The following is a 144,179-nucleotide window of genomic DNA, read 5'->3' as shown; positions in this document are numbered from 1 at the left end:
GGGGAGGAGGGGTGGGGTAATGGTTCAGGCTGGTGGTGGTGTTGTAATGGTGTGGGGGAGGAGGGGTGGGGTAATGGTTCAGGCTGGTGGTGGTGGTGTAATGGTGTGGGGGAGGAGGGGGGTAATGGTTCAGGCTGGTGGTGGTGTTGTAATGGTGTGGGGGAGGAGGGGGGGTAATGGTTCAGGCTGGTGGTGTAATGGTGTGGGGGAGGGGGGGTAATGGTTCAGGTTGGTGGTGGTGTAATGGTGTGGGGGAGGGGGGGTAATGGTTCAGGTTGGTGGTGGTGGTGGTGTAATGGTGTGGGGGAGGAGGGGGGGGGGGTAATGGTTCAGGCTGGTGGTGGTGGTGTAATGGTGTGGAGGAGGGGGGGGGGTAATGGTTCAGGCTGGTGGTGGTGGTATAATGGTGTGGGGGAGGAGGGGGGAGGTAATGGTTCAGGCTGGTGGTGGTGGTGTAATGGTGTGGAGGAGGGGGGGGGGTAATGGTTCAGGCTGGTGGTGGGGGTGTAATGGTGTGGGGGAGGGGGGGGTGTAATGGTTCAGGCTGGTGGTGGTGGTGTAATGGTGTGGAGGAGGGGGGGGTAATGGTTCAGGTTGGTGGTGTAATGGTGTGGGGGAGGAGGGGGGTAATGGTTCAGGTTGGTGGTGTAATGGTGTGGGGGAGGAGGGGGGAGGTAATGGTTCAGGTTGGTGGTGGTGGTGTAATGGTGTGGGGGAGGAGGGGGGGGTAATGGTTCAGGTTGGTGGTGTAATGGTGTGGGGGAGGAGGGGGGAGGTAATGGTTCAGGCTGGTGGTGGTGGTGTAATGGTGTGGGGGAGGAGGGGGGGGTAATGGTTCAGGTTGGTGGTGTAATGGTGTGGGGGAGGAGGGGGGAGGTAATGGTTCAGGTTGGTGGTGGTGGTGTAATGTTGTGGGGGAGGGGGGGTAATGGTTCAGGCTGGTGGTGGTGTAATGGTGTGGGGGAGGGGGGGGGGGGTAATGGTTCAGGTTGGTGGTGGTGGTGTAATGGTGTGAGGGGAGGGGGGGGGTAATGGTTCAGGCTGGTGGTGTAATGGTGTGGGGGAGGAGGGGGGGTAATGGTTCAGGCTGGTGGTGGTGGTGTAATGGTGTGGGGGAGGGGGGGGGTAACGGTTCACGCTGGTGGTGGTGGTGTAATGGTGTGGGGGAGGAGGGGGGGTAATGGTTCAGGCTGGTGGTGGTGGTGTAATGGTGTGGGGGAGGGGGGAGGGGGGGGGGTAATGGTTCAGGCTGGTGGTGTAATGGTGTGGGGGAGGAGGGGGGGGGTAATGGTTCAGGCTGGTGGTGTAATGGTGTGGGGGAGGGGCTGGGGTAATGGTTCAGGCTGGTGGTGTAATGGTGTGGGGGAGGAGGAGGGGTAATGGTTCAGGCTGGTGGTGGTGGTGTAATGGTGTGGGGGAAGGGGGGGTAATGGTTCAGGCTGGTGGTGGTGGTGTAATGGTGTGGGGGAGGAGGGGGGGGGGGGGTAATGGTTCAGGCTGGTGGTGTAATGGTGTGGGGGAGGAGGGGGGGTAATGGTTCAGGCTGGTGGTGGTGGTGTAATGGTGTGGGGGAGGGGGGGTAATGGTTCAGGCTGGTGGTGGTGGTGTAATGGTGTGGGGGAGGGGGGGTAATGGTTCAGGCTGGTGGTGGTGGTGTAATGGTGTGGGGGAGGGGGGGTAATGGTTCAGGCTGGTGGTGGTGTTGTAATGGTGTGGGGGAGGAGGGGGGGGGGTAATGGTTCAGGTTGGTGGTGGTGGTGTAATGGTGTGGGGGAGGGGGGGGTAATGGTTCAGGCTGGTGGTGGTGGTGTAATGGTGTGGGGGAGGGGGGGTAATGGTTCAGGCTGGTGGTGGTGGTGTAATGGTGTGGGGGAGGGGGGGGGGGTAATGGTTCAGGCTGGTGGTGTAATGGTGTGGGGGAGGAGGGGGGGTAATGGTTCAGGCTGGTGGTGGTGGTGTAATGGTGTGGGGGAGGAGGGGGGGTAATGGTTCAGGCTGGTGGTGGTGGTGTAATGGTGTGGGGGAGGGGGGGTAATGGTTCAGGCTGGTGGTGGTGGTGTAATGGTGTGGGGGAGGGGGGGTAATGGTTCAGGCTGGTGGTGGTGGTGTAATGGTGTGGGGGAGGAGGGGGGGGGTAATGGTTCTGGTGTTGTGTCCGGATCCAGGATTCTTCCAGTTGACAGCTTTGGTTACTGAGCGCCAACTCCTAATTTCGAAGGGCTGCTCAGAGACAGTAGTGGACGCTCTCTTGCTGAGTAGAAAGTCGGTTACAAGAAAGATTTATACAAAAGTTTGGAAAAGATTTTGTACCTGGCGTAGGCAATAAGAATTTGCCTCCACCTCTATTCCCAGGATCCTAGAGTTCTTACAGGATGGAGTAGATAAGGGTGTGGCAACTAACAATTATTATACCTAATGGTTATACCTCACCATATCCATATTAATTATACCTCACCATATCCATATTAATTATACCTCACCATATCCATATTAATTATACCTCACCATATCCATAGCGATTATACCTCACCATATCCATATTAACCACTTCAATACCGGGCACTTTCACCCCCCTCCTGCCCAGGCCAATTTTCCCCTTTTAGCACTGTTGCATTTTGAATGACAATTGCGCGGTCATGCAACACTGTACCTACACCAAATTGATGTAATTTTCCCCCCACAAATAGAGCTTTCTTTTGGTGGTATTCGATCACCTCTGGGTTTTTTCCTTTTTGCTAAACAAATAAAAAAAGACCGAAAAGTTTGAAAAAAAAAAAAAGTTTTTTTGTTTATGTTATACAATTTTGTAAATAAATAAGTTTTTTCCTGCACTGATGAGACTGCACTGATGAGCACTGATGAGGAGGCACTGATGAGGAGGCACTGATGGGGTGGCACTGATAGGTGGCACTGATAGGCGGCACTGATAGGTGGCACTGATAGGCGGCACTGATAGGCACTGATATGTGGCACTGATAGGTAGCACTGATATGCAGTATTGGTGGGCACTGATAGGTGGCACTGCTGGGCACTGATAGGCGGCATTGATGGGCACTGATAGGTGGCACTGATGGGCACTGATAGGTGGCACTGATGGGCACTAATGGGCACTGGTGGGCACTGATAGGCGGCACTGATCGGCACTGATGGGCACTAATGGGCACTGATAGGCGGCACTGGTGGGCAATAATGGGCACTGGTGGGCGACACTGATAGATGGCAATGATGGGCACTGGTGGGCAGCACTGATAGGGAGGGAACTGGCGGGCAGCACTGATGGGGAGGGCAATGGGGGGATCCCTGAGCCCTGATTGCCATCCCTGGTGGCCATAGTGGGCATCCCTGGGGTCATAGGTGGGCATCCCTGGGGTTATGGGTGGGCATCCCTGGTGGATCTAGTGGCATCCCCCCCCCCAGGGTCTGCACTGGTAATCAACGATCTGATTACCAGTGCCGACCCCCCCCCCCCCCTGTCAGGGGAGCCGCCGATCGGTGCTCCTTTACTCGTGCCTGTCAGGAACGAACTAAGGAAAGCCGATCAACGGCTCTTCCTATTTACTATGTGACCAGCCATGATTGGACACGGCTGGTCACATGGTAAAGAGCCTACGTCAGAGGCTCTTTACTGAGATCGGAGATGCAGGGAGTCAGACTGACACCTCGCATCACCGATCGCCACTCTGCGCGCCCCCGGGGGGCGCGCAGAGATGTATTATCCTGCCGCCATCATATGACGTCCGGTCAGGATAACACAACCACATTCCCGCCGTCAATTTTCTATAGGGCGGGCGGGATGTGGTTAATTATACCTTGTAACGTAAATGTCAGATTTAGGGTAGCTTTGCATTAGGGAAATATGAAGTGATCTGTAGAAATAGTGAATTGTAGATGTAGTGTCATTTTGGACTATTAAGAAATAGTATTTATTATCAGTCATACACACGTGTCCTTTTATTAGCATTTGAAAGGATACAGCTGGTCTCTGGGACAGAGTTGACACCTGGGTGCCAATTAAAGTCCCCCATGCAATTGAACAAAAATTGTCACCTTCCCCGAAGCTTCAAAAGAAGACTGCTAGTCATTTTGGCTGCGGAAATCCGCAGGGGATCAGTGAGAGGCTCCTAACAGTCTGCCAGCATGGAGTGATATCATCCAATCAAAGGAATGTATTTTATCTCTCATAAAAGCTAAAATATTAGTGGCAGAGAGATGAAAATAATTCCTTCTTATGATTCACGTGTTGGGCTACAAGTACATGTAAATCTGTGTCTGTGGCATGTGTGGGGTCCTGGAGAATGGCACAAAACCGTTTTATGGCGCCCGATTGCAGCAGGCAGGTAGTGTTTGGTACTGTCATGATCAGACCGATGCGCTGGTGTCAGAACTCCTATCCCTGACCCAGCGGTCAGCGCCGTTCTGGGCCAATTCATGAAACATCGTGGGGTTGATTGGTCAAGGGCTAAAGTCCAGCCCACATTCATAATCCAATAAATTGGGAAACCGGAGATTTGTTCTTGGTTCTTCCATGAAGCCAGTTCTGAACTGGGAAGTTCCCACACGATTTCCGGTATGCTTCTACCAAGGATAAGCTTCGGTAAAGTTTATTTCCGTTTTTATTCCTTTTTATTTTCATAGCAAATTGCCAATTATGTGTCTTTTTATCTTTTTTGTATTTTTTTGTAACTGCTTTTGCCTTGTATATATTTTTATGCACTGCCCACTTTCAGGATATTAAATTATAAAATGAATACGCGACTTCTGTGTACTAAGCTAGGACTCATATCTCTAGAGAGATTGTTGCATTTTAGTGCCTAATTGCTTGGTCTACGCTACATGCCAATCTGAATGCAATTGCACTGTGTGTTGGCAGATTGCATGCAGATTGTACACCAGACGGAGATCTGTGTGTGTGTGTGTGTGGTGTCCCAGCAGACCAGTCTGCGGACAAACTGTTGGGTGATGGCAGGCTATTGTTTGTGGTGTGTGGGTGTGGGGACAGTGGGAAGAGTGATTAACACAGGGGTTCTGGCTTGTAGGATAGCTGGAGGAATCCTAGTTGTGTGTGATAATTGCTAGACTGCTCCCCAACCCTTAGAGTGCACCAGATTGTATGTAAGATTTGTATCTGCCTGTGTGTGGTCAGCCAGCTGGATTGGAGTGGAGTCTCCTTCTAGTGGTCAATCTTATTACTTAGTAGGAATTTTCCCTTATTCCCGTATAAATCCCAGTCACGAAACCACATCTCGGTTAGCTAGTCGCCGTGGGCGTGGTCAAATCGTGACATACCTCATCATATCCATATCGATTATACCTCATCATATCCATATCGATTATACCTCATCATATCCATATCGATTATACCTCACCATATCCATATCAATTATACCTCACCATATCCATATCAATTATACCTCACCATATCCATATCCATTATACCTCACCATATCCATATCCATTATACCTCACCATATCCATATCGATTATACCTCACCATATCCATATCAATTATACCTCACCATATCCATATCCATTATACCTCACCATATCCATATCCATTATACCTCACCATATCCATATCCATTATACCTCACCATATCCATATCCATTATACCTCACCATATCCATATCCTATCTCAACCTCTTGTCCAACCCCCAACTATACAGATGTTTGAAACTCTTTAACTTCAAGGAACAGATCTCATTCCTTCTGTAATAAGGATAATAATGTAAAAACGATGAATGTTATATTGCAGAATATTACACTTCATTACAATCACAAATAAAGGACGAAACAAAGTCGTCACATTCACCGGAAATTCGCTATTGTCTCATCTCGTGCGCTTACATTTACTAGTCATGATATGCTGAACTCTCCTCTACTGCGGGACACGGAGGAATCCACACTTATTTCAGGTATCATTGGAACATTTACCACAGACAAAACAACATGCATTCCACAAATTCATCGTCTTCATACAAATAACTTTCTCATCATTAGCCAGCTAAGAGCGAAAACAACATGAAGAGCTCAACGTTTAGATGAACACACATATCCTATGTTACAGCACTAATCTCTGTCTAAATTTCACTCCGCTTTCCACCTGTTGCAGCCTTCTACTCATATTTTCTAAACCTCAAAAAAGCTAAATGTTCTAAAGGAATGGGACGGTTGTATGTTGGAGGGTTTTATGTTGGGAGGGTTGTGTGTTGGGAGGGTTGTATGTTGGGAGGGTTCTATGTTGGGAGGGCTGTGTGTTGGGAAGGTTGTATGTTTGAAAAGTTGCGTGTTGGGAGGGGTTGTATGTTGGGAGGGTTGTGTGTTGGGAGGGTTGTATGTTGCAAGGGTTGTGTGTTGGGAGGGCTGTGTGTTGGGAAGGTTGTATGTTGGAAAGGTTGTGTGTTGGGAGGGTTTTATGTTTGAGGGTTGTATGCTGGGAGGATTGGATGTTGGGACAGTTGTATGTTGGGAGGGTTGTGTGTTGGAGGGTTGTATGTTGGAAGGGTTGAATGTTGGGACAGTTGTGTGTTGGGAGGGTTGTGTGTTGGGCGGGTTGTATGTTGGGAGGGTTGTGTGTTGGGAGGATTTTATGTTGGGACAGTGGTGTGTTGGGAGGGTTGTATGTTGGGACAGTTGTGTGTTGGGAGGGTTGTATGTTAGGAGGGTTGTGTGTTGGGAGGGTTTTATGTTTGAGGGTTGTGTTTTGGGAGGGTTGTATGTTGATGGGTTGTATGTTGGGAAGGTTGTGTATTGGGAGGGTTGTGTATTGGGAGGGTTGTGTGTTGGGAGGGTTGTGTGTTGGGAGGGTTGTGTGTTGGGAGGGCTGTGTGTTGGGAAGGTTGTATGTTGGAAAGGTTGTGTGTTTGGAGGGTTGTGTGTTGGGAGGGTTGTGTGTTGGGAGGGTTGTGTGTTGGGAGGGTTGTATGTTGGAAGGGTTGTATGTTGGAAGGGTTGTATGTTGGGAGGGTTGTGTGTTGGGAGGGTTGTGTGTTGGGAGGATTGTATGTTGGGAGGGTTGTATGTTGAAGGGTTGTATGTTGGAGGGTTGTGTGTTGGAGGGTTGTGTGTTGGGAGGGTTGTATGTTGGGACAGTTGTGTGTTGGGAGGGTTGAATGTTGGGACAGTTGTGTGTTGGGAGGGTTGTATGTTGGGACAGTTGTGTGTTGGGAGGGTTGTATGCTGGGAGGATTGTATGTTGGGAGGGTTGTGTGTTGGGAGGGTTTTATGTTTGAGGGTTTGTGTTTTGGGAGGGTTGTTTGTTTGGAGGGTTGTGTGTTGGGAGGGTTGTATGTTGCGACAGTTGTATGTTGGGAGGGTTGTGTGTTGGAGGGTTGTATGTTGGGAAGGTTGTATGTTTAGAGGGTTGGATGTTGGAAGGGTTGTATGTTGGGAAAGTTGGAAGGGTTGGATGTTGGGAAGGTTGTATGTTGGGAGGGTTGGATGTTGGAAGGGTTGTATGTTGGGAAGGTTGGATGTTGGAAGGGTTGCATATTGGGACGGTTGTATGTTGGGAGGGTTGTATGTTGGGAGGGTTGTGTGTGGGAGGGTTGTGTGTTGGAGGGTTGTATGTTGGGAAGGTTGTATGTTGGGAGGGTTGGATGTTGGAAGGGTTGTATGTTGGGAAGGTTGTATGTTGGAAGGGTTGCATGTTGGGACGGTTGCATGTTGGGACGGTTGCATGTTGGGACGGTTGTATGTTGGGAGGGTTGTATGTTGGGAGGGTTGTATGTTGGGACTGTTTGAATGTTGGGAGGGTTGTATGTTGGGAGGGTTGTGTGTTGGAGGGTTGTATGTTGGGAAGGTTGTATGTTGGGAGGGTTGTATGTTGGGAGGGTTGTATGTTGGGAGGGTTGGATGCTGGAAGGGTTGTATATTGGGACAGTTGTGTGTTGGGAGGGTTGTGTGTTAGGAGGGTTGTATGTTGGGAGGGTTTTATGTTTGAGGGTTGTATGCTGGGAGGATTGGATGTTGGGACAGTTGTATGTTGGGAGGGTTGTGTGTTGGAGGGTTGTATGTTGGGAAGGTTGGATGTTGGAAGGGTTGTATGTTGGGACAGTTGTGTGTTGGGAGGGTTGTGTGTTGGGCGGGTTGTATGTTGGGAGGGTTGTGTGTTGGGAGGATTTTATGTTGGGACAGTTGTGTATTGGGAGGGTTGTATGTTGGGACAGTTGTGTGTTGGGAGGGTTGTATGTTGGGAGGGTTGTGTGTTGGGAGGGTTGTATGTTGGTGGGTTGTGTTTTGGGAGGGTTGTTTGTTGGGAGGGTTGTATGTTGGTGGGTTGTATGTTGGGAAGGTTGTGTGTTGGGAGGGTTGTATGTTGGGAGGGTTGTACGTTGGGACAGTTGTGTGTTGGGAGGGTTGTATGTTGGGACAGTTGTGTGTTAGGGTTGTATGTTGGGACAGTTGTGTGTTGGGATGGTTGTGTTTTGGGAGGGTTGTATGTTGGGAGGGTTTTATGTTTGAGGGTTGTGTTTTGGAAGGGTTGTTTGTTTGGGGGGTTGTGTGTTGGAGGGTTGTATGTTGGGAAGGTTGTGTGTTGGGAGGGTTGTATGTTGCGACAGTTGTATATTGGGAGGGTTGTATGTTGGGAAGGTTGTATGTTGGGAAGGTTGTATGTTGGGAGGGTTGGATGTTGGAAGGGTTGTCTGTTGGAAAGGTTGGATGTTGGGAAGGTTGTATATTGGGAGGGTTGTATGTTGGAAGGGTTGTATGTTGGGAAGGTTGGATATTGGAAGGGTTGCGTGTTGGGACGGTTGTATGTTGGGACGGTTGTATGTTCGGAGGGTTGTATGTTGGGAGGGTTGTGTGATGGAGGGTTGTATGTTGGGAAGGTTGTATGTTCGGAGGGTTGGATGTTGGAAGGGTTGTATGTTGGGAAGGTTGTATGTTGGAAGGGTTGTATGTTGGAAAGGTTGTATGTTGGGAGGGTTGGATGTTGGAAGGGTTTTATGTTGGGATGGTTGGATGTTGGAAGGGTTGCATGTTGGGACGGTTGTATGTTGGGAGGGTTGTATGTTGGGACAGTTGTATGTTGGGAGGGTTGTATGTTGAGAGGGTTGTATGTTGGGAGGGTTGTGTGTTGGAGGGTTGTATGTTGGGAAGGTTGTATGTTGGGAGGGTTGTATGTTGGGAGGGTTGTATGTTGGGAGGGTTGGATGTTGGAAGGGTTGTATATTGGGACAGTTGTGTGTTGGGAGGGTTGTGTGTTAGGAGGGTTGTATGTTGGGAGGATTTTATGTTTGAGGGTTGTATGCTGGGAGGATTGGATGTTGGGAGGGTTGTGTGTTGGAGGGTTGTGTGTTGGAGGGTTTTGTGTTGGAGGGTTGTATGTGGGAGGGTTGTGTGTTGGAGGGTTGTATGTTGGGAAGGTTGTATGTTGGGAGGGTTGTATGTTGGAAGGGTTGTATGTTGGGACAGTTGTGTGTTGGGAGGGTTGTATGTTGGGACAGTTGTGTGTTAGGAGGGTTGTGTGTTGGGAGGGTTGTATGTTGGGAAGGTTGTGTGTTGGGAGGGTTGTATGTTGGGACAGTTGTATGTTGGGAGGGTTGTGTGTTGGAGGGTTGTATGTTGGGAAGGTTGTTTGTTGGGAGGGTTGTATGTTGGGAGGGTTGGATGTTGGAAGGGTTGTATGTTGGGAAGGTTGGATGTTGGAAGGGTTGTATGTTGGGAGGGTTGTATGTTGGGACAGTTGTATGTTGGGAGGGTTGTATGTTGGGACAGTTGTATGTTGAGAGGGTTGTATGTTGAGAGGGTTGTATGTTGAGAGGGTTGTATGTTGTAAGGGTTGTGTGTTGGAGGGTTGTATGTTGGGAAGGTTGTATGTTGGGAGGGTTGGATGTTGGGAGGGTTGAATGTTGGAAGGGTTGTATATTGGGACAGTTGTGTGTTGGGAGGGTTGTGTGTTAGGAGGGTTGTATGTTGGGAGGGTTTTATGTTGAGGGTTGTATGCTGGGAGGATTGGATGTTGGGAAGGTTGTATGTTGGGAGGGTTGTGTGTTGGAGGGTTGTATGTTGGGAAGGTTGTATGTTGGGAGGGTTGGATGTTGGAAGGGTTGTATGTTGGGACAGTTGTGTGTTGGGAGGGTTGTGTGTTGGAATGGTTGTGTGTTAGGAGGGTTGTATGTTGGGAGGGTATTATGTTTGAGGGTTGTGTTTTGGGAGGGTTGTATGTTGGGAGGGTTGTGTGTTGGAGGGTTGTATGTTGGGAGTGTTGTGTGTTGGAGGGTTATATGTTGGGAAGGTTGTAGGTTGGAAGGGTTGTATGTTGGGAGGGTTGTTGGGAGGGTTGTATGTTGGGACAGTTGTGTGTTGGGAGGGTTGTATGCTGGGAGGATTGTATGTTGGGAGGGTTGTGTGTTGGAAGGTTGTGTGTTAGGAGGGTTGTATGTTAGGAAGGTTGTATGTTGGGACAGTTGTGTGCTGGAAGGGTTGTATGTTGGGAGAGTTGTGTGTTGGAGGGTTGTGTGTTAGGAGGGTTGTGTGTTGGGAGGGTATTATGTTTGAGGGTTGTGTTTTGGGAGGGTTGCATGTTGGGAGGGTTGTATGTTGGGAGGGTTGTGTGTTGGAGGGTTGTATGTTGGGAAGGTTGTATGTTGGGAAGGTTGTATGTTGGGAGGGTTGGATGTTGGGAGGGTTGGATGTTGGGAGGGTTGGATGTTGGGAGGGTTGGATGTTGGGAGGGTTGGATGTTGGAAGGGTTGGATGTTGGAAGGGTTGTATATTGGGACAGTTGTGTGTTGGGAGGGTTTATGTTTGAGGGTTGTATGCTGGGAGGATTGGATGTTGGGAAATGTGTATGTTGGGAGGGTTGTATGGGAGGGTTGTGTGTTGGAGGGTTGTATGTTGGGAAGGTTGTATGTTGGGAGGGTTGGATGTTGGAAGGGTTGCATGTTTGGACAGTTGTGTGTTTTGAGGGTTGTGTGTTGGAATGGTTGTGTGTTAGGAGGGTTGTATGTTGGGAGGGTATTATGTTTGAGGGTTGTGTTTTGGGAGGGTTGTGTGTTGGAGGGTTGTATGTTGGGAGGGTGTGTGTTGGAGGGTTGTATGCTGGGAAGGTTGTAGGTTGGAAGGGTTGTATGTTGGGACAGTTGTGTGTTGGGAGGGTTGTATGCTGGGAGGATTGTATGTTGGGAGGGTTGTGTGTTAGGAGGGTTGCGTGTTAGAAGGGTTATATGTTAGGAAGGTTGTATGTTGGGACAGTTGTGTGTTGGAAGGGTTGTATGTTGGGAGAGTTGTGTGTTAGGAGGGTTGTGTGTTAGGAGGGTTGTGTGTTGGGAGGGTATTATGTTTGAGGGTTGTGTTTTGGGAGGGTTGCATGTTGGGAGGGTTGTACTGTATGTTGGGAGGGTTGTGTGTTGGAGGGTTGTATGTTGGGAGGGTTGTGTGTTGGAGGGTTTTATGTTGGGAAGGTTGTAGGTTGGAAGGATTGTATGTTTGGAGGGTTGTATATTGGAGGGTTGTGTGTTGGAGGGTTGAATGTTGGAGGGCTGTATGCTGGGAGGATTGTATGTTGGGAGGATTGTATGTTGGGAGGGTATTATGTTTGAGGGTTGTGTTTTGGGAGGGTTGTATGTTGAGAGGGTTGTATGTGGGAGGGTTGTATGTTGGGAGGGTTGTATGTTGGGAGGGTTGTGTGTTGGGAGGGTTGTGTGTTGGAGGGTTGTATGTTGAGAAGGTTGTAGGTTGGAAGGGTTGTATGTTGGGAGGGTTGTATGTTTGGACAGTTGTGTGTTTGGAGGGTTGTATGTTGGGAGGGTTGTGTGTTAGGAGGGTTGTGTGTTAGGAGGGTTGTGTGTTAGGAGGGTTGTATGTTAGGAGGGTTGTATGTTGGGACAGTTGTGTGTTAAAAGTTTTGTATGTTGGGAGAGTTGTGTGTTGGGAGGGTTGTATGCTCAGAGGATTGTATGTTGGGAGGGTTGTGTGTTGGGACAGTTGTATGTTGGGAAGGTTGTATGTTGGGAGGGTTGTGTGTTGGAGGGTTGTGTGTTAGGAGGGTTGTATGTTATGAAGGTTGTATGGGGCGGAGACGAGGGGGTCTTGTGGAGCTCCTCAGGGGTGGAGCCATTGGTGTTTCAGCCAGGAAGCTCCAGGGTATGTCAGAGCTCCCTTACTTTGCCCCCCTTGCTCTGTCTTTATTTATCTTTCATTTTCTGCTGTATTTCTCCTATCTAAGCACCACACTGACTTCATTAAGAAAAGAATAAAGACGGATTTATTGCCCAGCGGGAGGCACAATAATGGGGTCTCCGGGTGGTTTTTGGACAACACTGAAAGGCAGAAAGAAAAGACAATGAATTTGAATCAGGAAATAATTGATACATCATTAAATTTATTTTTTAACTGCTTGCTGACCGTAAACCATAGATATACGGCAGCAAGGCAGTTCTCCTGTGCTAGGATAGGGGGCGCCGGCCGTGCTGTGATTAAACGCAGCAGATGTTGATCAGCAGGAACCAGCGAATGGATTACCACCGGCACCCGCCGATCATCCGGAATTTACACAGGACAGAGCCCTGCCGATGTAAACGATGCAGAGCTCCATCCTTTCAGCGGGGATGGATTTTCTTTCCCCGCAAAGCAAGGGATAAAATCCATTACCTGCCTTAGTGAAAGCAGTACACATAAACACTGGCTAGGCACACAGTTAACCCTTTGATCGTCCATGATGTTTAACCCCTTCCCAGCCAGTGCCATTAGTACAGTGACAGCATATTTTTAGCACTGGTCACTGTTTTAGTGTCACTGGTTCCCACAAAGTGTCAAAAGTGTCACTTAGTGTCAGATTTTCCGCGACAATGTCGCAGTCCCGCTATAAGTTGCTGATCGCCGCCATTTCTAGTAAAAAAAAATTATAAATAAATAAAATTTCCAGTAAATATCGCCTAGCTTGCGATAACTTTTGGGCAAACCAATCAATATACACTTATCAAGATTTATTTTTTTTTTTTACCAAAAATACAGTATCTCACAAAAGTAAGTACACCCCTCACATCTTTTCATGTGACAACACTGAAGAAATGAGACTTTGCTACAATGTAAAGTAGTGAGTGTACAGCTTGTATAACAGTGTAAATTTACTGTCCCCTCAAAATAACTCAACACACAGCCATTAATGTCTAAACCGCTGCCAACAAAAGTCAGTACACCCCTAAGTGACAATGTCCAAATTAGGCCCAATTAGCCATTTTCCCTCCCCGGTGTCATGTGACTCGTTAGTGTTACAAGGTCTCAGGTGTGAATGGGGAGCAGGTGTGTTACATTTGGTGTTATTGCTCTCTCTCTCTCATATTTACAAAAATCTGAGGGGTGTACTTACTTCTGTAAGATACAGTATGTAGCAGAATCGATGAAGAAACTAGATTTTTTACAATATTTTATTGGATGTTTAATAGCAGAAAGTAAAAAAATATATATATTTTTTTTCAAAATTGTCGGGTTTTTTTTTTTTTGTTTATAGCGCAAAAAGCAAACTTCTCAAAGATGATCAAATACCTCCAAAAGAAAGCTCTGTTTGTGGGGGAAGGAATTACCTCCATTTTATTTGGGTACAGCGTCGCACAACCGTGCAATGGTCAGTCAAATTATTGTAGTGCCGTATCACAAAAAATATCCTCGCCTTCCGTGGGGCAAGTGGGTAAAACAAGTACCTCGATATGACCCGGTATCAGCCTCTCGGAGTCCCTGTACAGCAGGGCTGCAGTGTGACAGGGAGAAACAGCTAAAGCACTAATAAGTTTAAGAAGCATGCTGATAGGAGGAGAGAGCAGAGTGACAGCCCGTTAATGTGCTGTTTCTACTTTCACAGTCTGCGGGGGGGGGCGCTGGGCTCAGAAGAAGTGTGTTTGCATGATGGTGGCCATCAGGCTAAGGACATCTAGTGGCAGAAACCAGTACTGCTGGGAAAATCTCCAGGCTGAAGGTGAATATTGAAGCAAATGCTGTTATTTTATTTGATCTTTACATAGGCCGTTCATATTTATCTTGTTGCGTTTGAACTTTTTGTTATTTGTGGTCTGGAATGTTGTCCGGCAGCTTCTCTTTGTGGAGTTGGGAAATTCCCGCTAACCTGTGCACATGTTGTCACGCTGGATGTGGTTGGGTGAAATTCTCCTTGTTATAAAAATAGAAATCGCAGGTGAAAAGTGAGAATGTGTCAGCTGGTGATGGCAGTGCGGTCAGACCGGATTCCTCTCACTGCAACAATGGAGGAAATTTCATAAGCTGAGGTTTGACCTGCTTATATGTTCTTATATGTTGTCATCCCAGGATTCCCCCCTCCCTTTAAACCTTTCCATCTCATTACATAACTTATGTATCATCACTGCGACTCTGTGCTTCTCTATGCAATGCAGGCAGATCATGGGCTGGTGGGAGGGGCCTGTACATAGCTTCCTGAACACATCACATCCCCCGGCTTCAGTACTCCTCGCAGGAGGTCTTAGTCCTCCAACAATCAGTGGGAGGACTTATGCAAATATCAAAATATCCTCCAGCTAGGAAAATAGGCGGGGCTCTGTCTGACTGGCTGAAGAAGGAGGCGGGGCTCTGTCTGACTGGCTGAAGAAGGAGGCGGGGCTCTGTCTGACTGGCTGCAGAAGGAGGCGGGGCTCTGTCTGACTGGCTGCAGAAGGAGGCGGGGCTCTGTCTGACTGGCTGCAGAAGGAGGCGGGGCTCTGTCTGACTGGCTGCAGAAGGAGGCGGGGCTCTGTCTGACTGGCTACAGAAGGAGGCGGGGCTCTGTCTGACTGGCTGCAGAAGGAGGCGGGGCTCTGTTTGACTGGCTGCAGAAGGAGGCGGGGCTCTGTCTGACTGGCTGCAGAAGGAGGCGGGGCTCTGTCTGACTGGCTGCAGAAGGAGGCGGGGCTCTGTCTGACTGGCTGAAGAAGGAGGCGGGGCTCTGTCTGACTGGCTTCAGAAGGAGGCGGGGCTCTGTCTGACTGGCTGCAGAAGGAGGCGGGGCTCTGTCTGACTGGCTGCAGAAGGAGGCGGGGCTCTGTCTGACTGGCTGCAGAAGGAGGCGGGGCTCTGTCTGACTGGCTGCAGAAGGAGGCGGGGCTCTGTCTGACTGGCTGCAGAAGGAGGCGGGGCTCTGTCTGACTGGCTTCAGAAGGAGGCGGGGCTCTGTCTGACTGGCTTCAGAAGGAGGCGGGGCTCTGTCTGACTGGCTGCAGAAGGAGGTGGGGCTCTGTCTGACTGGCTACAGAAGGAGGCGGGGCTCTGTCTGACTGGCTGCAGAAGGAGGCGGGGCTCTGTTTGACTGGCTGCAGAAGGAGGCGGGGCTCTGTCTGACTGGCTGCAGAAGGAGGCGGGGCTCTGTCTGACTGGCTGCAGAAGGAGGCGGGGCTCTGTCTGACTGGCTGCAGAAGGAGGCGGGCTCTGTCTGACTGGCTGCAGAAGGAGGCGGGGCTCTGTCTGACTGGCTGCAGAAGGAGGCGGGGCTCTGTCTGACTGGCTGCAGAAGGAGGCAGGGCTCTGTCTGACTGGCTGCAGAAGGAGGCGGGGTTCTGTCTGACTGGCTTCAGAAGGAGGCGGGGCTCTGTTTGACTGGCTGCAGAAGGAGGCGGGACTCTGTTTCAGTCCAGGAGAGGAGCCGCTACACCTGTGCAAGCCTGAAGGGGGGGACAACACGTCACATGTAACCACTTCTGGACCGGAAGATTTACCCCCCTTAATGACCATGCCCTATTTTGCGATTCGGTGCTGCGTTACTTTAACGGACAATTGCGCGGTCGTGCGATGCTGTACCTAAATAAAATTGACGTCCTTTTATTCCCCACAAACAGAGCTTTCTTTTGGTGGTGTTTGATCACCTGTGCGATTTTTAATTTTTGCGCTATAAACAAAAAAAGAGCGACAATTCTAAAAGAAAAAATATATATTTTCACATTCTGCTATATAACATTCCCAATAAAAAAATTAAAAAATCAAATTTTTCATCAATTCGTTTTCTGCTACATATTTTTTGTAAAAGAAATCCCAATAAGCTTATTTTGATTGGTTTGCGCAAAAGTTATCACATCTACAAACTAGGGGAAAGATTTATATATTTATTTGGGTTTTTTATTACTAGTAATGGCGGTGATCTGTGATTTTTTGCGGGACTGCGACATTGCGGCGGACAGATCGGACCCCTCACTGACATTTTTGACACTTTTGGGGGGACCAGTGACATCACTACAGTAATCAGAGCTAAAAATATGCACTGTCACTGTACTAATGACACTGGCAGGGAAGGGGTTAACATCAGGGGCGATCAAAGGTTAAATGGGTCCCTAGGGGGTGCTTTCTAACTGTGTGGGGGATGGGCTTGTGGAATCAACACGGAGACCTGTGATCCTAAATAGGAGGAGCTCTGTGTTGATTGATAAGAGAACAATGGTCTGCTGTGTTTACAACAGCAGACCGCTGTTCTCTCTTCACGAGGGAGTGATCGCGGGCGCCGGCCCCATGCTACAGGTTCCCTGCTGACGAGTTGGGAGCGCGCCGCCAGTGGCGCATACGCGACCACAAGATCGCTCCCACAAACTGCCGTACAGGTACGGCGATTCATGGGAACCTGCCGCCATATAACTGTGGTTGCTGGTTGGCAAGTGGTTAGCCGCTTCCGGACCGCCCACCGCCGATTTACTGCGGCAGGACGGCCCACCTGCGCGAAACGACGTAGGTAATAATAGGATGGGACTCACATAGTAAGCACAACTCACAGCTTGTGCAAACTGATAAAACAAACACATAGAGCCTCTGGTGGGGCCGGCCTGACGTGTCGCTGCTCGCCAAACGTCTCCGCCCCCTAAACGCGTTGCGTCATACGCTCCTGCGTCACGACTTCCTCAGTAGAGCTCCCTATGTGTTTGTTTTATCAGTTTGCACAAGCTGTGAGTTGAGCTTACTATGTGAGTCCCATCCTATTATTCATATATATATTAAAGGTGTTGTATTCAGAGAGCATTGGATCTCCTGCTTTATTCCTTTTTCATGCTGATCGCTATTGGCTGAGATCACATATGGATCCATCAAGAAGTATTTAACCCCTTAAGGAGTATTGCCCTTTGGATTGCATACCAGTGCCAAGGCTGAGATTATATGTGGATATCCCTCCTCCGAGTCTTACATCTCAGATATGCCCCTAAGGAGTGCTGCCCTTTGGATTGCATACTGCTTATACTGAACCAGTGCCAAGGTGAGAGGCTATCCATAAGTGCTGGTGGTGGTTACATGGGCACGGAGTGTGCAAGCATCTTACAAGCACCATATATTGCTGTCTTTGCACATTTGGATCACTTTAATGGATTTTTTTGCTTCCTTGTCCCATGCATTTCACCTGTGATGCACTTTATATATCTCACTTGCACTAAGTTTTATATATGTATTATTTATAGATTTAATGATTAATATTTTGTCCGTGGTTTATTAATACTGCTGACACTGCATTTATATCTTTATTGTGGGCACCTTAATAGCACGTCACTTTTATTTTCTAGCAACCTTTTCTAGCACGTTTTAGCACTGTACCCCCATTGTTTGCGTTTCAGAGAATTTGGCAGTACATCCAACCGGCCTCACAACCGCAGACAACGTGTAACCACACCAGCCCGGGACCTCCACATCCAGCATCTTCACCTCCAAGATGATCTGAGACCAGCCCGGGACCTCCATATCCAGCATCTTCACCTCCAAGATGGTCTGAGACCAGCCCGGGACCTCCACATCCAGCATCTTCACCTCCAAGATGGTCTGAGACCAGCCTAGGACCTCCACATCCAGCATCTTCACCTCCAAGATGGTCTGAGACCAGCCCAGGACCTCCACATCCAGTATCTTCACCTCCAAGATGGTCTGAGACCAGCCCAGGATCTCCACATCCAGCATCTTCACCTCCAAGATGGTCTGAGACCAGCTCAGAACCTCCACATCCAGCATCTTCACCTCCAAGATGGTCTGAGACCAGCCCGGGACCTCCACATCCAGCATCTTCACCTCCAAGATGGTCTGAGACCAGCCTAGGACCTCCACATCCAGCATCTTCACCTCCAAGATGGTCTGAGACCAGCCCAGGACCTTCACATCCAGCATCTTCACCTCCAAGATGGTCTGAGACCAGCTCAGAACCTCCACATCCAGCATCTTCACCTCCAAGATGGTCTGAGACCAGCCCAGGACCTTCACATCCAGCATCTTCACCTCCAAGATGGTCTGAGACCAGCTCAGAACCTCCACATCCAGCATCTTCACCTCCAAGATGGTCTGAGACCAGCCCAGGATCTCGACATCCAGTATCTTCACCTCCAAGATGGTCTGAGACCAGCTCAGAACCTCCACATCCAGCATCTTCACCTCCAAGATGGTCTGAGACCAGCCCAGGATCTCCACATCCAGTATCTTCACCTCCAAGATGGTCTAAGACCAGCTCAGAACCTCCACATCCAGTATCTTCACCTCCAAGATGGTCTGAGACCAGCCCAGGACCTCCACATCCAGCATCTTCACCTCCAAGATGGTCTAAAACCAGCTCAGAACCTCCACATCCAGTATCTTCACCTCCAAGATGGTCTGAGACCAGCCCGGGACCTCCACATCCAGCATCTTCACCTCCAAGATGGTCTGAGACCAGCCCAGGATCTCCACATCCAGCATCTTCACATCCAAGATGGTCTGAGACCAGCCCAGGACCTCCACATCCAGCATCTTCACCTCCAAGATGGTCTGAGACCAGCCCAGGACCTCCACATCCAGCATCTTCACCTCCAAGATGGTCTGAGACCAGCCCGGGACCTCCACATCCAGCATCTTCACCTCCAAGATGGTCTGAGACCAGCCCAGGATCTCCACATCCAGCATCTTCACATCCAAGATGGTCTGAGACCAGCCCAGGACCTCCACATCCAGCATCTTCACCTCCAAGATGGTCTGAGACCAGCCCAGGACCTCCACATCCAGCATCTTCACCTCCAAGATGGTCTGAGACCAGCCCGGGACCTCCACATCCAGCATCTTCACCTCCAAGATGGTCTGAGACCAGCCCGGGACCTCCACATCCAGCATCTTCACCTCCAAGATGGTCTGAGACCAGCCCAGGACCTCCACATCCAGCATCTTCATCTCCAAGATGGTCTGAGACCAGCCCAGGACCTCCACATCCAGCATCTTCACCTCCAAGGTGGTCTGAGACCTGCCCAGGACCTCCACATCCAGCATCTTCACCTCCAAGATGGTCTGAGACCGGCCCAGGACCTCCACATCCAGCATCTTCACCTCCAAGATGGTCTGAGACCAGCCCAGGACCTCCACATCCAGTATCTTCACCTCCAAGATGGTCTGAGACCAGCCCAGGACCTCCACATCCAGTATCTTCACCTCCAAGATCATCTGAGACCAGCCCAGGACCTCCACATCCAGTATCTTCACCTCCAAGATGGTCTGAGACCAGCCCAGGATCTCCACATCCAGCATCTTCACCTCCAAGATGGTCTGAGACCAGCCCAGGACCTCCACATCCAATATCTTCACCTCCAAGATGGTCTGAGACCAGCCCAGGACCTCCACATCCAGCATCTTCACCTCCAAGATGGTCTGAGACCAGCCCAGGATCTCCACATCCATCATCTTCACCTCCAAGATGGTCTGAGACCAGCCCAGGAACTCCACATCCAGCATCTTCACCTCCAAGATGGTCTGAGACCAGCCCAGGACCTCCACATCCAATATCTTCACCTCCAAGATGGTCTGAGACCAGCCCAGGAACTCCACATCCAGTATCTTCACCTCCAAGATGGTCTGAGACCAGCCCAGAACCTCCACATCCAGCATCTTCACCTCCAAGATGGTCTGAGACCAGCCCAGGACCTTCACATCCAGCATCTTCACCTCCAAGATGGTCTGAGACCAGCCCAGCACCTCCACATCCATCATCTTCACCTCCAAGATGGTCTGAGACCAGCCCAGGATCTCCACATCCAGCATCTTCACCTCCAAGATCATCTGAGACCAGCCCAGGACCTTCACATCCAGTATCTTCACCTCCAAGATGGTCTGAGACCGGCCACCCAGACAGCTGCTGCAACAATAGGTTTCCATAACCAAAGAATTTCTGCACAAACTGTCAGAAACCCTCTCAGGGAAGCTCATCTGCATGCTCCTCGTCCTCATTGGGGTCTCCACCTGACTGCAGTTCCTCATCGTAACCGACTTGAGTGGGCAAATGCTCACATTGGATGGCGTCTGGCACTTGTTCTCTTGACAGATGAATCCCAGTTTTCACTGTACAGGGCAGATGGCAGACAGCGTGTATGGCATCATGTGGGTGAGCAGTTTGCTGATGTCTACATTGTGGATGGAGTGGCCCATGGTGGCATTGGGGTTATGGTATGGGCAGGCGTACGTTGTGGATGGAGTGGCCCATGGTGATGGCGGGGTTATGGTATGGGCAGGCATACGTTGTGGATGGAGTGGCCCATGGTGGTGGTGGGGTTATGGTATGGGCAGGCATACATTGTGGATGGAGTGGCCCATGGTGATGGCGGGGTTATGGTATGGGCAGGCATACGTTGTGGATGGAGTGGCTCATGGTGGTGGTGGGGTTATGGTATGGGCAGGCGTACATTGTGGATGGAGTGGCCCATGGTGGCGGTGGGGTTATGGTATGGGCAGACTACGTTGTGGATGGAGTGGCCCATGGTGGCGGTGGGGTTATGGTATGGGCAGGTGTACGTTGTGGATAGAGTGGCCCATGGTGGCGGTGGGGTTATGGTATGAGCAGACGTACGTTAAGGATGGAGTAGCCCATGGTGGCGGTGGGGTTATGGTATGGACATGCGTACGTTGTGGATGGAGTGGTCCATGGTGGTGGTGGGGTTATGGTATGGGCAGGCGTACGTTGTGGATGGAGTGGCCCATGGTGGCGGTGGGGTTATGGTATGGGCAGGCGTATGTTGTGGATGGAGTGGCCCATGGTGGCGGTGCGGTTATGGTATGGGCAGGCGTACGTTGTGGATGGAGTGGCCCATGGTGGCGGTGGGGTTATGGTATGTGCAGGCATACGTTGTGGATGGAGTGGCCCATGGTGGCGGTGGGGTTATAGTATGGGCAGGCGTATGTTGTGGATGGAGTGGCCCATGGTGGTGGTAGGGTTATGGTATGGACATGCGTACGTTGTGGATGGAGTGGTCCATGGTGGTGGTGGGGTTATGGTATGGGCAGGCATATGTTGTGGATGGAGTGGCCCATGGTGGCGGTGGGGTTATGGTATGGGCAGGTGTACGTTGTGGATGGAGTGGCCCATGGTGGCGGTGGGGTTATGGTATGGGCAGGTGTACGTTGTGGATGGAGTGGCCCATGGTGGCGGTGGGGTTATGGTATGGGTAGGCGTACGTTGTGGATGGAGTGGCCCATGGTGGTGGTGGGGTTATGGTATGGGTAGGCGTACGTTGTGGATGGAGTGGCCCATGGTGGCGGTGGGGTTATGGTATGGGCAGGCGTATGTTGTGGATGGAGTGGCCCATGGTGGTGGTGGGGTTATGGTATGGGCAGGCGTATGTTATGGACAATGAACACAGGTGCATTTTATTGATGGCATTTTGAATGCACAGAGATACCGCGACGGGATCCTGAGTCCTGAGGCCCATTGTTGTGCCATTCATCCACGACCATCACCTCATGTTGCAGCATTATATTGCGCGGCCCCATAGTGCAAGGATCTGTACACAATTCCTGGAAGCTGAAAACATCCCAGTTCTTGCATGGCCGACATACTCACCGGACATGTCACCCATTGAGCATGTTTGGGATGCTCTGGATCTGCGTATACGACAGGTCCTGCCAATATCCAGCAACTTCGCACAGCCATTGAAGAGGAGTGGACCAACATTCCACAGGAACCAATCACCAACCTGATCAACTCTATGCGAAGGAGATGCGTTGCACTGTGTGAGGCAAATGGTGGTCACACCAGATACTAACTGGTTTTTGGACCCCCCGGACCCCCCAATACAGTAAAGCTGCACATTTTAGAGTGGCATTTTATTGTGGCCAGCCTAAGGCACACCTGTGCAATAATCATGCTGTCTAATCAGCATCTTGATATGCCACACCTGTGAGGTGGATGGATTATCTCGGCAAAGGAGAAGTGATCACTAACACAGATTTACACAGATTTGTGAACAATATTTGAGAGAAATAGAACAGAAATAGAGGGGAAATCTTCCAATGGGGACACCTGGGCAACTAAGAGGGGATTTCCCACAGTCTGGACAGGAAGTGAATCCTCTCTGAGAGAACACAGAAACAATAAAAGGATTCTGACTTAAAGTAGAAGTATCTCCATGACTTATACATTTGTATTGAAACCCCTTTAGGGGACAAAGTTCATGTATGGCTTGCTCCCGGTCATATCCATGCTCTGGTTGGAAAATATAAAAGCTTATTTATTTTGTTTGTGATGGCTGCAGCTCCACCCCAGGCTGAAGCCCAATTTATTGTTCTTTAGAGGATGTACAACCACTCCCCCCTCCCTCAGATTCTCACTTTATGTACATTCCATTGGATGAACACAAAGTGGATCTCTGTCCATGCACAGCCTAGCCAGGGTTTAATAATCCTTTACCATTGTGAGTGCGGGAAATGTTTACTACCAGCCACAGTTAGATCACACAGCCCGCGCCAGCACTGACTGATTCTTTACTATTGTGTGCGGGAAATGTTTACTACCAGCTACAGATAGATCACACAGCCCCGGCAGCACTGACTGAGTCTTTACTATTGTCAAGGAAGAATTCTTGAGAAGACCTGGCAAACATGCCAATATCCAATATGGCCGCACTAATTCGCACATGCAAATTAGCGAACGGCACGCAATGGTGAATCGTTGTTCGCAATGGCGCATCGTCGCATGCAAAGCACACTAATTGCCAGCGTCCACTGGCCTAGATAAAGACAGCAGCTCCTCTCACAAATTGCTGGGTTATCGTCAGCCTTGTATCCTGTGTTCTTGTGCCTTCTGCTTCTGGTTAATTACATGTTACCAACCCAGTTTACCCCTGACCTGCTCTGGCTTCTCTTGGCTCTGAACCCGGCTTGCTCCACGGACCTGCTTCTGTCTTGTTCCTGAATAACTTCTTGTGTTTGACCCCGGCTTGATCCTGACCACGCTTCTGCCTCTGCTCCTGACTGACGTCCTGTGTTTGACCCCTGGACTGGCTTCTGACCTTGCTTCCTGCTTTACCCATCTGTTAAGATCTGCACCTCCAGATAATCACCTGCTGTGACTACTTCTCTGCTCTTGGGTGTTCTCACATCTGGAACCATCAGGCATCTTCACCTTCAGGCAGCCCGTGCATCTTTGGGCATAGAAGCCTCTGTCACCACCTTCAGGGGTACTCTGCACTCAGCCACTAGGGAAGCCCTCTCGTCACTTCAGCCTCCAGTCAGGTACATGACAGTATGATCCAGCCATAATGTCTGAGGCTGAAAGAGGTGCTTCTCCATTATAGACTCTGTGCCAGCACTTTTCTGCCCTTACCCAAGCAGTTAAGAACTTACAAGAAGAGTACTTTGAGTTGGAAGGTCGCCTACAGAACCTTGCTGTGTCATCTGCACATGTTGACCAGAACCCGCCTGCTGCATCCTCTGCTTCTGCTGCTTCTGCTCAGGAACATTATGTCTCTGATCCCACCGTGATGGTGCCACCTCCAGAGCTCAGAGTACCAGTTCCCGAACGCTTCTCGGGGAACTGACAAAAGTTCAGGGCATTCCAGAACACCTGTCTTCAATATTTTACACTCCAGCCAAGGACTTTTTCACCGGAAACCATGAATGTGTGATTTATTATCTCACTACTCTCAGATGAACCCCACTCTTGGGCCCACCAGCTGCTGGAGCAGAAGAATCCTGTGCTCAACTCTGTTTCCACATTTCTTGATGCCATGGCACAACTCTATGGCGACCCTCAACGCATGGCAACTGCAGACTGCCCTTCATACCTTTCAACAAGGGTGACGCCCAGTGGAGGATTATACAGTAGAATTCCGTAAATGGTCCGCAGATATGGGATCGAATGAGGCCGCCCTCACATACCAGTATTGGCTCAGTCTGTCTGTCTGAAGCCCTTAAGGAGGAATTGACCCTAGTTAAGACTACTGCTACCCTTGAAGACCTCATCAAACTGGCCATTTAGCTTGACTGCCGCCTGCGGGATAGCTGGTCAGAAAAGACTAATACCAACACACCCTCTTGAATGCTGCCCAGAATTTCATCCTCACCTTCACCTATGCCTGCTCCCTCACCGGCTCCCTCTACTGACGGAGAACCAATGCAGATTGGACTAGTACGTTCTGCCTTGACCCGGGAAAGAAAGGATGTGGCGGGGACAGGCTGACCTCTGCCTCTACTGCGGAGGTACTGGACACTTCCTTCGCAATTGCCCTGTGAGACCCGGCAAGTTCCACCCTCCATGCCCTGTCTATTTCCAAGTCTCCGGATCGTCTCCAGCTCATGTTGTTTTACCCATCTAATTACAGGTAGCGGAAGAAGAGATCAAGCTCCAAGCAATCGTTGACTCTGGGGCAAGCAGTTGCTTCCTGGACATCACCTTGGCCAGAAAGTTGGAAATTTCGCTTAAAAACAAGAAACAGAGACTTGAAGGCCATCTGGCTGATGGGACCATTCCCAGATCAGGACGTGTGACACAAGATACTATCCCTTTCCTAACCCTGACAAACTCTGGCCACCAAGAATTCCTTTGTTTTGACATACTAGAATGTTCTCCTATGTTTCCTATCATTCCTGGAATTCCATGGCTTTGAGCGCATAACCCTCAGATCGATTGGCCCTTGGGAAAGATCTCCTTTTCATCTAAAAACTGTTTGCAGCACTGTTTTGCCTCAGAATCCAACAACTCTTCAGGTTGTTTGATAGTCCAGCCTGTAACCAGTACCAGCCAAGTAGTGCCCCCAGGCTATCATGAGTACTTTGATGTATTCGACAAGACGAAGGCTGATGCCTTACCACCTCATTGGCTATAGGACTGCCCTTTCGAATTACTTCCAGGTGCTGAAATCCCCTTCAGGCAGATTTTTCCATTATCCGAAATTGAACTTGAAACCTTACGACTATAATTAAAGTCTTGAGAAAGGATTCATTCGTCCATCTTCTTCTCCTGCTGGTGCTGGTATTTTCTTTGTCAAAAAAAAGACCCATTCACTTAGACCTTGTGAAGATTATCGCGAACTCAACAAGATCACGATCAAGAATCGCTACCCGCTCCCTCTCATTCCTGAACTTTTCCAAAGATTTTGATCTGCCCGAGTCTTTACAAAACTTGATCTACGAGGCGCCTACAACCTAATTCACATCCGTGAGGGAGACGAATGGAAAACAGCATTTTGGACCCGCTCCGGGCACTTTGAATAGTTTGTCATTCCATTCGGGTTATGCAACGCCCCGGCCACTTTTCAACATTTTGTGAACATTTTTCGAGAGTTTTTGGATCACTTTGTGATAGAATACCTAGATGATATGCTTATCTTTTCTGCATTCACTATATCCGATCCCCCCCAGGAATCTGCATTCACTATATCCGATCCCCCCAGGACTCTTCATTCACTATATCTGATCTCCCCAGGACTCTGCATTCACTATATTAGATCTCCCCAGGACTCTGCATTCACTATATCTGATCCCCCCAGGACTCTGCATTCACTATATCTGATCCCCCCAGGACTCTGCATTCACTATATCTGATCTCCCCAGGACTCTGCATTCACTATATCTGATCTCCCCAGGACTCTGCATTCACTATATCTGATCTCCCCAGGACTCTGCATTCACTATATCTCATCCCCCCAGGACTCTGCATTCACTATATCTGATCTCCCCAGGACTCGGGATTCACTATATCTGATCTCCCCAGGACTCTGCATTCACTATATCTGATCTCCCCAGGACTCTGCATTCACTATATCTGATCTCCCCAGGACTCTGCATTCACTATATCTGATCTCCCCAGGACTCTGCATTCACTATATCTGATCTCCCCAGGACTCTGCATTCACTATATCTCATCCCCCCAGGACTCTGCATTCACTATATCTGATCTCCCCAGGACTCGGGATTCACTATATCTGATCCCCCCAGGACTCTGCATTCATTATATCCAATCTCCCCAGGACCCTGCATTCACTATATCTGATCTCCCCAGGACTCTGCAGTCACTATATCTGATCTCCCCAGGACCCTGCATTCACTATATCTGATCTCCCCAGGACTCTGCAGTCACTATATCTGATCTCCCCAGGACTCTGCATTCACTATATCTGATCCCCCCAGGACTCTGCATTCACTATATCTGATCTCCCCAGGACTCGGGATTCACTATATCTGATCTCCCCAGGACTCTGCATTCACTATATCTGATCTCCCCAGGGCTCTGCATTCACTATATCAGATCTCCCCAGGACTCTGCATTCACTATATCTCATCCCCCCCAGGACTCTGCATTCATTATATATGATCTCCCCATGACTCTGCATTCACTATATCTGATCCCCCCAGGACTCTGCATTCACTATATCTGATCTCCCCAGGACTCTGCATTCACTATATCTGATCTCCCCAGGACTCTGCATTCACTATATCTGGTCTCCCCAGGACTCTGCATTCACTATACCTGATCTCCCCAGGACTCTGCATTCACTATATCCGATCTCCCCAGGACTCTGCATTCACTATATCTGATCTCCCCAGGACTCTGCAGTCACTATATCTGATCTCCTCATGACTCTGCATTCACTATATCTGATCTCCCCAGGACTCTGCATTCACTATATCTGATCTCCCCAGGACTCTGCATTCACTATATCTGATCTCCCCAGGACTCTGCAGTCACTATATCTGATCCTCCCAGGACTCTGCATTCACTATATCTGATCTCCCCAGGACTCTGCATTCACTATGTCTGATCCCCCCAGGACTCTGCATTCACTATATCTGATCTCCCCAGTACTCTGCATTCACAATATCTGAGGGGAGTTGAGGGTAGCTGAGGGTGGCTGAGGGTGGTTGAGGGTGGCTGAGGGGGGTTGAGGGTGCCTGAGAGGGGTTGAGTGTGGCTAAAGGGGGGGGGGGGGTTGAAGGTGGCTGAAGGGGTTGAGGATAGTTGAGGGTGTCTGAGAGGGGTTGAGGGTGGCTGAGGGGGGTTGAGGATGGCTGAGGGGGATTGAGGGTGGGTGAGGGGGGTTTAGGGGTGTTGAGGATGGCTGAGGGAGATTGAGGGTGGGTGAGGGGAGTTGAGGGTGGCTGAGGAGGGCTGTGGAGGGCTGAGGGTGGTTGAGGGTGCCTGAGGAGGGTTGACAGTGCCTGGGGGGGGGGGGGCAGTTGTAATTTCACCCTCTTATAAAGCCTTGGCAGTAAGTAATGTGTGGATAGTGTTGATGGAATTGGATACATTTGTAAGATTTTGAATTCTTCGTAATATATTTGTACAGATCGATACATCCCGATTGGCCGGATTCTTGGATCGGATCGGATCGCTCTCTGCAGACAGATGTGGATGTAGAAGTGACAAGTCAGCGATTCTCCTGTCAATGACTGACTGTTCCTTATCTCTCCCCAGCACACCGGAGTCATTGTGACCTGGAAGAAAGAGTTAACGTGTCACTGAATGTCACACGGACTCCAGCGCGCCCTGGCACGGGGCGGAGGAGCGTCTTCTCAGGTAAATGAGAGGAGAGGAGGGAGGGGAATGATAATTACCACCTGCACTGTGTAAACTATTACAGCCGCTCAACCAATCACAGGGCACTGCCAGCAACATGGAGAGCCAACACTGCATCTCTCCTGGGTCACTTTGTCAACGGGTCTGGAAGGCACTGGTCCCCCCCACCCCACCCCCCCCCCTCATCCATAGAGAGCCATGACCCAGTCCTTGCTCTGGCCATGCCTGGCTGTGCTGCTCCTCCTGTGCCCGTCTGTGCTGGGGACCCCATTCCAGAGGGTGCTGAACCTGCTCGCTCCTGGAGACGCTTCTCTCAATCTCACCTCTGTGACGGCTCTTATAAAGCGGCTGGAGGACCGTGTGCAGTGCGGAAATGTGTCGTGTGAAAAGGTGAGCGACGGGGATCTGCAGAAGAACCGAGTGCAAAAAGAGAAAATACCTGAGAGAAAGGCAGAGCAAAGTGCAGGAGGAGAGCCATAAAATGAATCATAATTCCCTCAATCCCAGATAAGAGCAAAGAAATGTTATCATAGGGCCAGGGGTCCAGAATTATTATAGGGTGAGGGGTCTGGGATAGGATTATTCTAGGGTGAGGGGTCTGTATTAGAATTATCATAGGGTGAGGGGTCTGTATTAGAATTATCATAGGGTGAGGGGTCTGTATTAGAATTATTATAGGGTGAGGGGTCTGGGATAGAATTATTATAGGGTGAGGGGTCTGGGATAGAATTATTATAGGGTGAGGGGTCTGTATTAGAATTATTATAGGGTGAGGGGTCTGTATTAGAATTATTATAGGGTGAGGGGTTTGGGATAGAATTATTATAGGGTGAGGGGTCTGTATTAGAATTATTATAGGGTGAGGGGTCTGTATTAGAATTATTATAGGGTGAGGGGTCTGTGTTAGAATTATTATAGGGTGAGGGGTCTGTATTAGAATTATTATAGGGTGAGGGGTCTGTATTAGAATTAAATATAGGGTGAGGGGTCTGGTATAGAATTATTATAGGGTGTGGGGTCTGGGATAGAATTATTATAGGGTGAGGGGTCTGTATTAGAATTATTATAGGGTGAGGGGTCCGGGATAGAATTATTGTAGGGCAAGGGGTCTGTATTAGAATTATTATAGGGTGAGGGGTCTGGGATAGAATTATTATAGGGCGAGGGGTCCGGGATAGAATTATTATAGGGTGAGAGGTCTGTATTAGAATTATTATAAGGTGAGGGGTCTGGGATAGAATTATTATAGGGCGAGGGGTCTGGGATAGAATTATTATAGGGCGAGGGGTCCGGGATAGAATTATTATAGGGCAAGGGGTCTGTATTAGAATTATTATAGGGCGAGGGGTCTGTATTAGAATTATTATAGGGTGAGGGGTCCGGGATAGAATTATTATAGGGTGAGGGGTCTGTATTAGAATTATTATAGGGTGAGGGGTCTGGGATAGAATTATTATAGGGTGAGGGGTCTGGGATAGAATTATTATAGGGTGAGGGGTCTGGTATAGGGATATTATAGGGTGAGAGGTCTGGGATAGAATTATTATAGGGTGAGGGGTTTGGGATAGGATTATTATGGGGTGAGGGGTCTGTATTAGAATTATTATAGGGTGAGGGGTCTGTATTAGAATTATTATAGGGTGAGGGGTCTGTATTAGAATTATTATAGGGTGAGGGGTCTGGGATAGAATTATTATAGGGTGAGGGGTCTGTATTAGAATTATTATAGGGTGAGGGGTCTGTATTAGAATTAAATATAGGGTGAGGGGTCTGGTATAGAATTATTATAGGGTGTGGGGTCTGGGATAGAATTATTATAGGGTGAGGGGTCTGTATTAGAATTATTATAGGGTGATGGGTCTGTATTAGAATTTTTATAGGGTGAGGGGTCTATATTAGAGATATTATAGGATGAGGGGTCTGTATTAAAATTGTTATAGGGTGAGGGGTATGTATTAGAATTATTATAGGGTGAGGGGTCTGTATTAGAATTATTATAGGGTGAGGGGTCTGGGATAGAATTATTATAGGGCGAGGGGTCCGGGATAGAATTATTATAGGGTGAGAGGTCTGTATTAGAATTATTATAAGGTGAGGGGTCTGGGATAGAATTATTATGGGCAAGGGGTCTGTATTAGAATTATTATAGGGCGAGGGGTCTGTATTAGAATTATTATAGGGTGAGGGGTCTGTATTAGAATTATTATAGGGTGAGGGGTCTGGGATTTAATTAATATAGGGTGAGGGGTCTGGGATAGAATTATTATAGGGTGAGGGGTCTGGGATAGAATTATTATAGGGTGAGGGGTCTGGGATAGAATTATTATAGGGTGAGGGGTCTGTATTAGAATTATTATAGGGTGAGGGGTCTGGTATAGGGATATTATAGGGTGAGAGGTCTGGGATAGAATTATTATAGGGTGAGGGGTTTGGGATAGGATTATTATGGGGTGAGGGGTCTGTATTAGAATTATTATAGGGTGAGGAGTCTGTATTAGAATTATTATAGGGTGAGGGGTCTGTATTAAAATTGTTATAGGGTGAGGGGTCTTGGATAGAATTATTAAAGGGTGAGGGGTCTGTATTAGAATTATTATAGGGTGAGGGGTCCGGAATAGAATTATTATAGGGCGAGGGGTCTAGGATAGGATTATTATAGGGTGAGAGGTCTGGGATAGGGAAATTATAGGGTGAGGGGTCTGGGATAGAATTATTATCGGGTGAGGGGTCTGGGATAGAATTATTATGGGGTGAGGGGTCTGGTATAGGGATATTATAGGGTGAGGGGTCTGGAATAGGATTATTATAGGGTGAGGGGTCTTGGATAGGATTATTATACAGTGAGGGATCTGGGATAGAATTATTATAGGGTAAGGGGTCTGGTATAGGGATATTATAGGGTGAGGGGTCTGGTATATGGATTTTATAGGCTGAGGGGTGTGGTATAGCGATATTATAGGGTGAGGGGTCTGGGATAGGAATATTATAGGGTGAGGGGTCTGGTATAGGAGTATTAAAGGGTGAGGGATCTGGGATAGAATTATTATAGGGTGAGGGGTCTGGGATAGAATTATTATAGGGTGAGGGGTCTGGGATAGGATTATTATAGGGTGAGGGATCTGGGATAGGATTATTATGGGGTGAGGGGTCTGGTATAGGGATATTATAGGGTGAGGGGTCTGGTATAGGATTATTATGGGGTGAGGGGTCTGGAATAGGATTATTACGGGGTGAGGGGTCTGGGATAGGATTATTATGGGGTGAGGGGTCTGGGATAGGATTATTATAGGGCGAGGGGTCCGGGATAGAATTATTATAGGGCAAGGGGTCTGTATTAGAATTATTATAGGGCGAGGGGTCTGGGATAGAATTATTATATGGTGAGGGTCTGTATTAGAATTACTATAGGGTGAGGGGTCTGTATTAGAATTATTATAGGGTGAGGGGTCTAGGATAGAATTATTATAGGGTGAGGGGTCTGGGATAGAATTATTATAGGGTGAGGGGTCTGGGATAGAATTATTATAGGGTGAGGGGTCTGGGATAGAATTATTATAGGGTGAGGGGTCTGGGATAGAATTGTTATAGGGTGAGGGGTCTGGGATAGAATTGATATAGGATGAGGGGTATGGGTGAGGATTATTACAGGGTGAGGGGTCTGGGATATGAATCTTAAAGGGTGAGGGGTCTGGGATAGGATTATTATAGGGTGACGGGTCTGGGATATGAATATTATAGGGTGAGGGATCTGGTATAGGGATATTATAGGGTGAGGGATCTGGTATAGGGATATTATAGGGTGAGGGGTCTGGTATAGGGATATTATAGGGTGAGGGATCTGGTATAGGGATATTATAGGGTGAGGGGTCTGGTATAGGGATATTATAGGGTGAGGGGTCTCATATAGGGATATTATAGGGTGATGGGTCTGGAATAGAATTGTTATAGGGTGAGGATTATTATAGGGTGAGGGGTCTTGCATAGAATTATTATAGGGGGAGGGTTCTGGGATATAAATCTTATAGGGTGAGAGGTCTGGGATAGGGATATTATAGGGTGAGGGATCTGGGATAGGATTATTATAGGGTGAGGGGTCTGGTATAGCGATATTATGGGGTGAGGGGTCTGGGATAGGATTTTTATAGGGTGAGGGGTCTGGGATAGGATTATTATGGGTTGAGGGGTCTTGGATAGGATTTTTATAGGGTGAGGGGTCTGGGATAGGATTATTATGGGGTGAGGGGTCTGGGATAGGATTATTATGGGGTGAGGGGTCTGGTATAGGGATATTATAGGGTGAGGGGTCTGGTATAGGATTATTATGGGGTGAAGGGTCTGGTATAGGATTATTATGGGTTGAGGGGTCTGGTATAGGGATATTATAGGGGTAGGGGTCTGGTATAGGATTATTATGGGGTGAGAATCATTATCAGTTGGAAAGTTCTCTCATTTCACATTGATTAGATGTTGTTTGTTATTCTCGCTTTCTGATTTCTTTCTTTATAATTGAATGTAATGTTCTTCCTCTTGTGATTGTTGTCTCGGGAATTAGTCGTGATTTCACAATGCCCGCTATGATTCAGGGAATTACGGGTGTTGTGTACATTGGGAATATGTAAATCTTTAGGTGCGGTAAATCCGCAGACACAGCGATGACCTCTGATATTTATAGAATATTTGGAATCTTGTGGCTGCCATATGAGGAGGAATCTCCTGCTGCTGGTTGTGGCCCCTGGCTTTGGCCCCGCTCATCATGTCCCAATAATTGGTGAATCTCCTGCTGCTGGTTGTGGCCCCTGGCTTTGGCCCTGGTCATCATGTCCCAATAATTGGTGAATCTCCTGCTGCTGGTTGTGGCCCCTGGCTTTGGCCCCGCTCATCATGTCCCAATAATTTGTAAATCTCCTGCTGCTGGTTGTGGCCCCTGACTTTGGCCCCGCTCATTATGTCCCAATAATTGGTGAATCTCCTGCTGCTGGTTGTGGCCCCTGGCTTTGGCCCCGCTCATCATGTCCCAATAATTTGTAAATCTCCTGCTGCTGGTTGTGGCCCCTGACTTTGGCCCCGCTCATCATGTCCCAATAATTGGTGAATCTCCTGCTGCTGGTTGTGGCCCCTGGCTTTGGCCCCGCTCATCATATCCCAATAATTGGTGAATCTCCTGCTGCTGGTTGTGGCCCCTGGCTTTGGCCCTGCTCATTATGTCCCAATAATTGGTTCGGTGTGATGGTCTTCTTACAGATCAGATCCAAGTGTCCAATAATAGGACAATATAGAGAATAATATTCAGTTTATGGTGGTTCAGCCACCTCCTCTGCAGGATAGTCATGGATTATGGGTAGAAGTATGGGCTTGCCCGGCACTGCCGATGACGAGGATAAAGCCGTCTCTCTGTTATGTTTCCATTACGTCAGTTATGTACGGTCTGCGGTTGTGTGAGATATTGTCTGATTGCCTGTGAATGTGAGGACCCCATAATTATCACAATTACAGCACTTACAAAATTACAAATATGTGACCGATGGTATAATTCTCCCAGTTACTACCCGTCAGCTCTACTTCCATCCTATCATACAACCCCACACAGGTCACCACCACCACCAAGGTCCTTCCTCCTCCCTGGGGTCTGTTTAGGTCATTTCACCTTTATTAACGAATGACTTACAGTCTTCACCTTCCTATGAATTCCACTCCACAGCTTCTGACAATGGCTCCACCATTATACAGCAACAAGCAATATCCACGGGAGGAAGGTCTGGGATAGGAGAGTGTCAGCCATGCCTTATTCATAGAACCCCCCCCCCTCCCCCCGTCCTCTACCTGCAATTCCCCCCAATTACGGTCAAGATATAACCATGATGACATTTGATGATAATTCTGATAATAGGCATCATTCATATATCCTAAACTGGTTGTTGACATTATTAGAATTATTGATGATAATTATGATGGGCGTCATCTGTAACTTTTCCGGCATTGTACAAAATGGCAGCGAAACTATCACGCACAGATATGCCACGTGACACATCTTACCTGCTCAGGTGGTGAGATCTAGAATTCAAGGTTTAAGAGTCGTCTGCCATGGTCAGGTGTTGGGATCCAGAATTTAGAGTTTGGGGATAATCTCTCCTGGTCTGGTTTTGGGATCCAGGGTATGGGGTTTGGGTTTTGGGGATGCTGACGAAACCATCCAGCACCCAGTTAGAGTGCTTCAGTCATTATATAGCTTCCTCCAGTCTAGACATAGGAACCAGATATTATAGTGGACCATGCAAGACGAGCCGGCAATAGCTTGTATGAGAACTGGAACTGTTTCTTGAAAACTCACACAGAATCAGGTGACAGCAGGTACAGCAGGTCAGGTGACTCTGGGGAGTATATAATGGCTCTAATAGGGTATACAGTGACTTGGGGGTATATGGTGACTCTGTGGAGTATACAATGATTCTAATAAGGTATACAGTGACTGGGGGGTATATGGTGACTCTGGGGGGTATACAGTGACTCTGGGGGGTAGATGTTGACTCTGGGGCATATAAAATTACTCTAATAGGGTATACAATGACTCTGGGGGTAATATGGTGACTCCGGGGCCGTATACAATGACTCTAATAGGGTATACAATGACTCTGGGGGTAATATGGTGACTCCGGGGCCGTATACAATGACTCTAATAGGGTATACAATGACTCTGGGGGTAATATGGTGACTCTGGGGCGTATACAATGACTCTAATAGGGTATACAGTGACTCTGGGGGGTATATGGTGACTCTGGGGGAGTATATGGTGACATTAATAGGGTATATAGTGACTCTGGGGGGTATACAGTGGGCATCAAAAGTTTGGGCACCCCAGGTAAAAATTTGTATTAATGTGCATAAAGAAGCCAAGGAAATATAGAAAAATCTCCAAAAGGCATCAAATTACAGATTAGACATTCTTATAATATGTCAACAAAAGTTAGATTTTATTTTCATCATTTACACTTTCAAAATAACAGAAAACAAAAAAATGGCGTCTGCAAAAGTTTGGGCACCCTGCAGAGTTAATATCTTGTACTGCCCCCTTTGGCAAGTATCACAGCTTGTAAACGCTTTTTGTAGCCAGCCAAGAGTCTTTCAATTCCTGTTTGAGGTATCTTTGCCCATTCTTCCTTACAAAAGTCTTCCAGTTCTTTGAGATTTCTGGGCTGTCTGTCACGCACTGCTCTTTTAAGGTCTATCCATAGATTTTCAATTATGTTGAGGTCAGGAGATTGTGAAGGCCATGGCAAAACCTTCAGTTTACGCCTCTTGATATAATCCCCCGTGGATTTCGAGGTGTGTTTAGGATCATTATCCATTCGTAGAAGCCATCCTCTTTTTAACTTCAGATTTTTCACAGATGGCATCAAGTTACCATCCAAAATTTGCTGAAATTTTATTGAATCCATTTTTCCTTCTACTCGAGAGATGTTCCCTGTGCCACTGGCTGCAATACAACCCCAAAGCATGATTGATCCACCCCCATGCTTCACAGTTGGACAGAGGTTCTTTTCATTAAATTCTGTGCCCCTTCTTCTCCAAACGTACCTTTGCTCATTCCGGCCAAAAAGTTAAATTTTAACCTCATCGGTCCACAGGCTTGTCTATATGTTCATTTGCAAAGTTCAAACGCTGATTTTTGTGGTGAGGACATAGAAGAGGTTTTCTTCTGATGACTCTTCCATGAAGACCATATTTGTACAAGTATCTCTTTATAGTGGAATAGTGTACCACAACTCCAGTGTCTGCCAGATCTTTCTGGAGGGATCGTAAAGTCAAATGTGGGTTTTGAATTGTTTTTCTCACAATCCTGCGAGCTATTCTGTCTGATATTTTTCTTGGTCTTCCAGATCTTGCTTTAACTTCCACTGTTCCTGATGACTGCCATTTCTTAATTACATTACGAACAGAGGATATTAACATCTGAAAACGCTTTGCTATCTTCTTATAGCCTTCTCCAGCTTTGTGAGCGTCAACTATTTTCAGTTTCAGTTTTCTAGACAACTGCTTAGAAGATCCCATGGTGCTGATTGTTGGGGCAAGGTCAGATGAGTCTGGGCATTTAAAACCTTTGAGATTGACATCACCTGGTCTTCCCAGACGATGATTGAGAACAATCCATGACACTGGCAAGTCTCAGCCTTGCAAAGGGGGCAGTGAATGCTATAAATTCTGCAGGGTGCCCAAACTTTTGCAGACACCATTTTTTTGTTTTCTGTAATTTTGAAAGTGTCAATGATGGAAATAAAATCTAACTTTTGTTGACATATTATAAGAATGTCTAATCTGTAATTTGATTCCTTTTGGAGATTTTTCCATCTTTCCTTGGCTTCTTTATGCACATTAATACAAAGTTTTACCTGGGGTGCACAAACTTTCGATCCCCACTGTATGGTGACTATGGGGAGTATACAATGACTCTAATAGGGTATGCAGTGACTCTGGGGGGTATATGGTGACTCTGTTGAGTATACAGTGACTTTAATGGGGTATAAAGTAACTCTGGGGGTATATGGAGACTCTGGGAGAGTATACAATGACTCTAATAGGGTATACAGTGACTCTGGGGGTATATTGTGACTGTGGGGAGTGTACAATGAATCTAATAGGGTATACAGTGACTATGGGGGTATATGGTGACTCTGGGGGATGGTGACTCTAATAGGGTATACCGTGACTCTGGGGGGTATACAATGACTCTCATAGGGTGTACAGTGACTCTGGGGGGGGGGGGGTATATGGTGACTCTGGGGAGTATGGATGAACTCTCGGGGTATACAGTGACTCTGGGGGGTATATGGTGACTCTAGGAGGTATATGGTGACTCTGGGGGTATATGGTGACTCTGGGGGGTATATGGTGACTCTGGGGGGGGGGTATATGGTGATTCTGTGGGGTATATGGTGTCTCTGGGGGGTATACAGTGACTCTGGGGGTATATGGGGACTCTAGGGGAGTATATGGTGACTCTGGGGGTATATGGTGACCCTGGGGCAGTATATGGTGACTCTGGGGGAGTATATGGTGACTCTGGGGGGTATATGGTGACTCTGGGGAGTATATGGTGACTCTGGGGGGTATATGGTGACTCTGGGGGAGTATATGGTGACTGGCGGGTATATGGTGACTCTAGGGGGAGTATATGGTGACTCTGGGGAGTATATGGTGACTCTGGGGGGCAGTATATGGTGACCCTGGGGCAGTATATGGTGACTCTGGGGGATATATGGTGACTCTGGGGAGTATATGGTGACTCGGGGGGGGGGGGTATATGGTGACTCTGGGGAGTATATGGTGGCTCTGGGGGAGTATATGGTGACTCTGGGGGAGTATATGGTGACTCTGGGGGGTATAGGGTGACTCTGGGGGAGTATATGGTGACTCTGGGGAGTATATAATGACTCTGTGGAGTATATGGTGACTCTGGGGGGTATATGGTGACTCTGGGGGAGTATATGGTGACTCTGGGGGGAATATGGTGACTCTGGGGGGTATATGGTGACTCTGGGGGGTATATGGTGACTCTGGGGGAGTATATGGTGACTCTGGGGGGTATATGGTGACTCTGGGGGAGTATATGATGACTCTGGGGGGAGTTTATGGTGACTCTGGGGAGTATATGGTGACTCTGGGGGGTATATGGTGACTCTGGGGGGTATATGGTGACTCTGGGGAGTATATGGTGACTCTGGGGGGTATATGGTGACTCTGAGGGAGTATATGGTGACTCTGGGGGAGTATATGGTGACTCTGGGGAGTATATGGTGACTCTGGGGGGTATATGGTGACTCTGGAGGAGTATATGGTGACTCTAGGGGGTATATGGTGACTCTGGGGGGTATATGGTGACTCTGGAGGAGTATATGGTGACTCTGGGGGAGTAGGAGTATATGGTGACTCTGGGGGGTATATGGTGACTCTGGGGGAGTATATGGTTACTCCGGGGAGTATATGGTGATTCTGTGGGGTATATGGTGACTCTGGGGGGTATATGGTGACTCTGGGGGAGTATATGGTGTCCCTTGTGGGGGGGGGGGTATATTGGGACTCTGGGGAGTATATGGTGACTCTGGGGGAGTATATGGTGACTCTGGGGAGTATATGGTGACTCTGGGGGAGTATATGGTAACTCTGGGGGGTATATGGTGACTCTGGAGGAGTATATGGTAACTCTGGGGGGTATATGGTGACTGGGGGGTATATGGTGACTCTGGGGGAGTATATGGTGACTCTGGGGAGTATATGGTGACTCTGGGGGAGTATATGGTGACTCTGGGGAATATATGGTGACTCTGGGGGAGTATATGGTGACTCTGGGGGAGTATATGGTGATTGTGGGGGAGTATATGGTGACTCTGGGGAGTATATGGTGACTCTGGGGGGTATATGGTGACTCTGGGGAGTATATGGTGACTCTGGGGGAGTATATGGTGACTCTGGGGAGTATATGGTGACTCTGGGGGAGTATATGGTGACTGGGGGGGTATATGGTGACTCTGGGGAGTATATGGTGACTCTGGGGGAGTATATGGTGATTGTGGGGGAGTATATGGTGACTCTGGGGGGTATATGGTGACTGGGGGGTATATGGTGACTCTGGGGGAGTATATGGTGACTCTGGGGAGTATATGGTGACTCTGGGGAGTATATGGTGACTGGGGGGTATATGGTGACTCTGGGGAGTATATGGTGACTCTGGGGGAGTATATGGTGACTCTGGGGGTATATGGTGACTCTGGGGGAGTATATGGTGATTGTGGGGGAGTATATGGGGACTCTGGGGGGTATATGGTGACTCTGGGGAGTATATGATGACTCTGGGGGAGTATATGGTGACTCTGGGGAGTATATGGTGACTGGGGGGTATATGGTGACTCTGGAGGAGTATATGGTGACTCTGGGGGTATATGGTGACTCTGGGGAGTATATGGTGACTCTGGGGAGTATATGGTGACTCTGGGGGAGTATATGGTGACTCTGGGGAGTATATGGTGACTCTGGGGGGTATATGGTGACTCTGGGGAGTATATGGTGACTTTGGGGAGTATATGGTGACTCTGGGGAGTGTATGGTGACTCTGGGGAGTATATGGTGACTCTGGGGGAGTATATGGTGACTCTGGGGAGTGTATGGTGACTCTGGGGAGTATATGGTGACTCTGGGGAGTGTATGGTGACTCTGGGGGAGTATATGGTGACTCTGGGGAGTGTATGGTGACTCTGGGGAGTATATGGTGACTCTGGGGAGTGTATGGTGACTCTGGGGGAGTATATGGTGACTCTGGGGAGTATATGGTGACTCTGGGGAGTATATGGTGATTGTGGGGGAGTATATGGGGACTCTGGGGAGTATATGGTGACTCTGGGGAGTGTATGGTGACTCTGGGGAGTATATGGTGACTCTGGGGAGTATATGGTGACTCTGGGGAGTATATGGTGACTCTGGGGGGTATATGGTGACTCTGGGGGTATATGGTGACTCTGGGGAGTGTATGGTGACTCTGGGGAGTGTATGGTGACTCTGGGGAGTATATGGTGACTCTGGGGTGTATATGGTGACTCTGGGGAGTGTATGGTGACTCTGGGGGAGTATATGGTGACTCTGGGGGAGTATATGGTGACTCTGGGGAGTGTATGGTGACTCTGGGGAGTATATGGTGACTCTGGGGAGTGTATGGTGACTCTGGGGGAGTATATGGTGACTCTGGGGAGTGTATGGTGACTCTGGGGAGTGTATGGTGACTCTGGGGGAGTGTATGGTGACTCTGGGGGAGTATATGGTGACTCTGGGGAGTATATGGTGACTCTGGGGAGTATATGGTGATTGTGGGGGAGTATATGGGGACTCTGGGGAGTATATGGTGACTCTGGGGAGTATATGGTGACTCTGGGGGAGTATATGGTGACTCTGGGGGTATATGGTGATTGTGGGGAGTATATGGTGACTCTGGGGAGTATATGGTGACTCTGGGGAGTATATAGTGACTCTGGGGAGTGTATGGTGACTCTGGGGAGTATATGGTGACTCTGGGGTGTATATGGTGACTCTGGGGAGTGTATGGTGACTCTGGGGGAGTATATGGTGACTCTGGGGAGTATATGGTGACTCTGGGGAGTATATGGTGACTCTGGGGAGTGTATGGTGACTCTGGGGGAGTATATGGTGACTCTGGGGAGTATATGGTGACTCTGGGGAGTATATGGTGACTCTGGGGAGTGTATGGTGACTCTGGGGAGTATATGGTGACTCTGGGGAGTGTATGGTGACTCTGGGGGTATATGGTGACTGGGGGGTATATGGTGACTCTGGAGGAGTGTATGGTGACTCTGGGGAGTATATGGTGACTTTGGGGAGTATATGGTGACTCTGGGGGAGTATATGGTGACTCTGGGGGTATATGGTGACTCTGGGGAGTGTATGGTGACTCTGGGGGAGTATATGGTGACTCTGGGGAGTATATGGTGACTCTGGGGAGTATATGGTGACTCTGGGGGAGTATATGGTGACTCTGGGGAGTATATGGTGACTCTGGGGGTATATGGTGACTGGGGGGTATATGGTGACTCTGGAGGAGTATATGGGGACTCTGGGGAGTATATGGTGACTCTGGGGAGTGTATGGTGACTCTGGGGGTATATGGTGACTGGGGGGTATATGGTGACTCTGGGGAGTATATGGTGACTCTGGGGAGTATATGGTGACTGGGGGGTATATGGTGACTCTGGAGGAGTATATGGTGACTCTGGGGAGTATATGGTGACTCTGGGGAGTATATGGTGACTCTGGGGGAGTATATGGTGACTCTGGGGGAGTATATGGTGACTCTGGGGAGTATATGGTGACTCTGGGGAGTATATGGTGACTCTGGGGAGTATATGGTGACTCTGGGGGAGTATATGGTGACTCTGGGGAGTATATGGTGACTCTGGGGGAGTATATGGTGACTCTGGGGGAGTATATGGTGACTCTGGGGAGTATATGGTGACTCTGGGGGAGTATATGGTGACTCTGGGGGAGTATATGGTGACTCTGGGGAGTATATGGTGACTCTGGGGAGTATATGGTGACTCTGGGGAGTATATGGTGACTCTGGGGGAGTATATGGTGACTCTGGGGGAGTATATGGTGACTCTGGGGAGTATATGGTGACTCTGGGGGAGTATATGGTGACTCTGGGGGAGTATATGGTGACTCTGGGGGAGTATATGGTGACTCTGGGGAGTATATGGTGACTCTGGGGAGTATATGGTGACTCAGTGGTGTCACTGTGGTGTGGGAAGGGTGGAAATCTTTTCTAGAAATACAATGTAAGAATAGGACGATACTGAGTGACTGGATGGGTGAGAATGAAATCGCAGAGCTGGGAGTACGGAGATTCTATATCTGTAATGCTGTAGCCCAGTTATAACTAGTCTGACTACGCCTTATATATATTATAATGTTCCCATACAGGCTCTATAAAACCTCTAAATATAGAACAAGTAATGAGTAACTCACACACAGATAAAAAGAATGAAAAGTAACATTTACAGGTGATGATGGGTTACAGGAATAGCGGTCCCACCTTGTTTTAGTCCAATCCTCCAAGGGTGGTGGCCATTTCACATTGCCAGCAGTTGGGTTTGATGGCCAGTATGATGGTCAGTGTTATGGCCAGTATGATGGTCAGTATGATGGTCAGTATGATGGTCAGTATGATGGTCAGTGTGATGGTCAGTATGATGGTCAGTATGATGGCCAGTATGGTGGTCAGTATGATGGCCAGTATGGTGGTCAGTATGATGGTCAGTATGATGGTCAGTATGATGGTCAGTGTGATGGCCAGTATGGTGGTCAGTATGATGGCCAGTATGGTGGTCAGTATGATGGCCAGTATGGTGGTCAGTATGATGGTCAGTATGATGGTCAGTGTGATGGTCAGTATGATGGCCAGTATGGTGGTCAGTATGATGGCCAGTATGGTGGTCAGTATGATGGTCAGTATGATGGTCAGTATGATGGTCAGTATGATGGTCAGTATGATGATCAGTATGATGGTTAGTATAATGGTCAGTGTGATGGCCAGTGTGATGGCCAGTATGGTGGTCAGTATGATGGCCAGTATGGTGGTCAGTATGATGGCCAGTATGATGGTCAGTATGATGATCAGTATGATGGTCAGTGTGATGGTCAGTATGATGATCAGTATGATGGTCAGTATGATGGTCAGTATGATGATCAGTATGATGGTCAGTATGATGGTCAGTGTGATGGCCAGTGTGATGGTCAGTATGATGGTCAGTATGATGGTCAGTGAGATGGCCAGTATGATGGTCAGTGTGATGGCCAGTATGATGGTCAGTATGATGGTCAGTATGATGGTCAGTATGATGGTCAGTGTGATGGCCAGTATGATGGTCAGTGTGATGGTCAGTGTGATGGCCAGTATGATGATCAGTGTGATGGCCAGTATGATGATCAGTGTGATGGCCAGTATGATGATCAGTGTGATGGCCAGTGTGATGGCCAGTATGATGGTCAGTATGATGGTCAGTGTGATGGCCAGTATGATGGTCAGTATGATGGTCAGTGTGATGGCCAGTATGATGGTCAGTGTGATGGTCAGTGTGATGGCCAGTATGATGATCAGTGTGATGGCCAGTATGATGATCAGTGTGATGGCCAGTGTGATGGCCAGTATGATGGTCAGTGTGATGATCAGTGTGATGGTCAGTGTGATAGTCAGTATGATGATCAGTGTGATTGCCAGTATGATGGGCAAGTATGACGGGCTAGTATGATGGGCAAGTATGATAGGCAAGTATGATGGGCAAGTATGATGGGCAAGTATGATGGGCTAGTATGATGGGCAAGTATGATGGGCTAGTATGATGGGCCAGTATGATGGGACAGTATGAAGGCCAGTATGATGGTCAGTATGATGGCCAGTATGATGGCCAGTATGATGGCCAGTATGATGGCCAGTATAATGGTCAGTGTGATGGGCCAGTATGATGGCCAGTATGATGGGTCAGTATGATGTGCCAGTATGATGGGTCAGTATGATGTGAGAGTATGATGTGCCAGTATGATGGTCAGTATGATAGCTGATGTTCATCTCAGAGTCCCAGTCAGGAAAGGTGAGCTGCTCATATACTGTTCATAAGAAAGACTCCGCAGCTGCTACTCAATGCACTGTACCATACAAATTCTGGGGGCAGCTACTTATATAGCACAGTCAATTTTACGCAGTGCTTTACATATGTATTGTACATTCACATGCCCTCCCTGCCTTCAAGGAGCTTACAGTCTAAGGTCTCTAACTCACATTAATACATACACATAATAGGGCCAAGTTAGACAGATGCCAATTAACCTAACAGCATGTCTTTGTTGGAGGAAACCGAGTACCTGGAGGAAACCCACGCTGGCACAGGGAGAACATGCAGACTCCAGGTAGGTACTGTCGTGGTCGGGATTCAAACTGACAACCCTAGTGCTGCTAATAGCTTATGACACCCAGACTATACATGACACCCATACTACATACATTAAACACAACCCTAACCCTATACAATAATTCAGTAATAAAGGAAAGGTATGGGCTCAGAAGTTGTTTATTAAGATAACATATTGTACAGTGCCAGGTACATGAATGGAGTTTTTTTTCAAATAAAACTGACTGGACTGGAAAAGCACCAATAATCCAGAAGCCACCACATACGTTATATTGTATTCTGAAGAGCAGAATATGGGGGAAATGATACAATGCCATCAGAAGCTCGTCTATTGAGGACATATACAAATAGGGCTGCAGGGCGACATCTATGGACTTCTTGAAGGTGTAGAATCGTACTCAGTACCAGGACTAACTTTGCATGACATAGCGGTGAAGTCCCTGATGTATGTTGATGACCTCCAATTAATGTCACCCATGGAGAGAGGCCTAAAAGATAGCCTGGAAACCCTCAAGACACACGTCGCAACATGGGCACTGCTCATTAACCGATCAGAGACAAAAATCATGGTGTTCAATAGGAAAGATACGCAACTTACTATATGGCAGGTAACTGTACAAATGATGAAATGAGTAATCCTTGATTTGAACAGGGTGCTGAGGCCAGCAATGTAGGCCCTGAATGACGAGGCAAAAGGAGCCTTCTCTTCCATCAGGAGACATCCGTACTGCCCTACCCCGTCGGTGAAAGACTGGTATAAAACCTTTGACAGGTCAATCCTCTATTTTGAAGTAAGGTATGTGGTTCTGGCACATACCAAGACCAAGCCAAATAGGACCCCAGCTCAACACAAATATCCCTTCAAAAATTCTGCCGCCACCTCCTTCAGTTCCATCAGAGAAACTCTAACAATGCTTGTCAGGCTGAGCCGCACAGATTCCTGCCTGCAGTACAGAAGATGGCTCTATCATTATAGGTGCATCTACATCAAATTCATCCCACGAAATAGCCCAACTGAGCAACCAGGCCCAAGGAAAACCATGTTCCTATCAGGACCCTATTCACCCAAAACCCATCAGCACTCTAAACAATCCATCAGTGCCACATTCACCCAACACTCCCAAAAACCCATCACCACGCTATCCATCCTATACTCCAAACAACCCATCAATGCCCTGATCACCCAACACTCCCAAAAACCCATCACCACGTTATCCATCCTATACTCCAAACAACCCATCAATGCCCTGTTCACCCAACACTCCCAAAAACCCATCACCACGTTATCCATCCTATACTCCAAACAACCCATCAATGCCCTGTTCACCAAACACTCCCAACAACCCATCAGCACGCTATCCATCCAACACTCCAAACAACCCATCAGTGCCCTGTTCACCCAACACTCCCAAAAACCCATCACCACGTTATCCATCCAACACTCCAAACAACCCATCAATGCCTTGTTCACCCAACACTCCCAACAACTCATCAGCACGCTATCCATCCAATACTCCAAACAACCCATCAGTGCCCTGTTCACCCAACACTCCCAACAACCCATCAGCATGCTATTCATCCAACACTCCAAACAACCCATCAGTGCCACGTTCACCCAACACTCCCAACAACCCATCACCACGCTATTCATCCAACACTCCAAACAACCCATCAGTGCCCTGTTCACCAAACACTCCCAACAACCCATCAGCACGCTATCCATCCAACACTACAAACAACCCATCAATGCCCTGTTCACCCAACACTCCCAACAACCCATCAGCACGCTATCCATCCAACACTCCAAACAACCCATCAATGCCCTGTTCACCCAACACTCCCAACAACTCATCAGCACGCTATCCATCCAACACTCCAAACAACCCATCAGTGCCCTGTTCACCCAACACTCCCAACAACCCATCAGCACGCTATCCATCCAACACTCCAAACAACCCATCACTATCCTTTTCTACCCAACACCCCATAGGCACAATGTCCACCCAACACTCCCAACAGCCAGCAGCAATGTTGTCCAACAAAACCAAAAATTAAGTAAAAAAGGCCAAAGAGAATTATGTCAGTGAATGGGGGAATGAAATTCAGTTAAAGAGACTACAGATTGGTCCCATACCTAGAAATGTTACTAAACCCCAAAGACCTAAAGCCCCAAAGACCAAAAGGTCCCCACTCCTGCTATGGTCCCCCAAGTACTCAACACTCACATACCCAATAGTGAAATCCATTTGGTCTATTCTCTCTTGGTACAGGGTGTATGTGTCTCTCAGTACGGGGTATTTTGGATTGAATGCGCTAACAGGTAGCAGTAAGCTGAGCGCATATACATGTACTTAAGTGCCACATCCCATATGAACTAGAAAATGGATTGTTGGAGAAGCATGGACTTTAAAGGCACTGGGTTAATTAAAATAACAATTTTATTAATTCACAACTAAAATACATAAAAAATGTAAACAACTCGCCTCAAAAGAGGCGTTGATATATATAACCACTGTATCTGATTAACAGAATGTAGATATACATACAAATACTGATAATTGCGGTAAATGTTAAATACGTCACATCAAGAGGATCTCATAGAAGGTGACAGATGTGTAGACTGCCGCCCATCGAGATCGATCGATGTGATGGTAAGTAGACAGAGAGTTCATAGAGCCAAATTGCACATGTTTCGCTTGAATAGCTTCTTCTGGAGCTAATAGTTTGATGCTCTGTGTAGAAACATAGGCATAATATCAGGCATAAAGCCAGAGTATGGTAACGAGGAAGGTGGAGTCAACAGCCGGGAGCAGCCCAAAGGCGAAACAAAAAAGATGCACGTCCTACCATGAAAAAAAGCCCTAGTTTAGTGTATGAAAAATCCTAGGATGCATTTTATTAGTGTTTTAAATAATGTCCAATGTGTGTCCAATGTGTGTTTTTGTAATATAATACTGTGAAATACCTTCCCTGCATCGCCGCTCCGCTCTCAGCTGACTCTGTCTTTCTCCTCTCATACCGTAGCAGTCAGAGGGGGATCTCAGCCCCCTCCCCTCTGCAGTTTACACAGAAGCACCAGTATTCAATTAGAATTGTGGGAAATACCTTCGATACATCTGCTCTTCCGTGACCCCCAGCTGTCAGCGGGGGAGAAGAGGGCAGCAGATCAGCTGAGCCCGGAGCGGCGATGTAGAAGGTATTTCACACTATTGTAATCTAATCTACCCTTCGCTTCTGTGTAAACTGCAGAGGGGAGGGGCTGATATCCCCCTCTGACAGCCAAGGTATGAGAGGAGAGGATGAGAGACGGTATGAGAGACAGGAGACAGTGGGATACACAGCAGTGATATAATGAAGGGATTTTACACTATTGTATTACAAAAACACACACTGGACATATATAAAACACTAATAAAGTGCATCCTAGGATTTTATATACACTACGGTAAACTAGGTTCACACTGGATTCTTGTCACGCAGGGAGGGAAGAGAGGGACAGAACATTACAAGACCTTCCCCGAAAATAAGCCCTACTGTGTCTTTTGGTGCCAAAATGAATATAAGACCCAGGCTTATTTTCGGGAAAACACGGTTGCAGCTCTGTAGACGCACATATAAGGCAAAATTGCCTGTCAGAGGGATCAGCAGAAGTCGCAGCTCCCGAACGTGTCTCCACCCCCCCCCGGATGGGGATGTACCGCCATGGGTGTCTCACTCAGTAAGGGTCTTTTTCAGTGTGTCATGCCTTTAGTATTGAGGTGACATTTATATTGCATTCTCTTCTGTCTCTCCATACAGTGTCTGACACCACAAACTCTCTTCTCTGCTGCAAATCGATCCTCGGAATCAAGATTGGATGCTCAGGGATTCTCTGCAGTATCTGGAGGATTGCTGAATTACATTGCAGAACCAGAAGACTTCTGTCACAGTGAGGGGAAATGGGAGACCACCAGTGTCCTGAATATGGAAGGACGGGCAGAGGAAGTGACCCTACGTATAATGGCATCTATTCTGCCTCACTATAAAGCTGAGGACAAGGTAAGGCCTACTACCTTAGGAGAAGAGATAGGGGTTTATTCTCTACAGGTGGACAGGCTAAATATTGGTAGAGATGGGTGGAGTTTTATAGGGATGCTCTAATGAGTGGAGTTTATAATGGTCGGAGGATAGGTGGATGGGAGGATCTTAAAGGTGATTGGCAGGAGTTTGGCCAAGTTTACTAGTAGACCTGGGGTGACGGTGGAGCTTCTGTTGGGCATTTAAGTCAATGTTTTAATGAAAATGATTGAGACGGTGGTCAACTGCACAAGGATACAACAGTTGCTGATGAGAAAGGAAGATCTGCACTCTCTTGATCTTCTTTTAAAGTGGCTCTAGTAGACTGAGTTATGATTGGCTGCTGTGGTTACTGCTTTTGGTACCTCCTCATTGGCCTTTATACTTCTACACAAACTGAGGACATGAATATGATGTATATAGACTGACATGGCAGTCGCTGGTCATCTCCTGACCAGAATCCACTGGTGGCTTTCAGTTCAAATACTGCGGCTAATTTAGTGACTGACCAATCAGAACTCGTGTTTCAGTGACCAGAATGAAGAAGGGTGAATTGGGATTGGTTATGTAGCAAGATTTCCAGGCCTGTGTCCCCAGGTGTGACAACTGAAACAGTGACAACTCCGGCATCTTTGTTTGTGGTTTTTATTATAAATTAAGGGGGTGGGAGAAGGGAATGAGTGGGATACGCCATTCGGCTCAAACTAATTACAATTGGGACTTTGATCCTGAAAATGCCCGTTGGCGCTTCCTTGACACCAGCCGGCGCCAGCCAACGCTCACTGACTCTGAGAACACTCTGTATAACAGAAGAAGTGTTGAATCCCCGACCTGTAGTCCAGTAGATCCAAGACTGAGAACTGTAGAACTCCTGACACTGCTTCACTGTGAAAGTCACTGAATACTTTCCCCCACTTGGCACAGCTTGAGGTAGTATATTGTAGAACTTCGGATAACTATCACTGTTATACAATTCAGGGCCCAGACTGCAGGTGCCCCCTTTACTCCTTGAACTCTTCAGGGTCCACTGACTATGTACCCCCTTTACAACTTCAGGGTCCTCAACCTAGGTACCCCCTTTACAGCTGGCTGACTCCTGGATCCCAGAACCTCTTCCAGAGTGGTCCCCTCTAACTTCAGGCGAACCCCCAGGGGCAATCCTCAGTACTCACGACCTGTGTAGGCTCTCCTGGGACTGGACCCCTCTCTCTCGCCGCAGGCTCTTGGCACACCGGATCCCCTCAGCTCAACTCAAAACTCTCTGGACACTCAGGCGACACCCCGAGACCTCCACCTTCCTCAGACAGGAGGAGAGACAGCCGCACTCTCCTTCCTGGGACTCTGCTCCCGCCAAAGACCCCGTGCCACGCACTTCCCCCCAAACTTATACCCACTCCCAGAATCCCTTGCAGCATAATCTGTCTTCTGGGGTAGTTACAAGCTGGAATGTGTCCCCTGATTGGGCTTCCTACACTGCACTATGAGAAACCTCTCACAGGAGCCAATGGGGATACTTCTTCCCTCAGCAGGCACATCTGGAAGCCCTGACACCCTATCTGGATAAATCACAGCCCTGCTGTTAGGCAGACAAGGCCCACTATAGTTATACCTAGCACCTACCTGTAGGGTGCTACAGTTACATCAGGTGGACTCTGCATTCTGGAAAGGTCACAAAGATGACATGAAAATAATAATGGTGGAGCTGACAGACCGAATCAACACTATTTCACACAATCTTTATTTTATTTTCAGCCTGAATCCTGCCTTAACGCTAATGATATCCTGAACATGACCTCTGACTCTGAACACGTAAGCAAAGAAATCATGGAGGCTACCCTCAGCGCGGTTCTAGAGGGGGCCTGTTTTACTCTTCTGCCTCCTCGGGGATACTTTGTACACTACATCTACCAGCATAACAAGACCCTCAGCCTGGAAGGTAAGACTGAAGAGCATCTGCTCAGAATAACATAACTCACCTCATGTTCCAGAACATCCAGAAAAATCTGCAGGAGACTTTTTGACACCTCTAATATTAGGTTTGCCCAGCCAATGTTCTGGCAGTGTGATCCAACCAAACCACCATGATGATCTTGGTGACATCTCTGAACTTTACTACTGTAAAGTAGTAGAAGATGCTGTAGAAGATGCTGTAGTAGAGCATCATGTTGTGGGGGTGCTTTTCTTCAGCAGGGACAGAGAAGCTGGTCAGAGTTGATGGGAAGATGGATGGAGCCAAATACAGGGCAATCTTAGAAGAAAAGACTTGAGACTGGGGCGGAGGTTCACCTTCCAGCAGGACAACGACCCGAAACATCCAGCCAGAGCTACAATGGAATGGTTTCATGTGTTAGAATGGCCCAGTCACAGTCCAGACCTAAATCACATTGAGAATCTGTGGCAAGACTTGAAAATTGCTGTTCACAGACGCTCTCCATCCAATCTGACAGAGCTTGAGATATTCTGCAAAGAAGAATGGGCAGAAATGTCCTCTCTAAATGTGCAAAGCTGGTAGAGACATCCCCAAAAAGACTTGCAGCTGTAATTGCAGGGAAAGGCGGTTCTACAAAGTATTGACTCCGGGGGGGTGAATACAAATGCAGCCACACTTTTCACAGATTTATTTGTATCATTTATCATTTTCCTTCCACTTCACAATTATGGCCACTTTGTGTCGGTCTATCACATAAAATCCCAATAAATTACATTTATGTTTTTGGATGTAACATGACAAAATGTGGAAAATTTCAAGGGGTATGAATACTTTTATAAAGCACTGTACATTTACATGACTCCCAGGCTAGGTCCCTAAGTACACTGTGCCGCGGATCCAGTCCTAGTATGTATGGAACTGGCCGCAAGTGAAGGTGATGTTCACTTAACCCCCTTCACAACAAGATTACCCATCATCCTACACCAATTGACCCATTCCCTGGCTGGTTGGCTGCCTTAAGCAATGACACATGTATGGTTGTCCCTGGCATTATAACCTACACTAGACAGCAAACTACATGCTGGACTAAAATTTACCTCCTCTAACCTACAGTCCCCTTGTTACAGGACCTGTTCTTTAGATCTGCCATGCAATGCACCACTTAGTGAGACCTCAGACGAGGCATTTAACATATACAGTATTTACTGAAGGAATGCAAACATACAGGAACAATCCTTGCAAAGCAACTTCTTACATGAAATTATTTACAGGGGTGCCTTAGTGCCTTTAGGGTACTCATACCTGAGTTAGGATCAAGTTCATAAGCACTCTGTTAAGGCAAGAGTCCCTGAAGGCAAATACTCCTCAAAGGTTGTAAATGTCCTTGGAGTCCATGATTGGCAATGATCCCTAAAGGCAGTAAGTCTATAGCTGGTAACTGAAAGTCTTTCAGAGTCCTCAGGTTCCCAGCCCCTCAGGGAACCCTGACTGCCCCCCCCCCCCCAACTGGGGCACAGTCCATGAGCATTACAGCCTCAATTTTGGCAGTATTTCCCAAGCAGTGCTTTCAAGCCATTTCAGTGAGCCCTTTTTATGTGGATCTCTAGAAAAAAACATTACACACAGCTTTATATATATCTAAAAATAGGAATTATCACAAATTAAAAGGGAAAAAACTACTGTTACATTTTGTTTAACAGAATACAATATACCTGGTTGGAGCTCGAAATGAGAGGAGGGCTTCCCTTACACCTCTGCTCCAGACACCCCTGGAGTGTAGCACAGGGAGGGAGAAGGCACAGAGTGGCACTGGTGTCAGGAGTCCAGTCCATGGACATTCCCTTCTGGAAGGCAGGCTTAGGTATGAGGTGCTTGTGCAGACTGGTAGGTCCCCAGGAAGAGGGAGACTGTAAGGATGCTGGCTGGGACACTGTAACACACAGCGGGCTGGAAGCGTAGTCTCGACAGGTAGTGGTTAGTAGCCAAGGAGACAGACAGCAGGCAGGATAGCAGACAGGTGGCAAACCAGGGTCAAACCAGTAGGTAAGCAGAGGCAAGCTGTAGTCAGGAACTAGCCAAGGTAGAACTGGAAATCAGCATAGACAAGCCGGGGTCAAGAACCAGTTAAGGTCAATCCTGGAATTGGAAGAGACAAGCCGTGGTCAGGGACTAGCTGAGGTCAAACCAGGAATCAGCAGAGACAAGACAGGGTGAGGAACTGGTTGATGTCAAAATGGGAATTCACAGAGAAAAACCATAATCAGGAACTAGTGACAGTCAAACAGGGGATCAGCAGAGATGAGGTGTGGTCAGAAACTAGCCAAAGTCAAACTGGGAATTAGCAGAGACAAACTATGGTCAGGAACTAGCTGAGGTCAAACCAGGAATAAGTAGAGATAAGGCAGGGTCAGGAACTGGTTAAGGTCAAAATGGGAAGCAGCACAGACAAGCCAAGGTTAAAAACCAGTTGAGGTCAACCTAGAAAATAGAAGGGTCAGGAACTAGCCGAGATAAAACCAGAAATCAGCAGAGACAAGCCTAGGTCAGGAACTAGTGGAAGTCAAACCGTGAATCAGCAGAGAAAAGGCAGGGTCCGGAACTGGTTAAAATGGGAATTAACAGAGAAAAAAACGGAATTAGGAACGAGCAGAGGTAAAACCGAGAATCAGCATAGACATGCTGTGGTCAGAAACCAGTTGAGGTCTGGATTCAGAACTAGCTGAGGTCAAACCGGGAATCAGCAGAGACAAGCAGAGGTGAGGAACTAGCCAAGGTCAAACTAGGAATGAGTAGAGACAAGCCTGAATCAAGAACTAGCTGAGGTGAAACCAGGAATCAGCAAAGACAAACCAGGATCAGGAACTGGCTGAGGTCAACATGGGAATAAACAGAGAAAATCCGGAGTAAGAAACTAGCCAAGCTCAAACCAGGAATCAGGAGAGACAATCTGTGGTCAGGAACTAGCTGAGGTCAAACCAGGAATCAGCAGAGACAATCTGTGGTCAGGAACTAGCTGAGGTCAAACCAGGAATCAGGAGAGACAATCTGTGGTCAGGAACTAGCTGAGGTCAAACCAGGAATCAGCAGAGACAATCTGTGGTCACTGGTCAGGAAATAACCAAAATCAAACTAGGAATGAGTAGAGACAAGCCGTGGTCAGAAACTAGCTGAGGTGAAACTAGGGGGCAGCAGAGACAAGTCATGGTCAGGAATAGAGATGGGTCAAACATCCCCCAGTTCGGTTCGCGCCAGAATTCTCGAACATCGCAAAAGTTCAGAGCCGAATTTCAAACCCCATTGAAGTCTTTGGGACCCGAACTGGAAAGGTCAAATGTGCCCATTGAGGGCTTCAATGCAAGCTATTAGGCATTCAAAGTTTATGAGTGTCCAGGTACTGCCCTGGGGGAAATGTATTATTGAAAAAAAGTTTGTACAAAACATTTTTAAATGAGCAGTGATTTACTGATGCTTAAAGTGAAACCATAAAAATTCCTTTAAATATAGTGTCTGGGGGGGTCCCCTTAGTCTGCCTGTAAAATGGCACATCTGTACTGTGTATAGAACCTGCTGCAGCAAAAATTACATTTATAAAGGCAAAAAAATGACATTTTCCCTGCAAGCTTTCTATTTTTTATAAACAACGGCTTGGGGAGCCAGGCTGCATGATGAGCCCACAATTTATTGCACTTGGAACAAGATTAGAGATTTTTGGGATAAATTCTGGTGTATGTTTCGCAGACTTTGGATAGAAGTAACAGGTGCAAAAAAATTGGGCTTTGGATGTTGGTGGTGCCTTCACACTGTAACCCTATAGAAGTACTCTTAAAGAAAGCAAGAATTGGCCTTGCTGTCAAAATGTTTTATCTTTTTTCATATTATTATTATTTTTTCATATTATATGTATAATTTACTGTCACATTGATCATTTTGATAAAAAACTGTCACACATTCTAATATGCACTATTTTGGTGCACCAAGACAAACACTAGGGATTTATAAGGTAGCAACCTTCAGTGTATGTTGATTCTGATTTTATAGCACAGGATATTTTGTATAGCATATTAGCATATCTCACATTATAATATCACCGTTATTCACCCATCGGTCACATTTGTGTATGCGCACCACTATAATGATATAATATTGTTTGTATGTGTAAGCACAGAGTGATCGCAGCATATATACCAACACATTATAGCAGCTCACAGGACAAACTTAATTGTTGAAGAATTGGCCTTGCTTTCAAAAATGTAAATGTTGTGCCCCAGTCAAAAGTAAAAGTGCACTAACGCACTTCAATATACTCTCGTAAAAGGGCACTAATGCACTTCAATATACTGCAGTAAATGTGCACTAATACACTTCAGTATACTGCAGTAAATGTGCACTATTACACTTCAGTATACTGCAGTAAAAATGCACTAACGTACTTCAATGTACTGCAGTAAAAGTGCACTCATTTACTTTAATATACTGCAGTAAAAGTGCACTCATTTACTTTAATATACTGCAGTAAAAGTGCACTCATTTACTTTAGTATACTGCAGTAAAAGTGCCCTGACACACTACAAAATACTGCAGTAAACGTGCACTTAGGTACTTCAATGTACTGCAGTAAAAGTGCACTAACGTACTTCAATATACTGCAGTAACGGTGCAGAAACGCACTTCAATATACTGCAGTAAAAGTGCACTAACACACTACAATATACTGCAGTAATCATGCACTAACCTACTTCAATATACTGCAGTAAACGTGCACTCCTGCACTTCAATATACTGCAGTAAATGTGCACTAATACACTTCAATATACTGCAGTAAATGTGCCCTGACGCACGTCAATATACTGCAGTAAACGTGCCCTGATGCACTTCAATATACTGCAGTAAACGTGCACTAATACACATCAATATACTGCAGTAAAAATGCTCTGACGCTACAATATACTGCGGTAAAAGTGCCCTGACACACTACGATATACTGCAGAAAACAAATTGGCCTAAAATGTTAAAAAATTTTGATTTTTAAATTTTTTTTTTGGGAATGTTATATAGCAGAATGTGAAAAATATTGTTTTTTTTTTTTTTAGAATTGTCGCTGTTTATTTGTTTATAGCGCAAAAAATAAAAATCGCACAGGTGATCAAATACCACCAAAAGAAAGCTCTATTTGTGGGGAAAAAAGGACATCAATTGTATTTGGGTACAGCGTCGCATGACCACGCAATTGTCAGTTAAAGTAATGCAGTGCCGTATCGCAAAATAAGGCCTGGTCATTAAGGGGGCAAACCTTTCCGGTCCAGAAGTGGTTAAGCGTTGACAAAAAAAAACCCAGAAGCTGATTGGTTTCTATGCACAGCTGCACCAGATTTTGCACTCTCCCGCTTTAGTAAATCTCCCCCATATTGTCTTCCGATGTTGTCATGACACCAAAGGATATATAAAAAAAAAACAAATCCCTTTTTATTATATACTGACCAAATTTATTACAAGATATGGATCTGAGAACAGAACTGATTGATTATCTGAGTATTAGCGGAGGAATTTACACGCATGGTAAGTTTGAAAACAAAAGGAAAATGACTGAGAGTAAAAAAGAAGTGACCACCAAACCATTCCAAGGGATCGCATTGTTGTGGGAATTGTAACGAGTTTAAGTTCATGTGAATTTATTACCCTGAACAATGCGGAGAGAAGGTCATTCAGAGCCCAAGGCGAAAATGGCAAACTGCGTCCTCCCCCTCCCCCTTCCCGTGTTTTTTATGAAATGTCTTTTCATGACAAGAAAATAATACCCCATGGGGTCAATAATTCACTAAGAGTTAAATAAGGGCAAATAAAATGCCGTAAATCAGTTGTGAAAGTTAAATTCACTAAGAATTTACCTTTAAATGCCGAATGCAGTATTTGTTCGATGTGGCGGTAATTACCGCATTATTTAATGGAGTAATTTACTGCACTGAGATGGTTGCTAAGGAGCAGACTGGGATTTGGCAAAAAACAGGCCAGGGGGGGGGGCGGGGTCGGGTGTTTGACAATACTGGCTGCTAAGCAGCGAGCTGGGAAGCTGGCCATCACGTCCTTAACAAACAATTTTGTGACATCACTGACCCAGCATGAAACAGTCCGTGATGTCAGGAGGGGGAGGTTCCACCAGGTGACCCCACCCTTAATTATATAAGAACATGCTCAGATTTTTTTAAATTTTGGCGTGGGGTTCCCCTAAAATCCATACCAGACCCGAAGGTATGGACATGCTGTTTTTTTTTTATATACTTTTTAATTGTCTGCTTTTTTTTTTTACAATCAGCTGATAGCGGGGAAGCCTGCTGACAGCTGATGAGTCATCAATACTGGTTGCTAAGCAGCGGGCCGGGAAGCCGGCCATCGCGTCCTTAACAAACACTTTTGTGACGTCACTGACCCAGCATGAAACGGTCCAAGACGTCACGAGGGGGTGGTGACACCAAGTGACATCGCTAGGTGGCCCCACCCTTACCTATATAAGAACATGCTTGGATAAGGGTCTGGTATGGATTTGGGGGGGGGGGGGGGGCTACACCGTTTTTTTTTTTTACATTTTGGCGTGGGGTTCCCCTAAAATCCACATCACTAACCCAGCATGAAACGGTCCATGACGCCACGAGGGGGCAGTGCCACCAGGTGACATCGCCAGGTGGCCCCACCCTTACCTATATAAGAACATGCTCGGATAAGGGTCTGGTATGGATTTTGGGGGGGGGGGCTACACCATTTTTGTTTTTACCTTTTGGCGTGGGGTTGTCACGGAACCATGAACCAGACGTACAACAACAAATAAGTGAAAATAAGACAGCTTTATTGAAAAACAAGCTATAAGGCAAAAGTCCAAACGGATGGCGAAACCGATGCAGAGTCTTTGCGAAGCCAGGGGTCAGGAACCAGCAGGGTAGTCAGACGAAGCCAGGATCAGGAACCAACAGGGTAGTCAGACGAAGCCAGGATCAGGAACCAACAGGGTAGTCAGACGAAGCCAGGAACAGGAACCAGAAGTAGCAGCAGTCTTAGTAGCATGTGAACACAGGAGGACCAAGCAGGGAACTGAAGCCACAGACCTCCTATATATATGAGCTAGGCATCCAGCTCCTCCCAGTGGGAAGGAGGAGCCGCAGGGTGGGAGGCTACAAGAAACCCAGAAACCAAGATGGCCGCCAGCACATGTCAAACGAAGGAGAACAGCAAGAAGGTAAGACCATGACAGTACCTCCCCCTCAAGGGCCCCTCCTCCGCGGAGTAAAGAACGGTTTCTGAGGGAAGCGTGCGTGGAAGGCTCGGAGCAAGGCAGGAGCATGGACATCTGCGGAGGGAACCCAGGAACGCTCCTCTGGACCATAACCACGCCAATGAACCAAAAACTGCACCCGACCGCGGACCAGGCGTGAGTCCAGGATATTGCTCACCTCATACTCCTCACGATTGCCCACTCGGACCGGACGAGGCCGTGGAACCGAGGAAGTGAAACGATTACACACCAGAGGCTTCAACAGGGAGACATGAAACACGTTGGAGATCCGCATGCCAGGAGGAAGCGCAAGGGCATAGGCTACCGGGTTTACCCTGCGAAGCACTCGGAAGGGACCAACAAAGCGAGGCGCCAGCTTGGGAGTGGGCACTCGAAGGTTGAGGTTGCGGGTGGACAACCATACACGGTCTCCGGCCTGGTAGGAAGGAGCAGGCGCTCGTCTGCGATCAGCCTGGAGTCTCTGGCGCTGAGCAGAGACCTCAAGGGACTTCTGGATCTGTACCCAAGAAGCACGTAGTACGGAAAGGTGATCCTCCACAGCCGGAATATCCTGGGGAGAGAATACCTCCGGTAACACGGCAGGTTGGAACCCATAGTTGGCCATGAAGGGAGACGTCCCAGAGGAAGAGTTCACCGCCGTGTTCCTGGCAAACTCAGCCCAAGGCAGGAGGTCAACCCAATTGTCTTGGTGATCGGAGACATAGCAACGAAGGAATTGCTCCAAGGCCTGATTGGATCGTTCTGCGGCCCCATTGGACTGAGGGTGGTAGGCCGAGGAGAAGGAGAGATGAATCCCCAACTGGGAGCAAAAGGCGCGCCAGAACCTGGACACAAACTGACTCCCCCGATCCGACACAATCTCCTTGGGCAAACCGTGCAACCGGAAGACCTCCCTGGCAAAAATCGTGGCCAACTCCTGTGCAGAGGGTAACTTCTTGAGAGGAACACAGTGACACATTTTGGAAAACCGATCCACAATCATGAGAATGACCGTATGGCCTCGGGATGCAGGGAGGTCCACAATGAAATCCATCCCCAGGTGTGACCATGGGCGCTCCCCGGTGGCTAAGGGTTGCAGAAGGCCCAACGGAAGGTGCCGAGGGGACTTACTCTGGGCACAAACGGAGCATGCCGCTACATATGCGGCGATGTCGGAACGTAGGGAAGGCCACCAGAACAGACGTGAAACAGCCCAGGACAGCTGATTCTTTCCAGGATGCCCCGCGGTCTTGGAGTTATGGTAGGTTCGCAACAACCGAGTGCGCAACTCCTCAGGCACAAAACATCTGCCATTGGGTCTCCCAGAGGGAGCACCAGATTGAGCCGCCAAAATCTGCTCACCCAGGGGAGAGGTCAGGCTGGTGCGAATGGCAGCCAGGATCTGATTCGGAGGTATGACCGAAGTCGGAATCGACTCCTCCCTGGACAGGTCGGAGTACTGCCTTGATAAGGCATCAGCCCTGATGTTCTTGGAACCGGGTAGGTAGGAGACCACGTAATTAAAACGTGACAAGAACAGAGCCCATCTGGCCTGACGTGGTGTCAATCTCTTGGCCTCAGAGAGGTAGGTCAGATTCTTGTGGTCCGTCAGGATGAGGACCGGAACCACCGAACCCTCGAGCAAGTGCCTCCATTCTTTAAGAGCCTGCACGATGGCCAATAACTCCCTGTCACCAATCTGGTAGTTGCACTCCGCGGAAGACAGTTTCCGGGAGTAAAACCCACAAGGAAGCAGAGGACCCTCTGGTGTTCTACGCTGAGACAGAAGGGCGCCTACTCCCGTCTCAGACGCGTCCACCTCGAGGACAAAGGGCAACCCAGGGTTGGGATGCGACAGAATCGGAGCCGACACAAAGGCGGACTTTAGAGCCTCAAAAGCTCGGATGGCCTCGGGCGGCCAGACCTGGGAATTACTGCCCTTCCTGGTCAGATCCGTGAGAGGCTTGGCTAGCATGGAAAAGTCCCTGATGAACTTCCGATAATAATTGGCGAAGCCCAAAAAGCGCTGCAGGGAGCGAAGACCACTGGGCTGGGGCCACTGTAAGACAGCCGAAACCTTCTCAGGATCCATGGAGAACCCCTCAGCGGAAATGATGTAACCTAAGAAGGTTACCTGGGATCGGTGAAATTCGCATTTCTCAAGCTTACCGAACAGCTTGTTCTCTCGTAACCGTTGCAACACTCGTTTGACATCCAGAATGTGGGTCTCCATGGACTCAGAATATACCAAGATGTCATCCAGGAAGACCACCACACACTGCTGCAACAGGTCACGGAAAACATCGTTGATGAATTCCTGAAAGACTGCGGGCGCATTGCACAGCCCAAAGGGCATAACCAAGGATTCATAATGACCGGTCCTGGTGTTAAACGCGGTCTTCCACTCATCGCCCGCCTTGATCCTTACGAGGTTATATGCCGCCCTCAGGTCGAGTTTGGTAAAGACCGTGGCCCCTTTAAGGCGATCGAACAGCTCGGAAATCAAGGGAATCGGGTAAGCGTTCTTGATCGTGATGCGATTGAGACCCCTGTAATCGATGCAAGGCCTCAACTCACCGCCCTTCTTTTTCACAAAGAAAAATCCAGCCCCTGCCGGGGACGAGGATTTGCGAATGTGTCCACGTGAAAGCACCTCCCTCACGTACTCCTCCATGGCCTCATTCTCCGCTACCGACAGTGGATAGACTTTGCCACGAGGAGGAACGGCACCAGATTGTAACTCGATGGCACAATCGTATGGGCGGTGCGGAGGTAGGGCAACCGCGCGCACCTTATCGAATACATCCCGGTACTCCTCGTATTCAGGGGGCAACAGAGAGTCCGAGGAAGTACACAGCAACTTGACAGGCCCATGGATGCAACTAGTCCCACACTGCGGTGACCACGAGAGGATCTCGGCCGATCTCCAATCGAAAATCGGATTATGCTTCTGGAGCCAGGGGTACCCCAAGACCACCGAGTAGTGTGGAGACGAAATAACCTGGAAGCAGACCGACTCTCTGTGGACGGCACCAATGGCTAACCCCACTGGAAGGGTCTCATGAGTCACATGTGGCGGCAGAAGGGGTCTGCCGTCTATCGCCTCAAGAGCCAGAGGAGAACCTCGAGCCTGCAGAGGAATGGAATTGGCGGCAGCGAACACACTATCAATGAACAAACCACCAGCACCAGAGTCCACCAACGCCTGGGTCGTCACCGAGCCCCCGACCCAGGAAAGGACAACAGTGATCAGTGGTTTGTCAACACGGGAAACCGGGGACGAGGAGACTCCACCCAAGATCTGCCCCCGACAGGATCTCAGGTGCGAGCGTTTCCCTGGATGGTTCGGACATGCCAACCGAAAATGCCCACCGAGACCACAGTACATGCATCGGCCCTCGCGTCTCCGGAGTACCCTCTCCCCCTCGGACAGGCGAGCAAACCCCAGCTGCATGGGTTCACCCCCAGACAAGTCATCCCCAGGAGGCGTGGGAGGAGAGGGAGGCACGGGTGGGACAACAAAGGTAGGCGCCAATCTGTTAGGAGGCCTCCGCAGACTCTCCTTAAAGGAAGGTCTCTCCCTGAGTCTGGTGTCAATCAAAATCAGGAAAGAAATAAGAGACTCGAGCTCCACTGGTAGGTCCTTAGCTGCAACCTCATCCTTCAAGGCATCCGAGAGACCATGAGAGAAAGCAGCGACCAGAGCCTCATTATTCCAGCCCACCTCTGCTGCCAGGGTACGAAACTCAATGGCGTATTCAGCTACGGATCGTGAACCCTGTCTGATGGACATAAGGAGCTTCGCAGCAGACGCAGCACGAGCCGGCACATCGAATACCTTCCGAAGAGAAGCAACAAAACCGGAAAACTCGGCAACCACCGGATTGTTGTTCTCCCATAAAGGGCTGGCCCAGGCCAAGGCCTTGTCTGAGAGCAGCGAGATTAAGAAGCCCACCTTTGATCTCTCAGTAGGAAAGGCATGTGGCAGCAACTCGAAATAAATGCCCACCTGGTTAAGGAAACCTCGGCACTGAGTTGGCTCTCCCCCAAAGCGCTGTGGAAGGGGGGCAGAACCGGACATACCCCGAAACACCGCGGGCGCAACAACAGGTGTCGGGGTAGACTCTGGCGCAACAACCGGAGCGGCAGTAGGAGCGGACCCAGGAGCGACAACCGACCCATCGGCAACGGGAGCGAAATGAACCGTGCGTTCAAGCAGGGTTTGCAACGCCACGGCGAACTGACCCAACAGGTGATCCTGCTGATCAAGTCTGGCAACCAGCGTGGGTAGTGAGGATGGCCCTGTACCGTCAGAATTCGTGGCCTGTGGTACCGTGCGTTCAAGCAGGGTTTGCAACGCCACGGCGAACCGACCCAACAGGTGATCCTGCTGATCAAGTCTGGCAACCAGCGTGGGTAGCGAGGATGGCCCTGTACCGTCAGAATTCATGGCTTGGTCCTAATGTCACGGAACCATGAACCAGACGTACAACAACAGATAAGTGAAAATAAGACAGCTTTATTGAAAAACAAGCTATAAAGCAAAAGTCCAAACGGATGGCGAAACCGATGCAGAGTCTTTGCGAAGCCAGGGGTCAGGAACCAGCAGGGTAGTCAGACGAAGCCAGGATCAGGAACCAACAGGGTAGTCAGACGAAGCCAGGATCAGGAACCAACAGGGTAGTCAGACGAAGCCAGGAACAGGAACCAGAAGTAGCAGCAGTCTTAGTAGCATGTGAACACAGGAGGACCAAGCAGGGAACTGAAGCCACAGACCTCCTATATATATGAGCTAGGCATCCAGCTCCTCCCAGTGGGAAGGAGGAGCCGCAGGGTGGGATGCTACAAGAAACCCAGAAACCAAGATGGCCGCCAGCACATGTCAAACGAAGGAGAACAGCAAGAAGGTAAGACCATGACAGGGGTTCCCCAAAAATCCACATCACTAACCCAGCATGAAACGGTCCATGATGTCACAAGGGGGCGGTGCCACCAAGTGACATCGCCAGGTGGCCCCACCCTTACCTATATAAGAACATGCTCGGATAAGGGTCTGGTATGGATTTTGGGGGGGGCCTACACCATTTTTGTTTTTACGTTTTGGCGTGGGGTTCCCCTAAAATCCACATCACTAACCCAGCATGAAACGGTCCATGACGTCACGAGGGGTCGGTGCCACCAAGTGACATCGCCAGGTGGCCCCACCCTTACCTATATAAGAACATGCTCGGATAAGGGTCTGGTATGGATTTTGGGGGGGGGGCCTACACCATTTTTTTTTTTTTACATTTTGGCGTGGGGTTCCCCTAAAATCCACATCACTAACCCAGCATGAAACGGTCCATGACGTCACAAGGGGGCGGTGCCACCAGGTGACATCGCCAGGTGGACCCACCCTTACCTATATAAGAACATGCTCGGATAAGGGTCTGGTATGGATTTTGGGGGGGACCCCACACCTTTTTTATTTTTTACATTTTGGTGTGGGGTTTCCCTACAATCCATACCAGACCCGAAGGTATGAACTGGGGGGAGGGGTATCATGCTGTTTTTTTTCTTTATACTTTTTTATTGTCTGCTTTTTTTTTTTTTACAGTCAGCTGTTAGCGGGGAAGCCTGCTGATAGCTGATGAGTCATCAGTTGTCAAGAACACGGCGGCTGGCTTTCCATCCCACTGCTTAGCAACCACCTATTTGTCAAAAAACAGCCTAAGGGTCCCCTGTCCCCAAGGCAGTTTTTTTGACAAATACTGCATGTGATACTGCCAGCAAAACCCTGGTGGTATTTATCGCTTGCTTTTTTACTCTCTGGTCAATTTGTGAATTGGACTTTAGAGCTTTTTCTGAGATATTTACTGGCACATATTTTTATTTTACGGTAAATACCGTATAATCGTTTTTTTTTTTTTTCCTGTGAATTCGACTTAATTTACCGCATGCGATAATTGATGCAAATGAGTAACATGATACCCTTACCGCATGTGGTAAAGCTTAGTGAATTGGCGCCCATGCATTTTATTTTCAGTGCAGTTGGTTGCTATACAACACTATGGCATTGCATTGTTGATGTGTAAAGAGAACTTCAAGGCTACCTCCACTTTCATGGGAAAAAAATAGCAAATAAAGAAAAAACAATATAGCGTATACAATTGTGACACAAATCATATTGTCATTGAATGTTATTAAAATGACCTTTCCTTTTCAATCTGCAGCCGTTGTAATTTTCTGAAAAATTCAATGCAATATGGCCACCTGGAGCTGTTCTGTACACAGAATGTATACTGACCACCCCCCCCCCAGAAACATCATTTCCTGCTTGTGTGATTGGCTCACCAATTTTCCCATTAGTCTGCACTAAGATACAAGTCAGATTTCTGGCATCCCCTGCAACAAAAATGTCATTTTTGGTGAGAGAATAGGAACACGTCTAAAGGGACGCAGGCCCAGCAGTTTTCCTCATTAGAGCCCTGCAGCTGCCACAGCTGATTGATAATTATGGAACCACTCCCATTAGACCCACTCAGCACAGAGGAACAAACAATGATTTCTTCAGAATAACAAAAGTTAGGAATCTGCAACAAAGTTTGTTACATTCCCTGCAATGTACAGAGATCTCCCAGAGGGGAATGTATATTTCTCAACAAAAGTGGAGTTACGCTTTAAGGAAAAGTCCCTTGTGACATTTCAAGAAAGTTCTAACAAAAGAAGTATACAGTGCGAGTCACCGGGACCGGCGCATCAGCACTGCTTACTTCCAATGCACACTAACAGCCTTGCGATGATAATACCCTGCAGTACAATACATGTACTACACTTACTCCATTGTTTGTGTGACGCTGCTGTCACTGACCTCCTCTGTTCAGGAGAGGAAGAATAAATATGGCTTAAAATAAATAAATAAATAAATAAATTACTATTTTATTTGAAAGATGACACCCTGAGGACGTATGCTGGCAGCAACCTTCATTGGCTGCTTGTATTTCCAGTTCTCCCACAATTTTCTTCTGAAGACTGTTCTACTTGTGTGGGTGTTTATATGCCTAAAATGTCGTTCCTGCTGTATTTCTTTACCCGTAGGCACACTAAAAATAGGAGTAAAAAAGGCACAATGCTGCAGTAATAGTCACCCCTAGCATTTGTACCAGTCTACGCAATAACAACCCTTAACATTGGTGCCACTCTCTGCAGTAATAACCTCCTGCATTGGTACCAGTTTCTGCAATTATAACCCCCTGCATTGGTGCCAGTTTGCACAATAATGCAATAATAACCCCCAACATTGGTGCCAGTCTCTGCAATCACAACCGTAGCATTGGTACCAGTTTCTGCAATTATAACCCCCGGCATTAGTGCCATTTATTCCATTTATAACCCTCAGCATTGGTGCCAGTTTCCCACAATAATGCAATAATAAAACCTACATTGGTGCCAGTCTCTGCTATTAAAACCTGTAGCATTGGTGCCAGTTTCTGCAATTGTAAACCCCTCCAATGGTACCAGTTTCTGCAATTATAACCCCCAGTACTGGTACCAGTTTCTGCAATTATAACCCCCAGCACTGGTACCAGTTTCTGCAATTATAACCCCCAGCACTGGTACCAATTTCTGCAATTATAACCCGTAACATTGATGCCAGTTTCCACAAAAATGCGATAATAACCCCCAACATTGGTGCCAGTCTCTGCAATTATAACCTACAGCATTGGTGCCAGTTTATGCAATTATAACCCCCAGCATTGGTGCCAAATTCCACAATAATGCATTAATAACCCCCAGCATTGGTGCCAGTTTCTGCAATTATAACCCCCAGCATTGGTGCCAGTTTCCACAATAATGCAATAATAACACCTACATTGGTGGTTAGTGGTGTTATGCTATATAAAGTCCCCCACCCCTTCACTTTGTTCCTGAATTGATAATTTACTCTTTCATGCTGCCATAGTGGCCAGTGGCAATAGTGCCACTGGTCATTAATCCGATTAACTGATGATGTGTGAGGGCTTTTAATGCGTTGCCTATAGGTTATAATTTTGGGTACTGAAGTTGTCGTTGTTTGACAGGCACACACAATTAAAAAGCTTGATGGGTTGGGTATCTATACTTGATGAAACCCCATATTTTATATTTTACAAAAAATTGGGACTTTTGTGTGTGTTTGTGTGTGTATTTTTTACTGAAAAATTGTGTTTAATAAACCGTTACAATAATATCATAATCATTTTTTATTCTCCAGGGTCTCTGCTTTCAGAAAATACATATATACCATTTAGGGGGTTTAATTATTCTTCAGGACTAAAATTATTATTTTTTTTTTATGTGCAAAAAAAATGCAAAAACAGCTCTGGCAGAGAAATGGTTAAATAAAAGCTTAGCTAACATTTAGGGAAAATGGCCGGCGGTCCTATTTAAATGCTCATACAAGTATCATTTTTTTTTTCAGCACTTACCTCCGTCATGACTACACTGAAGCTGTGGAGCGAAGATGACCACGACCATGATCACGACCATGACCACGATGATCATAATGAAACTCATACAGAAAGCAGCAGGAGGAGACGGAGCTTGGGAGATTCTGAAACCGCTCATGTGACTCCTTGGGATGAGGTGATCTTCTTTTATATAATGATCTTCTTCTGCACACCACATTGGAAGGGATGGGATCACAATGGATAGGATGGGGCCACATTGGATAACATGGGACCACATTGGATAGCATGGGACAACATTGGATGGGATGGAACCACATTGGATGGGATGGGACAACAATGGATGGAATGGGGCTACATTGGATGGGATAGGACCACATTGGATAGGATGGGATGGGACAACAATGGATGGAATGGGGCTACATTGGATGGGATAGGACCACATTGGATATAATGGGATGGGACAACAATGGATGGAATGGGGCTACATTGGATGGGAATAGGACCACATTGGATAGGATGGTGCCACGTTGGATGGGATAGGACCTCACTGAATGGGATGGAGACACAGCTGTTGTCACGAACCAGAAATGACCAGAAATGTGTGGACTGCCACAGTGAATATCAGCCATATATAGTGTAAAAGAATATAATTAATTTGAAAATAAGTGAATATCATAACTCTAAACACACCTCCAATAAAACCAGTCTGTGTTAAACAAACAAATAGGAACACACGATGAACAACTGCCCAAATTCCATTATATACAGCAAGCACAGAATGCAAAGCGTAGTCAGAACAGGGCCAGGGTCATACACGGGAGATCAAGCAGAGGGAGCTGGGAGCAAGACAGGATGGGGTAAAGGGTAACAGGAGACGGAGAGAGCAGGTGGGAAGGAATCAGGCTGCTGGGTCGGGGTCGGGGTCAAGGTCAGGGTCCAGGAACAGGAACATGACACATGATCACCGGACGCATGCCAGGGGCACATGGAGACAGAACACCAAGGCAGGAATGAAGAGCATATGTAGGGCTTAAATACACATCTTCTGGCTACTAAGAGACACCCGCTGGTGAACACTGGAACTGCAGCCTATGGATCTGGGAGCCACAGTGGCACCAATAGGTGAGCCCTTTCCTGACAGTAAGCCCACTTAAAGGAGTGGCCTCTGGACGCTCCAAACAGCCATAGCTGAAAGAGTCCATATAAAATAGTCATCTGTTAAACAAATCCAAAACAAAAGTTCCTCATAGGCTGAAATGCCAGGTTCTAAGCCAGATGCCCTGCTGCCGAGATCCATCAATAGGCAGAGTGTCCCACCGCCTGGGTCAGGTGACTGACTGGGTACCCCACCACTGGGGTCAAGCAACTGGTTGGGTGTCCTGCTGGCCAGATTCTCTGAGATGTACTGCATTAAATACTTCAAGTACCTCAAAACAGCAGGTACCCCAATGCTGGGGTCCCACTGGTTATTTGCAAACTTAAGCCCTGGGGTCATGTGACAATACAGGAACCCTGACACCGAAGTGTCTCATCATAACCATGTAGCTTGCCTGGTTTCCAGCACTTGCTCTGCACATAAAAAGCCACCTAGGTCTTTCCGAGGCACTGGTTACCCGACCTGGGTCCCCTAGTGCCCTGAAGCTTTGGCAATCACATCCGGATCATGGCAAGGCACAGAGAGTACTCTATCCCCAGGAGCTCACCGTGACCAGACTCATGAAGGCAAATGCAGCTACCAGTTACCAAAGGTATATCCAGGCCACCAGGCTTTGGTGCTATAGGAGCAACACACCTCCAGAGGGACTTCACCAAGGTAAACGTCAAGTGAATCTCAGGCCAAGCAGGTAACCCATATAAGGCACATGAAGACACAGAGCTTTCAGACCCATTCACAGGTGGACACTTAGCCTTTGCATGACAATCCAGCTGAGCATCTGGCATAGAGTCAGTAGAACCCAGCTGGGTAGTAGGTAGAGGATAATTAAGATCAGGCTGGTCATTGGTCAGAGGATCATTAGAGAGGGGCTGGACATTGAACATGGGACCATCAGGCTGGACATCTGGCACCAGATCATTAGAGGTAGCGGAAGGCGGGTCGTCAGATAGAGGATCATCAAGGGTAGACCTGTTTTCAGGCAGCAGACCATCAGAGGCAGGCAGGTTGTTGGGCACAGGACATCAAGAGGCAGGCTGGGCATTGGGCACCAGCCCCTTTGGCTGGGCAGCAGGGACCAGATCAGCAGGCTGGGCAGCAAGGACTGGATCAGCAGGCTGGGCAGCAGAAACCAGATCAGCAGGCTGGGCAGCAGGGACCGAATCAGCAGGCTGGGCAGCAGGGACCGGACCATCAGGCTGGGCAGCAGGGACCGGACCATCAGGCTGAGCAGCAGGGACCAGACCATCAGGCTGGGCAGCAGGCAGAGGACAATTAGGCTGGGCAGCAGGCAGAGGACAATTAGGCTGGGTGGCAGGCAGAGGACAATAAGGCTGGGCAGGAGGCAGAGGACAATCAGACTGGGCAGCAGGCAGAGGACAATCAGGCTGGGCGGCAGGCAGAGGCACATCAGGCTGGACGGCAGGCTAAGGCACTGTCAAGGTCTTACCTTGCCCTCCTGTTGGCAGCCATCTTGGGCATGTGCAGACTGCTGCCTCTTATAAACTCTGATTGCATCATCACTTGCCTGCTGCCTGGGTGTCGCACAGTGATGATGCTGCACACCTGACTATATCTATCACCTGATGAGAAGCAGTCCTTGCCCTTGCGTTTGTGCACCTAGCAGTTTTCTGTTCTCCATGTACCTCCGTGTATGACTTGGCTTGGCTGACGACTCTCCTGGCTCTCGACCCTGCATTGGCAGACGACCCCGCATCAGCAGACTATCCGCTTCTGGACTCTACCCGGGCTTGGATGACTACCCGCTTCTGGACTTGACCCCAGCTTATTCCTGATCTAGCTTCCTCACTCCTGCTGTGCCTGGGCGGCAGGCGGAGGCACATCAGGATGGGTGGCAGGCGGAGGCACATCAGGCTGAGCGGCAGGCAGAGGCAAATTAGACTGGGCAGCAGGCAAAGGGCCATCAAGGTCAGGAGGATAATCAGATTTGGGAATGTCAGAAGCCAGCCTAACCCCATTGGCAATCATAGAGGCATGATTGAGCAGATCGGCTGGCGTGGAAGCAGGACTGGATATTGGCAGAATTGTGCGAGTTGGGAAAATCTTCAGTTTCTGTTTGGGTTTAGCCACTGAGGTTCTGCATGTGAATGAAGGGCTGTTAGTAGGGGGAGCAGCTGATGAAAGAAAAGAGCTGAGAGATGGTGAAAAAGAGGGAGCAGTTGCTAAGGAGGATTTCTGTGGGATTGCTGCTGGCAGCGGCGAAGAGGCAGTCTTCAATGGGTTAGAGGTAATCTTCAGGCAGGGTAGGTGCAGCGAGTGGAAACAGAGTATTGACATATAGCTGGTAGCAGGGTATACTGGGCTGCAACTGTGGTTTCTGTGGATGATGGAGAGAGGGAGAACTGAGAAGACAGGTGTCTAGCAGCAGGAATGAATTGGTGAAAGCTGACTGAGGCTGAGTGCAATAGATCTGACCATGCTTGTAGTAATGGTTGAACAAAAATCAGTTTACACTCTGTTTGTCTGACAAGAGACTGCATTACGTTAATACACTCCACCAGGACCTGTTGGAAATAGTCCTCAAAAAAATAAGCCAAGTCATCCTCCAATACCCATACCAGTGTTTCTACCCGGCAGGGCCGGTGCTAAACTATTTTACGCCCTAGGCAAGACCAACTACTCGCTCCCCCCCAAAAAAATAAATAAAAAGGGAACGGGTTAAAAATGTCTCTATGTCGTACCCAGTGACCCTGATCTGATGGTTCCTCCATGTTATGCTGTTGTACCCAGTAACCCCCATATTCCTCCATGTCACACCTGGGGACCCTGATGTCCCTCTATGTCACACCTAGGGACCCTGATGTTTTTCCATGTCACATTCTGGGACCCCAATATTCCTCCATGTCTTGTTGTCATACCCACTGACCCTGATGTTCCTCCATGTGGCACCCAGGGACCCCCGTGTTCCTCCATGTCATGCTGTCATACCCAGTGACCCCAATGTTCCTATATGTCACCCCAGGGGCCCCTGATGTTCCTCCATGTCATACCCGGAGAGACCCTGATGTTTTTCCATGTCACGCCTGGGGACCCTGATGTTCCTCCATGTCACACCTGGGGACCTCAATCCCCCATGGCACACTCAGGGACCCCAATTCCTCATGGCACACCTGGTGACCCCGAACCCCTGTTACACCCGGTGACCCCTATACCCCATGTCACACCTGGGGACTCTGATTCCCCCTGGCACACCTGGTGACCCCAATTCCCTTTCACACCAGGGATCCTCCATGTCACACCCAGGGACACGGATCCCCTGTTCTGGGGACACTCACTGGGCAGAATGAAGAGAGCGGCCTGCACTCTCCCCTTCTTCACTGTGATCCTGCTGATTCCTTTTCCCAGGACACTCCTCTTCTGGACCACAGTGCTCACCACAGCTCCAACCGGCTCCTGGTGGAGGAAGAAGCAGCAGTCAGAGAGCTCCGCACATTCTTCATCACCAACCTCCTCAGACCATTCCGGTGCCTCGTCGGCCGTCGCGTCTGCTCCAGTAAAGGTGTCGCCCTCCAGTGCCTTGCTCCGGCTCAGGTTCAGCTCTCCTCCGCCCCCTGCTTAGTACCGACCCAGGGAAATGACGGCTGCCCACCAGCTCAATGCAGAGAATAACTTCCTGCCCGGGGGTTTAGGCCACTCAGCTCCAGCCGAAGAGGATCATCATGCAGGCAGCACTCTGTTGGGCTCCCTTCCTGCCTTCTGGGGCCCCCCCAAAGCCAAGGCTTGGTAGTTCCGCCACTGCCCCAGACACCTGGCATCTTCCTCTGTCCCTTCTTCCTCCCCCACTGCCGCCCCTCCCCTCAGCTCACAAGGATCATTAATAAAGGAGAGAGAGTGCCGACTCCTGGCTGCGCCCATAGGTGGCAATGCGCCCTAGGCGGCTGCCTAGTTTGCATAGTGGAAGCACCGGCCCTGCTACCCGGGCCATACGGAAGGGGGGGGGGAGAAAACACTACCTTTAGGAGTACTGGACAAAGCCAAACTACGCAAAAACCTGAATCAATGGCTGAACATCGCAAAACAACATTCTGCCCTGATCAACTCAGGAATGAGCAAGACAAATGCATTCAAACAGCTGATCTCTCACCCGATCCTTCAATATCTGGCAGCAGTATTCCTATTCCTTTGTCACTAGCAAAGAAAAGTAGACAACCTCCTCAGGATGCATCTTGCCAGAAACAACAGCAAAGCTAAGATAGCTTCCCTGTGGAGCCACTTCTGGTCAGGACTGGCCTTGGTGTTATGTCAGGAACCGGTGTGACCAGAAATGTGTGGACTGCCACAGAGAATATCAGGCACAAATATAGTGTAAAAGAATATAATTGATTGAAAATAGATGAACAACATAAATGTAAAATGCACTTCCAAAAAACCAAACAGTGTAGAAAAAAACAGATACAGTGATAGCGATAGCCCGTTCCTGGCGAACACTGGTGGTGCCGATCGAGTTGCTAAAGGCTAAGCAGACCTGGATCATTATAAATGAGAGGATGGTGGCCATGCTTCAAGACAAAATGCACCTCTTCGGGAAAACATGGGACCCCTGGGTGAGGTACCTCGCTGGCCCTCCCTGATCGGAGGGGATGCCTCCACTTAATGGGGTCACATAGTTTGTTTACAATTCCCAACCCCCGCGCTCTTGGATCTAGACGCCGACACTTTACTCTCCGCTTTCTTTCTCTCCTTCTTCGATCCTTTCTTCCCTCTCCAAATCTTTTTCCTATCTCTTCATCTTCTCTTTCAAATGCTCTACTACTGACATGGAAGTTAATAGACCAATGTTGTTCCTCGGCTACTGCATCTCGCAGTCACTGCCTATACTTGGCAAACAGGCAGCACCCCTGCTTAGACTGCGGATGGTGGACACCTTCACGGCTTGTCTTGGTATGGTGGGCTGGGGGTCGGGCAGGTCGCTCTCTCCCTCGGGACGCAGTATGTTATTATTATACAGGATTTATATAGCGCCAACAGTTTGCGCAGCGCTTTACAATGTGAGGGAAGACAATACAGTTATAATACAATTCAATACAGGAGGAACGGGAGGGCCCTGCTCGTTAGAGCTTACAATCTAGAAGTTCCCATTGTAACATCGGAAGGGGGAGTGGCGGGGCCCGGGCCGGCCAGCACAGAATCAGTTTACACTGAGGGGTTACACAATTTGCAGATGTTTATGTCACTGTTTTATTAACCACTTGCCGACCACCGCAAGTATATATACTGCGGCGGTCAGCCCCTCACAGGCAAAGTGACGTATATATACGTCACTAGCCTGTGAGGGTCTGGGGAGCGAGTGCGCGTCGCCTGAGGCGAGCTCCCGCTCCCGCGCGGTCACGGGCCCCCCTGCGCGTGTGACCGGCGGACCCGATGTCCGCCGGTCACTCTGCGATCGTCGGTGCAGAGGGAGAAAGGCAGGCGGCTGATGTAAACAAGCCGCCTGTCATTCTCCCCTGTGTAGAAACAGTGATCATACGGTTCTACTATGTAGGACCGTTGATCACTGTTCCTACAGCTCAAGCCACAGCCAATCACAGTTAGAATCACGCCCCTAGGGACACACACCACCCCTCCCTCTCAAATAAAGTTAACCCCTTCACTGCCAGTGTAATTTTACAGTAACAGTGCATGTGTATAGCACTGATTACTGTAGTAATGTCACTGGTAACCCCAAAAGTGTCAAAAATGTCAGTCAAGGGTCCGATCTGTCCGCCGCAATGTCGCAGTACTGCAAAACAAAATTGCAGATCGCCGCCATTACGCGTTAAAAAAAACAACAAAAATCTTTCCCTTTGTTAGTAGACGCAATAACTTTTGCGCAAACCAATCAAAATACGCTTTTGGGATTTTTTTTACCAAACATATGTAGCATAAAACAAATTGGCCGAAAATGTTAAAAAATTTTGATTTTTACATATTTTTTGGGGAAATTTCATACAAAAAAATGTGAAAAATATTGCTATTTTTGCAAAATTGACGCTCTTTTTTTGTTTATAGCGCATGATCAAAAAATCGCACAGGTGATCAAATACCACCAAAAGAAAGCTCTGTTTGTGGGAAAAAAAAGGATGTCAAATTCGTTTAGGTACAGCATCGCACGACCGCGCAATTGTCCGTTAAAGTCACGCAGTGCCGAATCGCAAAATACCCCCTGGTCAGGAAGGGGGTAAAATCTTCCGGGGCTTAAGTGGTTAACTTGAGCACCATGTCAATTGTTTTGAAAAGATCTTGTTCTTCTGTTCCATAGTCATAGACTATTTGCGGATTTTAAAATTAATAAAAATATTGAATTCTAAAAAAAACAAACAGATAAACAAATAGTGGCACATGATGAACAACTGCCCAAACCAAGTATATACAGCAAGCAGGGAATGCAGAGCATAGACATGACACAGAGAAAGAGATGTACACCGCTCAGGCAGTTGGAACTTCACAGGCAGCTATGGGTGCAGGACCTCGAATCGCCACCGCAGACAGGATACAAGAGAAATGGCTGCACGTGCGGCCATTGCGGCCTGTGCGGCCATTTCTCTTGTAAAGCGTAGTCATAACAGAGCCAGGGTCATACAAGGGAGATCAAGCAGAGAGAGCTGGCAGCAAGACAGGACAGGGAGAGGGTAAAAGGAGATGGAGAGAGCAGGTGGGAAGGAATCAGGCTGCAGGGTCCAGGAACAGGAAACAGGATCACAGGAACACAGGTCAGGGGCACATGGAGACAGAACACCAAGGCAGGAATGAAGAGCATGTGCAAGGCTTAAATACACCTCCTGCAACAAGCATCAGGTGATGACTGATTACATGGGATGATCTTCTGGCTGCTGAGAGATACACATTGGTGGACACGGGAACTGCAGCATTTGGATCTGGGAGCTACAGTGCCACCAGTAAAGCCCTGTACACACGTAGCGATCGTCTGCCGAACGTTCGGCCATCTTTTGTCCAGGGCTGTCCTGTCGGTTGAAAACTGCAAAAGACTGCACACAAATTTTTTCGGCCAACAACAGCTGACTGCAGAAGTGATGTCATGTGCTGGTTAACTTTCCGTGTGTTTTTTCTTTTCTGAGCATGCCCAGTCTTGCAAATCTGCTGATTGTCGGCCGAATTCTGTACTGACTGGCGAACAATCGGCCGTTCTGGTGACGGCCAACAAAAATTTTAGAGTCTGCATGACAGATTCTGTTCGGCCGAAAATGCGCTGTCGGCTGTCGGAAGCATCATACTAACAAGCTTACAATCGGCCGATCGGTCGGTGGCCAAATATTTACGGCCGACAATCGGTACGTGTGTACGGGGCTTTAGTGAGTCCTTTCCTGACAGCTCTACACTATTGTTTTGTTGGAGTAGATTTTTATCCATGACATTTTTTAAATGTCCCACATATGTGAATGGTATGTTATTTAATTACAGCTGTGACAGGACACTGTTGGAGAGGGTTAAAGGAAATCTGTACTGATAGAAATAAGGAGGCTGCCATTGCTGGGCTCTTCCTGAAAATTTTAATTGCCTCGCTATCCCTGACCTAAATACTTTCCAAGTCAATGACCTGGAACAAGGATTCACCACATCAGAAGAAAGCCAGAACTCTTGATTTGCCTACTTATCAGTGACTCATAAAGTGCTGAAGGCTTGCATCATAGCAGCCAAGTGACGAGGATTTACAAAAGTCGAGCTTAGTAATGACAGCCTGTGTATATTCTGAGTACATGATTTATTGGTGACATATAATGAACAGGTTGCACCATATAACATTACTCACTTTATAAAGCATTTATTTTGGCTTCTTTGAAGGTTTAAGAGATTTGGAATCTATTCCATAGAGAGTTCTCTATCTGTACCAAGTCACCTAACTAACATTACAGCCAGGAGAACATAAAATTCTGTAGAGAGTCCTCCATCAGTACCCAATCCTCTCATTATCCATGCAGAACTTTCCTGCTACCAATATTAAAGCAAGTTGAACATACCAGATCATAAGGAGTCCTCTATATGTGCCAAGTCCTCTCATCCCTTGCCCAGAGCGTTCCTTCTACCAATGTTACAGGCAGTAGAACATACTGGCCCATAGAGAGATCTCCACCTTATCAAATCTTCTCAAGCCCAACCAAGAGCATTCATTCTACCAATATTACAGCCAGAAGAACATAACGTTCAATAAAGAGTCCTCCATCTGGACAAAGTCCTCTCATCTCCTGCCCAGAACATTCTTTTACCAATATTAGGGCCAGTAAAACATACCGGCTCATAGAGAGAGAGAGATCTCCGCCTCATCAATTCTTCTCATGCCCCATCAAGAACATTAATTCTACCAGTATTAAACCTGAAAGAACATAGTCCTCTATTTGTACCAAGTCCTCTCATCTCCTGCCCAGGACATTCCTTCTACCAATGTTACAGGCAGTAGAACACACTTTGCGCATCATATAAATAAGTAGGGGACAGAGACCTGGATGGACGACCCACCAGCACGGCTCCCGTTAGCTACTGTTTTTGGCGTGTACGGTTCGCACAAGCCCATTGTGCTGATTCATGTGAGTGCAATTCTACTTTGAATGTGAATCAATTAAAGGATAATAGCAGTGTACACTTAGATGCCTCATTATCTTTATTCACATATCATGTCCATGGGATGGTGAGAGATCGATCCAGGAAGTGGCATTTTTTGAGGATTCAATGCTGGTTTAATGCTTCAGTGAGGTGAGAGGCCATCTGGTGGCTAAATGGTGGTGGTGTCACTTGCACTTTTATATGGAAACATCTATCAAGCGCTTTATTGAATTTTAAACCATGGTTATATTTATATTTTAGTGGACTTTTATGCACTTTACTTTGAATGCACTTTATGGACATTATATATTGCACCTAAGAGGAATATATATTGCACTGTAAGCGAGTTTATTGATTTATATGATGCACATTGTCACTTTATTTGATTTTATATAGCGCTGTATACATATTTGTCTATAGTTCATTTCTCTCGTTAGTGAAGGAGGTTCTATATAGCTGCTGTATATTCTTTATGTGTCCCAAATTATTGGGTCTTAACACTATACCACTTTATATTTAATTGCGCTGATTTACCTTTTTGCACAGTAGAACACACTTGCCCATAGAGAGATCTCCACCTTGTCAAATCTTCTCATGCTCCACCAAGATCATTCATTACACCAATATTACAGCCAGAAGAACATAACGTTTATTGGCGACAAAGTCCTCTCATCTCCTGCCTAGAACATTCTTTTACCAATATTAGGGCCAGGAAAACATACCGGCCCATGAAGAGATATTCGCCTTGTCAATTCTTCTCATGCCCCATCAAGAACATTAATTCTACCAATATTACACCTGAAAGAACATAGTCCTCTATTTGTACCAAGTTCTCTCATCTCTTGCCAAGGACATTCCTTCTACCAATGTTACAGGCAGTAGAACACACTGGTCCGTAGAGACACCATTGCCTCATCAAGTCCTCCCATGCTCCACCAAGAACATTTATTCTACCAGTATTACAACAACCAAAAGAACACAGTCCTCCATCAGTACCAACTCCTCGCATCTCCTGCCCAGAACATTACTTCTACCAATATTATAGGCAGTAGAACATACCAATCCATAGAGAGACCTCCGTCTTGTGAAGTCCTCTTATGCCCTATCAAGAGCATTCCTTCCACCAATATTATGGTGCGTAGAACATACTGGTACATAGAAAGTCCTCTGACCTACAACGTTCTCTCATACCCCACCCAGAACTTTACTTCTGCCAATATTACAATCAGACGTACATAACATTCCATAGACCAGGGATCCTCAAACTACGGCCCTCCCATGAGGCATTGGAAAACTCTGACATTCACAGACATGACTAGGCATGATGGGAATTGTAGTTCCTGAACAACTGGAGGGCCGTAGTTTGAAGACCCCCACGATAGACAATCCTCCACCTGTATCAAGTCCTTTCATTATCCGCTCAGAACACTCCTACCAATAATATAGGCAGTAGAAGATACTGGTCCATAGAGAGTCCTCCATCTGTACCAAGTATTTGGTCTTCTGGTCTATTGGGATGGAAGAGGGTCCAGTATACAGGGCTTACACTGTGTCCTGCTTATGTACACACCATCTATCAGCTGTCAGATGTGTCCATTACAGGTCCCCTAGAGGGTCCTCATGGAGCAATCACGGGGTCCCAGAAGGTTTAATTGGTGATGTTATGTCGGTGTCCCTATCGGTGGAAGGTCAAGTCGTTTAGGACCTGGTGTACAACCTTAATGTGTCTGTATTATACCATGGGATAGATAGTTCTGTACCTGCCGGACTGCCACTTCCCAAGGGAGGATGGAGATGGACTTCAGGCAGCTGGTGTGTGATGGGGTCATACCAGTACAGACAATGCACATGGGGGGCTTCTCTGTGCCTATGGCAGCCTTTATAATTGCCAATAAAAGGGATTGGGGAGCATTTCACAGGTATCACTCAGCAAGGAGCACTGACAATAATTATGAATCTTTCTCCCCCCCAGACATGTTTCTCCCCTCATGACATCTTCGCTATCTTTGGGGTCAATGAGACGGTGGGAATCTCTCCAGAGGAATTTCCAGACATCAGCACCAGCCTAATCCAACAGCAGCTCATCGGCCTCTGCCCAAAGACCACGCAAAGCAATGCCACTGACGAGCAACTGAGCATTGCTGAAAGTGAGTGACCGCATCAATACTGAGGGATGCTAAAGAGGGACAGCCACACCCGTCTCTGCACCACCAGAGCTTACAATCTAATGTCCCCCCACAGTCACACACTATTATTATTATACATTTATATAGTTCTGACATATACCGCAGTGCTGTACAGGGATCACTGAGCCAGTCACATCAGTCTCTGTACCAGAGGAGCTTACACTCTAATGTCCCCTCCCACACAGTCACACACTATTATTATTATTATTATACATTTATATAGCTCTGACATATACCTCAGTGCTGTACAGAGATCACTGAGAGAGTCACATCAGTCTATGTACCAGAGGAGCTTACACTCTAATGTCCCCTCCCCCCAGTCACATCAGTCTCTGTACCAGAGGAGCTTACACTCTAATGTCCCCTCCCCCACAGTGACACACTATTATGATTATACATTTATATAGCTCTGACATATACCTCAGAGCTGTAAAGAGAACACTGAGCCAGTCATATCAGTCTCTGTACCAAAGGAGCTTACACTCTAAGTATAAACATAGGACATTGGTCTGTTTGTGGTCCTGTTGTTGGTAAGTTGTTCCATTACATCATCATTACATCATCACTCTAGTGTCTATGCTATTGGAGGACTATATGGATATATTTGTTTTCTCCTCTCTGAGGACAATCCTTCTTATAATGTTTTATTTGCTGTGATTCTCTTCTCTTCCTCCCCGTCACACAGAGTATATTTACGCCAGTATTGCCACGCTGGTGGTGTGCCTGTGCTCCCTCTTCGGCATCACCATCCTTATCTGCACCACCTGCAGCAGCGTCTACCAGTATGTCATCCAGTTCTTCGTCAGCCTGGCAGTCGGATCTCTGACTGGAGACGCCATTCTGCACCTCATCCCGCAGGTAATGGTCAGAGGCCTCAGGCTGGAGGTTGGGGGGTAATGGGCAGGGGGCTGGAGTCTGGGCTGTCATACCACCACCATTCTACAAAGTAATCCCAGCCATTCATATCTATGCGCTACAAAGATTGCAGCCCCCATCGGCTTCACTGCATCAATGTATGTATTGGAGGCCAAGTTTACAATATTTGGCCAAATGGATGTGACCTCTTCCAATGATGGAGTTCAGGTGTCTCCAGTGAAGGGTCCTGGTAATTCTCCATCATACAAAGACAGTGTAGACAATTGTGTGCTCTTCCACCCTTGTGGTAACAGTTTGGTTTCTGTTCCACCATGACTGTGCCCCCTCCCCCCTGTGTACAAAGCCAGCTCCATAAAGACATGGTGTGACCAGTTTGGGGTGGAGGAGCTCGAGTGTCCTGCACAGAGCCCTGACCTCAACCCTACTGAACACTTTTCAGGTGAGGTGACTTGGGCTGTGAGTCAGGTCTTCTTATCCAACATCAATACTTGCCTTTACAATGTTCTGAGAACAAATTCCCACAGAAACCCTCTAAAATGTTGTAGGAAGCCATCCAAGAAGAGTGTAGCCATTTCCATGAAGAACAAAGATCATTTGAGCTCTGACCTCAATCCTACTGAACACCTTTGGGATAAATTGGAGCCCCAATTGTGAGCCAGGTCGTCTCATCCAACATCAGTATCCGACCTCACAAATTTCCACAGACACGCTCCAAAATCTCATGGAAAGACTTCCCAGATGAGTGGAGGGTGGTATAGCTACAAAGGGGGGGGGGAGGGATCCATTATAATGGCAATGGCAGGGGGTAGATTCCATATTAATGGCCATGGGGGTTGGGGGGGACTCCATTTTTTGTCCATGGTTGGGGGAGAGCTCCAAATTATTGGCCATGGGGACGGACAACTCCATAATAATGGCCATAGGAGTGGGAAACTCCAGTATTAATGACCATGGTTTGGTATGAGAGGTCCTACAAGTTTATTAGGTTTGCACAAAAAGATGGCTGTATAGTGTACCATATGTGTTAATGACCATAGGGAAGGGGGGCAACTCAATATAAATGGCCTTGGTTGGGGGCAACTCCATTTCAATCACCATGCTTGAGGACATCTCCATATTAATGGCCATAGTTGGGGTCAACGCCATATAAATGGCTTTGGTCCGGGGCAACTCCATATTAATGGCAACAGGGGAGGAACAACTCCCTATTAATGGCCATGGTTGGGACAACTCTATTTTATTGGCCATGGTTGGGGGCAACTTTCATTCTATTGGCCATGCTTGATGGCATCTCCATTTTATTGGCCCATTAATGGCCATGGTTGGGGCAACTCTATTTTATTGCCCATGGTTGGGGACAACAACATATTAATGGCCATGGTTGGGGCAACTCCATTTTATTGGCCAAGGTTGGAACAACTCAATATTAATGGCCATAGTTGGGGCAACTCCATTTTATTGGCCATGTTTAGGGACAACTCCATATCAATGGCAATGTTTGGGGACAACTCCATATCAATGGCCATAGTTGGGGACAACTCCATATAAATAGCCATGGTTGGGGACAACTCCATATTAATGGCAATGTTTAGGGACAGCTCTATATCAATAGCCATGTTTGGGAACAACTCCATATCAGTGGCCATGTTTGGGGACAACTCCATTTTATTGGCCAAGGTTGGGGACAACTCCATATTAACGGAAATTGTTGGGGGTAACTCCATTTTATTGGCCATGGTTGGGGACAACTCCATATTAATGGCAATGTTTAGGGACAGCTCTATATCAATAGCCATGTTTGGGAACAACTCCACATCAGTGGCCATGTTTGGGGACAACTCCATTTTATTGGCCAAGGTTGGGGACAACTCCATATTAACGGCAATTGTTGGGGACAACTCCATATTAATGTCCATGTTTAGGGACACCTCCATATCAATGGCCATGTTTGGGGACAAATCAATATCAATGGCTATGGTTGGGGACAACTCCATATTAATGGCCAAGGTTGGGGACAACTCCATATTAACAGCAATGGTTGGGGGCAACTCCATTTTATTGGCCATGGTTGGTGATAACTCCATTTTATTGGCCATGGTTGGGGACAACTCCATATTAATGCCCATGTTTAGGGACACCTCCATATCAATGGCCATGTTTGGGGACAAATCGATATCAATGGCTATGGTTGGGGATAACTCCATATTAATGGCCATGGTTGGGGACAACTCCGTATTAATGGCAATGTTTAGGGACAGCTCCATAACAATGGCCATGGTTGGGGACAACTCCTTTGTATTGGTCATGATTGGGGACAGCTCCATACCCATGCCTTACAAGTTCATATAGGTTTGCAGTGCACAAAGTTTTGGCCATATAGCGTACACATAGGAGTAGCAGTTATAGATTTGTTTTTTCCTGGAAAAAATACAAAATCCACGTTGGTGCACAATAAAAATATGTCAACACACATAAATGCACCAAGGGCAGACTTAATGGACCACTTGGTCTTTTTTCTGCCGTCACTTTTCTATGTACGTATGTATATTTAGCACCCTCCTAGATAGGTGCTAGCAGGAGGAATAGTTTGCTGTGCCTGCTTAACAGGGGAGTAGCAGGTAAATCATAGCCTTCTCCCATCTGCTTATCAGGGGAGCCTGATCAGTAGCTAGGACTGTTACGTGTGCTCAGGGTGTGATTCATCTGGGCTGAGGGAGTGTCCCCACTGTATCCAATAGGAGGGCCTGTTGGACAGGGGAGGAAACCCAGCCAGTGACACACAGGGATTTATGACTATCCCAGTGGGTTGGCACAGTCAGCGGTGCATCATGGGATGTGTTATAAAAGCCAAGAACACATGTGACAGGGTGTCTTTGGGTGGGAAGCCAGGTCCCAGGAGGAGGGTGACGGCTGTCTCCCCTCCTGTCTGTTGTGGAAGGTGGTCACAGGCAGTCGGCCTAGTGAGCCAAGAGTGTGGTGCTGAGCTAGGAGGTCCAGGAAACTGACATGTGGAGATGGAAGCAGAGCAACCTTGGAAAAAATAGTGTCCATGAATACCGGGAAGCTTGCCAGGGGTCTGCCCAGGAAAGGGGACCACTCCAGTGGAGAGTCAGTGGACAGGTGTCAGTGCACACAGCAAGTAAGAAAGGGGGTGCCAAGTTAGAACCCTGAAGAGTACCTCAAATAGGATCACATTGTCTAGTTTCACTTCTGTAACAAGGTGAAGTAGCGGCCTTGCCGCACACTACAGCTAGTTGTCCTCAAGATTGTGCATAGTTCATAAGTTGGAGTATCCCACTCATCCCTTCTCCTATCCCAGTTCTAAATAAAATACAAAAAGAAACAACATCCCCTGGATTGATTCTTGACTGAGCCAAGGACTTTCAATGCTATTTGTCTGCTATACTTGGCTAAGGGTAACCCAGGGGAATCCAGAAAGTGAAATTCTCAGCAGTCCTCTAGGGGGCAGTGCTACATATATAATACCACATACTATAAATACTATAAGAAGCATGTAACCTGAACGTACATTGTGGCATGGCTCATCTCCCCTTGTCTCCGCAGTTCCTGGGTCTGCATTCACACAGTGAAACGGACAGTCATGCTGATCATGCAGTAGAGGAGGACCGCACTTACACCTGGAAGCTGCTGGCAGTCCTGGGTGGTCTCTACGCCTTCTTCTTGATGGAGAGTGTGTTCAATATACTGATGGCAGATAAGGTGAGTCCCAATCACTGGAAAATCAGCTCAGGATGTCATTTTAAAGCAGGGAGGGAAAACAATTGGAAATTAGATCCTCCCCTCCCCCCAGGATTGTCCTTCCCAGGGAACAGATTATACCGTACATCCTAGCAGGAGCCTAGCTTGCTCACACCATTTTGTGACATCATTTACTGGTCCTGTGTGAAGCTTGGCTTTTCCCTCTAGGGGGCAGTTCATGCAGTTACTCCCAATGTGTGAAGCTTGCCTCCTCCCCTTGGGGGGGAATGTTAATACAGCTCCTCCCCATGTGAGAAGGTTGGCTTCTCCCTCTAGGGGGAAGTTCATATAGCTCCTCCCCATCTGTGAGGTATGGCTCCTCCCTCAGGGAGGCAGTTCATAAAGCTCCTTCTATGTATGAATTTGGCTCCTCCCTCTGGGGGGGAGCATTTCATACAGCTCCTCCCCATGTGTGAAGTTTGGTTCCTTCCTTGGGGGAAGGCCATACAGCTTCTCTTCATGTGTTAGGTTTGGTTCCCTCCTAGGAGGAAGGTCATACAGCTTCTCTCAATGTGTGAAGTTTGGTACTCTCCTTAGGGGAAGGTCATACAGCTTCCCCCTCATGTGTGAAGTTTGGTTCCTTCCTTGGGGGAAGGTCATACAGCTTCTCTCTATATGTGAAGTTTGCTTCTCTGCTAGGAGGAAGGTTATAAAGCTCCTCCCCATGTCTGAAGTTGGGTTCCCTGCTTGGGAGAAGGCCATACAGCTCCTTCCTATTTGTGAAGTTTGGTTCCCCTCCTTGCTGCAAGGCCATGCACCTCCTTCCCATTTGTGAAGTTTGGTTTCCTCCTTGGAGGAAGGTCATACAGCTCCTCTCAATGTGTGATGTTTGGTTCCCTCCTGGGGGGAAGGTCATACAGCTCCTCCCCATGTTCGAAGTTTGGTTCCCTCCTGGGGGGAAGGTCATACAGCTCCTCCCCATGTTCGAAGTTTGGTTTCCTCCTAGGAAGAAGGTCATACAGCTCCTCTCAATGTGTGATGTTTGGTTCCCTCCTGGGGGGGTCATACAGCTCCTCCCCATGTTCGAAGTTTGGTTCCCTCCTTGGAGGAAGGTCATACAGCTCCTCCCCATGTGGGAAGTTTGCTTCCCTCCTTGGGGGAAGGTCATACAGCTCCTCCCCATGTGGGAAGTTTGGTTCCCTCTTTGAAGGAAGGTCATACAGCTCCTCCCCATGTGGGAAGTTTGGTTCCCTCCTTGGAGGAAGGTCATACAGCTCCTCCCCATGTGGGAAGTTTGGTTCCCTCCTTGGAGGAAGGTCATACAGCTCCTCCCCATGTGTGAAGTTTGGTTTCCTCCTAGGAGGAAGGTCATACAGCTCCTCCCCATGTGTGAAGTTTGGTTTCCTCCTAGGAGGAAGGTCATACAGCTCCTCCCCATGTGTGAAGTTTGGTTTCCTCCAAGGAGGGAGGTCATAAAGCTCCTCCCCATGTGTAAAGTTTGGTGCCCTCTTTGGGGGAAGGTCACACCGCTCTTTACCAATGTGTAAAGTTTGGTTCCCTCCTAGGGGGAAGGTCACATCGCTCTTTCCCAATGTGTAAAGTTTGGTTCCCTCCTTGGGGGAAGGTCACACAGCTTTTCCCCATGTGTGAAGTTTGGTTTCCTCCTTGGAGGAAGGTCATACAGCTCCTCTCAATGTGTGATGTTTGGTTCCCTCCTGGGGGGAAGGTCATACAGCTCCTCCCCATGTTCGAAGTTTGGTTCCCTCCTGGGGGGAAGGTCATACAGCTCCTCCCCATGTTCGAAGTTTGGTTTCCTCCTAGGAAGAAGGTCATACAGCTCCTCTCAATGTGTGATGTTTGGTTCCCTCTTGGGGGGGTCATACAGCTCCTCCCCATGTTCGAAGTTTGGTTCCCTCCTGGGGGGAAGGTCATACAGCTCCTCCCCATGTGTGAAGTTTGGTTTCCTCCTAGGAGGAAGGTCATACAACTCCCCCCATGTGGAAAGTTTGGTTCCCTCCTTGGAGGAAGGTCATACAGCTCCTCCCCATGTGGGAAGTTTGCTTCCCTCCTTGGGGGAAGGTCATACAGCTCCTCCCCATGTGGGAAGTTTGGTTCCCTCCTTGGAGGAAGGTCATACAGCTCCTCCCCATGTGGGAAGTTTGGTTCCCTCCTTGGAGGAAGGTCATACAGCTCCTCCAAATGTGGGAAGTTTGGTTCCCTCCTTGGAGGAAGGTCATACAGCTCCTCCCCATGTGTGAAGTTTGGTTCCCTCCTTGGAGGAAGGTCATACAGCTCCTCCCCATGTGTGAAGTTTGGTTTCCTCCTAGGAGGAAGGTCATACAGCTCCTCCCCATGTGTGAAGTTTGGTTTCCTCCAAGGAGGAAGGTCATAAAGCTCCTCCCCATGTGTAAAGTTTGGTGCCCTCTTTGGGGGAAGGTCACACCGCTCTTTACCAATGTGTAAAGTTTGGTTCCCTCTTTGGGGGAAGGTCACACAGCTTTTCCCCATGTGTGAAGTTTGGTTTCCTCCTAGGGGGAAGGTCATACAGATCCTTCCTACATTCAATTTGGAGCTTTGTGGTAAGTCAGACCCATTAATTTCCTACGGGGTGGACAGTATCTAATAAAAGAGACTCTTTATTGGTTAATTGTTATGTATGAGGTCATATTTACTGTATGTTATCTATGATGTCATATATACTGTATGTTATCTATGATGTCATATATACTGTATGTTATCTATGATGTCATATATACTGTATGTCATGTTTTGCCTCATGTATGAAGTTTCTGAATGTTCAATCTTCTGTATTTCTGTACTGACAACCAATCAGCTTCTCCTCTTCCCATTCCTAAAGTAGATTAGAACACTGGTTATTTTAGTTGCAATTGGAAGCTCTATTAAATAGAGAAAGCACAGATTACTGCAGAAGGTAATTCTAGATTTTGTCTTCATACAGCATGAAGAGGAAGAAGACCACAAAGGGCACTGTGACCACGGCCTGTCCCTGCAGAACTACCACCAGGAGCAGAAGAGACGGAAAAAAGAGAAACAATCCTCATCACAGGCAGATCTGGTATGATAGAGTCCATCCATTCTCTGAGATTCCTCCCAGGCAGACCTTCCAGACTACTCAGCACCTACTCTTCCCCAAGACCCCGAATACTTCCAATCTGCTTCTCCCCCCGTACTCTGATTACTCCCTTCTGTCTATGGCTGGCTTCTATCAGACGTGCAGGCTGGAAAACCAGCAACTGACCAACTCCCGATCAGCGCTCTCAGACAATGGCTGAAAGCAATGACCGGAGTTTTCTGGCGGGGGGGGGGCGTCCCCCTGTCAAAACACAACAGCCAAGAGGGGGAGATCACTGTACTAACATCAGATTGTTAGTACAATGGCTCCGACTGGAGCCAACATTTTTTTTTTTTTCGTTTAACCCGCCATAGTGTGGACCAGGCTTAACTCAGCTCTGTGGTTATTGTTAGTCCAAGCTCCCCCAGTACCCTGATTTTATCCCATCTGTTCCTACTCTCTCTGGTTATTTTTAGTCTAAACTACCCCAATACCCTGATTATATTCCATCTGTTCCTACTTACCTCTCTGGTAATTCTCAGTCTGAGCTCCCCCAGTACCCTGATTATTTCCCATCTACTCCTACTTACCTCTCTAGTTATTCTTACTCTAAGCTCCCCCAGTACCCTGATTGTATCCCATTTGTTCCTACTCACCTCTCTGGGTATTCTTAGTCTAAGCTCCCACAGTACCCTAAATATATCAATCTGCTCCTACTCGGCTCTCTGGTTATTCTGAGTATAAGCTCACATAGTCCCCTGATTATATCCAACCTACTCTTACTTAGGTCTTTGGTTATTCTCAGTCTAAGCTCCCCCCATACCCTGATTATTTCTCATCTACTTCTACTCACTTCTCAGGTTATTCTTAGGCTAAGTTCCCACAATACCTTAATTAAATCCCACCTACACCTACTCACGTCTCTGGTTATTCTCCATCTAAGCTTCCCTAATACTCTGATTATATCCTCTCTGCTCCTACTCACCTCTTTGGTTATTCACACTCTACCGATTATATCCCATCTACTCTTACTCAGCCCTCTGGTTATTCTTCGTCTAAGCTCCCCCAGTACCCTGATTATATCCCATGTACTCTTACTCAGCCCTCTGGTTATTCTTAGTGTAAGCTCCCACAGTACCCTTTGCAATTAGTATGAATATTATGCTGGTGACCTAAGCTGCAGGATAGATTTTTTGGGGGCTGCCATTGCTGACTTAGGTTTGAAGTTGCAAGCTTCAGAGAGTCATCCTGATCCTTCAATTACCACTGAGCCACTGATCTGAAACAAGCATGAGTATATCAGATGCCTGGCACCAGATATCTGCCTCCTCATTCTAGGTTGGTGAGCCATGAAATAGTGAATTGAGGAGGAGGAGGATGACAGCTCTGGACCCTTCTCCATCCTCAAATCAGAATGACCGTGTGATCATTACAATTGTTGGGGTCCATTCACTTATAGTAGAAATTATTATCAATGCCTTCATTGTTCTATTTCATCATCAGAACATTCAGTTCACCAACACAAAGGCGGCTCGTGGAATTCTTCACATTTCTATGAACGTTACTTCATTCTGACAATATTTTATTTTTCATGAATTGATACATTGTATTCATCTGGATGAGCTCCATGTTTTGTTACATAGTAGTTGAGGTTGAATAAAGACAATAGTCCATCCAGTTCCCCCTGTGTAGGTGTGTGTGCCCGTAATCATCTCTCATACCCCTGGATGTTTTTCTCCTTGAGATGTACGTCTAAGAGTCTTTTGAAAGCCACCATACTTCCCGCAGAAACCACCTCTTGTGGTAGAGAACTCCCCAATCTTGTAGCCCTAACAGTAAAGAACCCCCTGCGTCGCATTGTATGCCCTCAAGTCCTTATGCAATCCTTTAGACTGAATAGCTTTTTTTCTATGCTGAGATCACCATTGAGATATTTATAAATTGCTATCATGTCCCCTCTCAGGGAGAATAAATCAAGCGATTGCAGATGCTCTTTATAATTAAGGTCTTCCAACCCCCTAATCAGTTTTGTTGCCCTTCTCTGGACTCTCTCCAGCTCCAACACATCCCTCCTGAGGACTGGCGACCAGAACTGGACAGAATACTCCAGATGCGGTCGGACCAGAGTTTTATAAAGTGGAAGACTAGACTAGGTAGATCCTCATTATTAAAGTATATAAACCTATTAGAAGTGGTTGTTGCGTATGACCATTAAATAAGAGGCCAACAATAACCGACATATAATCTCACCATTACATCAAGCTCAGATACCTTTTTCTTACTCTATTAATTTTGTGGTCACATGATGGGTAAAGCTCTCAGCCCTATGAAAGTAAACATCCCCGGCATCCCTTTAAACATGCATGTTTCTCATGCCTTCACCCACCACCTTAGACTGAGTAATGAAGGCTTTAGCTGTGCAATCTGCTGATCAGTTGTTTGAATAGACTGTAATAGAGTGATTAGCAGATTGCACAGCTAAAGCCAGCAGCATCCAGTGGCTAACATGGAGAAACATGCACGTCTAAAAAGATTATTACACTTAAAACAGGGCTCTTGTGAAATTCATACAAAACTCTATTCCAGCCAACTCCATCTTCAGCATTACCACTCACACTGCGCATGCTCCAGCTTTCTCCTGAAAAGAACCCATGCACTGCTCTAAACCCAAGTATTATATGAAAGAACGTATCCCTGGCATCCTTTTAGATGTATAGGAAGTGTCAGCTTCACTGGGATGTGTATATACAGTATCTGACAAAAGTAAGTACACCCCTCAGATTTTTGTAAATATTTTATTCTATCTTTTCATGTGACAACACTGAAGAAATGACACTTTGCTACAATGTAAAGTAGTGAGTGTACAGCTTGTATAACAGTGTAAATTTGCTGTCCCCTCAAAATAACAACACACAGCCATTAATGTCTAAACCGCTGGCAACAAAAGTCAGTACACCCCTAAGTGACAATGTCCAAATTGGGCCCAATTAGCCATTTTCCCTCCCCGGTGTCATGTGACTCGTTAGTGTTACAAGGTCTCAGGTGTGAATGAGGAGCAGGTGTGTTAAATTTGGCGTTATCGCTCTCACTCTCTCATACTGGTCACTGGAAGTTCAACATGGCACCTCATGGCAAAGAACTCTCTGAGGATCTGAAAAAAGAATTGTTGCTCTACATAAAGATGGCCTAGGCTATAAGAAGATTGCCAAGACCCTGAAACTGAGCTGCAGCACGGAGGCCAAGACCATACAGCGGGTTACTAGGACAGGTTCCACTCAGAACAGGCCTCGCCATGGTCGACCAAAGAAGTTGAGTGCACGTGCTCAGCGTCATATCCAGAGGTTGTCTTTGGGAAATAGATGTATGAGTGCTGCCAGCATTGCTGCAGAGGTTGAAGGGGGGGGGGGGGTCAGCCTGTCGGTGCTCAGACCATACGCCGCACACTGCATCAAATTGGTCTGCATGGCTGTCATCCCAGAAGGAAGCCTCTTCTAAAGATGATGGACAAGAAAGCCTGCAAACAGTTTTCTGAAGACAAGCAGACTAAGGACATGGATTACTGGAACCATCTCCTGTGCTCTGATGAGACCAAGATAAACTTATTTGGTGTCAGATGGTGTCAGGCGTGTGTGGGGGCAACCAGGTGAGGAGTACAAAGACAAGTGTGTCTTCCTACAGTCAAGCATGGTGGTGGGAGTGTCATGGTCTGGGGCTGCATGAGTGCTGCCGGCACTGGGGAGCTACAGTTCATTGAGGGAACCATGAATGCCAACATGTACTGTAACATACTGAAGCAGAGCATGATCCCCTCCCTTCAGAGACTGGGGGGCAGGGCAATATTCCAACATAACGACCCCAAACACCTCCAAGATGACCACTGCCTTGCTAAAGAAGCTGAGGGTAAAGGTGATGGACTGGCCAAGCATGTCTCCAGACCTAAACCCTATTGAGCATCTGTGGGGCATCCTCAAATGGAAGGTGGAGGAGCGCAAGGTCTCTAACATCCACCAGCTCTGTGATGTCATCATGGAGGAGGGGAAGAGGACTCCAGTGGCAACCTGTGAAGTTCTGGTGAACTCCAAGCCCAGTGCTGGAAAATAATGGTGGCCACACAAAATATTGACACTTTGGGCCCAATTTGGAGATTGTCACTTAGGGGTGTACTCACTTTTGTTGCCAGCGATTTAGACATTAATGGCTGTGTGTTGAGTTATTTTGAGGGGACAGTAAATTTACACTGTTATACAAGCTGTACACTCACTACTTTACATTGTAGCAAAGTGTAATTTCTTCAGTGTTGTCACATGGGAGGGGTGTACTTACTTTTGTGATATACTGTATATGTGTTTTCACAAAAATCTGCTGTCACATTAGTGCCCTCTGGTGGTACTCATGTATCATTACAATTAAAACGTAGCGCTCTTGCGCAATCCATCCAAAACTAAGTATGTCTGGAGGAAAATCAATAAATACAATATCCCTGTGAAACATAAACTTAAGTGCTACGTGCAATACTCTATAAACCAATAAATAAAATGCTACATTACGCTAAAATTGCTGTGTGAATTTATCTATTAATTATAAATATATTAAAAATCCATATATTCCTCTGTGAATTCATGAATAAACTAGTCTCTAAAAAAAAAAGGTTCAAAAAGTGGGGTTTTTTGTGTGAATCAAGTGCAAAATACAGTGCCGTGTGTTCCCAATTCCGTGCCTTTTTCCTGCTCTGCCACCCCACTCAGATTTACAGTTGTGTTCAAAATTATTCAACCCCCACTGAAATCGATTGTTTTGGCCAGTTTGACATTGATTTTGATCATTCAGTCATCCTGCTTACAATGAAATGAAAGAGGCCGGTGTAGGTCAGACAAATATAACATTTATAATGAAATAACCATAAATGTCTTTTCTGTGCTCACATCATTATCAGTTTTATTCAACCCCCAATCTTAGTACTTAGTACAACATCCTTTTACAGTTATAACAGCTTTTAAACGTGAAGCATAGCTTGACACAAGTGTCTTGCAGCGATCTACGGGTATCTTCGCCCATTCGTCATGGGCAAAAGCCTCCAGTTCAGTCACATTCTTAGGCTTGTGCACTGCAACTGCTTTCTTTAAGTCCCAGCAGAGGTTCTCAATCGGATTTAAGTCTGGTGACTGGGATGGCCACTCCAAAATGTTCCAGCCTTTAATCTGCAACCATGCTCTAGTGGACTTGGAGGTATGCTTGGGATCATTGTCCTGTTGAAAGGTCCAACGTCTCCCAAGCCTCAGGTTTGTGACGGACTGTATCACATTGTCATCCAATATCTCCTGGTACTGAAGAGAATTCATGGTACCTTGCACACGTTGAAGCTTCCCTGTACCTGCAGAAGCAAAACAGCCCCAAAGCATGATTGACCCCCCGCAGTAGGCAAGGTGTTCTTTTCTTCATAGGCCTTGTTCTTCCTCCTCCAAACATAGCGTTGATCTATGGGCCCAAACAGTTCTAATTTTGTTTCATCAGTCCACAGAACACTATCCCAAAACTTCTGTGGTTTGTCCACATGACTTTTGGCATACTGCAGTCGACTCTTCTTATTCTTTGGAGACAGCAAGGGGGTGCGCCTGGGAGTTCTGGCATGGAGGCCTTCATTACGCAGTGTGCGCCGTATTGTCTGAGCAGAAACTTCAGTACCCACATCTGACAAATCTTTTCTCAGTTCCTCAGCAGTCACACGGGGACATTTCTCCACTCTACGCTTCAGGTAGCGCACAGCAGTCGAAGTCAGCATCTTCTTTCTGCTACGACCAGGTAGCGTTTCAACAGTGCCCTTTGCCTTGAATTTGCGAATGATGCTTCCTATGGTGTCTCCTGGTATGTTTAACATCTTTGCAATCTTCTTATAGCCATTGCCCTTTCTGTGAAGAGTAATCACCTCTTCTCTTGTCTTCCTGGACCATTCTCTTGACTTCACCATGTTTGTAACCACACCAGTAAATGTCTAGAAGGAGCTGAGTATCACAGTCATTTTAAAGCTGCCTAATTGGTGCTTATTAGGCTTTATTGCTGCTCCCTGACATCCACAGGTATTTTCAATACCTGATTGAAAACACTTCAATGAACCTCTGTTCTTCAGAGTGGTAGTCTTTAAGGGGTTGAATAATTGTGTCAATGAAGAATTCACAAAATAAATATTTACTACTGTATTACAAAACCAATTGATGTCATTTTAGTTGCATATGGTTCTTTAAGAAGTCCTTGTAGGATTTCATTCTGAATACAATTACAAATGTACACTAAATTCCCTAAAACCCTTTACAGCATGGGGGGGGGGGGGGGGTTGAATACTTTTGAACACAACTGTACATTGATACCAGATATATTCACACAGGGATTATAGAGTGATATAACATTTTACTGATTGGTTTATGGAGTATTGCATGCTAAAGGTACAAAGGATTATGAATGTCTGACATCCATCTACTCTTCCAGGTGAGCACCGACATCGAGGTAGAGAAGAGTACACCACCTCCCAGGAGCCGTGGTAAGTACACCCAAGATATATAAACTTCATTGAAAATGTGAGAAAATGCGCTGATAATGTGAATGTGCTGCAACCAAAGATCCAATGTAATGGAAATGAAATATTGTGAAAAAAAAAAGTCTGGTGCGCTACAAATATGATGTGCGATTGTAAACCAACAATTTACATGTCAATAACCTTATTTAACATATAACTCAAACAAAGTTGTGTAAACGTGAATAAAGTCCACAAGGGAATAATAAAGTCCAAAATAAGTGATGAACAAATCCCAACTTTCCAACTCCAAGAAAAATGAGTGTAGAAAACGTGGAAAAATAAACTGGTGTTGAAGTGATTTTCAGCAAGGAATGTGAAAGTTTCCCACCACCTCTTGAATTTACTTCTTACCAGAGAAAAGAAATTTAGGGCATAAATAGATAATGATCGATCCAGGGAGAGCCTCTTAGGACACCACAAAGTGGGGGTGAATCAAATACACCTTCACCTAGTGTACAGGTAGCCTCTTACCAGATTCCAAAGGATGGGGGGCTTTAGAATGTAGATTCCTATTTCCAATGGTGAGGGAAGAGGATCTCCTGGCACTTAAACTCAATTTAGCATCCATGGTGATTCCACGTAAGGGACAAGAATAAGGAAGGCCAAAAATAGTGCATTATCACCAAAATATGTTTATTAAAATGGTAAAAACACTTGTATAAATCTCGAATACAAGTGCCTGTAGAGATCGATGTCCGCGGTTGTCTGCAGTACAAGTCGCGGTGTAGTGAGTGACGGTGCGGCTCCTCCTTTCTCTGATGCGTTTCTTCCCTATTGGGCTTCCACGGAGATAGGAGGGGACTTCTTGTTCTATATTTATATGACAATATTCCATCCCCTCCAACATCTTCCATCCCATCCACCGCACAGACCCCCAATATAATGCCATCTATTCAACCCAGTGATTTTATACCTTTATATAGCTCTTACATATACCATAGTGCTGTACAGAGAACACTGATCCAGTCACATCGGTCTCTCCACCAGGTGGTGCTGGTGGCTCACTCTGGTTTGATCTCATCTGGCAGAAATGTCAAGCCTGGGAGCTCTCCTACAGGCCTCTCCCCAGCCATCATGCAGCAGGCTGGGGAATGTGGGAGGTTCTTCAGAGGAACTGAGGCCTACACCCCATGCTCAATGGTCCCTGGACCATGCAATGGACCCTGGATTTGTTCCTATGCAGGGCGAGTCCTTACCAGCTGTTGTGGGGCCAGTGTTTCTGCCTCCTTACCTTAGAGAGGTCGGGAAACTTCTAGTTCAGCTCCCCAGGTCCTTCCTACTTTTACGTCTCCCTGTGTGAAATTAGGGGCACAGGGTGACCGAGAAAATGATGGACAACTACTTAATGGACGCAGAGAGCAAAGTTTGGATTACTTCAAATGGGACAGAAATATTTATCAAAAATATCCCTTAAGAAATATATGAAGATACATTCATTCCACTTTATCAGACTGCTGGGACATGGTTTGTCCTCTAATGTCTTCTCTAGTGGACAGAATACACAAATGTGTATCTCTCCCAATCTATGCCTCCTAGGGTGCAGCCCCATTGTATGCCTCCTAGGGTGCAGCCCCATTGCATGCCTCCTAGGGTGCAGCCCCATTGTATGCCTTCTAGGGTGCAGTCCCATTGTATGCCTCCTTGGGTGCAGCCCCATTGTATGCCTCCTAGGGTGCAGCCCCATTGTATGCCTCCTTGGGTGCAGCCCCATTCTATGCCTCCTAGGGTGCAGCCCCATTGTATGCCTCCCAGGGTGCAGCCCCATTGTATGCCTCCTAGGGTGCAGCCCCATTGTATGCCTCCTAGGGTGCAGCCCCATTGCATGCCTCCTAGGGTGCAGCCCCATTGTATGCCTTCGAGGGTGCAGTCCCATTGTATGCCTCCTTGGGTGCAGCCCCATTGTATGCCTCCTAGGGTGCAGCCCCATTGTATGCCTCCTTGGGTGCAGCCCCATTCTATGCCTCCTAGGGTGCAGCCCCATTGTATGCCTCCCAGGGTGCAGCCCCATTGTATGCCTCCTAGGGTGCAGCCCCATTGTATGCCTTCTAGGGTGCAGTCCCATTGTATGCTTCCTTGCGTGCAGCCCCATTCTATGCCTCCTAGGTTGCAGCCCCATTGTATGCCTCCTTGGATGCAGCCCCATTGTATGCCTCCTAGGGTGCAGCCCCATTGTTAATTGTGTAAATTAGGACCTTGATTGTTTCTGTATGCCTGAGCATCTCTTGGACTGGTGATTAATATGGTGACCACTTTACCTTGTTATGGAACCATCATGGGATATTATGTTTTATGCTTAAAATAATATGTATTGTATCCCTAGTCTGGTATAAGTTACTTGTTAATTAGCTCATGTTCATTATATTACTGTTTATGTTGCTAGAGGTGGATTAGCATAGTTTATATTCGCTCTTCTAACGTTCCTTATTTATGTTAATTGTATCCTGTAAACAATTTCCTTTGCATACTAAAATGTGATCAGGCTCATCTGACCTGGTGTACTATAATATCTATTTGAGTTTTCAATAAACAGTTCCAGTTCTCACATAAGCTTTTGCTGGCTAGTCTTGTATGGTCCGCTACAATATCTGGTTCCTATGTCCAGACTGGAGGAAGCGGTATACTGACGGAAGCACTTAAGCGGGGTGCTGGACGGTTCCGTCACACCAGCCTTCCAGGACAAGAGTGGTGAATAAACTTTGCAATATAACAAAGGAGGAACAGAAGCTTGCTGTCCTGAAAGCAGATTACAGGAAAAGGAAACCTCTGCATGGTAAGACAGGGAGCAGTAAGAGGGAAGATTCAAAGCTGAAGTCTGGAGGAAGCAGAAGTCGGTTGCCTCTCTGAAGGAAAGCAGCAGTGTGTTCAAGGAAAAGCATGAGAATGAGGAGAGATTTCGACAGACGAAGGAAAGTGCCTCTGCCAGTACCAGACGAAGGAAAGTGCCTCTGCCAGTACCAGCCAGAGGGTGGATGCCAGAGCAATGACAACAGTACTTATAGGGGGTAAGGAAGTGGTTTCACATGATGGCTCCAGTACTACCCATGTCTCGGGATCTGTTGTGTCTGAGTCGGTATCTGCCCCTCTCCCTCCCCAGCAGGAGGTTGAGGAAAATGGCGGATTGCTGCAGGCCATTGCAGAAATGGAATCGCCTTTGAGTGGCCGGAAGTTTTGATTTTCCACTGACTCATCAGATGAAGATGAGGAGGAGGATGTCGTCCCTCGGCCTGTTAGGGACAAATTTTTGGAAAAGTTTTTTTTGGTTAAGTCTGATCAAGATGGTGGCAGTGGTACAATGTCTGCAAATGGTGGACATGCTGGAACTATTTCAGTTCAGAAAAATGCTGGTAAAACGGGTGTTTGCTGAGAATCTCTTAGTGTGTGGAAGCTTTTCCCGTGATTGCTGCTACGGAGAAAGAGATCGCATCTGCCAACAGATACTTGCAGTTGGCAAGGAATGCAGGAGATGGCAGTAAGCCAAACAAAGAAGTTCCTGCTGGCTGGGAGAACAAGGAGCAGGAGTGTCGCATGGACACTAATACTGCAGAGCAAGAGTGCAGCATGGACACTAATACTGCAGAGCAGGAGTGCCGCATGGACGTTAAGACAGCTGGTGTTTTTTCTAAACAGAAGACTTTACCTGATAATGGGACTTTTGTTATTTGTGGTACTTCTGGGAGTATAGTGAGCAGGACTGCTGTGCTGGAGGGCAGGAGGGAGGATCAGGTACCGAGTAATTTGCCAAACTGATTTCAGGGGTTCCTATGTAGCAAGTAAATGTGCCTGAATACAGACATTCTGAGTCATCTATCCTGGGTAGGAGCTATGCTAGGGCTGTGTCGGGACAATGTCATGCTGCTGGTGGAAGAGAGCCAGTTTCACCTAACACACCTTTTTCCATTAAACACAGGAATGTGGTACAGCTCAGGTGAGAAAGAGGAGGTACCACCTGCCACCTATCAGGAAGGGGGTTGTGGATAGGATCCTAGCCATGGGATTTAAGGTGGAGGATATTTATGCTCTAATCAGTCCTGAAGTTTCCTATGAATATGATTTGTCATTTGTTCATCCAGAGTCGCTGGATCTGTTTTGGGAACGGTATGAGCACATGTATCTCACAACAACCTTTGATTAAAAATGTGACTATTCTGACTAGAAATAAGACTTTACCCCCTGAGGATTTATGGGTCTGGTTAGGGAGGTTTGATAAAACGTGCCCCTAAAAAGATTGTGGATGATAGAGGAATCTGGACAGTGGAATCTAAACGGGTAGGTGGTTGATGTGGATGGTAGAGGAATATGGATGGATGGGTGGGTGGGTGGTCGGTATGGATGATAGAGAAATATGGATGGGTGGGTGGTCAGTGTAGATGATAGAGAAATATAGACAGGTGGGTGGTCGTGTGGATGATAGAGAAATATAGACAGGTGGGTGGTCGGCGTGGATAGAAGAATCTGTATGGTTGCGTGGTCGGTGTGGATGATAGAGGAATCTGGACGTTTGGGTGGTTGTTGTGGATGATAGAGGAATCTGGAGGTTTGGGTGGTTGTTGTGGATGATAGAGGAATCTGGAGGTTTGGGTGGTTGTTGTGGATGATAGAGGAATCTGGACGTTTGGGTGGTTGTTGTGGATGATAGAGGAATCTGGAGGTTTGGGTGGTTGTTGTGGATGATAGAGGAATCTGGACGTTTGGGTGGTTGTTGTGGATGATAGAGGAATCTGGAGGTTTGGGTGGTTGTTGTGGATGATAGAGGAATCTGGAGGTTTGGGTGGTTGTTGTGGATGATAGAGGAATCTGGACGTTTGGGTGGTTGTTGTGGATGATAGAGGAATCTGGAGGTTTGGGTGGTTGTTGTGGATGATAGAGGAATCTGGAGGTTTGGGTGGTTGTTGTGGATGATAGAGGAATCTGGAGGTTTGGGTGGTTGTTGTGGATGATAGAGGAATCTGGACGTTTGGGTGGTTGTTGTGGATGATAGAGGAATCTGGATGGTTGGGTGGTCTGTGTGGATGATAGAGGAGCCTGAACGGGTGAGTGGTCGGTGTAGATGATAGAGCAATCTGGACGGGTGGGTGGTCTTCCACTGCCTGGCAGAAGTGCAGCTGGAGGTAAGCAGACACAGAGCGGTGGAGTGGGTGATGGATTGGATGATGGTGGGGGGCGGTGGGAAGGGAATAAGAGTGGCAGGTACAGATTGCAACTTTGCCTCCAAAGCTGCCAGAATCCTCCTCCTTCCTTTCCTCTAGTGTGTTCTGCGGCGTTGCAAGACTGGTGTCTGCATAAAGCAGGCCTTGAGGGGAAAGGAAGTCCTCCTTTTCCTCCCGCTGCTTTGCCTCAAGTGTCCTGTAATTAATGCCATGCAGAGTCTGCTCCAGTTGGAACACAACAGGGACTGTGACACTGATGGAGGGGGTGGAGCTGACAAATCTCACATCATCATGCCTAGCTTTATGGAGACACTAGCTATATGGAGAAATGGCCCAACAAACTGCAGCACTGAACCCTGTCCTGCATCCTTCTGAGTTGCAAGCAGAGTTACCCATTGTGCTGTGAACTAAATACGTATATTGTCCCTTACCACTCTTGCTGGACATGTCAGCAGTAAGGTAGACCTTGCGGCTGACTGCCTTACCCAACAAAGCCACAACATTGCCTTCAACGTTATAGTACAGAGCTGGAATGGCCTTACGTGAAAAGCAACTGGGAACCTGCCATTGTGGTACAGCATATTCTGCAAATTTACGGAAGGGGGCAGAATCCACCAGACGGAAAGGCAGGAGTTGAAAGCCAGCAGCTTTGACAAGCTTGCATTTAGACGCTGGGCATGTGGGTGGCAGTGACTGTATTTGTTTTTCCACTGCAGCAGATGGGACAGAGAAATTTGCCTTCTATAGTCTAAAGCTGGTGGTGATCTACTGGCAGATGTGCTGCAAGGACCTGGGGCACCCTACGCTATAAAATCATCCCTGTCAGTGGAGGCTGCTGAGAGGTCATTAGGTATAGCAGGGGTAGATTAAGCTGAGTAAGGAGGAGGAGCAGAATTGCGTCCTTTTGCGTGGCTTTCATGTGCTCTTGCCAAAGGCTGAGGGGTGGGGGGTTAAATGCCTTGTCAAGCATGTAGTACCCAAATGGCTGGTGTTTTTGTTTTGCCATGCTTGATGTGCTTGAGGCAAAGTTTGAAAATTGCAACAGTGCGATCGGCTTCACATGTGATAAAAAGGCCCCAGACAACTGAGCTGTGGGAAGTGGGCCAGGAGATAACAGCTCCACAATCTGGTTGATTAAGATGGCTTCTCTACTGTTCCATGATAGCTGCCTCATTGAGGTTGTGCCTCACCCTCACTGTCCTCTGCTCTATCCGGCACCTAAGTCGCATTAGTGACCTCATCATCATCCCCTCCCATCCTCATCCCTGGAGACAACTTGGCAATAGGCTGCGGCTGGAGGAACATGGCTGTCAATTTGTGTACCAGTGTTCTCCCCTCTCTGTAGGCTCATATTTCTACCTTCCTCAACCTCAGAACCAACATCTGACTCAAGTAATGGCTGTGAATCATCAAGGCGCAAGTGGCTGATGCTGTGTTCAAATAACTCATTTGACTTCTCCATGTCTGATGCTGGGTCTATGACAGGAATAGCTGTGGACAAGGAGGTAATAAGCCACTCTGGCAGCTGCAGTGGACTGCGCACTAGTCTCTACTTGGGTGACAGAGGAAGATGAGGATGGTTTAGTAAGCCAGTTCACGACCTCCTCTACATACTGTGGCACGGGCAACATCACTAAACAGAGGAAGGGATGCTGTGCCTGAGGACTGACCACGTCCACCTTTACCTGTGGAGACATATGCTGCTGGCCCCCTCACAGTGCCATGGGAACGTCTGCCTCTTCCTGTTGGCCTCCTAGACATGATGGGGGAGGGGGAATCGTTTATTAACAAAATGTAATAAAGATGTGGAAATGTGTGGGTGGATGCACTTTAATCAATGGAAAATGGTGTTTGGTGCACTTAAACTTACTACAGACACACTCCAAATGACACACTAAAATATACTGCAGTAAAACTGCACTGACGCACTGCAATATACTGTGTTAAACGTGCAGTAATGCACTAAAATATACTGCGTTAAATGCGCAGTAATGCCCTGAAATATACTGCGTTAAACATGCACCAACACACTAAAAATATACTGTGTTAAATGTGCAATAACGCATTGAAATATACCGCATTAAATGTGCATTAGCGCACTGAGATATACTGCGTTAAACGTGCACTAACACACTGAAATATACTGCGTTAAATGTGCACTAATGCACAGATGTATACTGAGTTAAACATTGTGACAGGAAGTCAGGTAAATCTGGGAATGTAGTCACAGGCAGGAGATACATTTCCACCTGATTTAGAGGGTTCACCAATTACTATAGGGTGTTGGCTACAGAGCTAGCCAGCAGGAAGCTGAACAGACTTCAGCTGTTCAGAATGAGGAAATGAAGGCCTCTATAATTTGTCCAAATGAAGTCCTATTGATTGCTGCCTCCTGTCGCCGTGTGGGCTGGGAGAAGGAGGACAGTCAGATGAGTGCCTCCCGACAAGCTGTGTGGGCATGGGAGAAGACCCCCTGAAGTGATGTGTGCTAAGGAGGGTAACCAGTTGTGAAGACTTCTCAAGGTAAATAAACAAACTATTTCTATGTGGAAGAAATAAAGGAATGTTTGCCATGTGAAGAGAAAAACAAAGGGACAGCTTAAATGAACATGTGCTGTGTGAAGAGATAAAACATGGACTATTGATAGTCTGCTGTATGATCAGCCAAGTCTGCCCAACAGTAGGTTGGGGACAGACTTCATTAGATAGGTTCCAGTGTGTGAGAAGGTAGCCGCCCACAGTGGCAAGGATTTATTTTGTTTTATTTTATTTTGGCTGTTTTGAGGCTTGCAATTGTGTGAAGTAAATTGCATGAATAAATCAAAGTGTTGTTTGCAACCACTGCTCGGCTATCTCTCTGTGAAAACGCACCCCCAAAGGGGTCATCCACGCCTACCACCGAGCTAATCCCTTACAACATGCACTAATGCACTGAAGTATACTGTGTTAAATGTGCACTAACGCACTGAAATATACTGCGTTAAACGTGCAATAACGCACTGAAATATACTGCGTTAAACGTGCACCAACCCACTGAGATATACCGCATTAAATGTACAATAACGCACTGAAATATACTGCGTTAAACGTGCACCAACCCACTGAAATATACTGCGTTAAATGTGCAATAACGCACTGAAATAAACTAAGCAATGAGCCATGATTGGATAGAGTTATCATTACTTTCTCCAAACATGGCCCTGACAGTGCTCTGTGCCCTGATTGGGCAAAGCTTTATTTGCTTCAGCCAATCAAGGCTTCCAATGCACTGTGCGGCGGCGCAGTGCATTGTGGTCGTTCAGCGGGCCGATCAAACAGTCAAACACCCGGATAATTCGGGTGTTTGTCAAACGGGCAAACAGCCAATGTTCAACTGGAACTCATGCTCAGGCTGAACCGTTCACCCAACCCTACTAAGGACAGGAAAGGTACCGAAGCCAGGCTGGACTGTGATGGTCTTTTTGTTGATGTGCACATTCACTGCTGCCCAGGCGACATTGGATTCTCTTTTCAGTAGCCAGTAATCAGAGTAGAATAGGTTTTTTTTAAAGGGGAACTCTGCCTTCTCGGCACCCGTGTGTCAAGCGGTGGAGTTTTTCAATCACTGTCTGTCTGGGACTTTGAATAACCCCGATACACCACCTTTGGAGCTCCTGGGCAATAAGGTGAGACAATCCTTTGAGGATTTTTTAGGTATAGGTATTGATCATTGACTTTTGCAGCAGTAAGTCAGAGTGGGGGGGAGCTTACAAAACAATGGATCGTTGGGTTTTTCAAGGCCATAGAAGTAAATAGCTTGATATGTATGTCACCTACCAGCGTTTGCGGAGGAAGCTTGATAGGCTTGTCTCGAATTAATGGGAGATCCGGGGATGATATCTGAGGTTAAACCCTTGCTCAGGATGTGTCAACATGACCGACATGCCTAGGGTAGAGCAGTTAAGTCAATTGTAGGCCTGGTTTACAGTACCGGTTCCTTGACAAAGTCCAAGTCGGGGATCCTGGAAACCGCCAGGTCATATTATGCTGACCGCCTGGGCAGGAGGGACCTAGATCGGGCAGGCATGTCAAGTTATCTGAATTCTACTCCAGGACTGGGAAATGGAAAATTTTTTGTTAGTCTGACAGAAGACATCACAGCAGATGAGGTGGTTAAGCTTCTTGATAAACCTGCCATTAAAAAACTCGCCTGGGCCAGATGGATTGACAGCTAAGTTTTACATGCACTTTGAGGTTACTTTGGCCCCATATTTGGTGGAGGTTTCTAATGGCTGTCTGAGAGAGGGTTCACTCTCTCCCTCCATGTGACAATCTTTGGTGATTCTTCTGTCAAAGGGTCTTTGATAATTGAAAATTAACCTTCTCAATGTTGATAGGAAGATACTGGCAAATATAATTTTTTGGCGTTTGTCATCTGTAGCGGGCAATTTACTTTCTTGGTACCAGCACTGTTCTGTTTAGGGTAGAATATCTTTTTCAGCGATGTTGGCTGTCCGGGAGGCCCTTGAATGGTGCAGGGCATTAGGCTGGAGAAAGTACCTGCTGGCATTGGATCAGGCTAAAGCTTTTGATCTGGTGAATCAGGAGTACCTATGGCTGCTTCTTGGCTAGTATGGCCTGGAGGGGGGCTTTATCCATTGGTTGAAGACCTTTTACAGAGGGGCTGAAAGCTTCATGCTTGTGATCGGACAGCCCTACGAGGTTGGCTCAGGGGTGTGTCCTTTGAGTCCTCTGCTATATCCATCCCTTCATCTGGATGTTAGAGAGCGGACTGTTGTGTGCCTTTGGGCATTCCTTGGGAGCCCCCTCTGAGGGTCCTGGCCTATGCTGATGACATATCTGTTTTAATCTCTGGGACGGAGGAGGTGGTATCGGTGATAGAACAGTATGCTGAGGCATCTGGCCCAAGGATAAAATCAGGATAAGAGTGAGGTTGTCACGAACCGGCAGGACTGGTAGTGGATCCTCTGGACCAGAGAGGCAATGGCGCGGGTTGTACTAGAGGACCGGTTCTAAGCAGTTACTGGTCCTCACCAGAGCCCACTGCAAGGCGGGATGGATTTGCTGCAGCGGTAACTACCAGGTCATGTCCCCTAGTAACAACTCAATCTCTCTGGCAGCTGATATGGCGTGGTACACAGGGAGTAGGCAAGAGCGTATTTGGACGTAGCAGAGGTCAGGGCAGGCGGCAAAGGTTCAAAGGTGAGTAGTCGGTAGCAACGGGATCGGCAACAGGCAAGGCAAACTAACACAGTAGGGAACGCTTTCTCAGAGGCACAAAGATCCGGCAGGAAGCTGTGGGAGGAGAAGGTATAAATGGGCAGTGCACAGGTGAAGCCTAATTAAGTCAGCACTGCCTCTCACAAACCTTAACCCTTAATAACCACTTTGGGCCAGGCACCAATCACAGGTGCACTGGGCCTTTGAATCTAAGAGTCCCGGCGCGCGCGTGCCCCCAAAGAGAGCGGGGACGCACACCCCGAGACGCTGGAGTGCTGCCTGGGGGCATACGCTATGAGCGCTACGAGGCCAGCAGGGGGCCCGGAGCGCTCAGCGTAACAGAGGTTTTATGGATGGGAGAGGAAGGTGAAGGCTTTGAGCTACTGGATGCCTTCCCAGAGCCCCGGCAGGAAGTTAGTTTTAGGCATCAAATTTGGTCCCGACGATTACAGCCTTGCAAATTGGGTAGGCAAGCTACAAGATGCCAATGCCAAGGTTGCCAGCTGGAAGTAATGGAAACGCTCTTACAGGGAAAGGATTCACTTCATTAACAGGTACCCGATTCCAGTATTTCTGTATGTCAGCTTGGTCTGTGTTTTGCCAGTGTCTCTCTATGCAAGAAACTACAGCTGTTATGGGGGAACAGACTGAACCTCGTTAAGAGGTCTGTAACCTACCTTCCCAGGCAGTTGGGTGGCCTAGGTATGGTTAACCCAGTGGTATTCTTATCTCTGATGTTTTTGAAACAACATTTTGGTAACATGTTGGCAGAGGAACAGCCTGGGTGGGTTGGTATTTTTCAGTCCTGGTTTAGGCCTTTTCTGAGAAGCTGGGAGAATAGTGGGCCAGTGAAAAGCCAGAGGGTCCGACCCGGTGAGCTCCGACTTACGTTGCTCAGTACCTAAAAATGCTTCGGTAGTGGCGAGTGACGGTGGAAGAATCGCTCTGCGGAGAATCATGGTTGTCCAAGAGTGGAGTGTGACGGTGTGAAGGAGACGATGAAACATTTCTTGCTTCATTGCCCCTTCAATATAGAAGTCTATAAGCGGGTGGGTAGGGCTCTGGGTATCTCTTTCCTTGCCCGCTTGAGTTATGCAGAGGGGTTATACGGGGCTTTTGAGACTCATCGGGATTTTGAGACACTTTTTTTTTTCAGTTAGCTCAGTAGTCCGTTACTTCACGTGGAGTGCAGGTTTCCACTTAGAAAAAAAGTCTTCCCTGTCGAGGTGGTGGTGCAGAACATTCTGTGTGAGGTTGGGAAGATTCGGGGTCTTGAGAAGGACAGATGGCAGCCTGGACAAAGGCGTGGAGGAATGTCAGGTCCTCATAGCTGTTGCCTGTCCCTGGGCTTGCAGCTTTTCTTTCTGTCCTTTCACATCCCCTAGATTTTTAAAAGAACAGATTTTTTTTTTTTTAACCACTTACCGACAGCTCACGTTGCTGCTACTGCAGCAGAGCAGCTCGACTGGGTCCAGCGACGTGGCCCTACGTCGCTGGATTCCTCCCTCTCTCAGCTCAGGCTCGCTCCCGCTGTATTCAGACACAGCGGAAGTTGGGCCAGGGAAGGAGCGGCGGTGATCACTACCGCTCTTCCTCGATCGTTGGGGAAAGAGTGAGGAAATCCGCCCGCTTGTGTAAACAAAGCAGGCGGATCTTCTCTTGTGACAGACAGTGACAGATCACAGGAATCAGCTTAGCTGAACCTGCGATCTGTGTCACACAATCCCCTCCCCCCCAAACACGTCAGTAAGCATGAGGCATACATTTAACCCCTTGATAACCAACAGTATTAACCCCTTCCCTGCCAGTGTCATAAGAGTAACAGTGCATATTTTTAGCACTGATTACTGTAGTAATGTCACTGGTCCCCCCAAAAGTGTCAGAAATGTCAGTTAGGGGTCCGATCTGTCTGCTGCAATGTCGCAGTCCCACAAAAAAAAAAAAAAACGCAGATCGCCGCCATTACTAGTAAAAAAATAAACAATAAAAATGACAATTCTTTCCCGTAGTTAGTAAATGCAATAACTTTTGCGCAAACCAATCAAAATCCACTTATTGTGATTTTTTTTACCAAAAATATGTAGCAGAAAAATTGGCCTAAAATGTTAAACAATTTTGATTTATAGATTTTTTTGGGGGGAATGTTATATATCAGAATGTGAAAAATATTGTTTTTTTTTTTTCCAAAATTGTCGCTCTTTTTTTCAAAAATTTAAAAAAAAAAAAATCGCACAGGTGATCAAATACCACCAAAAGAAAGCTCTGTTTGTAGGGAAAAAGGACATAAATTTAATTTGCGTACAGCGGCGCACGATCGTGCAATTGTCCGTTAAACTAACGCAGTGCCGAATCGCAAAATATGGCCTGGTCAGGAATGGGGTAAAATCTTCCGGTCTTAAAGTGGATAAAAATACGCTCATTGAGAATTTTTTTGTCAAACACATGTAGCTAAATACATTTTGGCCTAAATATATGACAAATATTGAATATATTGGATATTTTTTAACTGTCAAAGTAGAAAATGTCAATTTTTCCGCAAAATTTTCGTTCTGTCAGGTTGGATGGTAAACGTTGGTGGACAGCCATTTTTAGGTCTCTCCAGAGATGCTCAATTGGGTTTAAGTCAGGGCTCTGGCTGGGCCATTCAAGAACAGTCACGGAGTTGTTGTGAAGCCACTCCTTCGTTATTTTAGCTGTGTGCTTAGGGTCATTGTCTTGTTGGAAGGTAAACCTTCGGCCCAGTCTGAGGTCCAGAGCACTCTGGAGAAGGTTTTTGTCCAGGATATCCCTGTACTTGGCCGCATTCATCTTTCCCTCGATTGCAACCAGTCGTCCTGTCCCTGCAGCTGAAAAACACCCCCACAGCATGATGCTGCCACCACCATGCTTCACTGTTGGGACTGTATTGGACAGGTGATGAGCAGTGCCTGGTTTTCTCCACACATACCGCTTAGAATTAAGGCCAAAAAGTTCTATTTTGGTCTCATCAGACCAGAGAATCTTATTTCTCACCATCTTGGAGTCCTTCAGGTGTTTTTTTTTAGCAAACTCCATGCGGGCTTTCATGTGTCTTACACTGAGGAGAGGCTTCCGTCGGGCCACTCTGCCATAAAGCCCCGACTGGTGGAGGGCTGCAGTGATGGTTGACTTTCTACAACTTTCTCCCATCTCCTGACTGCATCTCTGGAGCTCAGCCACAGTGATCTTTGGGTTCTTCTTTACCGCTCTCACCAAGGCTCTTCTCCCCCGATAGCTCAGTTTGGCCGGACGGTCAGCTCTAGGAAGGGTTCTGGTCATCCCAAACGTCTTCCATTTGAGGATTATGGAGGCCACTGTGCTCTTAGGAACCTTAAGTGCAGCAGAAATCTTTTTGTAACCTTGGCCAGATCTGTGCCTTGCCACAATTCTGTCTCTGAGCTCTTCAGGCAGTTCCTTTGACCTCATGATTCTCATTTGCTCTGACATGCATTGTGATCTGGAAGGTCTTATATAGACAGGTGTGTGGCTTTCCTAATCAAGTCCAATCAGTATAATCAAACACAGCTGGACTCAAATGAAGGTGTAGAACCATCTCAAGGATGATCAGAAGAAATGGAAAGCACCTGAGTTAAATATATGAGTGTCACAGCAAAGGGTCTGAATACTTAGGACCATGTGATATTTCAGTTTTTCTTTTTTAATAAATCTGCAGCAATGTCAACAATTCTGTGTTTTTCTGTCAGTATGGGGTGCTATGTGTACATTCATGAGGAAGAAGAATGAACTTAAATGATTCTAGCAAATGGCTGCAATATAACAAAGAGTGAAAAATTTAAGGGGGTCTGAATACTTTCCGGACCCACTGTATATATGCTTTATACAGTATGTGTTTTTATTATGTTGTATGTTTGTATTATTTTTTTTAAACAAAAATGTACACTCTAATCTAACGTACTCCCCCCTCCTGACACACACATGAACAGAGGAGCACACACTATCTGGAGCCAGTGTATTAAAATCCAGCAATGAGTAAGGGGTGTATTTATAAGAAAATATGTATAATTATTTTTGCAGCAGAAATGCTGGTACATTCATTTGGCGTGAATAGGGCAAAATGTAATGTTTTTAGGCTATTTTATGCACAGGTCGAATGTTATTCATTCATAAAGAATAGAGAAAAAAAGTAATTACCGCATTATGGCCGTTAGATGGAGATGATGGATATACATATTTTTTTTACCATGGTCATCAGCTCCATCCAGTGGCCATAATGTGGCAACTACAGATTCACTCTATTCATTGTGAATAAGTAGCAGTCGACCTGGGGAGAAAATAGCCTAATAACATTTGATTTTGCCCCTATTTAAACAGAACAAATGTAAAATAAAGTTCTGCTTTGGGTGTGGTGGGAAACCAATACAGAAAAAGGACCCCCAATGTACAGAGCCCTGATGGGAAGTGAACCCAACAAGTCCTCAGTGCTCTCCATCCCCCTCCTCCTTCTATTTACATCTCATTGTGTCCTTGTATGTTGTGCAGAGCTGCGGATGATCCCGTACATGATCACTATCGGGGATGCCATACATAACTTTGCGGACGGTCTGGCCATGGGAGCCGCATTTTCAACATCCTGGAAAGTGGGACTCGCCACGTCACTGGCCGTCTTATGTCATGAACTGCCGCATGAGCTGGGTGAGTCCTGATCTGCATAGTAACAGGAAAATGATGTCTGTTCCACCCACAGCAGGGTGACATAGATGGGAGGCATGCTCCTTCCACCGCAGGGTGACGCAGATGGGAGGCATGCTCCTTCCACCGCAGGGTGACGCAGATGGGAGGCATGCTCCTTCCACCGCAGGGTGACGCAGATGGGAGGCATGTTCCACCCACTGCAGGGTGACATAGATGGGAGGCATGTTCCACCCACTGCAGGGTGACATAGATGGGAGGTATACTCCACCCACAGCTGGGTGATGCAGATGGGAGGTATGCTCCTTCCACCGCAGGGTGACATAGATGGGAGGTATGCTCCTTCCATTGCAGGGTGACACAGATGGGAGGAGGTATGCTCATCCCATTGCAGGGTGACGCAGATGGAGGCATGCTCCTTCCATTGCAGGGTGACACAGATGGGAGGCATGCTCCTTCCACTGCAGGGTGACGCAGATGGGAGGTATGCTCCTTCCATTGCAGGGTGACACAGATGGGAGGTATGCTCATCCCATTGCAGGGTGACGCAGATGGAGGCATGCTCCTTCCATTGCAGGGTGACACAGATGGGAGGTATGCTCATCCCATTGCAGGGTGACGCAGATGGGAGGTTTGCTCCTTTCATTGCAGGGTGACGCAGATGGAGGTATGCTCCTCCCACCGCAGGGAGACATAGATGCAGGCATGCTCCTCCCATTGCAGGGTGACGTAGATGGGAGGTATGCTCCTTCCAATTGCAGGGTGACACAGATGGGAGGTATGCTCCTTCAATTGCAGGGTGGCGCAGATGGAGGTATGCTCCTTCCATTGCAGGGTGACACAGATGGGAGGTATGCTCATCCCATTGCAGGGTGACACAGATGGGAGGTATGCTCATCCCATTGCAGGGTGACACAGATGGGAGGTATGCTCATCCCATTGCAGGGTGACACAGATGGGAGGTATGCTCATCCCATTGCAGGGTGACGCAGATGGGAGGTTTGCTCCTTTCATTGCAGGGTGACGCAGAAGGAGATATGCTCCTTCAATTGCAGGGTGGTGCAGATGGAGGTATGCTCCTCCCACCGCAGGGTGACGCAGATGGGAGGCATGCCCCTTTCATTGCAGGGTGACGCAGATGGAGGTATGCTCCTCCCACCACAGGGTGACGCAGATGGGAGGCCATCTCCTCCCACCGCAGGGTGACGCAGATGGGAGGTATGCTCCTCCCACCGCAGGGTGACACAGATGGGAGGTATGCTCCTCCCACCGCAGGGTGACACAGATGGAGGCATGCTCCTTCCACCGCAGGGTGACGCAGATGGGAGGTATGCTCCTCCCACCACAGAGTGACGCAGATGGAGGCATGCTCCTCCCACTGCAGGGTGACACAGATGGAGGTATGCTCCTCCCACCGCAGGGTGACGCAGATGGAGGCATGCTCCTCCCACCGCAGGGTGACGCAGATGGGAGGTATGCTCCTCCCACTGCAGGGTGACACAGATGGAGGTATGCTCCTCCCACTGCATGGTAACGCAGATAGAGGTATGCTCCTCCCACAGCAGGGTGACACAGATAGGAGGTATGCTCCTCCCACTGCATGGTGACACAGCATGTTTGTACACTTTGTCTCGGCAGGTGATTTTGCGGCTCTGCTGCACGCCGGTCTGACGGTGCGCCGGGCGTTGCTCCTGAACTTCTGCAGTGCCCTGACGGCCTTCATCGGTTTGTACATCGCCCTGTCGGTGGCGGCAGATGAAGCCATCCAGCAATGGATCTTCACAGTGGCCACGGGGCTCTTCCTGTATGTGGCCCTGGCAGACATGGTGAGTGCTCTTCTCAAAAATGTTCCTTCCTCTTCTATGTCCGTCCCCCGCTGACTCCTCCTCTTCTCTTCCAGCTGCCGGCCATGATGAATGTGAAAGACCGCCGGCCATGGGTGGTCTTCCTCCTCCACAATCTGGGGCTCCTCCTGGGCTGGACCATCCTTCTGCTGCTGTCCATCTTTGAAGAGAATATCGCCCTCTGAGGACCCTCCTCCAGACATTGTATGAACCAGTATGGGATCCTCTCAGCTCAGTCCAGCATCATGGTGGACCTCAGCTGTACCTCAAGATCCGTTCCTTCAGAAGGGACACTCTGGGCCCCATTCAGGTGACCACAAATCAGCACTTTCTGGACCCGCCCCATGCGTGGGATCCTCATCCTCCATCTTCCCATCCTCCCTCGTCCTCAGGATTTCACTGCTGTACTGTTTTGCAATGAATACAATTATTTAACCTCCTCAATACCAGACACTCCCACCCCCTTCCTGCCCAGGACAATTTTAAATGCTGTCACACTTTGAATGACAGTTACTCATTTACAATTACATAATTTTTTTATCTTTTTTTTAATAGAGGTTTCATTTGGTGGGAATTAATGACCTGGGGATTTTTTTTTTTTGCTAAATAAAAGAAAAATTATTGAATATTCTGAAAAAATGAAACATTTCTTAGTTTCCGTTATAAAATTTTGAAAATAAATAAATAATCTCTCTTCATAAATTTTGTTCAATTTCTTTGGTGAAAATAACCCAAATCGGTGTATTTTATTTAGTCTGTAGGAAAGTTATAGAGTCCACAAACTAACTAAATTATTCACAGCGCTTCACTTTTTACACATTTTGTTATGTTACAGCCTTATTCTGAAATGGGTTAAATTCATTATTTTCCTCAAAATTCTACAAAGAATCCCCCACAATGACAACATGAGAGAAGTTTGTTTGAAATCTTTGCAAATTTATTAAAAATAAAAAAACTGAAAAAAACCCCCCATGTACATAAGTATTCACACCCTTTGCTCAATACTTTGGTGAAGCTCCTTTGGCACCAATTCCAGCCTCCAGTATTTCTGAGTATGATGCTACAAGCTTGGCACTCCTATTTTTGGGCAGTTTCTCCCATTCTTCTTTGCAGGACCTCTCAAGCTCCATCAGGTTGGACGGGGAGCGTCAGTGCAGAGCCATTTTCAAATCGGGTTCAAGTCTGGGCTCTGGCTGGGCCACTCAAGGACATTCAGAGTTGTCCCGTAGCCACTCCTTTATCTTGGCTGTGTGCTTAGGGTCGTTGTCCTGTTAGAAGAGGAACCTTCACCCCAGTCTGAGGTCCAGAGCGCTCTGGAGCAGGTTTTCATCAAGGATGTCTCTGTACATTGCTGCATTCATCTTTCCCTCCATCCTGACTAGTCTCCCAGTTCCTGCCGCTGAAAAACATCCCCACAGCATGATGCTGCCACCACCATGCTTCACTGTAGGGATTGGTATTGGCCAGGTGATGAGCGGTGCCTGATTTTCTCCAGACATGACGTTTGCCGTTCAGGCCAAAGAATTCAATCTTTGTTTCATCAGAGCAGAGTGTTTTGTTTATCATGGTCTGGGAGTCTCAGGTGCCTTTTAGCAAACTAAAAAAAAAAAAAAAACCTAAAAACAGGTGTGGATCGGGCACCCGGGAGCTCGTTTATTGGTGAGCTGTATGGGTAGTAGCACTGCTCCTTTTGTTAGCTTTTTGGCAAACTCCTGGCAGGCTGCCATGTGCCTTTTACTGAGGAGTGGCTTCTGTCTGGCCACACCCATACAGGCCTGATTGGTGGAGTGCTGCAGAGATCGTTGTTCATCTTGAAGGTTCTCCTCTCTCCACAGAGAAAACGCTGGAGCTCTGTCAGAGTGACCATTGGGTAATTAATCACCTCCCCGACTAAGGCCCCCCTCCCCCGATTGCTCAGTTTGGCCAGGCAGCCCGCTCTAGGAAGAGTCCTGGTGGTTCCAAACGTCTTCCATTCACAGATGATGGAGGCCACTGTGCTCATTGGAACCTTCAATGCTGCAAACATTTTTCCTGTACCCTTCCACAGATCTGTGCCTCCATGCAATCCTGTCTCCGAGGTCTACAGACAATTCCTTGGACTTCATGGCTTGGTTTGTGCTCAGACATCCACTGGTAACTGTGGGACCTTATATAGACAGGTGTGTGCCTTTCCAAATCATGTATTATCAACTTGTAGCACTGCCCCCTTAGGGGTTGCTTGTATTTGTATGTTCTTCTGTGCCGCATTGACCCTGTGAACCGTCCAGCCCTCCTGACACTCTAGGTTCAGAAATGTTGTGTATACCTTTAAAAGACACACTGACACAATGCAGATAGATTTTATCTCGTAAGCTCGTCTTTACGAAAGAAAAAGGCTTGTATAGAGTATTAATCAACTAGGCCCTGGATAAACAGCCAGTGCTCAGTTGATAAATCACAGCGAATAAGAAGTTCTAAACAACAAGTAAATATACAAAATATTCACAGTATCTTACAGTAGGTGACTATACACAGTATCTTACAGTAGGTGAATATACTGTACACAGTATCTTACAGTAGGTGACTATACACAGTATCTTACAGTAGGTGACTATACACAGTATCTTACAGTAGGTGAATGGACCTCTCAGAAAGCTATAAATTGCTATCAGAAATGCTTTTACTAAGAGGGAAAACTGGGCCAACCTACAATACCTGTATCCTAATGAGAGATGAGGTAATCTAGATACCAGTAGTTTGTCCCCTTTAAGAGCAATGATATAGCAATGTTCAGGATGCAGGGCTTTGCTAAGATCTTCACCGGCAGTTGGAGCTCAAAGAACAAATGATTCCCAAGGGAAGCACAGTGTGAGATAGGCAATGCAGGATAGCTGGTTCTGATTATTGATGATCCACTAACTGATCCACGTGTAGAGTGTCGGTGTTCAGTGTCTAAGAGAAACTGTAGTAAGTGGTAATTGGACTCTGAGCAGGAGCTCTCTCACCAATCCTGATGTCCCTCTTATGAGTTCTGGAAGAACAGGCCACAGCAACTCTCCACCCTCAAGACGGCTGTGCTCTGCTGCTTCAGTGAGTCCGGTTGACTCCACTTGATCAGCGATGCTGCAGGGATGTCCGCGATGTAGGGATTGTTATCTGTCCCACCTGGGCTGAGTCTGCAGACAGCTGGGTGGTGTGCAGTAGGCCGCAGTCCTCTCTTTCTGCAGCAGACCGATGCACACACACACAATGGATCCTGGGAATCAAGAGAGCGTGGGCCTGTTTAGCAGATCCCTTTATAGTCTCTCCCTCAATTCTCTCCTGTAGCTCATGGCCTGTTGGGAAGTATAGTTCCTAAACAGTTCAGCAATATCCTTTTCGAAGACTACAATTCCCACAATGCCTTTTTTCCAGCCTCAGGAGTATGATGTATGAAATCTGAGACCAACACTAGGGGAGTATAAAGACAGTCAGAGAGCAAGTCTGCACTGTCAGATAATGGTAGTCCGCTCCCGGGTACATCCCCCCCCCCACTTAAAAGTCTTTGGTCCCCGCAGACAGAATTTAACTTCATTAACCCCTGCAGACAGAATTTAACTTCATTGACCATTTAAGGACCAGAAGGTTTTACCCCCTTAATGACCAGGCCATTTTTTGCGATACAGCTCTGGGTTACTTTAACTGACACTTGCGCGGTCGTGCGATGCTGTACCCAAATAAAGTTGATGTCCTTTTTTCCCCCACAAATAGAGCTTTCTTTTGGTGGTATTTGATCACCTCTGCAGTTTTTATTTTTTCGCTATAAAACAAAAAAAGTGTGAGAATTCTGAAAAAAAAAAAAAACAATATATTTTTTAATTTCTGCTAAAAAACATTCTAAAATAAAAAAAAAAAATTTAAATCAAAATTTTTTTCATCAATTTAGGCCAATTTGTATTCTGCTACATATTTTTGGTAAAAAAAATCCCAGTAAATGTATATTGATTGGTTTGCACAAAAGTTTTAGCATCTACAAACTATGGGACAGATTTATGTCATTTTTATTTATTTTTTTACTAGTAATGGCGCCGATCAGTGATTTTTAATGGGACTGCGATATTGCGGCGGACAGATCGGACACTTAACTGACACTTTTGGGTGGGGGGGGATTTGACTAGTGACATTACTACATTAATCAGTGCAAAAAGATATGCACTGTTAATGTACTAATGACACTGGCAGGGAAGGGGTTAACACCAAGGGCGATCAAAGGGTTAAGTGTGTCCCTAGGGAGTGCTTACCAACTGTGTGGGAGATGGACTTGCTGGATGAACACAGAGACCGGTCTTCCTAAATAGGAGGATCACAGGATCTGTGTGTTCATCACTGACAGAACAGCGCTGTCCTGTGTTTACTTGGGCAGACCGCCGTTCTGTCTCTATGGGGAGCGATCGTGTCCACTGGACCCGCTGATTGGCTCCCCTTCTACCCAATCAAACGTCCCCCCACTAACTGCTACACAAAACGACATACAGGTATGTCGTTTCGTGTAACAGAGCTGACCTGCCACAGTATAAGTCACATAAGGGAATGCCTCGAAAGAGGCCACCATTTTGCCCAAACAGCCTCATGCATTAATTGTATGGAGGGAAATTTTTCTCCCTAGGAACCAAACCAGCCTTCTTAGGGCCACAACCTTTTTTGATGGCAAAAAAAAAAAAAAACTTTTGCCTGAACTGTGTCGAGAACAAGACCCAGATATTCCAAGACTTGAAAAGGCTTGAAGGTGGATTTCTTTAGATTGATAATCTAACCCAAACCCTCTAGAAACTGGATAGTTCGGGACATGTCTTTCGCTGGTTGGAACCTCCACAATTACATCCTGTACCCATAGATGTTCGAGAGCCCGGAACAAGGGTTCCTTTTTACCGGGCACACAGGGACATTTGAACTCAGAAACCAAAAAGGAGGAAACTCCGGGAATTCTATCATGTAGCCCTGAGTTACAGTGGATAAGACCCATTTGTCCTGAACCACCTTTTCCCAAGCTCTTAAGAGCAAAAGTCTACCCCCACCCAAGTGAGTGGTGGCACCTCTTCATAAGGCAGACTTGGAGCCTGTTTTACCAGGTTTCTGCACCCAGGTTCTTTTCAGACCTTGACCCCGAATTTTCCTGAAACCTGGCGGCTGAGGCCATCGAAACTGCTAAATGAGGTCCTCCATAATTGAGCTCTTCCATCCCCAAGGTCCTTCATCCACTATAACTGAGCTATGCCATCCTCCATCCCCCATACCTGAGCTCCTCTATAACTGAGCTCTTCCATTCCCCATAACCTCCCCATTGTTAGCATTGTTGTCCTTCTGTGGACTCCCTCCAGTTGAGAATGTCCCAATTGGATACATCCAAAATAAGCACCTAAAGGCCTGCCAAAGAGCAGACACCTATAAGGGACCTGATATTCCTGTTCTGCAAAACAGGCTCTTCCATGCGCCTCTCTGATTTTCACTTAGTTACTGGGGTTCTGACTTCATAGTTAAACTACTTATCCCTGTCCACCAGACTTCCTTTCCCCTATACAGTACCCATGTGTGGCCCTCAATTTACCACATAGATGGTTGTAGACATTATATAGGAGCCCACCGGTTGGATCTGTGGTGCAGCCAGGCTCTGCAGTATTCTCAGATGTGTATGGTCAGACACGCTGCTCTTCTCTTTTAGAGTCACAACTCATTCACCCTGGTGCATTACCATAAATGCGAAGCAATGTTTGTACTGTATTAGAGTGTGGCGCGCTTTATTGCCATTCTTTATGATCTCACTGTTATGTAGCAACATAGTCCCCTTCTCTTGCTCACTCCTAAGAACTATGGGGGGCTACAGACAATGGGACTATTAACTTTGCGACTTTGGCCATTTATGTTCTTCACGGATCCACTCTATGTAGAAATGTAGTCCCCATCTCTTGCTTGCTCTTGGGATGACCTGCGCTATTATGGAGTATGGGATTTGTAGTGTGCAAAGAGCAGACCACATCTAAGTGAAGGCAATATACAGGGATATGGGAAATGGTATTGACAAACACACACGTTGAACTGGTATCCTTATTTAACCTTACCAAGTATAGATCTAATGAGAAAAAAAAAAGAGGAGAGAGAGAAGAGAGAGAATGGACCCATCTAAATCATCTGTCTATGTGAAATATACGAACAAAGCCATTTGATCTCTATCCTATACTCGGAGCTCCACTCGCCCTCCTCCACCTCTATAACGTATGCCCTTAAGGCTGGCTGGGAGTCGGAGGTGGGCGACATTGATGATGAGAATTGGAGTGATGCACTGGAGACATGCCAGAAGGTGTCTCCCAAGCTCTCCGACAGGCTGACTCAGCTATTTATAGTTCACCGCACCTATCTCACCCCAGTTAGACTGGCGAGATACCAACCGAACCTCTCTCAGGACTGTCCTATGTGCCACTACTCCCCAGGTATGTTTAACCACCTACTCTGGCTCTGACCCCGAATCCAGGTCTACTGGCAGCAGATTGTGGCCTTTCTATATGACACCATGGGGCCCCCCTTCAGCTGGACCCCAAACAATGCTTATTGGGTATATAAGGAAGAAGATATGGATAAATTTACGAAAATTTTCCTACAACACTCCCTCTTTGTGGCCAGGAAGTTGGTAGCCAGGCAATGGATGAGGGAAAGCCCCCCAGGTTTCCCGCTGGTTGAAGGAAGTCAATACCATTTTGCCGTATAAAAACATTATGTACAAAAACCGGGGCTGCCCCACGAAATATAATATATGGGACAGATGGCTCCAGAACCCAGGCCACTTGTACATAGTGGCTCCACTATTCCTGATACTATATGTGTGCCCTTTATCTGGTTGTACTGCACCACCCTAGCTATTCCTACCCTTTGTGATTATAATTTGCTCATCTATTTCTCTATGTCTGCAATGTACAGAATGTTTTCACTCATGATTGCACTACTGTTTGTAAAACGTTGTTTTTTTTTATTCCACAATAAACTGTTTTTGAAAAAAAAAAAAGAAATAAACGAACGACCAAAATACATGTAATCATAGAAAATAAATATATGGAGGTGTTTAGAGAACAGCCACAGTGCTTAAAAGTCACCGGCTTTCCAATACATTGACATATCACCACAGTGGATAAGGAATTTAATGTTTGTATATTTATGAAATACTGCAAAAAAAAAAAAAAAAAAAAAAACGGACATGGATAAAACTACCCCATAATGATTTGGCTCATTAATAAAACATAGTTATAAATAGCAATAAACTAATGACTTGGTGAAAAAGTAGCTCGCGGGGACTCTCTATCCATGTCCGGAATGAAAAGTAAGAGGCGGGATGAAAGGGTGTTACGTCTAGTATTTAAGGGAAGCAAAGACTCTGCGTCCCTATCTCCGAAGAAGTCACCGGAAGTGACGAAACGCGTCAGATTGGAACGCACAGCGCGGTGACGTGTGTTAAGGGTGGAACGCAAGCCGGAAGCTCTCCCGCTAGCGTCCACGCCAATCGGCTTACACCACTTACACACGCTCACAGGCGGCCAAACAGGGCTGCAATCTCTAAGAGGACTTTACTTGACCTGTTCTTCTCCTTTTACTCCATATATGTTCGGTTTGCATGTATATTTTACCCGATTGGGAATAAAAACTTTAAAAGGATAATACACCATCTGGAGCTTCATTTTTTTTATATACATCTTTGCCTGGTGAGGGGAGAGGAGACGGAGAGGAGAGGGACCTCATCACTTCACCTGCCTAGAAGCAAGCCAGAGAGATCGTTTTAGCCTGGAGGGCTATACAAGCTTGATAGGTCTTGGTGCTATAAGGCACACATGACCCACAACATCTGGTGAGTGATTGAATCTTACCTCTGTCATTTGGATTCACCTTTGCGCTGAGCACCTGCACTTTGGTTAAAAAGTTTTGCACAGAAGAATCACAATATATTTTTTTGTATATATGTTTCTTTTGCACATTTTTTGGAACTTTCACTGAAAACTTTCTTCACTGAGGACTCTCGTTTAGATTTATTGGACAATTTTGAGTTGAAATATTATATGTAATAGTGTTTTTTGGAATATTAATTTAACACTTTGTAATTATTTATATATTTATTAATTTAGAGCAAGCGCTAAAAGGTAGCCTTTTAGACTACTTACCTACGTATCACCACAGTGCTGCGCTATTCAATATGTTAATAAAGCCGATGTCCTCTTATGGGATAAAATACAATTACCATATTCACATGAACCCTGAAAAAACAGTGCAAAGTTTATCAAAGTGTAAATCTACATCACAACATAGCAAATTAACTACCTCAATACCGGGCACCCCCTTCCTTCCCAGACCAATTTTCATCTTTTAGCGCTGTTGCATTTTGAATGACAATTGCGCGGTCATGCAACACTGTACCTAAACCAAATTTGTGTCATTTTTTCCCCACAAATAGAGATTTCTTTTGGTGGTATTTGATCACCGTCAGGTTTTTTCTTTTTTGGTGCACAAATAAAAAAAAGACTGAAAAGTTTGAAAAAAAAAAAGTTTTTTTGTTTAGGTTATAAAATTTTGTGAATAGATACGTTTTTTTCCTGCACTGATGACGCCGCACTGACGAGGAGACACTGATTGGGTGGCACTGATGGGGTTGCACTGATATGTGGCACTGGTGGGCACTGATAGGCAGCGCTGATGGGCACTGATAGGCAGCACTGATGGGGGGCACTGATAGGCAGCACTGGTGGGCAATAATGGGCACTGGTGGGCGGCACTGGTGGATGGCAATAACGGGCACTGGTGGGCAGCACTGATATATGGCATTGGTGGGCAGCACTGATAGGAGGGCACCACTGGCAGGCTGTTTGCCATCCCTGGTGGCCATGGTGGGCATCCCTGGTGGTCATGGGTGGGCATCCCTGGTGGCTCTAATGGCACCCCCCCCCCCCCCCCCAGGGCTGCACTGGTAATCAATGTTCTGATTACCAGCACAGACCCCCCCTGTGATCAGTGAGTACTTAGAAATACTCACTGATCACCCCGGCTGCAGTATTGATCCTCTTCTTTTCCTCCCTGACAGGATCTGTCAGGAGGAGAAGAGATCGAAGCCGTTACAAATGCTGTATTTACATTGCATGACGGCTGTGATTGGACACAGCCGTCATGTGATCAGGAGGGCCAATCACAGGGCCCTCCTGACGCATCTTGTTGCGCTGTGTCCGAGGGACACAGGCACATTGAGATCGCGCCGCTGTGTGTGCCCGCGGCGGCGCGATCTCGCTCCTTCTGAAGGACGTTCCGGAACGTCCATTCAGAAGGACGAGACTCCCACCCGGCCGTATATATGTACAATGGCCCGGGTGGAAGGTGGTTAAAATCTTCACTCAAGAGATCCTCCGAAAGGAAACCACCACCAGACCTCATAGAAGATGGCCACTCACCTTTTGTAGACCTTTAAATGCTTGTTCCCCTTTAAGAGCGGGGGGGGTTCAGTTTCAGGTGGCTGGCACTCTTAACCTCTCCAAATAAGATGGCTGCAAAATGCAAGTGTAGCCCATAGACTTGAGCGGTGGTCTCCAAAATGCAGCCTTTCGCTTGCTGTTATCTGGCCCTTGGGACACCATCGCTCACATTTACACCAGGATACCAAATTCCATGAATGGGGTCCCCCCAACTCCTCCCACTGATGGGGCCCCCACTCCTCCCATTGGTCACATCCAGTGACACCAGGGCATTTTCTACTCCAACTGGGCAAAGTCCAGCCCCCTAAAGTCTGAATTATAGTAAACTGGCCCTTTGGTAAGATTGGAGATCCCTGGACTAGAGGATACAAAAAAAGAAAACTGATAGCGCTCTCTGTATGAAATCCAAAGCCCCTTTATTTACAGCTCTAAAAGCCAAACTCACAATGTTACATAGTTAGTCTGGTTGAAAAAAAAGACGCAAGTCCATCTAGTTCAACCAATAAATGTAGAGTATAAGCAGGCTAAACAAATACACAAAGTGGGATGGAATCCCGAGGCTCACCGTTCCTTGCTGTATCCAGCTGATAGGTTGGGACAGGTCGGGCTGCAGACGGGACAGAACTTTCAACTCTGGTCTGATGCCTGGGGGAAAAGAAGCTCAGCCCTACGCGTTACGTCAAAGGGCGACTTCTTCAGAGTGGACCGGCGCGCAACAGACTACTTCCATCTAATACGTTCTCCCCATTCTTTTTTTTTTTAAAAAAAAGGTAAAATGACAGAAAAAACAAATGCCGCATATAAAATAGAAGCCAATAAGTGTACGGCTGAATTGCACAAACTCATATACAAAGGTTCGTGATGACGTCACAACATGGGGGTGGGACAACAACTCCATGTTGCGTCACTGAGCGGGGCTCCCTCAGCGATATGGACGCCAACCCCTGCCATTTATTTACTTCCTTGAAAAGATAACCATGGGAACACCACAAACTCCAATGACCAGAACTAGACACTATAATCCCGAACGCTCTTACCTACAGCAGCTTCCTATTAACGATTTTAAAATCACAATACACAAAACTAAATTCATTACTACCATAAAAAATTATATATATAAAAACGGTATATGTGTAAAACGTAATAGGCAATAAATTAAAAATCAAACCTCACTTCTCATAAATAAAAAATGTAATTGTACCTTTTTTTTTTTTTTTTTTTTTTTAATGTAAAAGCAAAAAAAAAAAAAAGGAGGAGGGTAGAGGAAAACAAAAGTGAGTATATACACCGAGAGAGAGGGCTGTAAAATTATTTTATCCAATATACAAAATAAAACAAAACAAACAACCTTAAAAAAAAAAAAAAAAACAATTCTCTAATTTATTAAATATGACCTAGGAGCAAAAAAAAAAACCCCAAAAAAACAATACATAAAGGGAAAACCAGAGCAGCCTACGTAAGGGGGGGGGGGGGGGGCTTCCCAGAATTAATGCTAAGACAATTCAGGTCAAATTCTATATTTAACCCTTTTGGGGACAGAACACAAGTACTGCATCCAGCAGGACTCAATTTGCTTTAGTGTCCAAATAAAAATTTCCTTCCCTTAAATGTTTTTGGTAGTTCCCCCCCAAAACCTCAGACCCTTTGGACCACATCTATGGTGAATGCCAAAATGATATGGGCACATGAGATCCACTGGATCGCTTTGTTCAATGGAGGGAGTTCATGAGGGGTGTCCCTGCTCTTCCACCTCCTGAAGTTTTTGGATCAGGTCCGTTAGACACCCCTCAATGTCTTCTCTGCCGTGGTAAACGCGATCCAGTCCTTGGGGAATGTTGCGGCAGGAGGACAGGTCGAGGTGGGTGAGGGACCGGCAGCTGAGGAGGACATCTCTGTAGAGAAAAGAAGGGTCAGTACTCTGCAGGGTGGGCAGAATATCACTACAAATATCTAGATTGCGGAATGATCACCTGACAGCGTGGGGCGTGGCTCGGGTTCCTGAAAGGTTTAAGGATTGGAGGGTGTCATTACTAAGTGGGTCGTTGCCTGTACCACTTCCTTTGCAAAGATTAAGCAAGGCCTCTGCCAAATCCTCCTCTATGTATCCATGACCCGTCAGGTCCAGTTCCTGCAGGCTGTGCCGCCATTTATGGGTCAGCAGATGGGACCCAGAAACCATTGATGAAGACACCATAGAGCTGCAGTACAAACCCAGGAAGAGGCGCTCCACATCTAATGAAGACAAGCAAAGATTAGACCCAGAGAACCAAACTGAAGTCCAAATACAGTGTGAGAATATTATAGAAGACAGAAATATGGATGGGGTGGGGGTAGGAGATGGATGGGGTGGGGGTAGGAGATGGATGGGGCGGGGGTAGGAGATGGATGGGGCGGGGGTAGGAGATGGATGGGGCGGGGGTAGGAGAAGGATGGAAAGGGGAGGAGAGGCAGAGGGAAGAGACACTTGATCACTTCTGTGGGCGGTGGAAGGGGGTTCCCCGAATTGCCTTTCCTGGGCTCTCTCATCCAGTCGTGGAGCCTGGAAGCGACGCATGCACAGCACAGAGAGGGGAACTGGCGTTCTTTCCTCTGTGACCCCGTAAACTGGGAGTGATGAGTCACTTCTGGTTCCGCCTCTCCATTTACCTGGTCGTCAGCAGCCGATCAGACTGATCTGTGTCGGATCAGCTGCATTGGAGGCCAGAGGAGAGATTCGAGGTCTAAAGGCGCATTTCCACTGCATGGAACCGAACGTTTCGGCTTGCTTTTGTGCTTTTCCATTGCATGGTACCGCATGGTACGGTATTGGAACGGTTCAGTATGGTACGGTACGGCGGCGCTTTTCCACTACATGGAACCGAACGGTACGGCTCGCTTAAACAGGACCACCTCAGTTGTGGTTCCAAGAGGTACCATACCGGTACCATATCCCACAATCCTTTGCTGTTGACTGTTTGTCACTACTAGCCACTGATTGGTCAGAGAATTGTTGTTATCCCACCCACTTTACTTTAGTGGAAAAGCAAACCGTACCAAACCGTACCGAACCGTTCCAACACCGTACCATGCAGTGGAAAACCAAACAGAGCCAAGCAGGGCCGAGTGGAGCCGAGCCGGTACTTGCAGTGGAAAAGTGCCATAACAGACTCCAAGATCTCTCAATAAGGACGTGTCACAGCCCATGCGATCACAAGGGATGTTGCTCATCCCTTCTAATTGCAATAAAGTTAAAAAAAAAAATTAAAAGCCCCCTGACCGCTATGTTTATGCACAAATAACAGTGCATATGTAAGTACCTCATACATATGCAACTACTGATCGCACACCACACATGCGAGGTATCGACGCGAACGTCTGAGCAAGAGCAATCGAGTGCCAGATCTCCTCTAATTCTAAACTGGTAACCTGTAAAAAAAAATTAAATCTGGATTGCTGGTCTGTTGTGGACCATATATGATGCCCTCTGTTGACTTTTCTTTTGCCTTATGTGAAAGTAAAAAAAAAATTTGTCAATGAATAAAAAAAAAAAAAAAAAAAAATGTAAATTGGCGCCTATGGAGATTATTAGGTACTGTAGTTTGGCGCCATTCCACGAGCGCGTGCAAATTTAAAGTGTGGCATGTTGGGTAGCTTATTTGCTCAGGGTAACATCTTTTACATTTTACCAAATTGGGAATGATATTGGGTGTGCGTTCAATGAAATTCATTACCGTGTATCTTTATTCCAAAAAAATTGCGTTTGAAAAACCACTGCGCAAATACCGTGTGACTAAAAGTAAAGAAAACCCACCAATTTATTCTCTAGGGAGTCTGCATAGATCCATAAATATTTTATATATATGTATTAGATTGAGAGAGATGTCATAGATCGAGAAAAGCATGTCATAGACAGAGGGACACATCATAAACTAAGAACACGTCAGACTGAGTGAGAGGGACACGTCATAGACTGAGTTAGAGGGACACGTCATAGACCGAGTGACAGGGACACGTCATAGACCGAGTGACATGGGACACGTCATAGACCGAGTGACAGGGACACGTCATAGACCGAGTGACATGGGACACGTCATAGACTGAGTGACATGGGACACGTCATAGACTGAGTGACAGGGACACGTCATAGACTGAGTGACAGGGACACGTCATAGACTGAGTGACATGGGACACGTCATAGACTGAGTGACAGGGACACGTCATAGACCGAGTGACAGGGACAAGTCATAGACTGAGTGACAGGGACACGTCAGACTGAGTGAGAGGGACATGTCACAGACAGAGTGAGAGGGACATGTCACAGACAGAGTGAGAGGGAACTGGGTAGTCCCATGTCCATAGCCATATCATGGGCAGACATTGTTCCAGAAGCATTTGTTTGTTTGAGATGTTCCGGCTGACTGAGGGTTACCTGGAGGCTGTCTGGTCATCTGTCCTCCCTGCTGGTGGGATGGAGGGGTCGTTCTAAAAGAGTGGGATGTCCATCTGTCATGTCTCCGTATCCTCCCTTTTGGCGCCGGCAGAGCACCGGCTGGTTTCTGAGCGTTCCGTATGCTGTACGCACGTTACCTTAGCATATACGGTGTGTATTTAGCCATGGGTAGTCCATCCATAGCCGACAGTCGGTTGTCTTGTAATGACAACCAATGCGGCCGAGAAGCCGCTCGGCTGTCATTACAAGGAGCAGGAGGGGACGACGTCGTCGTCGCCCCCCCCCCCCTCCCGTGGCTTGCCCGGGTCTCCCGTCCCACTGCGAGATACGGGAATCCTACCTGCACGGCCGCTGAAGAGAAGACCCAATCAAAGCTGCATTCGGCTCTGATCGGGTCTCCATGTAAACACCGGGAAGTGATGTCATGACCACATTCAATAAAATGACAGCATTCAAAAGAGCCAAACTTGGCGTTTTGAATGCTTTTAAAGTACAGAGGAGGGGTTTGGGGACCCCCAGATCCCTCCACAACAGTACCTGTGAAAAAAAATAAATAAATACATTTTTTTTTAAAATGTCCGAAAATCTCGGCCGATACCGATATGCGATGACCAAAATATCGGTATCGGCAATAAAAAAAAAACACACGATATCGGTCAATCGGTCGTGCAGACTTTCGGCCTTAATTTAAGGCGTTGAACATAAATAGCAAGTACAAATTTTAGGAGCTGCAATCATTTCTATACACAGCCCCCCCCCCCCCACATTTTCGGGGGCTCAAATGTAACTGGACAAAGGAATATAATCATAAATAAAATGTTCCTTTGTAATATTTGGTTGAGAATCCTTTACTGGCAATGACTGGCTGAAGTCTGGAGCCCATGGACATTACTCGGGACTGGCTTTCCTCCTTTCTGGAGCCCATGGACATTACTCGGGACTGGCTTTCCTCCTTTCTGGAGCCCATGGACAATACCTGGGACTGGCTTTCCTCCTTTCTGATGCTTTGCCAGGCTCTACCTGCAGCTGTCCTCAGCCGTTCTTTGTTTGCGGCTCTTTCTGCCTTTAGTTTTGCCTTCAGCAAATGAAATTCTCAATTGGGAAGAGATCAGGTGATGGACACGACCATTGCAGAATATTTCACTTCTTTTCCTTTTCATGCTTCCTGGGTTGCTTTTGCAGTGTGTTTTGGATCATTGTCCATCTGTACTGTGAAGCGCCGTCCAATCACCTTTGCTGCATTTGGCGGAATCTGGGCTGACAGTATCTCTCTAAACACTGCAGAACTCATCCGGCTGCTTCTGTCATATCATCAATAACCACCAATGACCCGGTGCCACTGGAAGCCATGCATGCCCATCACACTGCCTCCACCATGCTTTACAGATAACGTTGTGTGCTTTGGATCAGGAGCTGTTCCAAGCCTTCTCCACACTTTTTCCTTTCCGTCATTCTGGTACAGATTATTCTTAGTTTCATCCGTCCAAAGAATGATTTTCCAGAACTGCTCTGGCTTTTTAGATATATTTTGGCAAAGTCTAATCTGGTTTTTCTATTCTTCAGGCTTATGAATGGTTTGCACCTTGTGGTGAACTCTCTGTATTTGCTCTCGTGAAGTCTTCTCTTGATTGTAGACTTTGACAATGATACACCCACCTCCTGGAGTGTCCTTCACTTGTCTGGATGTTGGGATTGGGTTTTTCTTTACCACAGAGAGGATCCTGAGATCATCCACCACGGTTGTCTTCTGTGGACATCCAGGCCTTTCTATGTTGCTGAGCTCACCAGTGTGTTCTTCTTTCCTCAGTTGTACCAAACTGTTAATTTGGCCTCTCCTAATGTTGCTGCGATCTCTGATGGACTGGTTTCGTTTTTGAAGCCTTACAATGTCCCATTTCACTTACATGGGGAGCTCCTTTAAAGGCATGGTGAAGGTTCACAGCAATAGATTCCAAATGCAAATACCACACTAATGGGCCATACACACTATGCAATTGTCTTTAGATTTTTTCCCTTTAGATTTACCAAAAACATAAAATGAGGTTAAATCTAAAACGCTTTCAATTTGTATGCAATAAGACAGGCCCTTGCACTACATAGTTGAAGGTAAATCTAAAGGAAATATAACAACATGAGTTGTATAGTGTGTATCCAGCTTTAGAATCCAGAACTTTTACCTGCTTAACTGATGAAGAAATAACGGAGTACCCCACACCTGGCCATGACACAGCTTTTCATTTAATTGTCCAATTGCTTTTGAGCCCTTGAAAAAAGGGAGGATGGCTATTCCCAAGAGCTGTAATTCCTAAACCTTTCCTACAATTTGGATGTACCGTATTTTCCGGCGTATAAGACGACTTTTTAACCCAGGAAAATCTTCTCAAAAGTCAGGGGTCGTCTTATACGCCGGGTATAGTCTTATACGGCGGATGCTGGAGCCGAACTGGAGAATATGTGGTGGGGGAGTGAGAGAACTTTAGCTATGCTGCCACATGGACTGCCTAAGCTGACAGAGAACTCCCATCTAGGCTCCCCCGCCCCTACCTCCACCGCTGTCTGTTAAAAAGCCTGTGATTTGTTGTTGCTAGGGGCGGTCCTAGCAACCAATCTGCCTGTAAAATGGAAAGTTGGACACTTCCTGCCTTACGCTCGGACATGCTGCATCCTCTATCTGCTGTGTAAGGTAAGGGGGTGGGGCTGTAAAGGGGACTGTGAAAGGGAGTAATGTGCAAGTAAGGGGGGACAACTGTAGAAGAGACTGGGATACAAGGAGGGGGACTGTGGAGGGGATTGGGATACAAGGAGGGGATTGAGATACAAGGAGGGGGGACTGTGGAGGGGACTGGGATACAAGGAGGGGGGACTGTGGAGGGGACTGGGATACAAGGAGGGGGACTGTGGAGGGGATTGGGATACAAGGAGGGGGACTGTGGAGGGGATTGGGATACAAGGAGGGGGGACTGTGGAGGGGATTGGGATACAAGGAGGGGGGACTGTGGAGGGGATTGGGATACAAGGAGGGGGGACTGTGGAGGGGATTGGGATACAAGGAGGGGGGACTGTGGAGGGGATTGGGATACAAGGAGGGGGGACTGTGGAGGGGATTGGGATACAAGGAGGGGGGACTGTGGAGGGGATTGGGATACAAGGAGGGGGACTGTGGAGGGGATTGGGATACAAGGAGGGGGACTGTGGAGGGGACTGGGATACAAGGAGGGGGGACTGTGGAGGGGACTGGGATACAAGGAGGGGGACTGTGGAGGGGATTGGGATACAAGGAGGGGGACTGTGGAGGGGATTGGGATACAAGGAGGGGGACTGTGGAGGGGACTGGGATGCAAGGAGGGGGGTTGTGGAGCATGGCAGCTCCCATGGGTTTATTGTTTTATCCTTCCTTTCAGCTTTAGCTGTTTTATGCATACTCTATATTTTAACTGGAAAAGTTGGGGGGTCGTCTTCTACGCAGGAAAATACGGTACTTCCCCTCAGATTACACCTGAGTGTGCACTTCAGCCCGTATCCATTATAGAACTATAGCTTGAATAGGTTTTGGTAAAAAAAAAATCTAACATTGTGCCTGTGTCCAAATATGTATGGACACATATACATTTACAGTGCATCCAGAAAGTAGTCACAGCGCTTCACTTTTTCCACCTTATATGTTACAGCCTTATTCTAAAATGGATTAAATTCCTTACTTTCCTAAAAATTCTACAAAAAATCCCCCATAATGAAAATGTGATAGAAGTTGGTTTGAAATCTTTTTAAATTTATTAAAAATCAAAATCGCCCGAAAAAATTTGATAAAATATGGTTGGTCTGGGTAGATTCGGTCTCGGGAACCCTGGAGGTATAGACGGAATCTAGATTAAGGGGGGAAATCCTGAACACGTATGTAGGTAACCCTGTGAATTCTGCTTGCCCCTCCATGATGCCTGTGGGGTACTGTTGCTTCTCCATGTTCATGGATATTGTTTGGCCCCAATTTAAATCTTTTTCTGTTATATATGTGCTCAATACGGTACTGGTACTCAAATTTCAAATGCAGTTTCGAGATGGTTTATTATGCTTGAATTTACTGGTGGCTGTTTGGTCATTGTGTATGTAATTCCTTTTATATTCACAGTCTTTTGTAACTGCCTTGTTGCCATTGTATGTATACCTTTGTATTAATAAAAAATACCTTAAAAAAAAAGAAAAAAATAATAAAAAAATCCCATGTACATAAGTATTCACACCCTTTGCCATGACACTCACAATTGAGCTCAGGTGCACCCGGTTTCCACTGATCACCCTTGAGATGTTTCTACAACTTGATTGGAGTCCACCTGTGGTAAATTCAGTTGATTGGACATGATTTGGAAAGGCACACACCTGTCTATATAAGGTCCCACAGGTAACAGTGCATGTCAGAGCACAAACCAAGCCATGAAGTCCAAGGAATTGTCTGTAGACCTCGGAGAAAGGATTGTATGGAGGCACAGATCGGGGGAAGGGTACCGAAACATTTCTGCAGCATTGAAGGTCCCAATGAGCACAGTGGCCTCCATCATCTGTAAATGGAAGAAGCTTGGAACCACCAGGACTCTTCCTAGAGCGGGCCGCCCGGCCAAACTGAGCGATCGGGGGAGGAGGGCCTTAGTCAGGGAGGTGACCAAGAACCCGATGGTCACTCTGACAGAGCTCCAGCGTTTCTCTGAGGAGAGAGGAGAACCTTCCAGAAGAACAACCATCTCTGCAGCACTCCACCAATCAGGCCTGTATGGGTGTGGCCAGACAGAAGCCAATCCTCAGTAAAAGTCACATGACAGCCCGCCTGGAGTTTGCCAAAAGGCACCTGAAGGACTCCCAGACCATGAGAAACAAAATTCTCTGCTCTGATGAAACAAAGGCCGCATCATACTATGGGGATGTTTTTCAGCGGCAGGAATTGGGAGACTAGTCAGGATGGAGGGAAAGATGAAGGCAGCAATGTACAGAGACATCCTGGATGAAAACCTTCTCCAGAGCGCTCTGAACCTCAGACTGGGGCGAAGGTTCACCTTCCAACAGGACAACGACCCTAAGCACACAGCCAAGATAACAAAGGAGTGGCTACGGGACAACTCTGTGAATGTCCTTGAGTGGCCCAGCCAGAGCCCAGACTTGAACCCGATCTCTGGAGAGATCTGAAAATGGCTGTGCACCGACCCTCCCCCATCCAACCTGATGGAGCTTGAGAGGTCCTGCAAAGAATTGGGGAAACTGCCCAAATAGGAGTGCCAGCTTGTAGCATCATACTCAAATACTTGAGGCTGTAAAAGGTACAGTCTCTGGCTGGTTGACAAGTTTGAGCTTGGAAATCTCTTTGTATTTGTATGACATAAGTCAACCTTCCAGTGCTCCTTGCTGCATAGACCAGTTATAGGTGTGGTCGGTGGCCACTTGTTTGTATTTTGAACATATTGGCCAGGCAAAACACTGACATCTTTGCTGCCATAGTGCTATGTGCTGGGTGTTCATTGTTTTTGTACTTTTAAGGCGGAGTGGGCTCCTTCCAGGCTCACCTGCCGTCTGCCTATCCATTAAAATACATATGCTGGCGCGCGGGGGGTGCCGGAGGGACTTGAGGCACAACTTTTTTCTAAACCTAACAAGCGTTTCCCGACATATAGATTACTACAAAAAATATGGGACAAAACTAAACAATTTCAACGAGCCTTCGGTTACACTAATTTCAGCCCGATCTGAGACAATAAGACTTATCCTGAATTATGTAAGCTGGATCAGGCAGACAGGTGGCGAGCATACGGGGTGACTCACCTTATCCATATTATGCGGGAAGGGACACTTCTGACTTTTGAACAGCTTAAGGAGCGTTTCTCGCTTCCGGACAGTATGCGGTTTTATTATTTTCAATTACGGCACGCGATGCGGGTGCAGGCAGCCCAGGGACAGCTCTTCGTGTCCTCGACCCCCGTTTTCTTCCTTATGCAACAATGTACGGATACCAAGGGCTTCATATCTGGTTGCTATGCCTCTCTTCTGGGTTAGTTCTTGGAAAAGTACCCGAGCCCAGCTTGTGATCGTTGGAGCGAGGATGTGGGGGAGATCCCGGGGGAGCTGTGGGAGGAGGCCTTGGAGGTAGTTCGCAGCTGCTCTCTCAATGTCTCCCACCAGGTGTCGCAGCTTTACATCCTACTAAGAGTGCATCACACCCCCCTGAAGCTTTATGCCATGGGTCTTCGCGACGATGATCTCTGTGGACGATGCCAGAGAGAGAAGGGGGACTTGGTTCACTTGGTGTGGAGATGTCCAAAGTTGCACAGATACTGGTCCGAGGTGATATCTGCCATTAATGTGGCTCTGGGGGCGGATATCCCTAGGGATCCCAGACACTGTATTCTGGGGTTACTGGAGTCGATAGTGGAGGATAGGTTTCTGAGAGAGGCCGAAACTCGGGTGCTCTTTCAGGCCCGTTTACTTATCCTGAGACACTGGATAGCACAGGTACCACCTACGTATAGGATGTGCCTGGAACAGATGGCTTCTACTTTGCGTATGGAGAAGGTTATCTACCAGCACAGGGGGGTGCCTCAGAAATTCGCTAAGGTTTGGGGTGTGTGGTTGGAAAGTCCAGGCATGGCCCCTGACGATCTAGTTCTGGACCGTTTGTTATTGTAATTTTTTTTTTGGGAGGTACTCCTGCTAATTCTTGGTTTGCATGGGGGGGGTTTCTTGCATTTACATATGTCATGTTCTCTTTAACGTGGATCGAACTGTACGTATATGTGATAACCTAGGGGGGATTGTGGCATGGCATGGACTATGTACTGTTTGTGGTTTGATGTTGCCATCCGACAGTTTTCTTTTTTATTGTCTGAATGTAATGGTGTGAATTTTTCTCAATAAAGTTTTTTCTTGATTTAAAAAAATAAATAAATACATACATGTGCTTCCATTGTGGAGACTCATAAGTTATTAGGAACTACAGAAAACAGGCCTAGATGGGGCCTGTAGCTTACGCATGTATTTGCAAATGTGTGCAGACTAAACCACTGTTCTTGAGGCATATTTTTAGACAGGTCAATTCAGTTGGTCCCTAGTTGGTTGGCAAGTTTGAGCTTGGAAATCTCTTTATATTTCTTTGACATACTTCATATTTATTTGACCAAAAAGCAACAATATATTTACAATATATATGCCAAAGGTGCTTCACCAAAGTATTGAGCAAAGGGTGTGAATACTTATGTACATAGGATTTATTTCCTTTTTATTTTTAATAAAATTTGCAAGGATTTCTGCTATAGGGAGGTCCAGAACTGGTTAAACCTCAAGAACACATCCTGAACCTGTACAGACTGAGCCCCCACAGGCAGGAAATCAGGGTGCTATAGACAGACCTAAAAAGTCCAGGGAGAACAGACCAGCAATGTGACCACGGGGTCCTGGAGGATGGGGCCCACTTCATACCCCCCAAAAATCCCTTTTACCTCCTATGCAATTCATAGCCAGACACTCACACCAGGAATACGGGTGACGTGCTCTGGAGTTGCTCAGATACTGACCAGTACATGGGAGCGCAGACAATCCCTGTGGTGAGATCTTATAACATCCCCGCAGGTCTAGGACTCGCAGCTTCCTAGAACTTTTCAGCAGCCTCTGGAAGGCGGCATCGTTGACAGAGGAGTAGAAGAAGCTGGCGATTAATTCCTGCAGCTCAGGAAAACCAGGGGCACTGGTGGGGATTTTAGGTTCGGGTTTTGCCTGCCATGGGATGTTTACCAGTCTCAGCACCTGCAATGGAGAAGAGAGTGTAACGTTAGAAAACCATACCCCGTGGAGAAACCATACCCTCGTCACTTCCTGTGAGAAACAGCTGAGCAGCGAAGGAGTGCGCATGCTCAGAGAGCCGGAAATATCATGGAAGGGCAGAGAAGATGGCAAGTGCGCATGCTCAGAAGGTATGAAATAATTACGGTAGTGAAAGTAATGTTAAACTTGCGTCGGTTACATAAAACAGCGCGGCTGCACTATGAGACACCTCCGCTCCTATCCTTGTAACTTTCCTGATGTGGGCTAATAAATATGAAAGCGGCGGCGGGTGTATGAGATGTAAATGTCGGCTCCGTGATCCGCTTTTATATTTATTACCCCAGATCAGGGAAGTGACAGGGAGAGGGGCGGAGATCACTCATAGTGCAGAGGAGCTGTTTTAATGTAACGGCGGCAAGTATAACGTTAAACACACTGCCGTGAGAAATCCATACCCTCCGGAAGTGACGAGGGTATGGTTTTCTCACGGGTATGGTTTTTTCACGGAACAGAGAGGAACCTGAGACACAAGCTCATCACATGACCATCCCAACAGCATCAACTGTAAAGAGGACCTGTCACTTACAGACACCGGAACACATTGCATATATCAGTTGATACCTCACTTGTTTCCTGATCAGCTAAAAAAGTGGCCGATCCTTCCCTTCAGCAAAAAGCATTTGGTCACAATACCGAGCGCTTTGGGATCCCAAGGCAGCAGCATCTCTTTTATAGAACTGCATTTCAGAAGATCTTTTCATAGATTTAAGTAAAACACATTGCTCTGTATAAAAAAGATTCCTCCCTCTCTCCGGCGTACTTCCTCTTATTTGTTTCAGAAAACTACTTTGGAGCATACCCGTCAGCGCTCCCTTATCTCTACGCTTTATGCAGCTGTGATTGGTCGATCATCTCACTTCACTTTCCTATGTGGCTCAGTGGGAGAGGGATTGGGGTACTGAGATCGACCTGGCGGATTGGAGCAAGGCCTGCTCTTCGATTGCCAAATATTCATTTAATACTGCCACCTTAGAAGCGGCATATAAACTGTAATGGTGGTATTGGGTTCTGGCCCATATTGTCCATGCTAATCTGACTTCTAGTGATCACTGCTTTCGGGGGTGCAGCCACTGTGGGGATGCTCCGCATACCTGGTGGACCTGCCCACGACTAGCTGGAGTTTGGTCTGCTGTATTCCCTGTTCTAAATATCCGAAAGAAGGCTAAAATTTGCTTTGCTGAATTGCCCCATTCTGGGCTTATTCGCTCGTCAACAAAAATTGGCATCTTATTTGTTCATAGCAGCCAAATAGGGACAATTGCCCAGGCCTGCAAAAAATCTACAGTCCCTTACCAGGAAGTGCGGGTGTATTTAACGGCCATGATGCCTAATGAACAAATGTCTGGTATTCTTCACGTCACGCGCACCAAGTTCCTTAAAATCTGGGAACCATGGTTGATGCCTTGCCTGATCTTCCCCTGACAAGCGTGGGTCGACTCTCATTGGTGTCTCAGGTGACCCCGGGTCCCTACCCTTCTCTCCCCCTCACTTTACTTTTACCTCTCTCGTCTGGCTTTCTATTCCATTTTGATGGGTTCTTCAGCCCTCTTTAGCTGTCTGTTGGCATCCAGAACTATCTGCTAAGGGGTCATTGAGAGACATGTCCTGGCTACTTTGGGAAATTAGGAGGTTTTCCCTAAAATACATATATTTTGTTTAGGTTAAATGTGCCTGTTTGGGAAGGAGCCCTCCTTCCTTCGCCAATGCTATACACCTACATTTATGCTCCCTACGTCGCCAGTCATAGCCCTTGCGTGGGGGGACTAGGTGAGTTTGTACTAATGTATACTTTGGATATACCTACAATTTAAATATATATTTGAAGAAAAGATTCTTCCCTTCCACGTTCTCCCATCTAGGTCTTCTTGGTGTTATGGAGCCCTCTTCCTTCTACCCAGGTCTCCTTGGTGTTACGAAGCCCTCTTCCTGCCACCCAGGTCTTCTTGGAGTTATGGAAGCCTTCTTCGAGTTATGGAAGCCCTCTTCCTTCCATCCAGGGCTTCTTGGTGTTATGGAAGCCCTCTTCCTTCCATCCAGGTCTCCTTGGTGTTACGGAGCCCTCTTCCTTCCATCCAGGTCTTCTTGGGAGTTTTGGAAGCCCTCTTCCTTCCATCCAGGTCTTCTTGGTGTTACGAGCCCTCTTCCTTCTACCCAGGTCTTCTTGGAGTTATGGAAGCCCTCTTCCTTCCATCCAGGTCTTCTTGGAGTTATGGAAGCCCTCTTCCTTCCATCCAGGTCTTCTTGGTGTTATGGAGGCCCTGTTCCTTCCATCCAGGTATTCTTGGGAGTTATGGAAGCCCTCTTCCTTCCATACAGGTCTTCTTGGGAGTTATGGAGCCCTCTTACTTCTACCTAGGTCTCCTTACAGACTCCCCACCCTGCATTCAGCAGATGGCTGTGTTCACATTTCTTGCCTTCTCCATTTCCTGCCAACATCACTTCCCGTTTAACCTTTATGAACCAGTTAAACAAGTTCATTAGCTTTTATATAGAGTGTGACAGTACTCACCGTCACTGGAAGTTTAAGACAGATGATTAATGGTTTGAATTTCTTCAGATGGGACGGTCATATTTGCCAGCCATATCTCCATATATGAATATAAAGATTTAGTCCCATTTGCCATGAAATCTGTTCTTCCTAAATGCTGTGTATATTACATATCTTTCAATGACAGACAGGTTTTCCTTGTGTTGTGTATTGGGAGGGAATGTGGATTGCCCTTTCGCATTATGTTAATGACCTCCCATTGTTCTGTCTGTCTACCTTAAGAGAAACTTATAGGTATGTGGATTGGATGCTAAGGGGGAGGGGGGATTGTCCCACATTGTATATTTTTGTGTACACTGTATGAGAGTGTAAAACTCTGTTCCTATTGGATTGTGAATATCACGTCCAGTCTTCAACAAGGTCCACCTAGGCGGTAACCTTGTGGGTGAAAACTGTATATAAGTCTGTTCAATAAAGAAGGAGTTATTCTCACTTGACCTCAATACGGAGCCTTGTCTCGTACTTGGGGGAGGGGGGGGGATTATTGGCATGGGCTTAATGTATTGGCAGATTGGAGTGGTCAATAGCTGTCCTGGTGTTCGGGAGCAGATTATCCTAGATGACTGTAACCCCTTTCATACTTTGGGGTGTCGTTACATAGAGGGTGCCCAGCTTCTGAATTCACGTGACCGGCCAGCTCTCTCTTCCTGACTAATGTCAGTGGGGAATTCTCGGCCCCACCCATTGCACTTATCAGCCAGGGAGAGGAGAAAGCTGGCCGGTCACATGAGAGCAAAGAGGCGCTCTGAAATACGGTATAGACGGCGTTTTTTTTTTTTTTTTTTTTTTTTTTTTATAAAACAGACAGGAGCACCTGTCATTAGGAAACACACAGGATTATATGAAGTTGTCACAGTGGGTTAACAACTACTTTAATAAAATAGCCATGGCAACAAGCTTTCATTAGTCTGGTGCTCTTTATTCTCTTGGATGCTTCAGTTTAGCCGGCTGCTAACACTACAAAATCCCTGGAGTCTGCCAGTATAGGATGGCAGGTTGCATCTGCTGAGATATTTCTGGTCCAACAACTACATTTCAGCAGAGCTCAGGTATAGGATATATCTAGATCTGTACAATGTGTGGTCACTGACAGCAAACACTTCCTATTTATTAGGGACTGTGTCTGCAATTGTTGCATTCTGAATGCAGCGATTGTGAAATTCTGTTGACTCCCCAGGCAAGATACATGCTCCATTTCTATACGTTTTAGAAAAGCGGATATCCTGTCTGGTGGAAGTAATGGACCATTGTGCGGTTCCTCTGATTTTACAGAAATGCAAAACATACAACGCTGACAAATCAACAATACTCCAGTCCATATAATGAGGAACTGCATTATACTCAACTCACCTCCAGCTTGGGGCAGGAAGCCTGAAACTCTTCAATTGGGAGCTGAAAGTCCATGACCTTTGAATCTAAGGGAAGATTCACCTCCAAAAGCCTCAGTTCTGGGCACCAGCCATCCTGTTATTACAATATAGAAATTATAAGAGGCAGGTAAGAGGGCAGAACTGGGGAGGGATATATAATGGAGACAAGATAAGGGAAGGAGGAGGATAGAACTGGGGAGGGATATATAATGGAGACAAGATAAGGGAATCAGGAGGAGGAGGATAGAACTGGGGAAGGAGATATATATAATAGAGAGGAGATAAGGGAAGGATATATAATGGAGAGGAGATAAGGGAAGGAGGAGGAGGATATAAATGGGGAGGGATATATAAAATGGAGAGGAGATAAAGGAAGGAGAAGGATAGAACTGGGGAGGGATATATAATGGAGAGGAGATAAGGGAAGGAGAAGGATAGAACCGGGGAGGGGTATATAATGGAGAGGAGATAAGGGAAGGAGAAGGATAGAACTGGGGAGGGATATATAATGGAGAGGCGATAAGGGAAGGAGAAGGATAGAACTGGGGAGGGATATATAATGGAGAGGCGATAAGGGAAGGAGAAGGATAGAACTGGGGAGGGATATATAATGGAGAGGCGATAAGGGAAGGAGAAGGATAGAACCAGGGAGGGATATATAATGGAGAGGCGATAAGGGAAGGAGAAGGATAGAACCGGGGAGGGATATATAATGGAGAGGCGATAAGGGAAGGAGAAGGATAGAACCGGGGAGGGATATATAATGGAGAGGCGATAAGGGAAGGAGAAGAAGGATAGAACCGGGGAGGGATATATAATGGAGAGGAGATAAGGGAAGGAGGAGGATAGAACCGGGGAGGGATATATAATGGAGAGGCGATAAGGGAAGGAGAAGGATAGAACCGGGGAGGGATATATAATGGAGAGGCGATAAGGGAAGGAGAAGGATAGAACCGGGGAGGGATATATAATGGAGATGAGATAAGGGAAGGAGAAGGATAGAACTGGGGAGGGATATATAATGGAGAGGAGATAAGGGAAGGAGAGGGATAGAACCGGGGAGGGATATATAATGGAGAGGAGATAAGGGAAGGAGATAAGGGAAGGAGAAGGATAGAACTGGGTTGGGATATATAATGGAGAGGCGATAAGGGAAGGAGAAGGATAGACCTGGGACGGATATGTGACCCGGTTTAATGGAGAGATCACGCCAGAGGACATACCGCTATTCCGCTCATAATTGATTTCATATGAAGGCTGTAGGACATTGATAGTCGCCTGAGACGAGCGCCATACATCTCCAGGAATCTTTGCACAGCATCAAACTGAACCTATGGAGACAACACACACATCACTAAGAGACAAGGTGAGGTGGTCACAGTCAAGCAGTTCCCCATAACCGGAGACTTTGAATGGGGAAAAAAAATAAATAAATAAAAACCACACAGGACAGTCCACCCATACCAAGCGCTGCTGATTCTTCCAGAGAAGTGTAGAGTAATGCACATTGTACCTTGGAGTTCTGCAGGTTGAGGCTCTGCAACTGGGGACAGCAACGTCCTATAGACAGCAGGTCCTCCACAGTCACCTGATTACAATGTGACAGCGTAAGAGACTTTAGCAGTGGGCAGGACTGCGACAAATTCTTAAAATAAAAACAGAAAAGACAGTGAGAACAGGGATACAGGATAAAAATGTCAAGACAGAAATTTGGGGGGAGAGGATAGGCCCCCTTCTGAGAGTTGGTGACAGGATGGAGACCCTGTGGCATCTGGAGACATTCAGAAAACCACCTTGGCATCTAAGAACAGTGAACTTTATGGCCTCTGGGATCAAGTGGGGAGGGCCCCAGTGGGTTCAGGGGATAATAGGGAGGCCCTGTGGCTTCAGGGTACAGGTGGGGTTTAGCTCTGAGAAAGGGGGGGGGGGGATACCCCTGAAACACGTAAGATTTTTTGGAGGTTCACATCACATCCCTTGTTTGTGGATGAAGCTCAGTGGGCATTTCCGGTGGACCGATTATTGCATATCTTGCTTATATCTCACATCCACTTTGTGAGTATGATGTGTATATTGTCCAATTTAATAAATTGTTTTAAAGGTAATGCGCTAGGCTGGTGCGCCCTCTGTATGCTTTCCTTCTACAGGTGGGGAAACCCCTGGCTTTTGAGAACAGGAAGACAGGTCCCTATGGCATTCAGGTACAGGTGTGAGGGCTCTGTGGCATGTAGGGAGAGGTAGGAGGGACCCAATGGCACCCAGGAGAAGGTGGAAGGCACCTGTGGCATGTGGGGACAGGCAGGAAGTCACTATGGGATCCAGGGACAGGAGCGAGGACCCAGTGGGGAGAGGTAGGAGGGACCCGATGGCACCCAGGAGAAGGTGGAAGGCACCTGTGGCATGTGGGGACAGGCAGGAAGTCACTATGGGATCCAGGGACAGGAGCGAGGACCCAGTGGGGAGAGGTAGGAGGGACCTGTGACATGCAGGAAGTCCCTATGGCATTCAGAGAGGTGTGCGGGTCCTGTGCCATCTGGGACGAGGTGGGAGGCACCCATGGCACCAAGGGGTAGGTGGGAGGCATCCCCTCAACCCCTGGGGACACAGTGTAAAAATTGCACCTACCTGTAGTACAAAGGACACAAAATTCTTCCATTGATGAAGGGAAAAGTCAGAGACTTGAGGAAGCCTAAAAGAAAAAAAAAAAAATGGATTTTTGCCTTACCGTAAAATCCTTCTCTCGGAGGTTCACGGACGGACACAGCTCCATGCCTTCTTAGACCCTTGGGCTTATATGCTGCTCTTTTTAGGAGTAGGACTAGCGGAAACAATTTTGGCTACGCCCCTGAAGGAGTCCCAAAGGGTACACTATCACTTCCTGCTATAGGACTTCAGTTTGTAACAAGCAGTGTCAGATGAATATATAGCTCAACCCAGAGGGGCGGGTGCTGTGTCCCTCAGTGAACCTCAAGAGAAAATGATTTTACGGCCAGACAAAAATCCAGTTTTCTCTTTCGTTCCGTGACAGGCACAGCTCCATGTCTTCTTAGACCCTTGGGATGTCCGAAAGCAGTGTCCATATGAGGGGTGGGAAAAACACATCGATACATAGAATTCCCAACAAGGGCTAAACTTTGCCAAACAGGAACAACTGGAGCTCACCACCAAGAAAAAAAAAAAAAAAATACACCCTCAAGAGGTAGGAGGGAGCCTCTGCAACCGCAGCCTGCAAAACGAACGCAGCATCCAGCATCGTAGAATGCGCCTTGACAGGGCAAGGAGGAAGCTGACCCTTAATGGAATAGGCCAGTGATGGTGAACCGTGGCACCCCAGATGTTTTGGAACTACATTTCCCATGATGCCCAACTACAGTGCAGAGTGCATGAGCATCATGGGAAATATAGTTTCAAAACATCTGGGGTGCCAAGGTTCGCCATCACTGGAATAGGCCGTCACCACCTTCTCCCTGATCCATCTGGAAATGGTCGCGGCAGATGCAGCCTGCCGCTTACGAGGTCTATCCATAAAAACAAACAAAGAATTGGATTTCTGAATCGACTCAGTCGGCGCCAGGTACACCCGAATTGCCCTACATCCAAGATGTACAAACTACATCCAGGGAGTGTAGAGCAATTTCTTTAGGCTATTTCGGCTTGGGACATAAAAGACGTCAACACAATATCTTCATGCAAATGAAACCTTGAGACAACCTTAGGAAGGAACGCCTGAAAGGGTCGTAACACCACTTCGTCCCTGTGAACCACCAGGTAAGGCAACCGACAGGATAAGGCAGCCAACTCCAACACCCTATGCGCAGAATAGCGTCCAAAGAGGCCACCTTCTGCAACAGTGAGCAGATTAAGTTCACAAATATTTTCAAGAGGAGTCTTTTGAAGTACCGACAATACCAAATTGAGATTGCACGGAGGTAGCAGGGATCGCACCGGAGGAGCCAGATAGCCAACTTCCTGCACATAAGTGTTATCCAAGAACTTTGCCGCCAACAGACTTTGTAAAAATATGGCCAGGGCGGAAATCTGGCGCTTGTTGGTGCCCAGAGCCAAACGATGATCTACACATCGTTGTATAAACTCCAACAGGCGAGAATCTCCCCCCTCCCCGGAGAATCATACCACCTTAGGTTGTAAGATCCTTGAGGGCAGGGACTGATGTGAATGAGCAATATATATGTAAAGCGCAGCGTAAATTGACAGCGCTATACAAGAACCTGAAATAAATAATAAATAAATAAGTAATGTATGCCTTCCAAACTTGATGATAAACCTTCCTAGAAGTAGATTTCCTAGCTGTCAACAGTGTAGGAATCACCGACTCCGACAGCCCTCTGTCCTTCAGAACCTGGCTTTCAATAGCCACGCCGTTAAAGCCAGCGACAGTAAAGCAGGACAGAGGATTGGTCCCTGAAACAGAAGATGCTCCCTGAGAGGAAGTTTCCAAGGAACGTCTGCTACCAGCCTTACCAGGCCTGCGTACCAAGACTGGCGAGGCAAGTCTGGCGCCACCAGAATGACTGGAATCCCTTCCACCTCGATTATGCGTAGCAGTCTAGACAGAAGTTGTATGGAGGAAAAGCGTAAATCAGACGATACGGACTCCAATTAGCCACCAAAATGTCTGCGGCTTTGGCCAGAGGATCCTGAGACCTTGACATGAACCTCTGCCCCTTCCTGTTGAGACGGGGGGCCAACAGGTCCACATTGGGTGTCCCCCACCGGAGATAGTTGATGAAACTCCCCGGATGGAGAGACCATTTTCATTGATCCAACTGGCGACTGAGATAGTCCACTGGCCAATTCTCTACCCCCAGAATGTGCACAGCAGAGAGGAGTGGAACATATTCTGTCCACCTTAGGATGCCGGCTACTTCCTCGGTCACCAGGGCACTACTTGTGCCCCCTTGATATATGCCACAGCCATAGCATTGTCCGACTGTATCCTCACTGGGCATCCCTGCAGACAATCCGTCCACTGGGACAAAGCCTGATCGCCCGAATCTCCAGGACATTGATCGGCAGACTGGACTCCCCTCGAGTCCAAACACCTTGAGCTGAGTATACTCCCAAGACACCTTCCCACCCAGACAGAATGGCACCTGTTGAAATCCCTGTACAATACAGGGGAAGAAAGGACTTCCCCAGGCGAAGCGCGGGATAGCGGGGCCACCATATCAGAGACTCTTTTGTACCCCGACTCAGCAGGATTGTCTAGCGACTGCGGATCCTGGTTTAATTTGGCAAGAATCTCTCTTTGTAGAGGTCTGGAATCAAACTGAGCAAACGGAACAGCCTCGAAGGTGGAGACCATCAGACCCAGCACTTACATGCAAGTCCTGAGCAACGACGATTGGACAACAGGAGCCAAATCGCATACTGCAACTTCAGTAGTTTCCCCTGCGGAAGAACACCCAGGCCGAGGCTGAATCCAGCACCAGACCCAAGTAGTCCAGTTTGGTGGTCGGAGTCAAAGCAGATTTCTGAAAAGAAAAAATTCCATTTGAAAAATGCCAGGACCACAGATCCCAGCAAGGAGCCAGGTCCTTACTCCGCGGAAAACCTGAAGTCCAATAGCAGGAAGTGATGGTATACCCCCTGGGACTGCCCCAGGGGAGGAGCCAAAATGGTTTCCCCCTAGCCCTACTCCTAAAGAGTGAGCAGCATAACCCCAAGGGTCTAAGAAGAAGATGACATGGAGCTGTGCCCACCAGTGAACAAAGAAAAACTGGATTAGACAGTAGCAATGAAGGGGAGGACATGGCTGTCAACATTTCAAACCTATTTCTACAAATGGTCATTGTAAGCCCTGGACACAGCTATAGAGATGACTACTATATATACAAAAAAAAAAAAAGTCCACCGTGGCTCTCTATCTACTGTAAAGGGGTGATGGAGATTGGTTGGGCTTTAAAAACAGTTGCCATAGGAGATTCTCATGATTGAACCTTTATCCATTCCAAGTAGCAGACAGGATCTCAGTGCTCTCTCACAAAGGCACTCTCAGCTTCCAATGGTCTTAAGAAAGCTTGCAGATAGCAAGTTAACCACTTTACCACCGGAGGATTTTGCTGTCTTATGTCTGGGCCACTTTTTGCGATTCGGCGCTGTGCGACTTTAACTGACAATTGCTCGGTCGTGCGACTCTGTACCCAAACAAAATTTACGTATTTTTTCCCATAAACAGAGCTTTCTTTTGGTGGTATTTGATCACCTGTGCGATTTTTACTTTTTGCGCTATAAACAAAAAAAAAAAAAAAAAAAAGCGTAGATTTTGAAAAAATATTTTTCACATTTTTTATATGAAATTCCCCCCCCAAAAAAAAATGTAAAAATCTAAATTTTTTAAAATTTTAGGCCAATTTGTTTTCTGCTACATATGTTTGGTAAAAAAAAAAAAACAAAAAAATCACAATAAGCGTATTTTGATTGGTTTGCGCAAAAGTTATTGCGTTTACTAACTACGGGAAAGATTTCTGTCATTTTTGGTGTTTTTTTTTTAACGAGTAATGGCGGCGATCTGCGATTTTTGTTTGCGGGACTGCGACAGACAGATCGGACCCTTGACTGACATTGACACTTTTGGGGGTACCAGTGACATTACTACAGTAATCAGTGCTATACATATGCACTGTTACTGTAAAAATGACACTGGCAGTGAAGGAGTTAACTGAATTGGAGAGGGAGGGGTTAAGTGTGTCCCTAGGGGTGTGTTTCCAACTGTGATTGGCTGTGGCTACTAGTGTAAGAACAGAGATCAATGGTCCTACATAGCAGGACCGTCTGATCTCCATTCTTACACAGGGAAGAATGACAGGCAGCTTTGTTTACATTAGCCGCCTGACTTTCTTCCGGTGTAACGGACGATCGCCGAGTGACCGGCGGACATCGGGTCCGCTGGGCACACACGCGCAGGGGGGGGGGGTGGGGGCTAGTGTCCGGGAGCGCGCCTCCGGCGGCGCGCGCTCCCTAGACCCTCACAGGCTAGCGGTGTAGCCCTACGTTGCTTTGCCTGTGAGGGGCTGACCGCCGCAGTAAATAGTCGTGCGGCGGTCGGCAATCAGTTAAAAATGGAGGTACTTACAAATATCCATAAGATAAAGGCAATATATGGGTGCCGTGGAAAGTGATGGTGGTTTGCAGAGATGTAAGGACCCCCTGATGAGTTTCGTCTACACAGACATTCTCAAAAGGATGCATATATATGATATAAATTATACACCCGCCATTCTTTGTAAGTGGGCAAACTTACACAATCTGCAGGGATCAAATCATTTTCCCCACTGTATATATTCCTGAATGTACAATCAGGTAGCAGACCATTTACACATTACAAAGGAAGTGATAACGATTTATAGAACGAACGGGAAACATACTAATTGGTCAACTGGGCACCCATTTACGGTCCTAGAAAACAAAGGTTTAACAAAGAAAATCAAAAGGCTTTCTTCAGGGGAGTTGGAGAAGGTGACCACAAGGACACTGGCAAAAAAACCCGAGACATTCTGGGTAGAGGGGGCGGGGTTATACTGGAAGCTGGCTTGTTTTTTCTGTTTGCCAGAGTCCAATCTTCCAGTAGATGGCAGTATAACCCAATCGTTTAACCACTTGCCGACCGCCGCAAGTACATATACTGCGGCGGTCAGCCCCTCACAGGCAAAGTGACGTAGGGCTACGTCACTAGCCTTTGAGGCTCTGGGGAGCGATCGCGCGCCGCCGGAGGCACGCTCCCGCTCGGTCAAGGACCCCCGTGCGCGTGTGCCCGACGGACCCGATGTCCGCCAGGCAGTCATGATCGTCCGTTAGAGGGGGAAAAAGGCAGGCGGCTGATGTAAACAAAGCCGCCTGTCATTCTCCCCTGTGTAGGAATGGTGATCACACGGTTCTACTATGTAGGACCGTTGATCACTGTTCCTACACCTCAAGCCACATCCAATCACAGTTAGAATCACGCCCCTAGGGACACACATAGCCCCTCCCTCTCCAATAAAGTTAACCCCTTCCCTGCCAGTGTAATTTTTACAGTAACAGTGCATATTTTTAGCACTGATTACTGTAGTAATGTCACTGGTAACCCCAAAAGTGTCAAAAATCAAAAATGTCAGTCAAGGGTCCGATCTGTCCGCCGCAATGTTGCAGTCCCGCAAAAAAAAAAAAAAAAAAACGCAGATCGCCGCCATTACTCGTTAAAAAAAAAACAAAACAAAAAACAAAAAAAAACAAACAAATGACAAAAATCTTTCCCTTAGTTAGTAAACGAACAACTTTTGCGCAAACCAATCAAAATACGCTTTTTGCGATTTTTTTTTTACCAAAAACATGTAGCATAAAACAAATTAGCCTAAAATGTAAAAAAAATTTTATTTTTACATTTTTTTTGCGGGGGGATTTAATATAAAAAAAAAATGAGAAAAATATTTTTTTTTGCAAAAATTGTCGCTCTTTTTTTGTTTATAGTGTATGATCAAATTAGTTTAGGTACAGCGTCGCACGACCGCGCAATTGTCCGTTAAAGTCACGCAGTGCCGAATCGCAAAATAGGGCCTGGTCAGGAAGGGGGCAAAATCTTCTGGGGCTTAAGTGGTTAAGAACTCCTGTGTCCCACAATGGAGGAAAAAAAAGTTTAATCAACTTCCTCAAAAACGTGACACCAAAGTGGAAAGTAAAAGCATGGACATTCATTCTGGAATAGTTTTGGGGCCTTTTGTTTTGTGGATATCTGCAAACACTTCCTGCTGCCCAATTCTACAACCTGTCTAATAAACCTGGAGGGAAGAGCTGAACTGACCGTTGCTGGATGAGCGCTCCAATTGTCTTCATCACCCTTTTCTGGGTTCTCGGTGGATCGGTGATGCCCGGAAGGACACAGCAACGACTCACTGTCACACGACGCCAAAGGTCCCGACTGGACGCTACCTGCCGCCATAGCCGACATACCTGGGAGAGCCTACAGAAGGGAGACACAGGAGATAAGAGATGGAGGATGACACTCCGGATACATCCATTGTCTTGTGTCCTCACCTGCACAGAATGGGGACCGCACCCTCACTGTCCGCCAGCAACCGGAAGACCCGATGTAAGATCTCCACTGGAATGAAAGAGCCCCAGCCAATGTCAGTAGTGACAGCTTCCTTGTCCATCGATGCCACCACACAGCCTCTCTTCTGCACGCAGACCGTTTCATCCAGGTCGTTGTTGGAATTCAGGAGCAGCATCTCCTTGTCGGTGTGGTGGATGCAATAGGAAGGTGCAACATTTTAGGATTGCTGCCTGTTCCTGGAGCGTTTTGTGGAGCATCCATGCTATGTGGAGTGCTTCCCACAGGAAGACGACATCTAAAAGAAAATAGAATAAGAATGTAATAATAATAATAATAATAATAATAATGCTTCCAGTGAAAGGGCGACATCTGAGAGGAGAGAATATAAAATATATTGATGGACTCCAGGAAAGGAAATTTACAAATAGTAAGACAAAGAATAAATAGGATAAGATTGCTGCGCTATAATCATAATACTAAAATGTTAACATAAGATACTAATGTGAAAGGGTTAAACCCCCTTAAAGCGGAGTTCCGGGCACAAAATCGACCTAATCGATTTTGTGCCCATCTGCTGGATCTTCTTCACCTGAAAAGGAATTGGATAGTTCGGTATATATTTTTTTTTTTACTCACCTTGTAATTGTAGATCGAATATACTCACCTATTCTCCACTTCCTCCCTCTGTGCCGCGGCCCGCGCCGTCACTTCCTGGCATGCAATGATTCCTGGGAGCTGAACGTCATCGCTTCCAGGAATCAATGCAACGGCACCGGCCCCTCTTGTCACTTCCGGGGCGACACCGCATTCCCTGCTAAACAGCTTCTGGGCATGCCCAGAAGCTGTGGAGGAATGCGGCGCCGCACCGGAAGTGACGAGAGGGGCCGGTGCCGTTGCATTGATTCTGGGAGAAGAAGACGCGGAAGAGGACGCAGAAGAGGATTGCGCCGGCTTCAGCTGCCCACAAGAGAGATGGCAACGCTGGAGAAGAAATTTTATAAGTGAGTATTTCCTCTTGCAGGTAAGTGCGAACCGGGACAGATCAGAGGCTATCCATTGTGGAATGTACTAGCCCTGACTGTCCCGGGGGTATGTTTATTGAAAAAATGTTTTCGTGCCCGGAACTCCGCTTTAAATGAAAAGCAGCCGACACAAAAAGACAAGAAAACAATATCTTCAATGGCAATATAGGAGATGGTGTCGCGCTAATCCAGGTAAAACAAAATGCAGCTGACAACATTCAAGTGCAAATGTAGAGTCCACATAAATTACAAAATGGGGGGGGGGGTGCAGATAGGAAAGTCCCCCACGAAGCAGAGTCACAGGATACTCTTACCAGCTCCTTAGACCCGACAGGGTCAAAAAACGCCAAAAGTGCTGATAAATCTAGGACAGGCAGGATCCAATAGTATCTGAACACCTCCTACTATCACGGACCGAAATGGACTCCCAAAGGCTCCTTAACGCACTCAGGGAACATAAATACATAATCCCCTCATAGTGTAGGAACTTTGATCATTATGGAAATAAAAGAAAGCAGCTTACATATATGAGGTCAATGGTCAGCATTCAGTCATACAGCGTGTTGGTTTCCCCACCAACAAGACAGCCGCTGCGTCCCTCGTCTGCACATGCGTCAAGCCATC

At 47.1% G+C, this 144,179-nt stretch overlaps 2 protein-coding genes across 2 annotated transcripts; one reads left to right on the top strand and one right to left on the bottom strand.

The window, feature by feature from the left end:
• Positions 1-27,811: 27,811 nt before the first annotated feature.
• On the top strand, positions 27,812-108,013 carry SLC39A4 (solute carrier family 39 member 4; the record flags this gene model as incomplete). The annotated part of the gene is made up of 12 exons (XM_082258626.1): positions 27,812-28,091; positions 46,961-47,200; positions 48,971-49,154; positions 64,850-65,013; positions 76,520-76,694; positions 77,419-77,591; positions 81,174-81,329; positions 84,268-84,384; positions 90,862-90,913; positions 105,835-105,987; positions 107,623-107,810; positions 107,885-108,013. Exons 1-12 carry the CDS (start codon positions 27,900-27,902, stop codon positions 108,011-108,013), a joined length of 1,923 nt encoding a protein of 640 aa, XP_082114752.1. The 5' UTR covers positions 27,812-27,899.
• A 10,898-nt stretch (positions 108,014-118,911) lies between these two features.
• On the bottom strand, positions 118,912-142,824 carry LOC309556772 (F-box/LRR-repeat protein 6-like). The gene is made up of 9 exons (XM_082259270.1): positions 142,515-142,824; positions 142,282-142,440; positions 136,107-136,170; positions 134,995-135,126; positions 134,705-134,812; positions 133,462-133,575; positions 129,257-129,485; positions 119,251-119,512; positions 118,912-119,172 (listed from the first exon to the last, which is right to left on the bottom strand). The coding sequence occupies exons 1-9, from the start codon at positions 142,706-142,708 to the stop codon at positions 119,004-119,006; spliced, it is 1,431 nt and encodes a 476-aa protein (XP_082115396.1). The 5' UTR covers positions 142,709-142,824; the 3' UTR covers positions 118,912-119,003.
• Between the last annotated feature and the right edge of the window lie 1,355 nt (positions 142,825-144,179).

The sequence above is a fragment of the Pelophylax lessonae genome, assembly GCF_965119305.1.
Source record: "Pelophylax lessonae genome assembly, chromosome: 5".
In the NCBI taxonomy this organism is placed as follows: Eukaryota; Metazoa; Chordata; class Amphibia; order Anura; family Ranidae; genus Pelophylax; species Pelophylax lessonae.
The sequence above is the reverse complement of the archived record's forward strand: the minus strand, read 5'-3'. Positions and strand labels throughout refer to the sequence as shown.

Coding starts and splice junctions, on each gene's coding strand:
- LOC309556772 (XM_082259270.1), bottom strand. CDS start 142,708: ATGCTGCTCCTGAATTCCAACAACGACCTGGATGAAACGGTCTGCGTG. Junction 135,127..136,106: donor TTGTGTCCTTTGTACTACAG/GTAGGTGCAATT, acceptor TTTTATTTTAAG/AATTTGTCGCAGTCCTGCCC. Junction 134,813..134,994: donor TCAACCTGCAGAACTCCAAG/GTACAATGTGCA, acceptor TTGTCTCCATAG/GTTCAGTTTGATGCTGTGCA.